Consider the following 144,179-nt stretch of genomic DNA (forward strand, 5'->3'; position numbering starts at 1 on the left):
TGCAATGCGCACGCATTGTCACCCGCGTCGGAACTCATTGCATTCAATGACAAAGCGTACGCACGGCTCGGACATGACACGTGCAAAGCGTACGCATTGTCACCCGCATCGGACCTCATTGCATTCAATGACAAAGCATACGCACGGCTCGGACATGACCCGTGAAATGCGTATGCATTGTCACCCGCGTCGGACCTCATTGCATACAATGACAAAGCGTACGCACGGCTTGGACATGACCCGTGCAATGCGTACGCAGTGTCACCCGCAACAGACCTCATTGCATACAATGACAAAGCGTACGCACGGCTCGGACATGACCTGTGCAATGCGTACGCAGTGTCACCCGCATCGGACCTCATCAGTGTGACTATTATACGGATGCAACACACATATACTGGCCAGGGACACCTGTTCACACCTACCACACTACAGCATTGGCCACACAGTGTCCCATGGCATGTAAGGCTGCATTCCCTGGGTGTTTGGGGGGGCCACATCTGTTTTTTTGGCTGACACTTTGTGCAATCACTCCCAGGCTGTGCACGTGTACATGGGGCAGAATCCGTTGTGTGTTGTGCACATTACCACTGTGATGTGCAATTGGACAGTAATGGGCATGAGTCATGGCCACAGTGTCAAGTTGGATATGTTTAGGACAGGTCACATACACCCTGAGTCCGGGGGGTGATGGCATGTATGTCACAGTGAGACCTGTAGCCACAATACTGATGTGCACCCACAGTCTGTGTGCATGCTGTGTCTCAGATGTGTATGATCAAATGTTCCCAATGAGTGACAGTCTCCACATCCATGTGGTATATGCATCAACCTTGATGGGGTGTGTGTCTAATTGACTACATGTAGGGCCGGCAGGAACAACAGTGGCCACTACCTGTGGGACTTACGCTTGCCTTGTGGTGTGTACGTGCTACGCCATGTCCATTGCTGTGTTGATGTGGCAATACAGGGAGCCTGGGTTTCTGCATGGCAAAGATCTGTGATGCCTGGGAGACATGAGGCCTCAATTGTCACTGTGGTGTGTTTTTGGAACGTTGCAGCAGCACATAGGTTGGGTGACACAGCCAGATGATTGACCATTGCACTACATGTGACTCATGTGGACATGTGGAATTGAGATGTGAGGTGGTGGTCTTGTAGATGACATATGTGTCCATGACCAACAGCACACACCTCAGTACATTGTGTAATGTCATGAACTAGCATGTGATAGTGATCATAGTCATGGCCACATGGGTGGATGAACTGACAATCTTCCTTTGTGCATCTCTGTACTGCAGGGCACCGGCTGTCCATCGTCCATTCCCAGACCTTGCAACCATGCTGGAACGCGACTGCATCAGACGGTACCGCTTCACCAGGCCACTGATTGCGGAGTTGGCGGAGCAGTTGGCACCACATCTGCTACCTGGCCGGACATACCCCACAGCACTGACCCCAGAGGTGAAGGTGATGGCAGCCCTGTACTTCTTTGCAACTGGTACCTTCCAGTACACTGTGGCTACTGTTGGTGGGATGTCGCAAACGATGTTTAGTCGGGTGCTACGCGATGTCTTGGAGGGGATGTTGCAATTCCTAGACCTGTATATCAAGTTCCCGAGCCCAGCTGAACTCCCTGAAATAAAGGATGCCTTTTATACACTGGTGAGGATGCCGAACATCATCGGATCTATTAATGGGACACATGTTGCCCTGATACCACCACAGGCACATGAGCAGGCATACCGGAACAGGAAGCACTACCATTCGATCAATGCTCTGGTGGTCTGTCTTGCTGACATGTCGATCACACATGTGTGTGGTGTGCACGGTTCCCTGGTTCTGTGCACAATGGCTACATTATGAGGAGTAGTCGCATTGTAAAGCTAATGTCACAGATGCCAGCTCAGCATGACTGGCTTGTCGGTGTGTACTGACTGTTTCTCATTGTGTGTGTTTGTCAATGTTGTATTCCGCACTCCAACAAAACTCAGCTACATGTTCATTTTTGTGTGTGTAGGTGACTCCGGATACCCCAACATGCCGTGGTTCCTGACACCCCTCAGGAACCCTGTGACACCAGCCGAGATGCTCCACAATGAGGCACATGGATCGGAGCAGGAGGGTGATTGAGCGGACATTCGGCCTCCTGAAAAAACGCTTTCGCTGCCTGGACAAGACCGGAGGGGCCCTCCCATATGAGACTGCAAAGGTGTGCAAAATAATCCTTGTCTGCTGCATGCTACACAACATGGCGATGCGAAAGGAGGTGCCTCTCATCTAGGATGACGATGACGACGACCAACGTCCGGCACCTGTGGAGGATCCCGGCCTGGGCCAAGATGCCAGTGATGATGAAGATGATGGTGACGTCTGCTCCCAGCTCATCAACAACTTCTTCACCTGAATGTGAGTTTCCAGGGTTGTTATGTGAATGTATGGAGGTAGCCTGGAATGTGTTGTGCAAGCTCTGTTGCTGTCTGAGTGTGTCTGTGTGACACTTGACTGGACGCCTGCTGTGATGTGTCCATTCAGGTGGTGTGTACTCCACAATAGGGTAGTACTGCTAAATAGTGTTTGTGTAGGTGTCTTGCAACATGTTTTGTGCATGTGTATTGCATTTCTCTCCTATTCTTCTGTGCTTTTGACTGTATCTTGTCTGTCCTTCCCAGGCACTTTGCCTCTTGTGTGGTCAACACTGACCCCCAACACCCAGAAGCCAACACCAGTGTGGATGTTGACAATTCCCATCAACTGATGTACCACACATCCCTGGACTTCCATTCTCCAATACATTGGGAGCGTGTGTCCACTGTTACGTAGAATTACCGTGCAACTAGTGTGGAATAAACGTGTTGCTGATGTGTAATGAACCTGTGCTACGCTTTCTTATGTGCGTTGTCTGTCTTCCCACATCTGAGTGACATCTGCTTACCTCACCTGTGGACTTGTTACCACTGACTGGGCTTGGTGTTGTGTCTGTGCATGCCAATGTGTTTCAGGTCAACATCATTGTGTGGGATGAGTAACATCGCCATGGTGAGTATGTTTTGTGTTGCCATAGTGGTGTGTCTCCCTCACATGTGTCACATCCCCATGACTCACCTTACGTTGGTCACATTGTTGCAGTATTTGGCATGCACTATGTTGCGTAGCAGATCGACATCTCCCTGAACATGACAAGTTGGAATCAAAACAGAGGCAAGTATGGTGTACTGGTGAGTTTATTTACAAACATGTGTGAGAGAAGTGCACAGGATGGTGGGGGCTGTACAGTGGTTTGGGAATCCAAAGTTCACATTGGAGTTGGAAGTGCTGCTAGCTGAAATGTCCAGAGTAAAGTCCACAGTCATCTGATACATTGGCCCACCATGAACCCTCCATGTCATGTGGGCGAGTTGTGTGCGATTGGACAAGGTGAACGGGTTGCGCACAGAAGAACATTGTCCAGAACAGGTTTAGAGGCCCTGGGGATGTGCTGGGACATCTGCCTCTCACATGTCCTTCTTCAGACGACCCCTCTTCTTCCGGGGGGGGTGGGATCCTCATGTGCAGGCCTCTGTGGTGCAGGGGACTCTCCACCAGAGTCCTCCTCCCTCTCTGTGGTGCTGGCAGATGGTGTTGCGACAGATGTTGTGGGCACACAGGGGGGTGTGGACAGGTTGGTGTTGATCTGGCGGAGGCATTGTAGTATGTTCCGATGCACTGCAGTTATGACATCCCACTTGGCCTCCAAGCGGGCATGGTGGGCGACCTGCTCATGCTGCTCGTCCTTGAGGATCCCCTCTACCTGGCCAAATCATCCGGTGCTATTCTGGTACACATCTAAGATGCGTGCCAGGTGGGGGTCATCATGCAGTCCAGACCCCTCTGCAAGGCGCGCCCTGTGCCTCCCACCCATCCCAGCCAGCACCCCTCTCCACACGGGCAGGACCAGTGGCGGCACGCACAGGTGACACTGGGACCCCTTGGGTGGTGTTGCTGGTGGTGTTGGCTGTAGCTTTCGGGGGGTTCTGTGTCCCTGTGCTGTGGGTGTTGATTGTCCTTGGTCGTCATCATCAGAAGAGGACAGTGAGGGAGTCAGACCAGAGAGCTCAGTGTCCACCAGAGTCTGGTACTGGGTATCCTCATCATTTGGTGCTGGGTGCCCAGCACCACCTGTGTTTGGAAGAGACACACAATGTGATTTATGTTTCAACATGCATCGTTGGTTCACAAACATGACATTTTCTACTTTTCAAACAGATGCCTGCCTGTACACTGCTTTTTCCCAGCTTGTCACGGACAGAGTTTGATATTGTTGTTGGCCATTTCCCAGCATGGCCTTGTGCTCCCCACAACAGAGCCCAGTGTCAGACATCTTGCCAGTCCCTTCCCACTCCCTGTGAGGCGAGTAAGGTTCAGTTTGATCTTTATGGGCCATGAGGGTGGGTGTAGGTTGTCTGTGACTGCGAGTCTCATCATACTCTTGGCTACACCCCCCTTCCCAGCCTGCCCATACTTCCTCCCTCTTGGCTCTGCTTCCCTTTGAGGGTGTGTGACAGCAATGGCAAGATGGCTGACTGTGAAGTCCTGATGTTTGTTGTTGGCCATTTCCCAGCATGTCCTTGTGCTCCCAACAACAGAGCCAAGTGTCAGACATCTTGTCAGTCCCTTCCCACTTCCTGTGAGGTGAGTATGGTTCAGTATGATCTTTCTGGGCCATGTGGGTGGGTGTAGGTTGTCTGTGACTGCGAGTCCCATCATACTCTTGGCTACTCTCCCCTTCCCAGCATGCCCATACATCCTCCCTCTTGACTCTGCTTCCCTGTGAGGGTGTGTGACAGCAATGGCAAGATGGCTGACTGTGAAGTCCTGATGTTTGTTGTTTGCAATTTACCAGCATGGCCTTGTGCTCCCCACAACAGAGTCCAGTGTCAGACCTTGTCAGTCCCTTACCACTCCCTATGAGGCGAGTATGGTTCAGTTTGATCTTTCTGGGCCATGTGGGTGGGTGTAGGTTGACTGTGACTGCGAGTCCCATCATACTCTTGGCTACACCCCCCTTCCCAGCATCCCCATACTTCCTCCCTCTTGACTCTGCTTCCCTGTGAGGCTAGGTGACAGCAATGGCAAGATGGCTGACTGTGAAGTCCTGATGTTTGTTGTTGGCCATTTCCCAGCATGGCCTTCTGCTCCCCACAACAGAGCCCAGTGTCAGACATCTGGTCAGTCCCTTCCCACTCCCTGTGTGGCGAGTATGGTTCAGTTTGATCTTTCTGGGCCATGTGGGTGGGTGTAGGTTGTCTGTGACTGCGAGTCCCATCATACTCTTTGCTACACCCCCCTTCCCAGCATGCCCATACTTCCTCCCTCTTGACTCTGCTTCCCTGTGAGGGGGTGTGACATCAATGGCAAGATGGCTGACTGTGAAATCCTGGTGTTTGTTTGGCTATAAGTCCCAAGTTAGCCCCTGTGCTTCACATAGCAGCACCCAGTACGGGGTATCTTTTGCTGATATTTCAATGAGGTGTGTGTCAATGCATTGTACCCAGTGAGTTGTGTGGAGTTTGTGTTGGGGGGTGTCTCCCCATGCTGATAAGTATGGTCAGGGCTGTCAGTCCTCCTTCCCATCATGAAAAGTGCTTCCATTGTAGGGCGTGCAAGTTGTCTTTCAGGATGTCAGTCAGTGGTGTCCTGCTTCTGATTTGCACACAAGCCCTAGCAGGGCCTTGTGGTCCCCACAGCAGGACCCAGTGCCAGCCATCTTGTCAATCATTTTCAACTCTCTTTGATGTGGGCATGTTTCTGAGAGGTCTTGATGGGCCAATCAGGAGGGGGAGCATTATCTGTGACTACAGGCCCCATCATGCTTTTGGCTACACTCACTTCACCTGCATCCCCACTATTCCTTCCTGACAGTCAGCTGCACTGTGAGGTGGTGTGTTTGTGGTGTCAAACTGTCTGGCAGGGTGTATTTGGCTTAGTGCCACCGGCTTGCTCTATTTGTTTGTAGGTTGGTGCATGTTATGACACAGTTCCCAGTCACTATGAGATGGCAGGTATTGTGTTTGTGTGACTGGCATACACATCTTGGGCTGATTATCTATTGGTTAGTGTAGCTTTGCTTGCAGTGCATGGTTTCACTGTCCCCTTGCCACACAATCTTGGGTATGTGGTTTGTGTACTCACCAGGCTCTGGGATGTCTGTTAGGTCATGGACGCTCTCTGGTGGAAGGATGTCCCGCACCTTCTCCTCCCAGGTCTGAAGTAGACTGGTTTGGCAGGAGGGCCACCGCCGGTGCACTGACTCAGGGTGTGATCTTTTTCGATGAGTTTCTTGACCCTCCTGCGCACATCATACCACCTGTTCTGGATGTCGTCCTTTGTGCGCTTTGCTGGTGCTTGGGCGTTCACCTTGTCCACAATCCTCACCCATATCTTTGTTTTCTGTGAGATGGGGGTCCTTTGGACCAATGTACCAAACAAATGTGGCTCTTCTCTGATGATCTCGTCTACCAGCACTTCTAACTCACTAACTGTGAACTTTGGATTCTTCTTTGGAGGCATGGTGATGGGTGGTGGTGGTGAGGGATGTGTGTGTGAGGGTGCAAGTGATGGTGGGTTGGTGTTGGTTTTGCTGGGTGTATGTGTGTGTGCTTTTGTATGAGGTGCTGATGGTGTGTGAGTTGTGTGATGGGTGAGTTGTGAGTGTGTCTGTGATTGCTGTGTACTGGTGTTTGCTGCTGGCTGTGTCTCCTGTTTGCAAGGGATGATAGTAGTGATTGTAGTCCTTTATATAGTTGGAGTGGTGGGTGTGTCTTTGTCCCATGTTTTTTTGTTGGTATTTATTGGCTTTGTCATTGCTTGTTTGGTCCTTTTTTTGTCTTTTTTCCTTTGTGTTTTGTTAGGCATGAAGGAGACATTCATGTGACGGAAACGGATGCTGCTGTTGTCTCGTGCGGGCTTCTCCGCCTCGTTCATGCTGCCTGTCTTCTGTGTTTGGTACGCGTTGTTCGCGGCGGTCTCTATTGCTTGTGTGCCGGGTTGTCTGTGTGTGTCGGTCATGCAGCTTGTTCTCCGTGCGAGTCGGTCTGGTTTTGCACGCATTGCATCGTACTGCGCAAATCGTACGTCATTGGTACTAGTCGGTCAGCTTCATTCCGGGTTCGTGTCGGTCGGTGATATTCATGTCGGTTTTCCGTCCGGATCACTATTTTCCCTATGGCTCGGTCGTATGGCTTCTATTCCGTACATGTCGGTTGTAATTCACACGCGTTGCATCGTACTGCACAGGTCGTACGGCGCTGGTCCGTGTCGGTTGGTGTTCGGTCCGAATCCGTGTCGGTCGGTTTGTTTTGTGCCCGGAATCGGTCCCATAATATATAAATGAAAAGGAATCTTATTTACATGATTCACATAACTAATTATCAATGAAACAATTAATAACAATTTATTAATAATAAATTAATTACACTTAATTAACTTCCCACCCTTTACGCCTACAAACCCAACATGCACCTAATATATAACTTAAATATCTTACTTACACAATTAACATAATAAATTATCAATTAAATAATTATTAATAATTGACATTTAGGGGTCGATTCCGATCCTGGATATTTTTTTCCCGTTTGACTCGTATCCGTATTTTTTTACGTACAAATCGTACAAGTCCCGTACAAACGGCGAAGTACGATTTGTACGTGAAAAATACATACGAATCGCCTTGGGAAAAGTCTACGAGACGTCCCCGGACAGTTTTAGATACAAATCGTAAAACTGAAATCCGAGCGCGCAAGTACGATCCGTACCGCGCGTCCGAAAACACAAGCGCATGGAAAAGGCTCCGTATGGAGCGAACTTTGTACGAGCCCTACCCCGAGTACACTTGTGCCCGGGGTATGAGTCGTACGGCCCCCCCAGCCTCCCACCCTTCCTGCATACGTCTGCACCGTACCGCCCACCCCGCCGTATGTATGGACCGTACCCCCCACCCCCGTATGTACGGACCGTAACCCCATCCCCCGTATGTACGGACCGTACCCCCCACCCCCATATGTATGCACTGTACCCTAGGCGTATCCCCCACCCGCGTATGTACGCACAGTACCCCAGGCGTACCCCCACCCGTGTATGTACGCACCGTACCCCAGGCGTACCCCAATCCTCGCATATGTATGGACCGTACATATGCGAGGATTGGGGTACACCTGGGGTACGATGCATACATATGTGGGTGGGGGTACGCATGGGGTATGGTGCGTACATACGCGGGTGGGGGGTACGCCTGGGGTACCGTGCGTACATACGTGGGTGGGGGGTACCCATGGGGTACGGTCCGTACATATGGGGGTGGGGGGTACGGTCTGTACATATGCAATGTTGGGGTACGCACCGTACATGATGACATGTACGATGTGGGTGATGGCGTGTACGTCGCGTAGCGGGTCCCCTTTTCCTTGTGCATCGCGGCGTACTTAGCTTTTCCGGCACTTTTTGGCTCCCGTAAAAATATAGCTGTGCGGAGGGCTGTGGGTACGAATCGGACTTGCTGGTCCGTAAAACGCTGCCTGACTCCGTGCGGACGTCGCGTACGCGCTGTCCAGGATCGGAATTGTACGTATTTTTTAGCCGTACGGTGTTTTTTACGATTCGTACGGAAATGGTATTTCTGTACGAATCGTATTTGCTGGTTTGTACGGTGGAATTCCCGGGTACGAGTCGTACGGAGAAAACGCTCGTACGACCATTTGTACCCGGGTTTTACAGGATCGGAATCGGCACCTTATTATTAATAATTCAAATTAATTATTTCCTTCAAACCTTTTACCCTTACATAAACAACAACCCACACCAAAAATATTTTTAAAAAAGAATTAATTACACAATTGACATAATTAATTATGAAATAAATAATTAATTACAATTGAAAATCAATTATTAATTAATTTTAATTAAATTACTTCCCACCATATACCACTGACAAACCTCACAACCCGCTCCTAAAACTTAATGTAATAAAAAAACTAATTACACAACTAACATAATTAATTATCTATTAAATAATTAATATTCATTAAAAAATGTATTATGAATTAATTTAATTAATTTACTTCCCACCCTATACCCCTAAAAATCCAACAACATTATAGGGTACTAAAAATAACAATAAACCATTAAACTAAAGATGTACAAACTATATTAAAAAACATTAACAATAATTATACAAACAAATTATAGCATATCCAATTAAAATACATATAAATAATTTTAAAACTATTATTAACGACCATATTTTTTGTAAATGATATTAACACCAAAGATATTTTAACATTCATATTACCAACAGCGATTATTTCAACATCAATATTACTTACCTTAAAATTGATATTCTTGTCAACTATATTTTTGCACACAATATTTGGGCATCACGATATTTGAATCTCATTATTTTTGTATCTCAATATTTTCTTTTCAGTATTTTCGATACCAATTCCAAAACCCAGAAGAGAGGAAGATGTTGATTTTGCTGCAGATGAGATGCAATCTCTTTCCAATGTTAACAATTAAGGGCTGATGTTTTCTGATGCCGCTTATCAAGAGGCAGGGTCACTTTTGTGCCCTAAGTAAAGAATCACTTGCACAAAGTTTTTTTGCAACCATGCCTCTGGTTTATGATGAACTAAAATGCGGGAGCTCTGGACTCCTTCTATGAAACCAAAAAGCAACGAATATATAAATTGGTCGGGGCATTTCTTAACGATTTTAAGTTAAACTAAAAAACGAAGATGAAAGCTTGGCCCTCACAATCGAGCTCATTAACAGGAGTTATCAATGCAGACTCTTGGTTCATATTGGAAGCAACAGCGACTTTGCTTATTATGTTTGAGTTTGTGTAAATTGTTGTGTAACCTACGCGAAAAGGCGCATAGGCAATATATGGCTTTGGGTGAGCTCAGGGAAGATCTTTGGGCCTGATAACGATACCGGTCAGACCGCCTGTCTGACCGCCGTGCTCTGATTCCGACCTCTGAAGCCTAGAAAATGCTGTATTGTGATGCAACCGCTGTTACTGCAGAGGTCTCATTGTTGGGGGTGCCCTGCTTCCCAGACATGTGCTGTAAGTGGGCACAACTACACAAGAAGCATGTAGAGTAGTACACACATGCATTACAGATGTACCCCGTTGCTGGATTCTGGCGAAATGTGCAAGTTCCGGTCAATGGGAATACATTCCACAAGAGGGCTTACCTAGATTCCGCCGCCCACAGGACCATCTACTTTGGGGTTCAGTAGTTGAAGGGAAGGGGTTACCTGGAGGAGGGGATCCATGCCAGAGACCGCCGAGGAGAAGGGAAATCGGCTGAGTGTTCACTCCTTTTTCCTTCGTTTCTAATGACACGGGAAGATGGTCGGACCACCATGGCCGGGTTGTCGGAAACCCACATCGTATCTGGATGGCATTTGGATCTCCCTGTACTGCCCTATGGCTGATGGTTCTCTCAGACCACCAACTCAGCGGTCGGAGGAAGCCTGTCAGAATCGGAGGTTTGTCTGCGTAATCCATCTATCAGACCGAACACTTCCAACAAGGCCTTGGGCGGTTCGAGAACATCAGACAGGGCCACAGAATGCAGTCTGACCAGCATCATAATGAGGCCCTTTTTGTGTCAGGGGTCATATATAACACACCTCACACATGGACTGACTACAGAATGGTACAAGCGTAAAGCATGAATGAGAAGTGGTTGCAAAAGAAAGTGTAAATTGTCTGAAAATTGATACTAGAATTGCTACTTCAACAATAGTTTGTGGAACAATGGAAAGAATTTATAGACACTACTACAAATCTTAAACTACATAAAGGCCTTTGGGAAATCAGAAATATATGTAAAACTTTTCAAGGAATATGATTTATGGTGCCCCATTAACCATGCATGATTGTCTATTTGCTGTAATAAAATGATGTTTTACTGAGCTAAGCCTACCTTTCTTGCTAATCATGAGGAGACTTGTGTGGGAACTTCTTTGGGTGTGCCAAGGCAGACAAATGTTATTAGACCCAGATTGTGACAATCCTTGTCACAGTTCCAGAAATTTTTCTTGAGCCCAGAACTGAGTACCAAGAACACCCCTTTAATCCTTGATCCTCAGGGTAGCAATATCAAGCAGATCAACGCTTTCTTTCAGAGCTGGTGTGAGTCAGAGTAAAGTTGTACATAGATGTCAATATGGCATATTTTATTTATCGTTCTCTGTGGTAAGCTAGAGTTTTATATCACTCAGGATTAAGGATAGCACCTAAAATCAGGGTCAGGTCTTAGGAGTAATATAGGGTAGTAAGTTTCCGATAACACATTTTGATGTAATGCATGGGTTTGGATCAATAAACAGGTAACAGTGTATAAGGAGTTGTTTACACACAGAGCAAAGGTAAAGTGGTGTTTGATGCTGTAACCATTTAGTGACTTAAATAAGATGGCCCATAGAAATTAGTTGAAGAAATATTTTGGCATGAACCGAAACTCTGGTTGCTCTTGAAATTTGTTTATCTTCTCACAGAACATAGGTCCAAAAAATGTCGGTTTAAGTGGAGTACAGGTTATCTGGGAGGGCAGCTTTCAGTCCCACCAGCCTGAGAAATGCTGCCAGTAGTTTTGCTTGCACAATGACAGAAAATATCTCAAAGGTTGCTTTCAGGAAACGAAGGGCCTCATTACATGTTTGGTGGTGTTGCTTTGAGCCGCCACGCCAGTGCCCCGCTGTAACACAGCCAAGCATGTAGTCAGACCGCCTGCCAGATTCTGACTGGAATCCAGGTTGGGCTGTCCTGCTTTGGCGGTCCCACGGTGGTGTCTTTCTAAGGCTCATATGTGGAGGGCCACCTTAGTTTCCTCACTGCCACCTTTTTAATAAAAGGCTCACCGTCATGAAAAGGGTCATGTTGAGGAAACTCGTAATATGCTTGGTGGGCCACAGCGGCGCCACCAGCGAATTGCAGCCTCTGATTGCTGCGCCACCGCCGCATGATCACAGATCCAAGGTGGTTGCAGCAGTCCTGCAGTGGTCCCACCACCGCACTCTTAATATGATGCGTGGACCATGACTACTGCGGCCCTATGGACCGCCATAGACGTAATCAGGCCTAAAGTCAGTAAAGAGAAAGTTCTGGTATGGACAATACCAGCTTTCTACCTATTTATGGCAGTGCAAAAGGCATTTATTTGAAACTCTATTCAAGCAAGCTTCCAAACATTGCATCACTATCCAGTCATTCATCCTAAGGCTGCTCTGACAATGTGGTTTGGTGTGGGACTATCTTCTTTTTGCCTTTTACTTATCCTCTGCAGATGTATATTTATTGAGATCATTGTATATACTTATTTGATGAAATCATATTTATTCTTCTTGTTAATAAACATGTTAAAACTGTTTGAGCTATTTGTCTTCTATGATTGTGCCACTTATGCAGACTGTACCACTAATAAATTAAGTGATTCTTTGCGAAAAATGGAAGGTGCACCAGGAAGAAGGAGTTCAAACGTAAATAAGGAAGTTCTTTGGATTACTTTTATTCTTTATGATAAGGCATGCAGTCAGATATCAGCCAACGCATTTTGTTCTTTACAAAATAACTTCTTCAGGGCTGAAATAATTGACACAAGACAGCACAGAAATATACACAAATAAATATGATTAAAAAAACACACTAATACATAAAAAACTACATCACAAATATATATATATATATTTATAAATACGAATAACACAAAACACATAAAAAAGGATAATACATATAGAAAAATATATAAAAGATGTATGTACACCATATATTTAAACAAATACCTGTGACACCACACTATTTAAACCTGATACCTTCCAATCCAAAATATAAACCAAATCCTAATGTAAACCATAGATATAAGTGACCAATATACACCATACCATGACATACATAAAACCTCAAAACTATAAGAATTCGCTGGTACCACAGATAACATATTAGTTACACACTTATATACATAAATATACATTATTTATATTTTATTTAAAAACTTTATATGTAAAAAGAGAAAAAGACAAGTCAAAGAAAGTTAGGGGAAAAATTAACAAAACAAAAACAAAATGGGGGGAGAGAGGAGACAGATAACAAATCATTGTAATGGTACTAGACACATTAAATTCGTTCTTTTTAACTCCAGGTCTTTAGTTAAGCATAGTACAGAATGTGCAATTCTCTTAGAAGAACACAATATCAAAGTTGCATTTATTACGGAAGCCTGGACAGATCAAGCCTCGGGGCTGATCTAGTGAAAGCCACGCCTCCAGGTTTTTCCTGTTACTCATTAGATAGACCCCTGAGGAAAGGGGAGGGGGTTTAGCTGTCATCTATCATAACTCTTTGAATGCAGTTTTCCATCCCGCATCTAATACCTTTTGTGAAGCACTTTTCTTTAATATCAATGCTCAGGGTTTCAGTACCTTTAAGGGGGGCTCCTTTATTGTCCGCCTGGCCCTAGATTGGGGTTTTTGGACTCGATTGGCACCCTGCTTGAAGATGGTATGAGTTTAAACTCTTTCACGGCACTCGGTGACTTCAATTTCTATCTTGAGGATCCTAATGATTCAGACACTATTTGTCTGAATAGTGTAATGGAAACCGGGGAACTTAAGCAGCTCGTGGTGGGTCCCACACATCTTAAAGGACACACATTAGATGGGATATTTTCTAACAATCCTTACATATCTTTCTCCGAGGTATTCCCTTTGGCGTGGTCTGACCACAGTGCCATATTTTTTGAGTTGAGGGAGCCATTAGTTCCAATGCTAAATAGGGCCCAGTTGAAGAGGCTGGAAAAAAGGGCGTGGAAAAACGTAGAGGGTTTACAACTAGGGGAGGCTTTGACGAGTTCCTTACCTCTTCCCACTTCGGAGATTGATAAAGCCACTACGGCTTATACTGACTGGATAGACTTAGCGTGTAAAAAGCTGGCTCCTGTCACTAAATGGACTCCTAAGCGAGCTCATCCTTCGGCTCCGTGGTATTCTGGTGAGCTCAAGCAGCAGAAGCTGGCTTGCAAAAAACTTGAGCGAATCTGGAGAAGCAGTTACAACATCAATGACAAAATGTGCTATAAGCATAGTCTTAAAGTCTATAAAGAGTTGTTGCTGGTCACAAAAAAGAGTTTCTTTTCTAAAAAAATTCTTCATGCCAGATCAAACCTTAAGGAGCTTTTCAAAACGTTGAAAAATTTAACTTCATCTAACGTTATAAAAAGGGACAGAAGTCCAGAGTTGTGTGAAACTCTGGACAACTTTTTTCTTCAAAAGGTTGAAGGTATCTTTTCCACTTTTTCCCTGGAATCGTACAAAGTAGGTTTACTTCCAGGGAATTCTATCCAAAAAGAACCAGATTCCGGATTAGTTTTTAACCAGTTTTTACCTCTTAGGCTGGAAGATACTGTTAAACTCCTTAGCTCTGCTCGATCAGGCTCCCCCAGTGACCCCAGCCCAATTTCGATACCTAAATTGCTTTCGGAAATCATTTGTTCCGTTTTAAGCCCACTGATTAATAACATTTTTTCTACTGGGATCTTTCCGATCGATTGGAAAAAGACATCTATTTTACCTCTTCTAAAAAAAAACACCTTAGACTCGCTTGATCCTGGCAGCTATCAGCCTATTTCTCGGCTTCTGTTGCCCACAAAAATGACTGAGAAAGCCATGAATATTCAACTTAGCTCCTATTGTAATAACAACAATGTTCTTGACAAGACTCAATATGGCTTTAGGGCAAATCACAGTACGGAACTTGCTCTAATTAAATCATGTGAAGAGATAAGGGAGGCTCTGGATTGTGGTGGGAAGGCTGTTCTGATAACATTGGATTTGTCGGCAGCTTTCGACATGGTCCATCATAGGGTGTTGATCGATCGGTTGTCTGGAGTTGGGGTTTGTGGGGTCGCTTGGAAACTCCATCAATCCTTCCTAGCCGATAGAACCCAAACTGTCGACCTGAATAAGCACAAATCAAGGCCATTTAGCCTCCCGTGCGGGGTCCCACAAGGGTCCTCGCTTAGCCCCACCCTTTTTAATATTTATGTGATACCGTTAGCTGCACTGATTAGATATTTTGGTTTTCAGTTAACTTCATATGCTGACGATACACAGATCATTTTATCCATCAAAAACGGTCATGAAAAGGAGGCTGGAGCTCGCTTCTATGATTGTATGCAAGCCATAGCAGGTTGGATGGCGTTAAATTGTTTAAAGCTGAATTCAAGCAAGACTGAGGTGATTGTATTTGGTAACAGCCCTCATATCTGGACCCCAGACTGGTGGCCCTCAGAGTTGGGAAATCAGCCCATTCCAACTCTGAAAGTAAAAAACCTAGGGCTAATTGTGGACAATAGACTGACTTTCAATGATCACATAAGCTCAGTAGTTTCCTCCTGCTTTTTGATTTTGCGAATTTTGAGGAAGATTAAACCCTTTCTTTCTCAAATGGATTTTAGGACAGTAGTCACAGTCCTTGTTATGTCACGCTTAGATTACTGTAATGGCATTTATCTGAATGCCCAAAATCAACATAGGCTTCAGAAAGCTCAGAATACAGCCGTCAGGCTTCTGACAGGCATACCGAAATTTGTTTCGGCAAAAAAAGAGTTAACCCGGCTACACTGTCTCCCGGTGAAGCAAAGGGTTCATTTTAAGGCCTTATGCGTAGCATTTAAGGCTGTTAACGGTATTGTCCCTGACCATATGAGGCAAAAATTAAAATGGTATGCCCCGACCAGGACCTTGCGTCTAAAGGAGCAAAAAATGTTCAGATCTCCATTGTTAGGAAATTCAGCTGGGGAGGCAGGAGCTTTATTACCTGCATGTCCAAATCTTGGAACGAGCTTTCGTTTTTTCTGAGAAATGCCGGAGACCTTCTCTCCTTTAGAAAAGGTCTGAAAACCTCGCTCTTCACTCATTGAATACCTTCTGACTATCGCTTAAACTGAGCTCAGCGCCAGGACACCCTAGGGTAATCGTGCGCTTTTATAAATTTAACTAACATAACATAACAAAGGTGGGAAATCCTCACAAGAAACAAAAGATTTCCAAACTTGTTATAAAGCCATATCAAATTCTAATACTGTATCTAAATTCGAAGAGTATATCTGTATATCTGAAATTAGACCTAGAAAGGAAAGCCCTATGAAATTATCAGACAATTGTAAATCAACAATTCACAGATAAGGAAGAATCAGAGAATTCTCACCAAGATTGGTAACAAGCAGCTATCCTGCCAGATTAAAAACATGGAGGGATATTGGTTGAATCCCTATTGATAACCCCTCCATAAGAGTTCCAAAGCATTGATTGCAGTTATGGCATTCTAAAAAAGTCAAAGCACAAAAATCACCTCATAGTAAACCATATGTTAATGGACAGTAAGGATGTACCAATGCAAACATGCCTAACAGCTCAGCATCAGGCTAGAAACCAAATGTAATCACCTCAGTCCGTTGTATGATAGATAAAATGTCCTGCAGAAAGTCCCATCTGAAGGCCTCACAATCAGAGATCCAGTCGATTAGTTACAGCCCAGACTAACTCTAGATGAAAGTAATATAGATTGTACTAATTCCATAAACTAACGTATCTTGGAGAGAATAGATACAATGTGTATGGCCTGAATCACAAACTAATTTGAGATTCAGAGGACTCATATGTGCCTTTTTAAAAAAAAAAAAGCAAATGCAAAGAGCCAGCGCACATCAAAAGTGCTTCAAATGTCTATTTATGTATGATGCACAAACAACCCTACTTGGCATACCTTTCAAAACTTGGTGCACGATCTTGAGGTATGCGTGCACATAATCAGTAAAAGCGCTGGCATGCGTCCCATATAGTACATGGCATCCCTTTCAAACTTGGTGTATGATCTTGAGGTATGCGTGCACACAATCAGTAAAAGCGCTGGTATGCATCCCATATAATACATGGGGCATGTTCAGTATCGCGCTCAAGAATTTCAGTAAAAGCATTACCATCGTCATGACAAGAAAGTATCTTGCACAAGAATTTCAGGAAAAGCATTACTCTTGTCATGACAAGAAAGGGGGAATAATCATGGCATCCACTCTCCAAGAAAGTCAACACACTACATAGCACTGTCCCGGAGCCGTTCATAGAATCACCCCTCTGTAAGCACAGCTCAGATGTTAGAAAATCGAATACAACAATGGCAGTATTACGAGACTAGCAATTTTTTATTATTAAAACGACTTATCAGCCGAGTCCCGAAGGCACTTAAATTAGAAAAAACAGTTCCGGAGGCTCTTGAGTTAAGCAAGCGAATACCACCGGAAATATACCGGGAGAAGAAATTCTTGTCAGGCGACTTACCAGCCGGGTCCCGAGAACTTCAAAGGCAGGTATGAGACATAAAGAGCAATCAGACGCCATCAGTTATCATAGATTTAAACGCTCGCGATCATCTAGCGTTAGAGCGGAAATGCGTCACGAGTGCAAATGAATACCCGGAGACCATAGGGAAATGGACGCCATATTGGAAAGGCAAAGTTATCCCTACTAAAGCCTAAGTTGCGACATACTATAGGAACTGAAAAGTAAAAGGAATAATTAAAGAAAAAAAGCTGAAACTTACAACAAGAAAAAAAAAAGGAAAAATAAGAAGACATTTAATTAAAACATACCCGGTCCGCATGTCACAAAATGACCTGAAATAAAATTACCCGCCAATCCTCACAAAAAAGACCGCGGATGGGATACTATGAACCATTTTATAAGATTGTTCAACAAACTGGGTCGGGTAGACATTCAGTTCAAGTGTGAAGTACAGGCTGATAGCAGGATCAATGGCCTCCAAGAAGACCGTGGTTGATAAGGTAGTTAGTCAGTGTCATCTTGAAGTGGCAAATCCCTACACGTAATGCCTATGGAAGAAGAGTATACCTCACTTGAAATCAGATGCAACAGTCAATTTGCAATAAATTGCCTCCACGGAAACCATTGATGGTTAGTTGGTAAGGTGGTTAGTGGATGACATCTTAAAGTGGCGAATATATTACATCCGCACAACAAGGAAAGGATGTTACTATTCTTTATCAATCGAAACACAGAATCATAGCCTGGTCTACCCGTTAAACCGATAAATAAATACCAAGAAGATAGAACAAGAAAAATAAAGAAAAATGGAAATAAAGAAAGGGTAGCAGTTTAGTAAATAAACAAAACACTAAGTGCAATGGAGAAGAGAAATTCCCCAGCCAATTAATCCAAGAATAGTAAAATCCACATCAGCAGTTGCATCCTGTAAGGTGACATACATGCATCCCTGCTCATGTTCCATCTATTTAATTGTGGTATACTAAGATTGAATAACTTCATAAGGAATAACTTCATAAGAAATAATGCATCTCCCCGTCCATGTTATGACCAAGTGTGGCTGTCCGCAATTGGCAAATTTACTTGGATTCGGCTTGCCTAAGTTGCAGTTTCCTGTTGCCCCCTCTTTATCTTACTGGGACATGGTCAACGCTGTGAAACCAAAATGTGGCATCACCATTGTGTTCCTTATTATAATGGTCAGTTATTGGATATCTAATGTCCCTGCTTATAAATACTCTCCGATGTTCCTGGATGCGCATTTTCAAACAGCGCGTGCTGCTTCCCACATATATAATTCCGCACTCACATCCCAGGACATACACCACATAAGAGGTGTTGCAATTAATGAACTGCTTAATTGAGTATGTTCTTGCACTATTGTAAGAGAAATTCTTAGTTCTGTTCCTCCCCATGGGGCAGATGTTACAACTCCCACAGGTAAAGAAACCCTTTGGTTTACATGAGAACCAGGTTACGCTTGTTTGTGATGTTGTGACATAGCTTGGACATAGATGTTTCTTCAAAGATGTTCCCCTCCTGTATGTGATAGCAGGCACATCAGTGACACAGTCCCGAAGGCCCGGGATCTCAGTAAGTAAGTGCCAATGTTTAAGAAAGGCCTTAAAGATCTTATCACTATGTGTGGTGTACTCCGTGATATATCTCGCCTTATCCTTGTTCTTCAATGTCCCCCATGAAGTAACTTTGTCCTGAAGTGTGTGTTCCCTATCAGTAGAAAGCATCCTGGTTTCAGCTCTCTCCAAGACCTTATTACTAAATCTCTTACTTGTTTTTCTAACGTTGGATAGAAAAGTCCCTTCTTCACTACAGTTTCTCCTGATGCAAGTGAGCTCACCAAAGGGAATATTATTGATAACAGAACTGGAGTGGGCACTAGAGGCATGCAGTATAGCATTACAAGCCGTCTCCTTTCTGTATAAAGTGCTTTGTATTGTCCCATGATCAACATAGAAATGGATATAAAGAAAATTTATACTGTTATTGTGAAAAGACATTGTTAATTTCACTTTAAAAACATTGTCATTCAAATAAGCAAAGTATTACTGTAGCTGTTCAACAGAACCAGACCAAAGGCATATAATATCATCGATGTACCTCCCCCAGAACACGATGAATTCAGTCCAGGGGGAGGCACATTGGACCCAAGTGTGCTCCTTCTCGTACTACCCCGTAAAGAGGCAGACATACGAAGGAGCAAACCTGGAACCCATCGCAGTCCCCTTGATTTGTTGGAACCAGCGATTATTGTGTAAAAAGAAGTTGTTCATAAGTATGATTTCTACCATCTCAGCAATCATTTCGTTATATTCTATTTTGAACATGCGACAATACAAAGCACTTTATACAGAAAGGAGACGGCTTGTAATGCCATACTGCATGCCTCTAGTGCCCACTCCAGTTCTTTTATTAATAATATTCCCTTTGGTGAGCTCACTCGCATCAGGAGAAACTGTAGTAAAGAAGTCCAGCGTTAGAGAAACAAGAAAGAGATTTCAAAAGAGAGGATACAGTAATAAGGTCTTGGAGAGAGCTGAAACCAGGATACTTTCTACTGATAGGGAACACACACTTCAGGACAAAGTTACTTCACGGGAAAAATTGAAGAACAAGGATAAGGCGAGATTTATCCCGCAGTATACCACACATAGTGATAACATCTTTAAGGCATTTGGTAAACATTGGCACTTACTTACACACATATCGAGATTTCTGATTTCTGAAAAATCTAGACATGTGTCTTGTTCTATGAGTATTAAGTGCAATCATGCACAACAACACTTATAGAACACCCTTTCAACACAAAGTGGTCTAAATGATGAGGTTGTATTTACATGGAGTATAACAAATGCACAGAGTGCCTTTTCCTCTCTTTGTAAATATAAGAGTGTCTTGCACAATAACTATGTTCCAAAAAGTGACATATTTCCGTTTTTAAATTTCCTTGACAAAGGATAAAAGTAAGCACAGAGTTTTGTCTGCAAAGATGTTCAAAGAAGAATGATTGAAATGATTGCGGTCCTTCAATAGCTACAATGGGAAATATTATGAACCCCTCAAATCTCTTTTTTTGCAGGTCACATGATATCTGAGTGTTTTTACAAACGTGTTTCAACTTTGTAGCTTCTTGCAGACCTCCTCATTCTGCATATTGAAACTTAGTTAAACTTACCTTCACAGTAATAGCAATAAAAAATGGTATACATTTTTTTCAGATTTTCATTGCAATCTAAATTCATATAAATTGCTTATTTTAAAATTTGGATCTGTGAAAGAAAAGAAAAAAAAATTATACATTTTTTACAACAAAGCATAATTTCCACAAAGTAATTTGTTTGCCTTTTTTGCTGTTCTCAGAATATATTGAATTTCACTAAAAATTGTGATTTCAGTCGTACTCATCACTTAACATCGGACAAAAAAAAAACAATCAGAGAGATTGTTAAAAAAACAACAACATGCTATTCTCAGCAAAATACCACAAGATACAAATCACAGATATATAAAATGCTTACGGCTAACAAAATTTTATAAGTTTAACTTACAAAAACTGTAAATGTTGCCACTTTAAAATATTCACCGAATCTGAGCATACATTTTTGGAGAAGGCACCACGCCCACAACGTTTTTCTTCAGGGGTGTGGAAATTTTTTTCTTTTCCCGAGGGGCAAACAAAGACCAATGCCACCTTGGTCACGTGCAAGATTTGCAAAAGAGTTCTGTCGCGAGGGGATCCTAACAAGAAATACTCGTACGGCATGGCAAGTATGATGAAACACCTAAGGACCCTTCATCCGAACAATCTTGCACGAGAAGAGTGCAACCGGATGAGAAACACTCCTGCTCCTGCGCCTTTCTGGCATGATTTCTCTATTTTTATGTTGAAAAACAGTATCTGTAAAAAAGAATCACAAATAAATGTATATTAATAACTTTCAAATGTATACTATTACATTACTGTACAAACACATTTTATATAAAAACTGACTAAGAAACTATAGCCCTGAACCACAAGTGTGACGATGGTTAAAACACTACATGCATAGTGCATACTACTTTGAAGCAGTTCATGCCCTAAAGCCTACCTCACTAAAAGACTACATGCTAACTGACTGAATGATTACAGTACTATAAGAAGACAAGGTTGACGAATCCTCGCTAAATTTTCCAAACTTTTGGCCAGCTCCGCTCCGCTCCTACCCTGAAAGTTTCGCGGTGATCCGTCAAGCGGGGGCCGAGAAAAAAGGGGGGTCCCAAAACGTGTTTTCCCCATGCAATTTCCCATAGGATCTGTTGTCGCAGCTACAGCCCGAACCGCTGAACGGAATGACACCAAATTTGGCAAAGAGGTAGTCCTCAGTTCGGACTCGTGCCTTTTGCATATATGGTGTGAATCTGTTCAGTAGTTCCTGAAAAAATTAGGGTAAAAAAGTTAGTGATATCTATGGCCGCGGTGGATCCGCGGACCGTACCCGCACCATGAGCGCACCCTCCTCGAACCGAGCACGCACCCTTCCGATCGTGCGCTGAATGCTAATTGGCTGTCGAGTGTCTCTCTACATTCGAAACCAGGAACTGTTGACGGCCATTTTCTGCCTCGGTAGAAGCGAGGCTGAAGAAGCAAGGGGAATAAGTGTGTAAAACATATAAAGGGGGCAGAGTGGAAATACTCTGACCCTCTAGAGGTGCTTAGGGGGTCCCAGAAGGACCCCCTGGCGCCCCCCCTTTTTTTTTCAAACGGCGAAATGCGCGCACGGTGCGCGCATCCTATCACGTTGGATGCACGGATCCTCTTGCGGTGGGTTTGCGGATCCAAGGGAAAAAAAATGAAATTGTTGGGAGATAAAGATTAAGCTTAAGTGTTTTGTTCTTGAATGGTTCTAAAAAGAGCCGTTGTGTTCCTTGAGAGTGCTTTTCCCACAGAGGTTTGAAAGGTGATCTATAAGCTAAACTGAGAGCATATTTTCTGTAAATTCTCATTATCTTTCTTAGTCATGTGAGAATGAAGTCTGACATTCTCGGTACAATAAGGAAAATTATTTGTATTTCTCCACATTTTTATATCTTCAATGCATGCTGAAATGTTCAGCATACATTGAAGGAGAAAAATGCATTTTCTTATTGTTTTTGTACAGGAAGGTGTGTCTTCCTGTAGAAAAACAAACAGCACATGACACAGATATCCTTGCACTACTGTGCAAGGGTGCCTGTGTCACCACATGGCTGCAGTTTAAGCAGCCGTGCAGACAGAAGCATAGATTTGCAACATATTTATATACATATGTTGCATCCCTGTGCTTCGGAAGTACTGCAGCACACTGCAGCTAAAGAGGTTACTGTGTGATGCTGCAGCACTTCCTTATAGTTCTGCACTTATACATTCACCATACGCTACTAATGCATTCATTCAGTCAATTACGTACTACATATACATTCATGTAAACTTTCACACACTAACAAATACATTTAGCTCTTTTTTTAAACCAGGAAAGTTAGTTCTTACAAGAACTTTTTTTTTCTTCTTTCTTCTTTTATATTTTTTGGGGGGTTTTCTGAACAATTTTGTGATTTTTTTGATTTTTCTGGAAAAACAAAAAACAAAAAAACAAAACAGGAGAAACCAAACAATGAACTTCAGGGAACAATAAAAAATAAAAAATACCTATCAAATATGACTTTCTTGGCGGCGGCAGATCAGATCGATCGACTGTTCGCCATAGCACAAAGTCTTATTGCACTTAGTGCAGAGCACTTCTAAAAATTGAAATTGAGGACGGATGTCCAAGGTTTGGTCTGATGGATGCACTCTTGATGTGCTCGGCTGCGATGAGGTGGATGGCGCAGGAGCAGGAGTGTTTCTCATCCATCGGCACTCTTCTTTTGCAATTGGTTGGATGAAGGGTCCTCATGTGCTTCATCATACTTGCCGTGCCGCAAGAGTATTTCTTGTTAGGATCCCCTCTCGATAGGACTCTTTTCCAAATCTTGCATGTGACCAAGGTGGCATTGGTTTTATTCTGCCCCTTGGGAAAAGTAAAAAATTTTCACACCACTGAAGAGAAACGTTCTTTGCGTGGTAACTCCGGCAAAAATTCATCTTCAGAGGTTTGAGGTGATGCAGGTGATGTCTGCTGCCCTGAAGCCATTTATGGTTGAAAAAAATTAGAGCTAAGTGTAAACTTAGTCTAAAGAATGTTCTTCTCTCCAAAGAAGCTCAAAGAAGAATGATTGAAATGGGTGGGGTCTTTCAGTAGTTAGAACAGGAAGTGTAATGAACCAATCAAATCTCTTTTTTTGCAGGTCACATGGGATCCGCGGACAGTGCGCTTACGCAGCACGCACCCAGCGCGCATCCGCGAAATTGAATTAAAAAGAAATATAGGATTAGATGTCAAAATATATTAGTTTTAAGACTAGTTTAGAGTTTGTCTTCAATTAATATTCACATGCAATACATAAATATGTTTTTTTAAATGTTACATTTTTCGCGGGATCCGCGGACCTACCGCGTCATAGACGCAGATGACGCATCGCGGAAGCGCGTAAACGTCGCGTTACGTGCATCGAATGTGTCGCGTATAGGCTAGGAGTCCCGTACCGGTCGCATTGAAATCGCGCACTAACCACGTACCCGCCACATACCATGCGCGGATGCTATCGCGTAGGGAGCGAGAACGGTGCGCTTAGGGTGCGCGGATCCGAAAACATTGCAAAAAATATATAAAATAAAGTTTTGCACATATAGTTAAAAAAATATTTTGTAAAATATAAAAAAATATGTTTGAAAAACCCATTAAGTTCAAAAATTATTTTTTAATTTTTAAAAGAATTAATTGAAAAAATACATTTATAAATGGTGATAAAAAGTATTTTAACAAAAATGTAATTAATGAAATATAGAAATCCAATCAAAATCATTAAACATGATATCTTCAGAGATAAGCTATAGATAGGAATTAGCATTTAAAAAACCTTTGAAATTCACTGAAAAAAACATAGGTTTCAGGCCTGATATAGCTAGGAATTAGCATTTAAAAAACCTTTGAAATTCACTGAAAAATCCATAGGTTTCATGCACATTATAGTTAGGAATTGGCATTTAAAAAACCTTTGAAATTCACTGGAAAAAAACCAAAGGTTTCAGGGGCGTTATAGTTAGGAATTGACATTTAAAAAAACCTTAGAAATTCACTGAAAAAAATGTAGGTTTCAGGGGCGTTATAGTTAGCTGAACATTTTCCCCGTACAAAACCCTAGAAATTCCCCGTTTGAATTTCATGCTAATCAGTCCAGCTCCGCGTCGCACCAGCAGCGGGACCGCCGACTTCTGCGGCACTGCTTCCTTCGACCGGGTCGGCCGATTAAATTCAGTTCCACAGGTGCCCACAAGCAGGATGCACTCACTGTAAGCATACTCCAGTTAAGGGAAGGCACCCATGCTCCCAGCAGCAGCAGAGCCTGACGCGTTTCAGGATCACTCCCTTTCTGGACTGGACTGATTAGCATGAAATTCGAATGGGGAAGAATTTTCCCTGTGCCACTGTGATGTTTTAATATTAGGTTGAATGGACTGCCTGCAGCCCACTTGGGATTTATTTTACGAACTATCAGCCCCAGAATGCATTTGTGATGTTTAACTCACCTGAGTGTGATTGTGACATGGAAATAAAGGAGGGACATACACTGATAGTCGAGTAGCTGGCAGTCATTAAATTGCAGAAAAGCCTTTGAGAAAGGGAGTGATCCTAAAACGCGTCGGGCTCTGCTGATGCTGGGAGCATGGGTGCCTTCCCTTAACTGGAGTATGCTTACAGTGAGTGCATCCTGCTTGTGGGCACCCGTGGAACTGAATATATATATATATACATATATTTCCTTTTTTTGCAATTTCAAGTTGGTGAAAGGTTTTTATAAGGTATTACTTTCATTATTGTAGTACTCAGGTAGGTATAAATATTGTATAGAATCTCCCTATTTCAGATGTGCAGCTCCTGACTTTTAACAATGCGAGAATGAAACCTCTAAATATCTATAATCAATGTTGGACTCCCTACTTGCTTATGTTGAACTCATGCATTGTTGGTGTTAGATTATCGTGACCACATTCATCACTGTGTGGATGCTTGCTTATCAACATCGTAATTGGTCGCCAGATGTTTATCCTTCCCATTATGCCATTTCAAAAATTCACCAGCCTGGGTTAGGTCACCCTTCTAAATGATCAGTATGTTTCCAATGCATCTCCTATAGAAAATTGCATGCACTAATCAGTTTTGTGTGTCACCTTTCTCAGGCGTCAACATCCATATGCCAGATGACTCTTTTGCTTTCTTACAAATTTGAATTTCTCACTTTTGCAACCCATTAGTTCAGATATTGTTCATACACAATCCTTGAAAACATTAACTATGTATTTCAGTCATACAAAATCCTTCAACATCAGTTTAACTCATATTACAACAATTACCCTTTAACAGTTATCCTTCAATATCCCCTGCACCCCAATACATGGATGGGCTGACAGCCCATCTTCAGGGGGGACCTTCTGTGGACCATTTCTGCTCACACAACTTAATGTATCTTTGAGGTACTCCTATGCAATTCTGTGCTGTCTCTCTAGCACTTTTGCCTGTGTACAAACCACTGGTTTGTGCATGCAAATTTCGATATGAGCAAATGATCTTATGACCACTAGGGCATTTCCTCACATGCACAGAAAGAGGTTAAAAGTGGATTAATCAACGAGTGAGGTTAAGATGGGGAGTGCTGGTAGGGTTTTTTTTAGTACTCAAGTAGTGTCAATATCTCTTCCATTCTTTTATATGGTCATGAAAGGATTGGGCTTGTGATAAATGATAGTCTGTTCTCAGCATGCACTTCTGTAGAACCCAGGATCCTGGCAGAGGAATCTTGGCGCACGGGCTGGTAGTTTCTGTCCCATCCTTACACTAAGGTGACAGACAGTGTTTGTGTATTGCAAGCTCTGTGACTGTTATCGGACAGTTCTTGGCTATTACTTATTCTTCTGTGTGGGAGGAGCACATTTAACTTCCTCACATCCAGAGATTAATTTGAGCCGGTGGTTTCTGGTGCTGGCACCCGCACTTTATTGTCAACGCCGGCTCTTATGACAGCCTGCCACATGGTGGCACTGTTTGTCTTATTTTTCTGAGGAGCACAATGCCTGTTGTTTAATAATTAAATGTACATTAAAATCACTAATACCTGCAACAAAAGCTATAGCTTGGGCGGGATGTATTCTTCATTTAGAAGTATGAATTGTCAAACTTGTATGAGTGTGGTGGCTAGTAGTGATTCCACTGTCATTGGCCGCGCTAGTGGGAAGAATGGCTGGTGCAAGTTGCAGTGGCCTCCTCACAAGTGCCCTGGCACTTCTTTTTTTACAAATTAAGCACTGCCCACATCAGGGCCCATGGCACCCTTGCAACGCCACTGATGGTGTTGCACAGGAGCTGTCTGTAGATCAAAGGTTCTAATCCTTGTGAATGGCTATCTTCCTCCTGAGATGAATAAAATAAGCACCACTGAGGTTAGAAACAGGCAGTAACCCAAGCAGCGAACAAACTAATGTCGAAAAGTATTTCACAATTCAGTCAATCATTCTTTTCGTACAGTACATTCAAGATCCCCTCGTGACGTGTCCAGCATGATGACTAAACAGTAAAAGGTTGTCATGCTGGCCGAATTGTTAGGGTTTAAAGGTCACCTCTTTGCCAGTCTCGAGCTCCGCTGTCACTGCAGATAAAGGAGAGCATCTCCAAGGAAGAATGTGCTCAGAGGGACATTCGTAGTGCGCGCGCTCATTGATTGGCTGCGGTGCGAGTGGAGAGCAGCAGCCTGTGAGAGGAGATAAGAGACTGAGGGCGGCAAAAAAAGTATAACCTCTATGATTTAGAGCACTTGAGATGCAGTTATGAATTTACAGTAGGGATGTCTGTGGGGCTCCACCTGGCGCGGGCGGCCAAGTTCACTTTATTTCAACAAAGAACTTCATATGCAGGGATTGATGTGCTGAAGCGGTGAAGTCACAGGCTGTGGAACACAGCAAATTCAGCTGTAATTCCGGCTTCCTCACTTGACCAATCATGTGTGATTTTGAGCAAATCACTCTATTTCCATACGCCTCTGCTCTCTTGTCTGCAAAGCCGGGTAATGCTTAGAAACTTGAAGCAGTGAATTGGCAGTATTAAACGTGAAAAAGAAGCTAATTAAAATATTTTAAATATTGGTCATATTTTTTTCAGTCTTATATGGTGCGAATCTGGCCCTAGCGCGCTTTACAAGAGGGCTAGTATACATTATATTTTTTTTCCAGGGGTAGATTTTCTGATTCAAAGGATTCTGCGCCAAGGTTGGTATTGGAGCCTGGCTCCCCAGTTCCAAGGTGGTCCCCTCTGTTCTTTAGGCTACACTCCCCCTCCACCCCACCCGCCTTGCCTCCACTATTGCCTTGTAAGTAAAATATAGTTTTACATAAGGTATGTGTATATGTATGTATTTATGCAAAGGTATTTGTATAGTGTGAACCTCGTTAAAAAGCAAAAGCTCCCTGAATGTTCAAGCGTATCCATGAAGTGCCTGTATTAAGGAATAGCACAATTCACAAAAATGCTAATATAATTGACAAATCCCTTCTACAGAGTGACACCTGATTACCCCTACTGCCACCTTTGGCCCTATCTGCTAAAAGACACTTGTCATTTCAAACTTATCTGTTTTTTTTCCCATTGGAGTATAAAACACTACTCTTAGGCAACAGTGCCAAACAAAATCTGCACTTCCCATTGCTTATTCAAGGAAGTGAAGGAGCCGGGTTCAACATTCCAGATGTACACTGGAACCCTTGGCCGATGTCACTTTTTCTCTGCATGAAAGTGTGGAGGGGAGAAAAATCATTAGCCAATCAATCATTAACATTCCGATGAATTATGACTCAGAAGAAACAGAGACTCCCATTCTCATTTAGTTAGTTTATTACAAAGCCAAGAACAATTTGACATACAAGCTCCTCAAGATGAGGGTGTAGAAATACATTGAAACTAATACAAAGCCAAACCGCCGAGTGAAGTTAAGGCGGCACAGCATGCACAGAATAACCAGTTCCAGAATCAGGATTTAGAAAAGGATGGCCCCAACATCAACATTCCCCTTCATTGGAGGTTCGTAGGTAAAGAGTATTAGGCTGACCCTACACTAGCACTAACGTGACATCCCTACTTAGCATTTCCCCAAGGCAAGTTCTGAAAAGGTGTCAGCAAATGAAGACTTCCTAAGAAGTCCATTCACGTTGAATGGGTCGAGTAGCATAAAGCTACAAAGTTCGTTCTAAGATGCTCTCTCTGAAAAGGCAAGACAGAAGTCCCCCGGGAACTGTCCCTACTACAATACATGAACTTGCGGGGCAGCATCCCTAGATACAATGCAACATCACATCATCCAAGCAAGTCACCTCCTTTCAGGTAACTTTCAATGCAGCAATGATGCTCCCAGGCCTTGGGTCAATTACCTTGATTCCCAGGCTTTCTCTGCTGGGAAAAGTGCAGCCATCTCACATTATCAGCATAGCCATTCAATGTATCTTCTCCTCCTAAGCCTAACTTCTAAAACAAAGACATCATTCTAACTAACAAGGATGAATTTCTCCACCTGCAACAGAAACGTGAGAAAGAACAAATTCCGCATGCACATGAAATTCACTACCGAGTCTAATGCGAGAGCTTCCAGGGGAAAAATACAATCCGGGCCTACAGAATTTGGTCAATATAAGAAATGGCACATGATTTTATAAAAGCACACACCAAAAAATGAACATTATTATTGAACACTCCTCAATTCGACACATTACATAAACGCATGAATAGTGAAAACATTCATTTGCTACTTGTACAAATTCTTCAATGTAATTTTTTCGTCTTACCACATATAACTGCAACGTTAATTTCTTCACGTTTACATAAAAATTTACCTAACACTTCACTTTTCACGTTATTACAGTATATGTTCGAATGACCCAATGCTAACACAGTAAAAGATTATATGTGGACGCAAACTATCCATGATTATAATACACGTCTACAATTGAAAGAGCAAAGTAGTGCTCTAACAATCGGAACAAGCACTGGCAAGGCCAATACGTAGGGTTTAAATTGCTTGCTAATATGTGTAGCACATTAGCATGAAAGAGTGAGACAGACGGGAGGGAGTCAGCAGAAAGGGTAGATAGTTCAATGCAATCACTTGAGTGGAAGTGGATGGTAACATCAAGCAGCCAGTGCATTCTGTGAGAGATGACTACTCCTGCCTAGAAATCTGTATTAAGTCCTAGATAATGGCTAAAATAGACTTGCTGAAAAAAGTCAATTTTAAAAGAAAAGGAAACAAAGCACATTGTAAGTATGTTGTTGGCAACAGATTTAACATCTGCACTGTGAAAACCCAGCCCTGAAAATCACTGCAGCTCGACTGTTCCCCATCCCAATAACAATGACCTCAAAAGAGAAACTTGTCCCCAGAATCAGCATGCAAGGCTAAGGAATGGGTATTCTTGTTTTATCATCTATTATACAATTTATATTTGACACTAAAATCGGAAACAAAACATTTTAACTATGAAAATGTATTGTTATTGGAGTTTCTATTGCGTTTGCCATAGCCCTTGTGAGTATAAAATTCTCTTTGGGTGGCCAGATTGCATTATTTGTATAGCGCTTCATACTGGTGGCAAGGTCGTGAGCTGCATTGTACAGCTGTGTGAGTTGTGGGAAAGTCAGAATCAAGTTATCACTGCTTTTCAAATCGCCATATTCTGTGATTTTCTACAGAATAATTAAAGCTAGGACTCTGTTTCTCAATGGAAATGTGCACCCTTAAATCTTCTGATGTGCCTTGATTCTTGGATGAAATCCATCATATAAGGAATTGAGGGCGAGGGGTATTATTTTCAGAATAGCATAGGAAAGCATAATTTTTTTTACACTTTGGAGGATGTGTGTTCCCATCTTTGTATATGCCATGTCAAATGCAGGCAGCATTAAATGAGGTTTAGGGAAGAGTAAAGTGTCACACCTGAACAGGCGGTCCTAGATATTTTTGCAAGTCATTGACATTCTGGTCACAAACCAGACACACTCATAAGGACAAGTGGTCAAGCGAAGGGACAAGTGTACTGAAAGGAAGTGTAAATAATAGAAATTAACAGTTTGAAATCTCTGTACTTTGTCCTAGGAGCAGAACATACGTGTGTAGCCCCATTAATAAAAGCATGCCCACATATTGCTGAGTTTGCACTAAGATCTCGAAAGATCGCTTTTTGGAAGAAGCGCCCTAAACACTTCCTTTCCAAATACTGATTTGATACTTGGCTGGACGCGCAAATTGAGATTCGATTACATGTTATTGAACCGCAATATGGTTTTCACACATGACAAAAAGTCTTTTTGCTATCGCAACCGGCCCAATTCTCTGAATAGGAACTTTTATGAATGCAAAAACGCTTTGTACATCTTGCCGCTAATATCTAAATTCTCAGAAATTCTATTCCTCCTCTTACCACCCTTTAAGGGAACTGTACTGAACATCTGTATTTTTTCACCACTAAACTTTTCACTACCATTCGGTACTGTGCCCTCTCAAACATCTTCCTACCCATGTAATCTTGACTTTTGCATGTTTTTTGCCACATTCCACATCTCAACTCTCTGGGCTATTGCTTTCCATCAATTCCTATGTAGCATCCTGTCTCTGCCCGCATCACAATCTATTTCCAACACAATCAGTCTTCTATCCTCCTGAACACCTTACTTCCTTTCAGTCCGCTCAGTAATCTCTACACAAGCGTCATGCAATGTTAATAAGTTGCCCACTAATTCGGGCAATGTCACCCATCGCAAGTATGGGCAAAGTAGCCTCACTTCTCCTGTCTTTGCAAGGTAAAGGTTAACATCTCCAGTGTGAACTCCCCGCAACATTTTACTGCCCCACCCAAGAAGGGCGGGGTATAAGTTTGCCAGGAATTGGCTGCCCAGTGGTCACAGTCTGCCCCTATTCTTGAGTGGCAGTGGAAAATGATTATGACCACCCATTCCTTCCTCCAGAGCTCCACCCTCAAGGAGCAGGACACCCGGCAGATGGAGAATAGATGTTGAGTGCTTGTTGTCAGTAGTTTCTGGGCAGGTCCAGCCTGCTGTTTATTTGAGCAGGCATTTTGCTGGTAGGCTTGAGCCAACGAAGGCCGGTTTTTGGAGGGCAGATGGCCACTGCTGGTGCCTTAGTCACTTTCTAGAGCTCCCCAACGTAATTACAGCAGGCACAGCCGGAGCTTTAGACAAGAGAGAGGAAAAGCAGAGAGAAATGAGAGCGGAGGAGGAAGAGAGTAAGGCTGGTTTAAACATTTTTTTCACGGGCTTACTGCCAGGGGCGGCTGGTGATATTTGAAAGTGGTGAGGTGTAAAATGATTGGCATACTGCACCGTTGCGAGCGAGCCGGAACCACCATAAAGGGGGTTCGTTGCGATTCTCTTCCAGTGAAAATTTTGAAAAAAGAGAAGAAAAATGGTGCATTTTCAAGCAAATTTGAGAAAGCAGGAAGGTTAATAAAGCAATTGCGAAAGTGCCTCTGTGAACTGTCACTTTTCTCTTTACCTATCTCTCTCCCAGAATTCACCACCTTCACCTGTAAGTGGCTGCGAGCTGCTCTATCGGCGTCACTCTCTTCCAGTGACACTTTCACTTTCCCATCATCTAAGTATCCCTTCCTACCTTATCTCTTTCGCTATCTCAGCATCTCCCCTCCTCTGTCAGTGGCTGGGTGCTGCTGACACTGCCGTCTGGTGACTGTCTCTTGCTGCCCCTTCCATTGTCTCGCAACCCCCATGCTCTCCTCTCCCTATCTTGCTATCTCTTCCTATCTTGTTGCTGTCACATCCATCTTGCTTGCTATCCCTCCCTACATTTCAGTATCCCTTCCTCCCTCGTCTCTTTCTCTGTCTCCGCACCTCCATTCCCCCGTCATAGCAAATGAAAAGTAGTTATGACAGAGCACATCTCACACAAGAATCGGATGAACTATCTCTAGACTCTACTATAGCGCCTAATATGTACCGGTGATTGCAGGTGGTGGGCGCTTAGTGCTGCCACTCTTTTAAGGTCCGGCGTCTGGTACCGGGCGTATTTCTCCTCATCGGCCTTCACCCCCACAGCAAGAGAGAAAAGTCTGTTAACCGGGGAATAGAAAGAGAAGGTAACAGTGACATAAGGGAACGAGGGTGCAGAAAGGAACGTGTGAGAGTAACGGAGCTGACCTGATGCCCATTGCTTATATCATTACAAAATGAAAGCAGAATGGTTTCAAAAGACCACGTTTGTGAATACAAAGCCGCAGTATGCATTTTGTTTTCCAATGCACGCACCCAACAAGCAGGTATTTCAGTACCTCCAGGAATAGTGTGCTTTCCCACCCAGGGAAAACATGGTTGTTCAAAGAGCGAGGAGGCGACAAAAGTAGGGCTTCACTGGCAAACACTGTAATATGGCGCCTATGTGTTTAGGTGTGAATAAATCAATATGGCCACCTTGCTTTAGTTAGTTAGTTATTTTTCTTATTTTGAATGTTTTATTCCTCTCTACCCTGAGGCTGCACTTAGAAATTGAAAAATGTCAGCAAAAGACTACGTTTCCAGCAAGTGTTTTTCTTTTTTGATCCATTTCACAAGGAAGCAAATAAACGAAAGGAGGAAAGAGAAGGTAATACCTGTTTCTTGAAGTCTTGGACCAGTTTTTACTACATAAGAAGGAGCGAGACAGAGAGGGAAGAGGGGGAACAAAAGAGGGGGGGCCAGCTGCCAGCAGCGGGAGAAAGCGGTACAAAAGGGGGTGGTGATGGACGGAGCATCAAAACCAATCAAACACTCACACCCAGTCAACAGATCTGGGTTTGATCCATCACCATTCTTTAGCCCACTCTGCCACCCCAGTTCAGACATGGCCATATGCAAATCAGACTGACCCTGTGCCTCATGGGAACAGTCCAGCCCAAACTGCCAAGCCATGCCTTCCCTGGACCAGAAACACGCTTCCTAGGACCGGTTTCTGGCATTTCAGCCGTCTTCAGCCAGGCTTGCTTGAATCCAGTGGCTAAGTGAGCAAGGGACTCACGTCTGAGCATACCCTGCCAACTTATGGCGAACAAAGCGGTACAAAAGGGGGTGGTGATGGACGGAGCATCAAAACCAATCAAACACTCACACCCAGTCAACAGATCTGGGTTTGATCCATCACCATTCTTTAGCCCACTTTGCCACCCCAGTTCAGACATGGCCATATGCAAATCAGACTGACCCTGTGCCTCATGGGAACAGTCCAGCCCAAACTGCCAAGCCATGCCTTCCCTGGACCAGAAACAAGCTTCCTAGGACCGGTTTCTGGCATTTCAGCCGTCTTCAGCCAGGCTTGCTTGAATCCAGTGGCAAAGTGAGCAAGGGACTCACGTCTGAGCATACCCTGCCAACTTATGGCGAACAAAGCGGTACAAAAGGGCGGGAGAACTGTACACTGCCCTTGTCTTCTTTGGGCAGGAAGGAAAAGACAGAGTTCTTTTCCATCTCTGCCCGTTTCGCCCGTCCCCAAAGGCCGAGCTTTAACCATCGGCCTTGCCCCTTGGCAAATTCCGCCGTGGGGGAGGCATGTTTAAGAAAGTAGGGGAACGGATTCAAGCAGTGACTTACGACAGAGCACATCTTGCGAGGGGGGGGGTCGTGTGGGGGTGGGGGGACGAGGCAGAATAAAATTAAGACAAAAACTTACCTGACCGCCTCTGCTCTGCGTTGGCAATGGCGCCTCTTGAGTTCAACAGCACTGGAGTGGCAACCCCTCAGCCAATCCTGGCGCCGCTGCAGCACCAGGATTGGCTGAGGGCACAGCTTACTCTTCGCCCGTCGCCTGCCCATTAGGAGACCGAGGGGCTCCTAATGGGCACGCGTAAGTCAGTGAAAACACAAGTGCACATGACTGGGCACGGGCGAAAAATTTGCGCACCATCCCCACTCATGCGCACTTGTGCTGCAGTGCTGCCTGTTCCTCCCTGGCCTGACAATGCATGTCAGTCAACATGACACCGGACTGCCCACTGTCCGACGTCATGCTGACTGATATGCATTGTCAGTTCTCTCTCGGCATCTCTGAACTTAAGTAAACTAAGTTTAGAGACGCCGAGGGAGCTGCAGGCATGGGCGGGGGCAACGCCCCAACGCCTCAATGGACGCACCGCGCCTGCTTACTTCCCTTTCTTTTCAATCTCTCCAGTTCCACACTTTGTTGAAGCTGGCGAAGATGTTTAAAAAATGATGTGTAGTTGCTAGACTTTATTTTGCACCCTTGCTCTACACAAGGAGACTCCCTATGCAAGTGTCACACCCTTCCATCTTGTGATTTTACCCAATTAGAACCCACCTCAATAATCCTTTCAACCAAGATTTGAAGCAAAGCCTCCTGTACTTTTACCTCCGTCTTAATTTTGACCCACTGACTTACGTTAAAGTATTTATGACACCACTCATCTTTTCTAGTAATGGTTTGTTTCTTCTGTGCCTCTGCCGTGTTCCCTTTAACTTCCTCACTAAAACACATCACCTTCTCAGATGGCCTAACGTAACATGGCAAAATCTTTAAATTAGGATTTTTATCCATCATCACCTCAAACAGTGACCATCCAGTTATTAGATTATTCATCATGGCAATATGGCTACAACATTTCCAACATTTCATCTAACTACATGAATCCATTTTTAGATCTTGTTAGAGGCAGCACGCATGTACTGTCTCTTCAAGATCTATTGTATGTGAAACATACGCTTCGAGTCTCGGCAAATACGCTCAACATCCTGTGATTCTGGGCAAATCACTTAATCTCCCTGTGCCTAACAAAAATGAATGTGTCCTTGTGTAACGAAACTGGTCCTCATGTAAAGCGCTCTGATACCCGATATCTTCGGGTCTAGTTCGCGCTATATAAAACTAAAAAAAAAAAAAAAATGGCTTAGAGCCCACCCATTACTTACCATTGGTTGGCGTCTTCATCATTTTCACTTTTTTTGTCTTCATTGGACAGCGGCAGTTAAGCTAGTTTCATTTTAGTGGCTGGTCTCATTTCAGAACATCCTGTTTTCCACCCATCCTCCTCCACAAACACACAGAATTTTGGTTTCAACTTTCTTTTGACTCACCACTAACACAGAGACAGTCATCACACCACATGATGCCACTCCACTCTACGACACTCCACTCTACACAACTACCCTCTACTCTACTCTATGTCAAGCCACTCTATGTCAATCTATTCCACTCTAAGCCACTTCCCTCTGTGACACTCTACTCCACTCTAGTCCACTCCACTCTATGCCACTCCACTCTATTGCATTCCAGTCTATGACACTCCAGTCTAGTCTACTCTACGCAACTCCACTCTATGCCACTCCACTCTACGACACTCCATTCCTCTCCATGCCACTCCACTATATGCCACTCTACGCCACTACACTCTACTACACTCTACTACACGACACTCTATACCACTCTATTTCACTCTGCATCACTCCACTCTCTGCTGTTCTCTATGACACTTGATGCCACTCCACTCAACACCACTCCAGTCCACTCTACTCCAGTCTACAACACTCTACTGCAAACAACTCTGCAACACTCTACTCTACTATACTCCACTCTACCACACTTTACCCCACTCTACGCCACTCCACACCACTTCACTTTACACCACTCCAATTTATGCCACTGTGCTCTATGACACTCCACTCCTCTCCACTCCATTCCACTCCACTCCACTCACTCCACTCTATGCTACTAACTTTTAGCCATGCTGTACAGAAGCCACTCTGCTTTGCAACATGGTAAAACACATTGGCAAAGCCCGCATATGCTCCTGCTAGCAATGCGTCTATTATCCGCTGGCAAACTGTTTTGCTCACTGAGCACCCTCTCCTGTTTGACTGCTGCTGTAGCCTGAGGTGATGCCTTCTCCTAGCACTGCTGTGGGACCTTCGGACGCTCTGCCTGTTTCTCTCACATCCCTCGTGCATGTCCTTGTGATCTTTGCATTCATCCCTGGTCTTAGTTCACTTTCTTGCTTGACTGAGTTTGAGCTCTTCCTGACTCAGTCTGCCCTCCAGGAGTGCACCTATAGGATCGAACCCATGTTGGGAGGTCACATCGCAAGGGGCTTCTCCTTCCCATGTACTACACAATGCCATAATCAATAAGTACAGATTCTCTAGATCACATGTCATGACTATGCATCTTGAAAACAAATCAGAAAATGTTGGTAACTCGCATAAAACACTTTTGAATAATGCACTAAGCATAGTACCATCTCTGTTGTAATGAAAAAAGGGTTCATGTTTGATTATTTTAACAATTTGTATAAAGCAACTACAGCTCCCCCAATGCCTTCTAAATGGCTAAAGTGGGACCAGTATAAAAACCTTTGTGAAGAAAGACTCACCTACCAATTTTAAGACCCTACAAGGCCAAAACGAGTTGGTGGAGCGATTGTGCATCAAAAAGAAATCCTTTGAATTTGAGTTCACTGAGTGTTACATAAATTTGCGTTCAAGAATTGTTTGGGCAAGATGACACCAGCACCAGCTGTAGTGCTCGCCAGCTGTAGTGCTCGCCGAGAACCAGGACCGCATTGCTTGCAAATATATATAATATGTGCCAATTGTAGCAGCTTATTTTAGCTCCACTCTTACATGACAAAGAAGAGTAATATTTAAGTGCACTTAGCACCATATATTCTGTGTGCCTTATTCTATTAATGCAGAATGAAGCATTAAACATGGTGCTGGAGTGCACTTACTGGAGGAAATAGTATTTACATAAGTGTGCGCCGAATATCTTCATTATAATGTCACAAATTGTAGCTTTTGTTCACATTTACACTTGTGCATTTTGAGCTATATTGCCATGAATAAAATGTAATATTATGTACTCATGTATTCATATATTAATGTTTGCATTTATTGTGGCAGAGGTGTGGCGCAGCGGCCAGGGAAACTAACTCCGCACCTCAAGGTTCAATCCCCGGAGGCAGATCAGCTCAGCACCATGTGAATTTGGGCTATAGCTTGCTTAATCTTCCCGATGGACACCTTTGGGTAATTGTTTGCGCTTCACAAATGCTGGACATTTACATTGTATAATCTTAGGTGCATATATAATAATGTATTTACCACGTACACTGACTGTTTTATCAGGTGAGGTTAACCAAAGGCCTTAAATATTTGGTCTTCAATGTTTAACGTTCAACGTGAAAGTTTGGTTTGCACTGCAATGTGCTTTCTTGCACAGGTGCAGTCACAGGATCTCATAGTCAGAGAAAGGCATGTTGCGCTTTAGAGATAGCGACGTACGGAACGAGAACTTTTAGCAAGGATACGAGGCGCAATTGAACTCCATTCACATTGCATCAGGAGCAGTGAGACATTCAAGGTCGTCATTATGTCCAAACCATAGGATGGGAAAACTGAGAAAAGTTGTCAATTTCTACTGTGAGAATGTGGAAATCTACTGGATTGGATGACGTGGAATTCTTGAATGTTCTGTTGGTTAAATTTGTGTTCAAACTTTAGTCTTTAGTTAGATACCCTTTGATATTTGAGAGATTTAGCCATCTCTGCTCATATTTCCATTGTGTGGCTTTATGCTATACTTTGCCTCATTTGGAGGACTTCTACTAAAGTCTCCACTATGCTGAAACCTTCTTGCTTTCCCTGATTTACCTAGGTTTCCCTGGCCTTCAAGTTTAACATAGAATTAATTTATGGAACTTCATATTTATTTATGTATAGACGGAATTATCGAAACCTGTACACCAATCATCAAATTCTTTTTCTTATCTTCTGTATTGCCGTAACTGAATTTCTTGTATGTTTTTTGTTACAAAGGCTTAGTTTTGTATCTTTACACTATGTTTTTGAGATTTTGTTACATTATTCTGGCTCTTAATTTGTTATAAATTCCTTTAAATTTGCTTATCAGTTCCAAGTTTTTAATGTGTGGGCCAAAAAGGTTACACTGTAAATTTAAGTGTTGGATTGATGTTAACTCCCCTTTACCTCTCAGGCAATTACCAACACACCATTGCAAGATAAATGGTAAGAAGGGCCCAGGGCTCCGTCACAATGAAACCAGCACTGTCTCTGTCCCACATTGCAGGTTTTCCCTCATTCTGAACTGCGGAACTCGAAATGTTTATTTTTTTTCACTGCAAAAATTCCAGCAGATTTTGCCACGTGAACACAATTGCACATAACATACTTCCTCCCCGACCTGAATACCTAATTTACATCCAAATTGGAAAGAGGCCCCAAAACTTTTGTTAGTAATCTATGCATTCCTTAAAAAAACGATTTTTAGTGTCCTGTGGTTACCCCTATATTGTAACTTAGCCTCCCTCCCACAGGCACCACATGTGCAAAAGATAAACTTCCTTGATATAAAAGGGAAGTGACTCCGCCTGAGTATTGCAGCAGATAAGAAATGCACTTAGTAAACGATTGTTTTTAGGTCGAGCCAAGCTACTCTGCGAAACATGCTATATTGGAGTATGGACGGGAAGCACTGCACACTCTCTGGCCATATTTTCTATTGGGATTTGTCATTGTCCTTCGTAAATGCTGGCTTCTGATTCGTTTATTAGGCTTGATACTTGTTAGTCCCTCCTTAATACCGCTTTGCCTTCTTTCGCACACTCCCATGAGGACTGGCCCTTTTACTTCGTTTGTTACACAGTGAGTGTTTTATAGTCTGTAAGCACTATGGGGCATATCAGCAAGCTGGCGATAAAAAATTATCGGCACTTTAGCGTCGGACGAAAAGCGGCGATAATTTTATCGCTTAATCAGCAAGGTAACGCTAACGCGTGATTCCTTGCTTTAGCTCCCTTTCCCATAACGCCCACCTTTGCATCAAAGTGGGTGTTCTGTCCCAAAATAACTGGAGAAATGTCGCTAACCGACATTTCTCCAATTATCAAGGGAATCGCTAACAGGCATAGCGATAAGAACAGTAGCGCTAACCACAGTTAACGCTACTTTCCTTACGCCTGTTTCACCCTGACTTAGCCATTATATCCAATGTAAGGTGGATATAATGGCTAAGTATGCCCTGCTTTATCAGCAAGCTAACGCCAAAATGTGTGAGATTATCGCTGGATTTCCAGCGATAATCTCACTTTTGGCTGTTAGCGCGAGGAATTTTATCACTTTTAAGATAAGCGTTGCTGATAAAATTCCATGATAGCTGGCGACAATTATCCTAGCGGTAAGTGTATTTAGCGATAATTATCGCCGGCCCTTGCTGATATGCCCCTATTTTCTTTAAGTAGTTTCTCCAACTGCTGGCGCAACATGCTTTCCTGCAACATTTGGCACACCATGTGCGCTTTCACTTTCTAAGCAGCCCGGGACAATGGCAGCTGCTTCTTTGCATAGGTCTCGCATTTACAAGAGTGTGAGCTATTGGCATTGTACTTGACAATGCCCTTTTATTTGTGTGCTAATTATCAAAACATAAATAAAAGGCATTGTCATGTACAATGTCAATAGCTTAAACTCTCGTAAATGCGAGACCTATTGCAGTGTAAATGCTTTTTGCACAAAGCGCTTTATTGCAGAATAATTCCGGCACAGCTCTTCTGGAGTGTGCACGTGGGCCACTGGGGGTCAGTGCTTTCAGCGCCACGGGCCTTGGGGATCCTGGACGGGCAAGGGTTCGCGAAGTGTGGCGAAATCAAACAAGCCAGCAGAGCAGAAGGCCCTGCACAGTATCTGCAGCAAAATGCCACAGCCATTAATTTCACAGAGCGTCGCGCGCCGTGAGGAGACTGCGACTATCTAATCGGGTTAGGATCAACTTGCTTTTTATTTAGTGGCTGCTGTATTTTAAGGAGGTAATTTGTCACCTCCACGCACGTGCCATTTATCACCAAGGGCTGGCGGCTCATCTACGTGACGCTGGTCCGCGCAGCTCATGCGGCCTGCACCTCACCTCGTCCCGGTGTGGAACCGCTTCACAGCCAAGGGCTGTATGCTCGGTGATGCATTGCTCAAAATCCATCAGATTTTTCGTGTGAGGAGTCTCTGTGAGCAGTTCATTTAGTCCTGCTTTGTCTTCCTTGCATTCTGGTTACATGTAGCGTAAATGAAGGACTTCTATCCTTGCCAAAGCACACCTTGGAAGACGAACACAATGGGGCTTATTTACAAGCCCCTTGCGCCGCCGGTGCGTCACTTTTCCCCATTTTAAAAGCGACGCACCAGCGGCACAAGGGGCTTGTAAATAAATGTTTCTAGTCATTAGCTTTCACTTGATGTTTTCTGGAAACTGTTGTCTATTGGGCTGGGACGGGTCGACCTGGAGTCGCCCCCACAGTTCTGCACTGTTACCATGATCCGAAACAAAACAACCTTATCATCTCTGTCCAGCTTTCTAACGTTTGTGAGGAATAGGCTCTCCTTTTACAACAAGCATTTCCCTGTTTATGCCTTCTTCTCTTTCCAAGCCTGAGTTCGGTCCATCTGCTTCAAAGGATTCCAATCTATCGTCAACATTTAATTTAAAGAGCGTTTTCATTAATTAAATTATATAAGTTCTTAAAAATTATTAAATTAAATTAAAAAAACTCAAACATTTCAGTTATTTCTTTGGGCTGTATTTTGGCAGGCCTTTAGGCACTTGGTTCTAATCAGGATAGATCATTCAACTAGGCACATGGCTGCCTCTTGGGGTTGAACGGGGTGGAGCCTCAGGGACCGATTGCTGCTGAGTGGCAAATTGGTCTACAACTTCCACATTTGTAACTTACTACAGAGTGGATGTTGCTCAGAGCTCGAGTTTGCTTTTTGGAACAAGGGTGTTAATAAATGCAGTAAATTGCCACGTGATGGGATGATAATATATTTGAGTTAATCATTACTTCTGGAGAATAGTGTGTCTTCTTTAAAGGAGGCATATATGGGATTGCCAGCATAGGACTTGGGCACCTCCATCCAGACATAAGAAAGGGGGCAAGGAAGGCGATAAGGAGATAATGGCTGGGTTACTCATGGCTAACTTTCACTCCTCCAATTCTTCTTTCCTCTGCCCAGTAAATACCGTATTCCTTTAATTAATTTTACTATGGGTGATGTTTGAGAGTGTAATACAGACATTTTGTAGAGAGATGTGTTTATCTTTTATGCAACACTCATAAAAAATGTTCTTTCAGATCACAAAGGACCTCTGATATGAGAAATGGGAGGGGGGCACAGAGATTATTTGCAGTAATATTAGTTAGCTGCTGCTGTTTTACAATATTGTCACTATCCCTGAATATTAGATGGAAACACATTTAGAATTTGGACGAGCCTACCTGTCCACAGTCAGTGACCTGGCCAAAGATGGCATCAAAGAGAAAACATTGGATTATAATTCAAAACTGTGGGGGCGTGGCTTGGCGCCCGTGGGTGACGGCGGCGCTGATGTGAGGCTCCGGGGCAGTGTTGGGAGACGAGCCGGTTCCCGCTCGCTTTTCCTGAAGATATTTGGCTGCAGATGTGTCGGAAGATGCCCTGACTCTGCGCGTCGTCGATGAAGTGTTTTTTATGGCTCCACACCGCTGCACTGGCTTCCGTAAGTCCTGACTGGAATTTTTCCGGTGCGGCCGCCATCTTGGGCCGCCAAATGACGCGCGCTACGCTGTGGTTTCTCCACTCATTATTCAGCGCTTTGTTGCCTGACGTCCATCAATCATAATGGCTCATGTTTCATTCGTCCTCTCATTTTTTCATTCTCGTGTGAGGCCTTGGCATTATTAAACGCTCATCCTCTCAAAGAAAACACAGTTTATATCCCAGATGAAGTGCCTTTGCTTGTACTTTACTGCTTCTATGCCATTTTTCAAGACATAACCTCGCCTGCATGGATTTCTTTTTGGCTTTCCTTTCATTTAGCGCCTAGGTGGCTCTCTGCTGTTAGCATAACCATTAACTGTGGTTTCTTCAATTTAACTGACTCACTTCATGCTGTGCAATAAGCGGTTGCCGCTTTTCTGCATTATAATATTATTTGAAGGGGCGCTTGATGTCTGTCATCTGAGATGCTGTGAAGTTGGCTACATTCCCTCCATGAAGTAGTCAGATATCAGCGTGCTCCTGTCTCGCCTCATCATATATTGCCCTCATCCTTGCTTCTTGTGGCCTGCACTTTGTCAATATTCCACGGCTCTGCTACCTGAGTAGACTTAAATCATCGCCACGCATGCCTCGCCCTACCAAGCCTCAGATTGTGAAAAATTCCAGAGTTTTTTCTGCTTTCTCACAACTGGAAGATTCTCTTAATTCATCTGGCTCAGAGGCAGCAATGGATCCCCCCAGGAACCCACATGATAATTCTAAATCTAACACGAAAAGACTCAAGTCAAGTTCTCTTTCACCTCCAAAGCATTCCGGGCCAGTTTCCATGGAATTATTGTTAGACGAAATAAGATCCTTACGTCCTTTCATGGAAGAGACCAATACCAAACTCCAGATTCTTACGGATAACTGGTCGCAAATGGAAACGAGGGTAACGTCGATTGAAAAATCTGTTCAGTCATTCCAAGAGACATCCTCTGCAGTCTCCCACCTGAAGTCACAAGTCTCAGATCTTCAACAGCAAGTGGAGCAGTTAGAAAACAGGAATCGACGCAACAACCTTCGTATTTATGGCCTGGCTGAAGGGCTTGAAGGGTATGACCCAATCGCCTTCTTCAAGTCGTTCCTTCCCAAACTCTTACACTTGGCACAAGATAAGACCCTTAACATTCAACGTGCTCATAGGTTGGGCCGACCGCCTTCTTCTACATCCCCCTCTCAGAGACCCAGAGGGGTTATCATCTATTTTCTGGAGTACACTGATCTTCTGCTGGTCCTAACGGCGGCCAAATCTTTTCCGAATTTAACCTGGTCTGGTTCGTCCCTGTTCTTTGCACAGGATTATGCTAAGGCAACTGCTGCTCGACGAAAGGCTTTTCTGAATTTAAGAGCTGATCTGCGGGCGATGGGGGCGCGATACGGCCTCTATCACCCGTGCCTATTCAAGGTCACCCACAATAACAAGACTACAACCTATGAGGACCCAGTGCGCCTACAAAGTTTCATCAATGCGCACCATTCCTCTGCTATGGATGCTTCCAGACCGTCATCCTCTGCTTTCGGATGAATATTGTTTTTTATAATTCTTATATAGCTTTGCATGTTATGCTGTATTTCTTTAGAATTATCTCATTGCTATAGTTCGCCTGTCTTTCTCTGCTCCTTCAGATGGCAACGTTAAGGTTTCTTTTATTGTTTAACATTATGGCTGTTCCTTGTTCTGCGTGTTCAGTCATAGTTCCATCTTGACTTCCTGGCACATTTTAACCCTTTGTTTTCCTTTTTTCGTCTTACAGGAGTTTGTCCCCGTGTTTTGATGATGTCTCCCGACCCCAGCCTCGCTGCTCCTCGATGTGCTGCCTCACCTCTGTGGTTCCTTCCTCCCTCCACCCTTTCTCGTATCTTCCCTTTGTAGGTATGTTTTTCCCCCATCTCCTTATTTACCCTCCTGGCATATCTGTTGATTTTTCTCCTCTCCCTTCCCTTTTATCTTCTCTTATGTCTGTGTTTTTGTCCACATATTTTCACGTTGATTTATTATTATTGATCGACACTCGTTGCTCTTATGAGGATTGCATTCTTCTTTTCTCTTGCTATACTCGCTTTTCAATCTACTTCCCCTTTCTAGTTCCTTACTCCAGTGTCTTTATTTTCCATTTATACTCTTTGCCTTCTGCTACTGCTTTTGCACTTGTCTTTTATAGGAATTGCATCTCTTGTCCTCCTGACTCCATGTTTCTCTCTACCTCCTCCTTACTTCTAGCTTTCTGGGTCACGTACGACGCTGTTGCATTTTTTTTTCCTCCTTTTCTTGGTATGGTTCATACTTATGGTCACTTGTTCGCTTCCCTTCTCTTCACTATGTTTCTACTAACTCTTCTTTTTTTTTTCTCCTTCTGTACTTTCTACTCTTTATGGGCTTATCTATCATTGGATTTGTCCCGTACATTTTTTTATAAATAAGTTGATAACATGTCATTGAATATATTGTCATGGAATGTGAAGGGTATTAACTGTCCGATTAAGCGTCAACGGATTCTGTCACATCTTGCCAAATTGAATGTCGATATTGCATTCCTCCAAGAAACGCATTTAACTGACGCTGAATCTGTTAAGCTTAAGCGTGGTTGGGTGGGTGAATTGTTTTTTTCACAAGGTGATGGCAAACGCAATGGTGTGGCAGTCCTTTGTCGCAAGTCTCTTCCCCTACAGGTTATCACCCATGAGTCGGATACTTCTGGTCGTTGGGTCTATGCTAAGTTGTCACTTAGAGGTGTTCAAGTTTCTCTTCTCAATGTATATGGTCCTACCACAGGCGAACCTTCTTTTTGGGCTGATTTTTCTCCACTTTTAACTAAATTTATGGATCACAATTTTATCCTGGCGGGGGATTGTATTCAACCCCTTGATCCCTTTATCGATAGAGAGTCCAAAGCCCCTTATGTCCCCAACAAGCCCCACAAGCTGTTTAGTCATGCAATTTCACAACATAAACTAGTAGATTCCTGGCGCCTCTCCAATCCAAAGTTGCGGGAGTATACTTTTTATTCTCCCTGTCATCGTTCCCAGTCACGACTTGACTACATCTTTCTCTCCCACAACCTCGCTCAGTCACTCCTACACTCTGAGATAGGCCCGATATTGCTCTCTGGCCATGCCCCCGTCCTTACTAGTGTTGATGTACTCCCTAAAACTGTTGGCCCTAGGAGATGGCGTTTCAATAATTCCCTCCTCACAGATCCCAAATTTACAGCCACCTTCACTTCCTTTTTTGATGAATTTTTCCTCCTCAACGATGATGATACCCTCCCTGACCATACTATCTGGGATGCCTTTAAGGCGGCAGCACGTGACTTTATTATAAGTTATGTCGCGAACAAGCGTAAGAACGCCCGAAGGTTTACCAAAAATCTCCTTTCTGACATTAAAACACTGGAACATGCGTATTTTACTTCACACTCTCCTGATAGCTTGACAGCCCTCATTGCAGCAAAAATGAAGTTTAATGAGAAGTCTACAGAAGATGCCTCCTTGTACCTGCTGAAATCTACTGCTAAATTCTATGGGGGTAGGAACAAGGCTGGAAAGCTCCTAGCTAAATATTTGAAGATTAAACACAATAAGTTAAATATTGAATCTATTTATGACTCTGATGATAATTTAAAGCATACAGATGTTGATATTCTTGCTGAATTTTCACGTTTCTATGAAACCTTGTATACCTCTGAAACCCAATCTACCCCTAGTTCCCTTGACCGTTTCTTTTCCACCATTCATACACCAGCTGACTTTCCTCCAGATCTTTCCTCCTTAGAATCAGAAGTCACACAACAGGACTACTTACTGCATTGCAGCACCTCAAACCCAACAAAGCACCCGGGCCTGACGGCTTTACTGTCGAATTCTACCTTCACTTTTCTAAACTGCTAATCCCACGACTTCACTCTCTATTGCGTACTTTTATTTCTTGTGGTGCCTCCTCAGGAACTTTCTCCGATGCCCATATTTGCCTCATACCTAAACCCGGAAAGGATGCACAATACTGCAAAAATTACAGGCCCATATCTCTAGTCAATATTGATTACAAACTCTTCGCTAAAACATTGGCGATTCGACTGGACCACCTTCTCCCCGACCTACTGGGAGAGGAGCAATCTGGGTTTGTTAAGGGCCGGTATATTACGGACAATACTAGACTCTTATTTAATATCCTATCAAAGTCCTCCCGCTATCAGCACTCACTTGCAGCGATTGCCCTTGACGCCGAAAAGGCTTTTGATCGTGTTGAATGGTGCTATCTCTTCCACACCCTCACTTGGTTTGGTTTCGGTCCTAGATTTATCTCTTTAGTTTCCCTGTTATATTCTCATCCTAAAGCGGCAGTTTTTGCTAATGGTCAAATCTCACCCTATTTTGACCTAGGCAGAGGCGTTCGCCAGGGCTGCCCTTTATCCCCTTTTCTTTTCAACCTTGCTTTGGAGCCCTTCCTTTCCAGGTTGCGTCAAAACCCTGCCATTCATGACTTCCAGATTGCGGATTCACATGTTAAACTCGCTGCATATGCAGATGATATATTACTCTTTCTTTCCAAACTTGCAGAATCCATCCCTGCTTTCATGACTGAAGTAAGAATGTTTTCCTCTATCTCTGGGTATAAACTTAATCATGATAAATGTGAGATCCTTCCCCTAACTAAATTTACTTTCAAGCAAGAATTTATTGAATCTCAGTTTACTTGGAGTCCGTCCCACATTAAATATCTAGGTTTATATATTACTCCCTCAATTTCAGACACTATCTCTATGTGTATGTCCAAATGCTCACAGAAAATTGCAGACCTCACGACAAGATGGCATCCTTTATACCTCTCCTGGTGGGGACGTCTCGACACTATCAAAATGATGATATCCCCTATTATTCTATACACACTCTCCAATATTCCACTCCCCATTCCAGTGAAATTCTTTACCAAGATTAACTCAACGTTATCTTCGTTGTTATGGAATTCCAAAAAACCAAGAATGTCTCGGGCTAGGCTCATACGTCCGGCTTCTGAAGGTGGTGTTAATTTTCCTGACTTCCCTGCATACCAGAAGGCCTTTTTATTGCGTCAAGCTTCCCTTTGGTTACAAGATTCCACCTCCCCTTGCCCCTTGTGGCTTAAGGTTGAGCGTACTTTACTTTCCCCCTTCTCTTTTGCAGAATATCTTGCTTTTTCTCGTAAGCCTTCGTTGACTCCCACTCCTATCCACAAGTATACTCTTAAGCTTTTATTATCAGCTGCTCCCGGCCCCCCTGTGACCGTGGCTGATTTCATCTCTTCCACTATCTGGCATAATAAATATCTCCTAATTGGTAATAAGCCCTTTTACTGGAAATCATGGAGATCCCGTGGTTTGATTTGGATTTCGCAACTCTTTTCTGGTTCCACTTTTGTTCCTTTCTCTGACCTTTGTTCCTCCTTTGGCTTACCCAAATCCTTTCTCTCCAAGTATGTTCTCCTCAAGGCTGCTGTTTTGGAGATTTATTTACCCCTTTCGGCTTCTTCTCCTCCTCCCCCTATTCCTACCACCCCTGCTGTCCGACTTCATTCTCTCCTCTGCACTGCCCCCAAGGCATCTCTTCTTTATAAACACCTTCATACACCCGAGCCACTCAGGCCTAAATCCAAGGTTGAACTTCAATGGGAAGATGACCTTGGAATAGATTGGGCGATTTCCTTATGGGACAAAATTTGGACAAAATTGCGCAAAACTTCCAGAGCGGCTTCGTTGACACAATCCCTATTTTTTATTTATAACAGGCTACTTCACACTCCTTCTACATTACATAAGCGATTTCCTATTACTCCAGACAAGTGTTGGTCATGTGCGGCTTCCAATGCTACCCTACTACACATGCTATTTCTTTGCAAGCATGTACATGACTTTTGGTTACAGGTGTGGGCCCAAATCAATGTTATTTTTCATACCAGCATCCCCTTTTCCCTTGTTCACCTTTTCCTGGGCAGTTTGTCTACTAGCTGGAATAATGTAGATATGTCTGCTCGCATTGTTGATCTGCCATTGGCTGTTGCTTTTCAACAGATTACTGTCAATTGGAAAAATGCATCCAACATTTCTTTTAAAGCGTGGTGGTACAATGTCTGCTATAATCATAGACTTGATAATGCATTTGTCTTCCCTGTTCACTTGGCAGCTAAACGTGCAGACTTATGGCTCCCCATTACGCTATATTTAGATAATTGTGCTGCTCGCTCTTCCCTTCCATTGCCTGCCCAACAAGAAGTTCCCAAGCCCCCATGATACCCTTTTCATGTTTTGCATATTTTACCTTGCTGTTTCATTTTTAGGCTCTTTGTAATTTATTGTTTAATCAGGATTGACACAATTTCTTTATTTCTTTTCAATGCCCATGTTCACTGTTTTTGTATGCAATTTCTCTTATATGTATCATTTGCAATCCCACTTCCCTCCCCCTTCCTACCCCTTTTACCCCTCCCTATCTCCCCAATTGATATCTTGTATTACATTTACCTGTTCATTGTTTAATAAAACTCTTTTGAACTCAAAAAAAATAATTCAAAACTGTGCCGAACAGGCCCCCAAATCCTTAAGATGTACCTGTATCCATCACTCCTGCCTAGATGAGTTATTTGATATTTAGGAAGCTTTGGCAAATACAGAATGGTGGCGAGAAGGAGACCTTTTGAGGGGGAGAGATGGGGACACAGCTGTGGTGTGGAAGAGTGTAGAGGTTGAACAGGGAAAGTGAAATGACAAATCCAGTTGTAAAAACAGTAGAACAGGAAAATGCGTTTACAGGCGGATTGATCAGCACTGCATCCACACTGTATTTCAAGGATGGCTTGCAATGAGGCACACACTGGTGGTGGTGGGGCAGGTGCTAGAAGGCTAAGTGTATCTCCATTGAAATAGGTACAGTTGCTGTAGTCCCACCATACTCCCAGGTAAGGCCTGTGTCTCCTGCTCACCTTTCAGATTGCTGTGCTGGCGTAAATTTAGATAGAATTCAGGCCTGCAAAGGATCAGCACATGCCATAACTGTGCCCTCCAGAAGGATCCCTGTGTGTGCATGTATAGCGAGAGAGAGACCCTGACAACAGGTCTGTAAAGTCCCTCAACTGAACAGCAGTTATGGTGCATTTCATTATTTTTATTTATTGCATTCATGATAGAGCACTTTCACCGAAGAACTTTCTGTAATTACAAACTACAATGCACACAATAGTCTAGGTGAAATTAGAGCAACATGACAAAGGGAAAACTGAAGTGTGGGATGAAAATGGTTATTCAACAGTTAATGGAATAAAGAGAGTGTAGATAATTTAAATATGAATAGGTAATGCGTTCCAGAGAACATGGACCAGGAGGAACAGAAAGGAAGCAGGACTAGGGACAAAGTGCACAAGGAGCATTCAGTAGTCAAGCAATGGTGAGCCCAGGCTGTGTCCTGGAACACTGACATAGAAAAATGCACAAAGATAAGGAGTGGTAAATACATGGGTGCCTTTTGAGAGGATTCAGACAGCAGAATTTTATCAGTGCAAGAAATGTAAATTTAAGTGGAGAAGAAAGGGCAGGGGGAATGTGTGCAATGGGTGGTAGTTTGAAAAGAAGACAAATATCTTAAATTCTACATGGCACATATCCTCCCACCTCAAAAGGTAAGTACTTTCATGAGCCCCTTAGGGTTACTCATACACTCATAAGGGACATATCCTTTCATTGAAAACCTGACAGCTTTAAGCCAATGGCTACCTTGATAACTTGTGAAATATTGATGTTAGTTTATAGTTATAAAGAAATGTAGATTACAGGGAGATAGCTTGGAGATATGTATCGTCAAGGTACCTGCATATAGATGTGGAGCCAAGAATAGCAATTCTGTACTTACCAATATATACTTACAGTCATCATATATATTTGTATAGTTGATATTCTGGCTATGATATTTTGTAGCATATTATTGAAGACTCAATATTCTGGTAACATATTAAACTAATCTATATTTTTAAGTCTAGCCTAGATCCGGCTTTATTGAAAAAAAAATAGCGAATCACTCTTGCAGTATATCTGATGTTCGAACGCTTTGGTGCAGGTACAATGAAAAAAAATGTATAGGACATATGTACTAGTAACTTAATCAGGTACTCAAATAATTTATCAAAAACTTCCAGATGTTGTGATAGAAAAGATTCCTTTACTTAATGTTAATTTTTTGCACACAAGCTATAAACATATCATCACTATGGTTACAACAGTAAAACAAAGATTTGCAGATGTGTTGTCAGTGTTGATCCATAGACAAATCTAGCCAACACGTGTTTCGTCCCTATATAGGGACTTTTTCAAGGCTATGTTTAAGTGAAACTCAGTCAAAGGAATTCATGCAAACAATACACACAAAGATAGAAGCCTACTGAGGTGCCAACCAAGTGTCAAATCAAAAAACTGCTTTTCCAGTTAAATGCGCTACAATAGTTTGTTCCAAAGTAACTTTAGAAACTTTACATGTTGCATAGCCAGTGTTCAAAGCGTATGACGTTTGGTCTCAAAAGTATAAGGCTCCCAAGTGACGTACCTTGCACTGGGAACGAAGTTTTGTCGCATGGCACGCCGGTCTTGACATGATACCGCACAGAGACTTATCAAGGTCATTAATCATCAGAGGACTGCATCCTCTATTAATTATTGCAGCGCAAGGCAAGTTACTTGGCAGCCTTATACCTTAAACGTAATGCGCTTTGGACACAGGACATGAACCATATAAAGTTTCTAAACATACTTTGGAATAAACCGTTGTAGAGCCTTTGTTTTCTAGGGGTTAGTGATGTTTGGCACATGTTACTGGGGGTCTTTACCAATTCCAATAGGTGTCATCTGGGATTCACAAAAAATATGCAAAATATTGTGAAATTCATTTGCTTTTATCTCACATTAAAACTGAAAGGAAGGTGTAAGAAATTGGGTTTTTAGTTGAGGGGGTGAAACCCCACTAAACCTCAGCCACAATCCTTGTCAGTATGAGTTACAGAAAGTCACTGAATTAGCCTGTGCTTAACCCTGTGATGGCTTTGCACAAAGGTAATAAAGCTTAACTTAGAGACAATGTGTAAAGTATTTATGCAGCCCTAAAAAAGTAAAAATGTAAAAACACATCACAGCACATGAAAAATCCCACACTAATTTTGATAACAATAAACAAAGGGAAATGTAATAAGTTATTTGACACTAAAATGACAAAAATCCAATTAATAAAACCAGAGACAGGCAATTTCAAAGATTTCAGGTAAGTGCCTAAAAGCACAAAGCGCCACTTGCGGTTGTGCTAGTCTTGCGAGACCGGGTGAAAGTCACATGTTCAGGCCGACCGATATTGAACGCTGGCCTGGTAGAGGGACCCGGGTAGTCCCGCTGGAAAAGTTACCTTTTGAAGTCCAGCTCAAAGAGTTCAGTTTACGATGGAGGAGGCAGCGAGAAGCATGGAGTAAATCGATGACGGTTGTCGCTGTAACGCATAGAGTAGGGGGGTGTAGCGGGTCATCACAGTAGTGTAAAGATCCTGTTGGGCATTGTGGACAGTTGTTGTTAGAGATTCGCATTGCTAGTCACGGCTGTCCATTGATGCTGCAGTGTAGTTCTCAATTTGAAGTCATCACTGGCGGTCACTGTAGAGTAAGCAGTTGGGTTTACCAGAGTTTCACATTGGTGGTCTGTGTGGGCGGCAAAATCTCGGAGCAAAAAGGGGCCGTTGATGGTTGCAAAAAGCACAAAACTTCAGGATTTCTAATTTTTCAGTCAGAGGAGTGTACTCTGATGCCAGCCAAGGGTCCAAGACCCAGGGAGGCACCTCTTGAGGATCTGGGGCTCAATCTCTCAGAGACCAGCAGGACTCAGGCAGTTTCAGTTGTAGGTCTAGCAGCAGGTCCGGGCAGAAAGTTAGCTGGGCAGATTCATGGAGGTCTCTGGAGCTTGTTTTGTCCCTGTACCTCAGAACAGGTCAGTTAGCTGACCCTTGGAGTCACTTTGGCTTGGTATGAAGAGTGAAGGTCCAGTCTTCCTTCTCAGCGTGCAGGGCAGTCCTCAAGCAGCAGGGCAGAAGAGGGGGTCCTTCTCCTGTAGTATCCACAGGCCCAGGAGTGTACTGAAGTGTGGGACTGATGGTCCCCTTTTTATATCGGGTGCCCACTATGCAGTGGGTTAAGCTTCTGGGGTTTTCTCACTGGTTGAATTACATTAGCAGGCATGTTTTTACAGTGCATGCCTTTATCATGCAACCATTACAAAGAAATGCCTTTATCAAGCATTGCCTCTATAATTTATAGTACGTATATGTATAAGGCAAGTGAAACCCATATATATATGTGTGAGCTGCATAAGCAATACGGGACATAAATATCACTGTAGGAAAAGGAGGGAGAGTCCTGCTATCCGCCAGTGACTTCCATTGCAGCCCAAACAAGCACGGCCGACACACGGAGAACAAGGAAGTATAATGGCATTTACAAAACGTGGCACGGAGTAAGAGGTATGAATCATGAGAACTAAAAACAGAACTCACGCTGGTCCGAACGGAATAAGGTTACATTTATATGACATTGCACCTAATTGGAAACATTCATGAAAACGTTTAAACATTTACTGTCACTTGTAGCGAAGCATTGAAAAACAGCTTAATCAATAAATTAAGCACTACCGACTGACATAGAGTAGCGAAGGACAGACAAACCCAGTCCAGAGAAATGGAGGAATGGCAAGTAAAATGGAAGTTGGCAGCAGAACATACCTTCCAGGATGACACTAACTCTGGAGGATCAGAGAATGCTGACAATGGAAGAAATAGGACAATTACTCAACTTGTGAGGGACCTGAAGCGTGCATGACGCGCAGAAGCCAAACAATGGCGGGAAATGACATCCCTTACTAAATATCCGAATGCAAGAGAATACCAAGGGGTTTTAGGATTATGTTACTGCCAATTTATGAGGACATGGATGAAGAGTTAATCAAGGATTGTTGTGGAAATACAGAGGAATGCTCAGTAAGATTGACAAAAACACTGATTGAGCATGCAAGAAGAAAAATTAAGTTGCAGTCAGAGAAAATTGAGATAATTGATAAAGAGTTGGAGAAACACAAGGAGGATGGCACCCTAAAAGATCAACTTAGTAGGATGGAGCAATCCTTACAGAAGTATGATGAGGAAATTATGGAAAGAAAAGCTGGAAAATTCACGAGAGATAGGCTGGATTACCAGTACGGCCGAGTTTACACATTCACCAATAAATTTGATATCTTGAGAGCAAAAGATAAATCTACAGCAATCATACGATTAGCACAAAGTGAGAGCGAATTGAGCTCAGACTCTGGATCCAGTGTGGATGAAACACCTAGGGAAAAACTGGATTTTCACAAGGAACTGAGATTACTCCGAATGACAACGCAACAAGGAGAAAGGGGCCGTACACAACAAGTACAATCAAAATAGGACGTAGAACAAGAAGGGGAAGAGGTAGAGGCAGAGGAAGGAGCCGGAAATGAATGAAAAAAACTGTGGACATGAACTCAAACCCCCTGGTAATCAATATCTCATCTGTAACATTGAACAACAATCAAATACGCCTGCTCAATCTTGGCTTAACATTCTGCCCAATATCTCGTCCAGATTTTGTAGATACAAGAGTAGAAATTTATAAATACGTAAGGAAATTGAAGTTCCATAAATTCCATCAGATGAGGCAGAAAACAAAAATGCGACGGATAACGGAAACCAGCAGATGCTCTTCGTTTAGAATTGCAGATGTCCCTGATTTATTAAATATTCAAGAGTTGGAACAAAACAATATTACGGAGGACTTACCAGTAGGGGAGCCTAATATGAATCAACCAATTGAGATACTTCAGCATATGGGACTCACGACCAATGAACACGTACGTAGTGGATTGAGACCTGGAAGCAAATTCTGTCCACAACTGCCACCAGGGAATCGCTTGGACCTCTTTCATGAACTTGTAGTCGATGATTTGAATAATATTCAAAAAGATTGGAAAGTTGACCACACCAAGAGCAATTTCTTGCCCAGGGATTGGAAAGATATTAACGAATTAAAAAATAATCCTGCACTCATCATCAAGCCCTCTTAGAAAGGGGGAAACATCGTCCTCATGGATCAAACTACATATGTGAGGGAAGCAAAAAGACAACTGAATAACCCACAGCACTACACCTGCTTAAAAACAAATCCTACAACAACATTGGAAATTGAATACCATCGGAAATTGAATGATTGGTGTGAGAGAGGCCTATTGAACTGGCAGGAATTGAAATATCAATGCACAGAGAACGCAAGAATGGCAGCCTTTTATCTATTGCCTAAGATTCATAAGAGTACAATGAATCCACCTGGCAGGCCAATAGTGAGTTCCATCGGATCCTTACTAGAGAACAGCTCCAGATTTCTTGACTTATGCTTACAGGAATATGTGATCAAGCTCCCCTCTTACATAAAATATAGCATTGACATTTAAAAAAAATTAGACGACATCCCTTGGAAAAAAGAGTACATCATGGTAGCAATGGATGTCGTCTCGCGGTATATTTCAATCAGACATGAAATGGGGATACAGTCCTGCAAGGGCTTTATGAAAGTTCGGCCAGTGGAATGGTTAGAGCACACACAAATGCTAGTAGACATGTTGGAATACTGTCTTACACACAACGTGTTCACATTTGATGGGAAATTTTACATGCAAGAACAAGGAATGGCAATGGCCACCTCCTTCGCCCCCACCTACGCTAATCTCTTCATGGGGTTGTGGGAGAAGGAGGTTGCCTGGGCCACGGAGAACAACATGTTTATGAAACAGGTGGTTATATGGACAAGGTTTATTGATGACCTGTTTATTCTCTGGGAGGACAGTGAGAAGGATCTGGAGCTCTTTATGAAAAAATTGAACATCAACCAGTATAACTTACAATTCACCAATACTTGGAGCAAACAATACTGCACCTTCCTAGACATACATCTGGAGGTCCAAGAAGAAATCTTAAACACTAGGATCCATAGAAAACCCACTGCAACCAATTTCATCTTACATTCCAACAGTGGCCACCCAGGTGCATTGAAATGGAGCATTCCGTACAGCTAAATGCTGAGAGCAAAAAGAATCTGCTCCACTGAAGCTCTATACAATGAAGAGATCAATAGGCTATCTGCAATGTTCAGACAGGGGATATCCAAGAAATGTCCTTGAGGACGCCAAATGTAGATGTTAGGAAAAGTCAAGAAAAGAGTCCCTTTATTCCAAAAAGACCCAGGAAGAGGAATGTAATGGCACAAAAAGAATGTTTCTTGAATATAACTTGGCACAATCAACTGTTGCGTCAGTCCTCAAGAAATATTGGTGCGTGCTGAAACATGATGAACATTTAGAAAAAATCTTTGAAAATGGCCCACAAATCACATCAAAGAAGGTACGTTCCCTAGGGGACATTTTAACTTCTAGACATTTAATTCCCAGAAAGAACCAGCAAGAAACAGGCATATGGTTGTCAAAGAATCAGGAAGGCTTTGTAAAGTGCAGCTCATGCAAGGCCTGTGAGTATGGAGCTAACAGTAAGAACTATCTCACGATGGATGGGCGCACTGTGGCAATAAGAGAAAGAATCACCTGCAACACGGATTTTGTAATTTATGTATTAAAATGTGGCTGCAATAAAATATATGTAGGCAGCACTAAGAACAAACTGAAGTTAAGGATTCTGCAGCATATAAGAGCGATTTGAAACAGGGATAAGACCTACCCAGTAGCTTGCCACTTTGATCAGATGCATAATTGATCCTTGTCCACTTTCTCCTATTGGGGCATTAAGCACATTAAAGCCCATCCGAGAGGTGGAAATCGCTAAAGTGAGTTGCGGAAACTGGAATCCCGATTGATATTGCTGATGGGAACAGAGGTACCTTGGGGTCATAACAAAGACGCAGAACTTTTTGTGCACTTATAATTGATTATGGACAGATGAATTATATCATAATGGAATGATTTAAAACTGTGAAGTTTTAGAGGTGTAGGATCATTTTCTCTATGTGAATAGACGTTGAAAGATTGAGCAGTTTTTAGATGTATCTTATGTTGAGCAATAAGAAATAAGTAAAACACACGCACAAACTTGACACTTATGTTTTAACCAAAGAGAATAGGGGCTATTTTCTATTAATGAGCAGTTATCATAGATAGTTTCCTTTGCAGAAATAATGTCTTCCTTTAAAAGAATTATTGCACTAACACCTTGCACTTTAAAATGACCAAATGAAATGGAACCGTCAAATGTGAAACAAAAATATGCCCCTAGAAAATAGGGATAACACAGAGGGGCCAAAGAATAGTATCTTTGCATTTTTTAGGGATACCAGTCAGTGAGTATCTCAATAGAGCACATGTCACTTTAAATTGCCAAATGACTAGTAATTGGCACGTAGTTGAATAGGAATCCCAGAAGGAGGCAAAGTAGTTGCACATGACACTTTGGGGTCGATTCCGATCCGGGTCGGACAGCTCTCCGAGAGCTATCCGTATCTTACCTTGCGACCGACACGTACCCGTAGCTGGTCCGACCTGCTGATGAAGTACGATGCGCATAACTGCCAAAAACCCGACCGACACATAGGCTGTGATTCAAGCTCCATTCTCCGTCCAAGCCGTAACTCCTAACGCCGAACCGAGTCGCCCAGAAGCAGTATCCATAGCAGTTTCCGCCCTGACAAGTACGATGCGTACTTCCTACGTGCCGGACGGGTCGCCTCATACGGCACGTCACAGCATCCGGAAAAGAAGCATATCAGCTACGATTCACGCCACAACTCAATCCACGGCTACGAGACGGACCAGCTTGCAACGGGTACGAGACGGAGCAACAAGCAGCGTGTACGAGACGAACATATCATGAATCCCATCGAGCAGGTCATACCAGTACTCTACATCTATGACCGGATCAGGAATAGAAGCGGACGGCGCAGACGGTAACTCAGACACCTACCACACAAACAAATGACACGTACCCGCAAAATGGCACACACACACCGGGGATCCATATCCTGGCCACTAACAACAGGCCACCATAGGGGTTGTATGGCCAGCACCCCTGCCACCCACACTCATAGAGCTTATGTTGCACATCACCCCTGCCACCCCCACTCATAGGGCTTATGTTGCCCATCACCCCTGCCACACCCACTCATAGAGGACCTGCTGCCCATCACCCCTGCCACCGCCACCCATAGGGGACCTGCTGCCCATCACCCCTGCCACCCCCACCCATAGGGGACCTGCTGCCCATCACCCCTGCCACCCCCACCCATAGGGCTTATGTTGCCCATCACTACTGCCATCCCCATTCATAGGGGACCTGTTGCCCATCACCCCTGCCACCCCCACTCATAGGGCTTATGTTGGCCATCACCCCTGCCACTCCCACTCATAGGGCTTATGTTGAACATCACCCCTGCCACCCCCACCCATAGGGGACCTGCTTCCCATCATCCCTGCCACCCCCACTCATAGGGGACCTGCTGCCCATCATCCCTGCCATCCCCACTCATAGGGGAGCTGTTGCCCATCACCCCTACCACCCCCATTCATAGGGCTTATGTTGCCCATCACTACTGCCACCCCCACTCATAAGGCTAATGTTGCCCATCACCCCTGCCACCCCCACTCATAGGGCTTATGTTGCACTTCACCCCTGCCACCCCCACCCATAGGGGACCTGCTGCCCATCACCCCTGCCACCCCCACTCATATGGCTTATGTTGCCCATCCCCCCTGCCACCCCCACTCATAGGGCTTATGTTGCACATCACCCCTGCCATCCCCACCCATAGGGGACCTGCTGCCCATCACCCCTGCCACCCCCACTCATAGGGGACCTGCTGCCCATCACCCCTGCCACTCCCACCCATAGGTGACCTGTTGCCCATCACCCCTGCCAACCCCACTCATAGGGCTTATGTTGCACATCACCCCTGACACCCCTACCCATAGGAGACCTGCTGCCCATCACCCCTGCCACCCCCACTCATAGGGGACCTGTGGCCCATCACCCCTGCCACCCCCACCCATAGGGGACCTGTTGCCCATCACCCCTGCTACCCCCACCCATAGAATGGGTGATGCACCACACATTCATCATACTCCAACATTAGGTATGTCAGCAAAATACATCCCCCCTAACATCATGACAACAGTGTGTAGTCTGTGACAAATGCCCATAACAGTGATTATGACTTCGAACATACAATGTAACTACCAGCACATGTGTGACCAAAAAATGAGTGTGGCCTACACAAGGCAAGCATCACTATAGCACTGTGTCAATGTAAAAATATCACCCCCTCACTGTGTAGAACAAAAGTTAAGTGTGGGGTTCCAAACTGCAGCAAATGTCGAGCATTGTGGTGATGGGGTCTAAACCCCCCCTCATCACAGTGATCAAAAGGTAAATGTCATCATGGTCAAAGCTGCAAATGCCAAACAGCATGTATGATTCCCGGTCCCAACACATTAAACGATTTTGGGGCAAACTAGTGGTTGTGTCCCATACCCACAGTGATGTGGTAAGGCTAACAATACTGTGAAAACATAACATACTCTCGGCCATGTGCAGACAAGCACTACACATGGGGTGTGACAATGCATACAGTGTACAATAGCACACAAGCAGAAGTGACCATCACAAAGCATACACACATCTAGAAAATAGACACACTAATCAAAACAACCTGTGTAGACTATAGGTGTCATCTCACAAACTCCCATTCCATGCCAGCAATGGCACCTAACAACCAGGATGAATGTGCACAATGATGTGATATGACTCACAGGGACAGCAGGGAAAATCACAGAAACAGCATCCAGACAATGGCCCACACCAGCAATACCAATGCACTGATGCAGATGCACAAACACAAACAGGCAATCTCACACTGCACATCTGACACAACATGTGTGTGTGTGACTCAGTATCCCCAGGCAACTACACAGCACATGAGGGGGGCTGAACCACAGTGACACAGATGTGGACACAGTGTCATACAAAAGTAACCCATCATTGGGACCCCCTTAGTGGGCAATCAGGCATTGCGAGATGAGAGGGAGCACAAAAGACACATGTGACACAAGCTGAAATGAACACAAACTAACACAGCAAGAGACTGACACACAACAGCACTACCCCCAGGGACCAGACATTGGGGTGACACAATCATGCATGACACATTCCACTGTGATGACAAAGGTAGATGTCAGACATGTGTCCTGTGCCACAAAGGTACATCACATCTACACAAACACAAATCACTCAGCATGGCCCGTCATCCATGGACAAACGGGAGCTAGGGACCCATCCATGCAAACATTTACATCAGTCCACCCTCAACACCACACACCCTGAACTGCAACAATGTGCATCTGTGAAGCCCACATGGACTGGTGACATTGCACATGCACACATGACAAACACAGGAATGTTGGGAGGAACTATGGTGCACAGACTCATCACACAAGGACAGTTTACAACCCTGGTGAATGACAGACATACTGCACAGTATGCGGTACCTGACCATGATGTCAAAGCTCATGTAACCTTTCAGAATACCTGCCACAGTCCCAGGACAATGCAGAAGCCAAGGAGAACCACAAGGCACACATGCTGACACCTGCAAACATTGCAGCCCTGAACCCGCCAAGTGGGAGCAGTCACACATACATACACATGTCTCAATAACTGAAAGGTATCACCTAGGGACAACTACATGATATTGCAAACTAACAAGTGCCTTGGGGACCCCTGAATGTGTCCCATCTGCGTCTGACAACATACATCACCACAACTCAGAACTGAAAAATCCCAATGATAAAACACCAGTGTGTCATGCACTCACACATCTGGTAGCCCATGGCAAAGTTGTGGGATGAACACAGTACCACTCAGCAAGCATAAACAACAGGAACATATCAAGGGAACACTGACTGTGTATGAAAAGGGATGTGGACACACACACACATGCTCACACAACACACACCATGGGCCCATGCTATGTTACGGAACAACACACTTACTTGAGGGGAGCCAACTCCTGTGGAAGCCCAGCTGTGCCAAACATAGTCACTGCAAGTCTCACTCATGTCAGCAGAACACTTGGTCAGTCTGCCATCAGTTACCACACAATGAAGGCTCTGGTCGCAACAGCCTGGGCACGGGAGTCTCTCCTAAGTCATCTGCACATACTCAACACATATGTACAGCAAGTTGCACAGAGGACCCAGTTGCTCCTATACCAATGATGCCCACACCTGTAGGTCCAGTGGTGATGCGCCCAACGTCAGGGAAATAGACAAATTGGACTATGGGTAGCACATCATATGTGCATAGGTGCAAGCCACAGGTGTGACCATGCACATAAAATGTTCACAGAGATTTCCACAAATTGTTGATCATGACCCACCCAGTTAGCTGTAAAGGATGACATGGATACCGACCAGAATAGGATACATATCTCAAGGACCACATGGAGTACCTCACATCAACACCTCAGTATTCAACATTTTAAATACAGCATTAGAACTGCAAGGTCATGGTAAACATCATCAACATAATGTACAACTAAATCAAGTTCACAAGGATAAAGAGAAAAGCTTTATTCAGCATATGAAATTTTAAATGTCAGTTCGAACAAAAGGCCAATGGCCAGTCCATTATCAAATGACAAGGAGTGAACTTGAGTGACAACTGTCACACGTTGCTTGCCTGCACTGGTAAGGACATCGGAGGGGCATACATGGGGGCAGGCCAGGCACCGCAGGGACAGGATCAGGGCATAGCAGAAGGAGGCAGTGAAGGGGTTGTGGATGCAGGAGAGTCACTTGCAACTGCAGTGGAGCTGACTGAAGTGGTCAGTGCAGTCACAACTGTGGGGTACAAGTCAGATGGGGTGGGTGCCGGCACAACTGCAGTGGGCAGGTCAGATGGAGTGGATTGGGTCACCACTGCAGTGCCCAAGTCAGACGGGGTGGTCGTGGACTCCACTGCAGTGCCCAAATCCATGTGAGCGGAATGGGGTGCAGGTGAGGTCGGCAGGACAGAGGGGGTGGACACAGTCCCCACCTCAGTGGCACTAACCGTCTGACCGGGGGTGGAGGAGCAAGTGGTAGGGGGAAGGATCTCAGCATTTTGGGGATGGTGTATCTGTGGGTGGGGGAACCCTGGGCAGGGTGTGGCAGGGGAACCTCTGGAGTGGTGGCCTGAGGGATGGAGGACGGAGACTTCACCATGGAACTGCGTGACGGCGGTGGGGTCTTGCTCTTCCGGCTCCGGGGGGACTTGCGAGTGGGGGCCTCAGTCTGACTGTGCCTGGGGGAGGGTGTCCGGGTGTGAGGGGCACTCCCCTCTGTGTGTGGGGACTTCCTCTTCCCCTTGTAATCTGGATCCGCTGAGTTGGTGGCGAAGAGACCAAGGTCACAGAGGAAGAGTTTCTGTGGAGATGGGGTTGCAGGTGAGGCAAGGGAAGGGGGCTGGGAGGGAGTGGTTTTGGAGGACTGCGGAGTGGTTGTGGATGACTGTGTGTGTGTCTGCAAACCATCCCCTGTGAGTGTGGCATCAGTCCCCTGCGCTTGCTTGTGTGCACGTCTAGATCTTGGTTTGGGTGTTATTGTGTTTGTGTGCTGCCCGTGTCTGTGGCTTTGTGAGAATGTGCAGGTGTGTGTGTGCTTGGGACAGGTAGGCTGCTAGGAATCATGGGTGGTGCAGGGGTAGGAGGGGTGTGGGACTGTTGGAGGAGGGACACTGCTGCCGTCAGGGAGGAGGCCACGCACTGATTGGTCCTCTGTAGGGCAGACATGCCTGATGAAATGCCCTCCATGAACGACACCAGTTGCGTCAACAGCCTGGTGTGTGCATGGAGGACACTCAGCATCGATGTCTGCCCTACATGGATCTGTCTAAGTAAGTCCACAGACTCCTCACTCAGGGTAGTAGGAGACACAGGTGCAGGGGGTGCGGTGCCTGGCACAATGGGGACATGCTCCTGAACACAGGAGCCTCCACGTGACCTCTGGGATGGGAGCTGATGGGAGGGTGGGTCTCACTAGCTGGGGTTTGGCGGCTGCTGACATCCGCCTCCACCAGGGAGTCCTCCTCAGAGCTGCTGTGGATGGGGTGGTTGGTGCTGAGGACTCCTCGGTGTGACTCCACTCGCCCTCCGTGCCACTGGGTCCCCCCGACTTCTCTCCTTCGGTCCCTGTCAGGCTCTGTGGCTCCTCCTGGTCCTTGGAGCTGTCCCCTCCTGTGGCCGTGGATGTATCTGGATAGGAATAGGAAGAAAGAGAACAACATCAGTCACCTGCACTGACTGCACACACCACAGTGAGTACATCACATCACAGGTCAAGCCCTGGCATCATCAGCTGAACACTGTTCAAAGTGCCAACACTGTTTAGAATAAGCCAATTGTCATTCTCAACATCAACCATGGCACACATATCCCGCCTTGACTTGCACCCATATGTCTGTTGCATGTTGGATGCTAATACCCCAATGTGCTAACATGCACCACCCACACATTAGTTGGAAATGCAAGTGAACATGTAGGAGTATGTCACTATACACACAGCACATCTCTTGCCACTGACTCAGTACAGGTGTCCGGATGAAGGGATGGGCAGAGACTACTTTCACATGCTTGTGATGCATGCCAGCAACACACACTATGACGTTCTTATGTCCTGATAGTCAATGCCACAATGGGGTGCATGGTGCACACATGAACACAATGCAGGCTCACTCAAAGCAAGTTAAATGCCATGGCACTGGCATGCCTGGAAAGTCAGTCAACACAGTCTCCTGTCGCAGGGCATCCAGACAACAACAGTATGCACTGTGTCACAATCATAGCTCAGGGGTAATGCTAACTCTGCAGATGACAAGTGCACTTACCCATCCCCGGCAAACAACATATCCAGGACCCAGAAGACCCCACATCATGCAAATCAGACATATGAGTCTCTGCAAACACAACTCCCTGTACATTAGCACATCACAGTCTGCCGTGCATGTAACCCAGCTGCCTGAAGTACACAGTTGCATGCACCATTGTGCGCTGTCAGATGATCACACACCTATATGTCACACAGGTCTTGTCTCTCACAGTCACATCTCAGATGTCCTGCTGACCCTCACAATCATGGACACCCCAGTTGTACGTAACAGGAATCCACACCATAATGACACAGAGGCAGACACCTGAAGGCACATGTCACGAAGCACAACCTGTAAGTTGATACACAGGAGTGGGATTACAGAGTGTTTCTAAATGCCCTTGAGGAGGCAAGACTGCCTGGTCTACGTGAAACAGTGTTTGGCCCTGGACAGTAGTCATGTGGCTAAGCAAGTATGAGGTACTTTATATACATACTCCTGAGGCCCACAAATTGAAGTCCCCTGCTGCATGGGTTTGTTTGTAATACCCCAGCCACATGTGGCGAGTCAGACCACCAATTGGAACACATATCAAGGGCACACACAGATCATATGTCAGATCCCAGGCATTGGGTAAACAATTGACCCACCCATGAAACACACTACAGAGTCACGGGAACAGATGCTGTCCAGAAGCTGAAGCATAGCTGACTGCAGGGACACAGTGCCCTAGTGACACAAGCAACAGACTGTAGGGGCCACACCTGTGGAACAGATGAGGAGGGTGCATCACACAATTGAGGGACCTGAGTATTGGACTACAAGACCTACGTAATGTGGAAGTGTGACCAGGCCAAAAGACTGCAATTAGCATGTCAGACATAGTACACAGATTAGGCATGGACGTACCCCCTCCTTGCTGCTGTCTGGCCTTCAGCTGCCTATCCAGGTCCAGGAAGACCACTGCCAGGATCCGGAGCATGTGGGGGGTCAGGGTCTGGTGTCCGCCCCTCCTGCGAGGAGGTGACAGCTTCAGCTGGACTCTTGCGATCCTCCGGGTCCATCCCCGAAGGTCCTGCCACCTCTTCTGGCAGTTGCGGATCTGGCGCTTGTAGACCCTCACCGAATGAACTGCCCGGGCGATGGTCAGCCATATCTCCTGCTTCTGGTGGGCATCAACCTGTGAGGATGACAAAGTTAAAAGTACATTAACACACATGCCCCATATTTGTGCTGCACACATTTGGATATACATGTCATCATCACAAAGGAACATGAGTTGCCCAGGTAGTGCAACCATGGAAAAGGACAAATAACCTGCATGTCTGACATGTTAACAATGCCTGGGAAGTTTAAGCTTGCACAAATGCACTTTATCAGCAGAACACCTGTTCATTACATGTACCGACACACTTTGAGGGATGAAAGTACTCAGTGAGAATGCTTGCCACTGGTGTACACACTGCTAGTACTGCTAGTCAGACAACATGCATAATTAGGAAGGCAGTGGACTGCACACTCACATGCTCCCCTGGTTTCCCATACAGCTTGCTGTACTGTAGAAGGAGCCCATCCAGCAGGGCCTGGTTCTCCTCCTCAGTGAAGGCTGGGGCCCTCCAGAGTATGTGCCATAGCAGGAGCCAGAGGATGCAGAGACAGCAGCAGTGGTAGCAGGGATGTGGTCCAGTAGCATGTAGTGCAGGCAAGGGAGCTCCCTGGGGGCCATCCAGCCTTATATCTGTGCTGCAGAGGCAGACTCTGTGCCATGTGTCCCCAGTGATAGGTTCAACACGGTTGCATTCTATGAATCTGACCAATCCATGGAAATGTACGACTCGTACACGTCTTCCGCATCGTTCAAATCTTCACCTTCATAAAACCCTAGGAATTGCAACATTGTTGTAGGCATCCAACTGAATTTCCAGCGCACAACTCGTACAAGTTTTGAATCCGAATCCGAATCCGTCTCCATGACAGTCCAGAGCCAATGGGTGCGCCCGGCTCGGTCGACTGACTGTACAACGCGTATTTTGAAAATACACATGCACCTGTCTCCATACGATTCAATGGCCAAGGCATATGCCTGTCTCAGACCATGCCTGCCCGACATGCATGCATGATAGTCACCCGCGTCGGACCTCATTGCAGTCAAAAACAAAGCGTACGCCCGGCTCGGTCATGAACTGTGCAATGCGTACGCATTGTCATCCGCGTCACACCTCATTGCAGTCAATGGCAAAGCGTACGCCCGGCTCATTCATGAACCGTGCAATGCGTACGCATTGTCACCCGCGTCGGACCTCATTGCAGTCAATGGCAAAGCGTGCGCCCGGCTCGGTCATGAACCGTGCAATGCATACGCATTGTCACCCGCATCGGACCTCATTGCAGTCAATGGCAAAGCGTACACCCGGCTCTGTCATGAACCGTGCAATGCATACGCATTGTCACCTGCGTCGGACCTCATTGGTGTGACTATTTGACAGATTCAACACACAATTACTTGCCAGGGACACATGTGCACACCTACCACACTACAGCATTGGCCACACAGTGTCCCTTGGCATGTAAGGCTGCATTCCCTGGGGGGGGGGTTGCAACATTTGGTTTGTTGTGTGTCACTTTTGTTCAGCCACTCCCAGGCTGTGCACGTGTTCATGGGGGCAGAATCCTTTGTGTGTTTTGCACATTACCACTGTGATGTGCACATGTACAGTAATGGGCATGAGTCACGGACACAGTTGCAGGTTGGATATGTTTCGGACATGTCACATACACCCTGAGTCCTGGGGGTGATGGCATGTACGTCACAGTGAGACCCTTAGCTACAATTCAGATGTGCACCCACAGTCTGTGTGCATGTTGTGTCTCAGATGTGGATGATCAAATGTGCCCAATGGGAGACAGTCTCCACATCCATGTGCTATATGCATCAACCTTGATGGTGTGTGTGTGTGTCTAAGAGACATACATGTAGGGCCTGCAGGGACAACAGTGGCCACTACCTGTGGGACTCACGCTTGTCTTGTGGTGTGTACATGATACGTTATGTCCATGCCAGTGTCGATGTGGCAATAGAGGGACCCTGGGCATCTGCATGGCAAAGATCTGTGATGCCTGGGAGACATCAGGCCTCTCTTGTCACTGTGGTGTGTGTTTGTAACTTCACAGCAGTACATAGGTCGAGTGACACAGCCCAATGATTGGCATTGCACTACATGGGACTTATGTGGACATGTGGAATTGAGATGTGAGGTGATGGTCATGTAGGTGACATATGTGTCCATGCCCAACAGCACACACCTCAGTACATTGTGTAATGTCATGATGTATCATGTGATATTCAGCCTGGTCATGGCCACATGGGTGGATGAACCGACAATCTTCATTTGTTCCTGTCTGTTCTGCAGGGCACCAGCTGTCCATCGACCGTTCCCAGACCTTGAAACCATGCAGGAACGCGACTGCATCCGACGGTTCCGCTTCACCAGGACACTGATTGAGGAGTTGGTGGAGCAGTTGGCACCACATCTGCTACCTGGCCGGACAAACCCTACAGCACTGACTCCAGAGGTGAAGGTGATGGCAGCCCTGCACTTCTTTGCTACTGGTACCTTCCAGTACACTGTGGCTACAGCAGGTGGGATGTCGCAAACTATGTTTAGTCGTGTGCTACGCGATGTCTTGGAGGGGATGTTGCATTTCCTTTACCTGTACATCAAGTTCCCTAGCCCAGATGAACTCCCTGAAATAAAGGATGCCTTTTATAACCTGGGGAGGATGCCGAACGTCATCGGATCTATTGATGGGACACATGTGGCCCTGATACCACCACAGGCACATGAGCAGGCATACCGGAACAGGAAACATTTCCACTCGATCAATGCTCTGGTGGTATGTCTTGCAGACATGTGTATCACACATGTGTGTGCACGGTTCCCTGGTTCTGCGCACAATGCCTACATAATGAGGAGTAGTCGCATTGCAACACTGATGTCACAGATGCCAGATCAGCGTGCCTGGCTTGTCGGTGTGTACTTACTGTTTATCATTATGTGTGTTTGGCAATGTTGTATTCCGCACTCCTACAAAACTCAGCTACTTGTTCATTTTTTTGTGTGTAGGTGACTCCGGATACCCAAGCATGCCGTGGTTGCTGACACCCCTCAGGAACCCTGTGACACCAGCCGAGATGCGCTACAATGAGGCACATGGTCGGAGCAGGAGGGTGATTGAGCAGACATTCGGCCTCCTGAACAGCCGCTTTCGCTGCCTGGACAAGACCGGAGGGGACCTCCCATATGAGCCTGCAAAGATGTGCAAAAGAATCCTTGTATGCTGCATGCTACACAACATAGCAGTGCGGAAGAAGGTGCCTCTCATCCAGGATGACGATGACCAACCTCTGCCACCTGTGGAGGATCCCGGCCTGGGCCTCGATGCCAGTGATGATGATGATGAGGGTGACGTTCGCTCACAGCTCATCAACAACTTCTTCACCTGAATGTGAGTTTCCACGGTTGTTATGTCAATGTATGAAGTTAGCCAGGAATGTGTTGTGTCTGCTCTGTTGCTGTCTGAGGGTGTCTGTTTGCCACTTGACTGGATGCGTGCAGTGATGTGTCCATTCAGGTGGTGTGTACTCCACAATAGGGTAGTACTGCTAACTTGTTTCTGTGTAGGTTTCTTGTGACATGTTTTGTGCCTGTGTATTGCATTTCTCTCCTGTTCTGCTGTGCTTTTGACTGTGTCTTGTGTCTGTCCTTCACAGGGTAATTTGCCTGTTGTTTGGTCAGCACTGACCCCCACAGAATCCGACACCAGTGTGGGAGTAGCCAATTGACATCAAGTGATGTGCCACACACTCCTGGACTACAATTTTCCGACACTCTGTGACCGTGTGTCCACCGTAACGTACAATTGCATTGCAACTATTGTGGAATAAACATGGTGCTGATGTGTAATGAACCTGGGCTATGCTTTGTTAGGTGCGTTTTCTGTCTTTCCACATCTGAGTGACATTTGCTTACCTCACCTGTGGACTTGTTACGAATGACTGTGGATAGGTGTTGTGTTTGTGCATACCTATGTGTTTCAGGTCAACATCATTATGTGGGATGGGTAACATGGCCATGGTGAGTATGTATTGTATTGCCATAGTGGTGTTTTTCCCTCACATGTGTCACAGCACCATGACTCACCTAACGTTGGTCACATTGTTGCAGTATTTGGCATGCACTGTGTTGTGTAGCAGATCGACATCTCCCTGACACATGAAAATTTGGAATCACAACAGAGGCAAGTATGGTGTACTGGTGAGTTTATTTTCAAACATGTGGGGAAAGTGCACAGGATGGTGGGTGCTGTACATTGGGTTTGGAATCCAAAGTTCACATTTGAGTTGGAAGTGCTGGTAGATGAAATGTCCAGAGTAAAGTCCACAGTCATCAGCTACATTGGACCAACATGAACCCTCCATGTCATGTGGGCGAGATGTGTGCGATTGAACAAGGTGAACGGGTTGCGCACAAAGAACATTGTCCAGAACAGGTTTAGAACAGGTTTAGAGGCCCTGAGGGATGTGCTGGGACATCTGCCTCTCACATGTCCTTCTTCAGATGACCCCTCTTCTTCTTGGGGGGGTCCTCAGGTGCAGGCCTCTGCGGTACAGGGGACTCTCCGCCAGAGTCCTCCTCCCTCTCTGTGGCGCTGGCAGATGGTGTTGCAACAGATGTTGTGGCCACACAGGGAGGTGTGGACAGGTTTGTGTTGATCTGGCGGAGGCATTGGAGCATGTCCCGATGCACCGCAGTAAGGGCATCCCACTTTGCCTCCATGCGGGCATGGTGGGCAGCCTGCTCCTGTTGTATGTCCTTGAGGATCCCCACTACCTGGCCAAATCCTCTGGTGCTATTCTGATACGCATCTATGATGCGTGCCAGATGGGGGTCAACATGCAGTCCAGACCCTTCTGCAAGGCGCGCCCTCTGCCTCCCACCCCTCTCAGCATCCCTATCTACACAGGCAGGACCAGCGGCAGGCCGCACAGGTGATGCTGGGACCCCTTGGGTGGTGTTGCTGGTGGTGTTTGCTGTAGCTTCCGGGGGGTCTGTGTCCCTGTGCTGTGGGTGTTCAGTGGCCTTGGTCTGTCCGTGTTGGTGGGGGTGCCCTGTCGGTTTCCAGATGCAGGAGACGTGGGTACAGGGGGTACAGATGTTGGTGCTGCTGGTGCAGCATGATGACTCACACCAGACGGGCCAGGTTGGTTGTCGTCATCTGAAGAGGACAGAGACAGAGAGCATGCGCTGGTCTGGCGAGACTTATTGAGAGGGCTCCAAAAAGTGCTACCAGGCCAGCCTAGAGCTACGGTGCCTGTGCGCAGGTGCGCGCGCGGCGCTTTACCGCGATTACTTTCACTTTCGCGGCCACACGGCCGCTTTGCATAGCCAATAGGTCTCGCTTTTGGGACCTTATTAGTATTTAGTTATGCAACTGTTGCATGGCTAAACACTTATAAGGCGAGACCTATTGGCTATGCCAATGCTTGTTCTGGCTTGTCATGGACAGAGTTTGATATTGTTGTTGCACATTGCCCAGCCATGAAGAAACATTTCAATGTGCATGTTGAAGTGTGTGCATGGCCAGCTCATGGATAGATTTGTCTGTACATGACCATTGCTACTCAAGGGCCATGACGTTGCTGACACAGGTGTGTCATCCCTGTACACTTGTGAGCTTTAACAAGGACATACGTGCTATTCCACTGGGGATATGTTGTACTATTGGGTCATGTGTGGTAGCAGAGTTTGCTAGTCTTTGTGTGCAACATTGGTGTATTGGTACAACCTGGTCTCTTTGGAGGAAGTGTTCTCTTCCAGTGTTCCTAATTCCCATCTCATTTCATACTAGTGAAGATGTAACCATCGTTAATGATTCTGGTGCTGAGTTTTGTACGTGCATATGTGATTTGACTTGTCAATGTTCCACATGGTGACATGGATTGGGCAAGGTAGCACTCTGGCTTGTCAATGTTCATGACAGTGAGGGCCATTCGTGTGTGTTTTGCAGTTTGGCTGCTGTGAGTAGCATGTCTCCTGCAATGCTGTCCATGTTTGACCTTGTGTCTACAGTGTCTATGTCAGTGAGTGGTGTGTTGTGTGAAGGATGCCTATGTTTCAGAACGATGTAGGGGTGGAATGCAGCTCACAACAGCACCGAGTGTGAATGTGACCATGCTATGGTGTCGGCTATATTGGTGTGTCCATTCCATTCACTGTCAGATGTCCCCTGTCAATGATGTATATGTGAATTCCTGTGTGTTTTGTACAATGTACCATATAGATGGCTCTCCACATTTGTCATCTGCAAGACACACCTCCCCTGCCCGACCAGGGGGCACCCCTGGACACTGCATCCCCAGACAATGATTTTGAACATATGGTTGCAATGGCTGTGTGTGCGACCGGGTTTTGTTTGGTCAGTGCATATGTGTGATTGTCAGCCACATCATTTCTCAGGCCCAGTGTCAGACATCTTGTCAGTCCATTCCCACTCCCTGTGAGGCGAGCATGGTTCAGTGTGAGCTTGCTGGGCCATGTGGGTGGGTGTGGATTGTCTGTGACTGCAACTCCCATCATGCTGTTGGCTACACCCCCCTTCCCAGCATGCCCATTCTTTCTCCCTCTTGACTCTGCTTCCCTGTGAGGGGGTGTGACAGCAATGTCAAGATGGCTGACTGTGCAGTCCTGGTGTTTGTTGTTGCCCAGTTCCCAGCAGGGCCTTGTGCTCCCCACAACAGAGCCCAGTGTCAGACATCTTGTCAGTCCCTTCCCACTCCCTGTGAGGCGTGCATGGTCAGTGTGGGCTTGCTGGGCCATGTGGGTGGGTGTGGATTGTCTGTGACTGCATCTCCCATCATGCTGTTGACTACACCCCCCTTCCCAGCATGCGCATACTTCCTCCCTCTTGACTCTGCTTCCCTGTGAGGGGGTGTGACAGCAAGGGCAAGATGGCTGACTGTGAAATCCTGGTGTTTGTTTGGCTACAAGTCCAAAGAGAGCCCTTGTGCTTCACACAGCAGCACCCAGGACGGGGTATCTTTAGCAGATATTTCACTGAGGTGTGGGTCAATGCATTCTACCCGGTGAGTTGTGTGGAGTTTGTGTTGAGGGGGGTGGGTGGGGTGTCTCCACATGCTGGTAAGTATGGTCAGAGCTGTCAGTCCTCCTTCCCACCCGGCCAGACATCCCACCATGAAACGTGCTTCCATTTGAGGGCATGCAAGTTGTCTTTCAGGATGTCAGTCAGTGGTGTCCTGCTTCTGATTTGCACACAACCCCTACCAGGGCCTTGTGCTCCCCACAGCAGGACCCAGTGTCAGCCATCTTGTCAGCAATTTTCCACTCCCTGTGATGTGGGCATGGTTCAGTGAGGTCTTGATGGGCCAATCAGGAGGGGGAGCATTATCTGTGACTACAAACCCCATAATGCTTTTGGATACACTCACTTCACCTGCATACCCACTATTCCTTCCTGTCAGTCAGCTGCATGTGAGGTAGTGTGTTTGTGGTGGCAAACTGTCTGGCAGTGTTTATTTTGCTTCGTGCCATTGCCTTGCTCTATTTGTTTGTCGGTTGGTCCATGTCATGACTAGGCCTGGGCGGTAAATTCCGTTCCGCTTGCGGAATTTGCGGAATTTGGGTAATTTCGCGTTCCGCGGAGAACGCGAAATCGCCCAAAAATCTGCTTTCCACGACTTCGCGAAATTTTTTGCTTGTTCGCGTTCTCAATATGCGTGTTCGCGAGATATTTCACCCCGAGCACGCAAACAGCGATCGCGAACAGGAAAAAAGTATCGCGAACAAGCAATTCCGCGTGTTCGCGGAATTTCTGCGTGTTCGCGGAGATTTTTTACTGTTTCGCGGAGATTTGCGTAACACGATTACGCAAATTCCGCCCACCCCTAGTCATGACACAGTTCCAAGTCACTATGAGATGGCAGGTATTGTGTTTGTCTGACTGGCATACACATCTTTGGATGATTATTGGTTACTGTGGCTTTGCTTGCGGTGCATGGTTTCACTGTCCCCTTGCCACACAATATTGGGTATATTGTTTGTGTACTCACCAGGCTCTGGTATGTCTGTTAGACCATGGACGCTCTCTGGTGGTAGGATGTCCCGCACCTTCTCCTCCCAAGTCCTGAAGTAGACTGGTTTGGCAGGAGAGCCACCGCAGGTGCACTGACTCAGGGTGTGATCTTTTTCGATGAGTTTCTTGACCCTCCTGCGCACGTCATACCACCTGTTCTGGATATCGTCCTTTGTGAGACTTGCTGGTGCTTGTGCCTTCACCTTGTCCACAATCCTCGCCCACATCTTTGTTTTCTGTGACATGGGGGTCCTTTGGACCAATGTACCAAACAAATGTGGCTCTACTCTGATGATCTCGTCGACCAGCACTTCTAACTCACTATCTGTGAACTTTGGATTCTTCTTGGGGGGCATGGTGATGGGTGGTGGTGTGAGTGATGTGTGTGTGAGGGTGCAAGTGAGGGTGGGTTAGTGTTGGTCTAGCTAGCTGTATGTGTGAGTGCTTTTGGTGAGGTGCTGATGATGTGTGAGTTGTGTGATGGGTGAGTTGTGAGTGAGTCTGTGGCTGCTGTGTGTTGGTGTTTGCTGCTGGCTGTGTCTCCTATTTGCAAGGGATCATGGTAGTGATTGATGTCCTATATATAGGTCTAGCTGTGGATGTGTCTTTGTCCCAGGTTTTTCTTTGTGATATTTATTGGCTGAGTCATTGCTTGTTTGGTCCTTTTTTTGTCTTTTTTCCTTTGGGTTTTCTAGGCAAGAAGGAGATGTTCTTCTGACCGAGACGGACGTTGATGTTGGCTCGTGCGGGCTTCTCCGCCTCGTTCACGCTGACTATCTTCTGTGTTTCATATGCGTCGGTCGCGGAGATCTCTATTACTTGTGGGCCAGGTTTTCTGTGCTTGTCGGTCGTGCGGCTTAGTCTCCATGCGAGTCGGTCTGGGTTTACTCGCATTGCATCTTACTGTGCGGGTCAGACATCGCGGGTACCTGTCGGTCGGGTTCATTCCGGGCTCGTGTCGGTCTGTGAAACTTGAGTCGGTTTTCCAGCCAGATCGCTATTTTCTCTACGGCTCGGTCGTACAGCTTGTATTCCGTACGTGTCAGTTGTAATTCACACGTGTTGTATCATACTGCACGGGTCATACGGCACTAATCCGTGTTGGACGGTCACCGGTCCGGGTCCGTGTCGGTCGGTACGATTTGTGGCCGGAATCGGAATCGGCCCCTTTATTGAGAACCCAGGATATTAGGGAAGACTCTTGTGAAACACAGGGCATCTCAAAACATTTTAATATTTTTATCTTCTGGGCTTTTATGTAGTCTACTGATGAATTTACCTGTGATGATTAGAGATTTACAAATTCACACTCAGATTGACTTAGGTTCCAGATCAAGTAATGGCACTAGATTATATTTTAATTGATGTGAAGTGCAGTAAGGAGGAATACTATTCAAATTATGCAATAATTGATTTGTTATAATTTTATTTATTAATTCTTAGCCCGAGTATGGGGATAAAATATAGTGCAAATACACGCGTGTTGGTGGAAGAAAATATAAAACACATCACTTAAAGGGAAATCATAATGGAATGAAATTTTAAAAAAGGAGAAAAGTAGAAAGGATAAAAAAAGAAGAAAAAAACATACTGCATTACTTAAGAACTTGACAATACGAATGTGATTAGTTTTTCCCTTTACAATGTGATGAAGCGAATTACTAATGGCGGGGATGGTTTACCAAAGAAAAATTAAGGAAGGCATCGCTCTAGTTGCAATTAGGGGTTATGGACATGAAAGAAGGACATGTAATAACATTCTATTTGGAATAACGTTGGCGTCGATTGATGAATCTTCGCGAAATTTTCCAAACTTTTGGCCAGCTCCGGTCCGTTCCTATCCGGAAAATTTCACGGTGATTCGTCAAGCGGGGGCCGAGAAAAAAGGGCGGTCCTAAAACGAGTTTTCCCCATGCATTTTCCCATAGGACCTGTTGACGCAGCTACAACCCGAAGTGCTGAACGGAATTACACCAAATTTGGCAAAGAGGTAGTCCTCAGTTCAGACTTGTGCCTTTTGCTTAAATTGTGTAAATCCGTTCAGTAGTTCCTGAGAAAATCAAAAGTAAAATCACATATATATCTGGGCGGAGCCTAACCACACATCTCATCGTGAGATCTGATTGGCTGTCAGCACTTCATCCAAGAAGTATTGGCAGCCATCTTGGGACCAATATACATGATAGCACCTCATTAAAAAGCATTGCAGTTAATAGAAGGTTTTAAGACTTTAGTTACATTATAAATCATTTGTTGATGGTACCATACTCAGGAATGGTTGTGTGTTCTAAGGTGATTTTACCATGTGAAAAAGCCTTCTGCTGTGATATCATGAATCATGTTTGAGAGAAAACTATTTTCTCATACTTTTCCCACAGAGGTTTGGAAGGTGATCTATAAGCTAAACTGAGAACATATTTTCTGTAAATTCACATTATCTTTCTCAGTCATGTGAGAATGAAGTGTGACATTCTCAGTAAAACATGTACATTCAACAAGGGCAGAGACTTGTCAGTTGATTCCTTTGTGTTCTACTGCAGCTTCCCAGACAGTGTTGCCAGATTTTTAGACCCGTCCCAAGTCCAAAGCCGCTCAAATATAAGCCCAAAATATGCCCAATCAGACAAGTTTCAGCCCAAAAACCAGCCCAAATTAGCAAGTCTCCAATTATGAACAAATTGTCATCAGAAATTTTTTTAACGACAAATATACATTCTATTCAATATACAGATGGTGGACGGGTGTTAACTGGGCACCTGCCTTAATGCTATTAATTTTTAAGACCAGTTCTCACTGTGACTTCTTAGAGCCCCTGCAGCTCCACTCTGCCTATTGCTTAAAGATTCAGTCCCCCCCCCGAAATCAGCTCCAGTTCGAGCGGCAAACAGTGTGCGTCAGTGCGCACCTTGGCATCAGCAACGTGGTGAAGCACGGAGTGTCAGATCCATGCCAGGACAGTGGTAAACAGACGCACGCGGTGCTGCCAGCAGGTGCGTGCGAGGTTGGGTGGCCCCTGCACGACCGATTTCGAAGCTGGGCTGGCCTACGAACAACCGATGTGGTCAGTTTTGGTTTGGGTGTTACCTACGTCAACTTCCTGGCATCTATCAATATTCATCACTTCCTACAAATAGGGTGACCAACAGGCATGGGTGAAAATTCAGGACGGTGAGTGTAAAAATTCAGGACAAAAGGGTCAAAATTCAGGACAAAAATTCAGGACGGGAGGTCAAAATTCAGGACAAAACTTCGGGTCAAAAGGTACGTTTTACAGACACATCAAAGGAGGTCGCGTAATAGTGTATAAGTAATTCCATCTATATCCAAACATATTCATCCATTTGAAAACGTACGTATCTTCCCATCCATCATTTCACTCATCCATCCCTCCATCCACACTTTCACTCATCCATTCATCCACCCTTTCACCCTATCCATCCATACACTCATCCATCCACTCTTCCACCCAACCATCTACTCATCCATCCAGCCATTTATCCACTCACCCATCCAGCCATCCTTTCACTTAATCATCCATCCACCCAGTTACTCATCCTACCACCCAGTTCCCTTTTCAGTCATCCATTCATCCTCCCTTTCTCTCTTCATTGACGCTTTCACTTAGCCATCCTTCCTTTCTTCGATCCACCCATACTTCAACTCATCCACTCATGAATCCATCCATTGACCCTATCACTCATCCATCCATTCACTCATCCATCCACCCATTCACTCACCGATCAGCCACCTTTTCACTCATCCATCCATCCTTTCGCTCATTATCCATCTATTCACCCTTTCATTCATCCATTCACCCTTTCACTAATCCAGCCAGCCATCCACCCATCCCTTCACTTACTCACTCGCCCACCTTTTCCTCTTAATTATGAGCTGAGCCTTTGTCTGCAGAGTTACAGACAGAAGAGGCCCATCAAGAATTTCGGCCTTGCTATCTTCCTAAAGCAAGGGGTGGGGTGGGGGAGGGTTCACTAGGCAATCTGAAAAAGTGGAAGTCATGAGTCATGCATGATGCACAGTGCCAGGCCATGAGGTGATTGTGACATGGTGTTTCCAGGGCTTTAAGTGGGATGAAAAAACTGGGGGTCTGATGTAATTAACGGTGTTGCTTAAAACAACTAAGCTAAAAATCTGTGCTTAGCATTGTGTGTCGCCGGACTGGTATTTTGCCTCTTCTGTCATTGCATCCAGATATATATCACAACAAGTAAAGTTACACCTACAACAAGCCAGAACCATTTGCTTTGTTAATGGTTGTTAGTTGCTTAAAATAAAAATTCAGCAACCATGGCTTCCTTGAATATAATATTGAAACTGCACTTTTCTAAAATTGATGAGACTGAAAGAACTCTAGCCCCTTCTTTTCAACTTTTTTCACCGGCTTCTTTGAATTAACTGGATTCTGTACCCAGTCTCTCTCTCGGCTGCCCCACAGCCTGTCTTTCCCTCCAGCGGGCAGGAGCCGCCGTCTGCTCCTTCAGCTGACGGGCAATCACGGCCTCCGACAGTGTCGCTGGGGTTTACACATTGCCCCGGAGAGGTCCAAATTACGGACGGTGGTTGGTCACCCTACCTACAAATGCACGCGCCCTTAATTCCCTGCCCCAATCTCCACTCTGTCTATTGCTTAAAGACTCAGCCCCCCCTCGAAAAAATGTCTTACACCCCCCCACCACCGTAATTTGGCTCTAGTTGCGCCTCTGACTCACTCACCTGAGGTCCGGCCGGCGTCGAAGTCTGGACTTAGCAACTGCGGGTGCCGTCGGGAGGCCTGCTGCTGTGCTGCGTTCATGCGTCCTGTCCAGCCGTCCACCGTTGAGCCAAGCGCCGCCGCCGCGCCGAAACTCAAAAGTAAGATCCCGTCACCGTGATGGAAACTCGAAAGTAAGATCCCGTGATGTCACTCAGTCCCAGCATTATAGAGAACCGCATGGGCTGGCCAAAAAATTATACCCAGGGCCATCATTGGTATCATTTTCGCGCGCTACTGGATTGATGGCCCTGGGGGACCCCCACATTGGCCCGCAGTGCCCGCACACACACAAGTTAACAACAAAGCTAGGTGACCCCTCTGGGTGGCGCGTGCGGCGGGACAGCACGCATGTGCAAAATAAGAGTGAGTGCACTGTGCACTACGTAGAGTAACAAGTTAGCGTTCTAGACTGCACAACATCATGTACACCTACGCCGTCATGATGATGCATGCCTCCTCGCGGTCGGCGCCCGCCCAGGCCAGTGAAATTGCGCACACCCTTTCAATTCTAGCCCAAAAAGTAGCCGCCCACCAGGCATGGGTTTTTCCCGCACAACTGGGAAAAAAGTCGCCCAATTGTGCGGGAAATAGCCCAATCTGGCAACATTGTTCCCAGAGTGTTCTAAAGAACAACTAGAGCGCTAACAGTCCTACTTATGACAAAAGTATGGCACACCTGAAGCCATCTTGGTTGGAAAAAAGTTGTAACTCTTAAAACATTTAATTTAAAAAGGAACAAAATGAGGGGGTTAATTTTGCCATAGAAAGTATGATTAGTGCTGCAGAAAGAAAAATTAGGGCACATTTTGAGTGACTTCTCAAATCCTCTTCTATTTCATTAAAAAATTCTGGCATGCAGACTGAAACATGCACTTTGAATACCAGCAGCAGACTTCCCTGGTGAGCAGTAGCTTTACAACAGTGATCTAATAAGCAACTAGAGTGCTAACATTCTGAATTTATGGCAAATGTGTGACACATCTGAATGCCTTCTTGATGGAACCAAAATATAAAACTGAAAGTATTCCCACTGAGGAGACTGCAGTAAATGAGGAAATTAGGAAACTTCATAACAAATAAATCTCCCAAGATGGCAACCAGAGACAAAAGAGCCCAAATGTAGCCCAAATATCACCCAGATGTTGCCCAAGTATAGCCCAATGACAGAATGTCCCAGAGTGTTCTTAAGAACAACTAGAGCGCTTACTGTCTTACTTATGACAAAAGTATGGCACACCTGAAGCCATCTTGATTGGAATAAACTGGTAACACTTAAAACATTTAATTTAAAAAGAAACACAATGAGGGGGTTCATTTTGCCATAGAAATTATGATTAGTGCTGAAGAAAGAAAAATTAGGGCACATTTTGAGTGACTTCTCAAATCCTCTTCTATTTCACTAAAACATTCTGATATGCAGACTGAAACATGCACTTTTAATACCAGCAGCAGACTTCTGTGGTGAGCAGTAGCTTTACTACAGTGATCTAATGAGCAACTAGAGTGCTAACATTCAGAATTTATGGCAAATGTGTGACATATCTGAATACCATCTTGATGGAATCAAAGTAAAAAACTGAAAGCATTTCCTACTGAGGAGACTGCAGTAAATGAGGAAATTAGGAAACTTCATAACAAATAAATCTCCCAAGATGGCCACCAGAGACAAAAGAGCTCAAATGCAGCACAAATATCACCCAGATGTAGCCCACATGTATCCCAATGACAGAAGTGTGCAAAATACTTATTTTATGTGTATTTGCAGTTTTATATAGTGCAGACTTGTCAGGTATTGGAGTGCTTTACATGAGCATTGGTTACATCACACAAGATCAAATTCATTTTGTTTGTAGACATGGGGAGATATAGGGGCATATTTAGAAGCAGGTGATAAAAAATAATCGCCGCTTTTGCGGCCGTTTTCGGCCGAAATGCGGCGATAATTTTATCGCCTAATTAGCAAGGCCATGCTAACACGTGAAACCTTGCTTTAGCGTGGGGATTCTTTACGCCCAGCATTGCATCTCTAATGAGATGCAAAGTGGGCGTTCCTGACCTAACATGACAGGAGAAATGTTGCTAAGCGACATTTCTCCTATGATCAAGCCCCACGCTATGAAGCATAGCGTCAGGAAAAGTAGCAATAACCCCTGTTATCGCTACTTTCCTTACGCCTGCTTCAGGACTGTCTTAGCCATGATATCCTATGGAGGGTGGATATCATAGTTAAGTTTGTGAGTCCCTATCATCAAACTAACACCACATTGCCTGAGATTATTGCTGGGTTTCCAGCGATAATCTCACGTTAGGCAGTTAGCGTGAGGATTTTTATCGCTGAGGAGATAAGCGTTGCTAATAGCACGCTATCTCAGCGATAAAAATCAACGTTACCCGGCGATAATTATCCTCACGCTAAGAGCACTGAGCGATAATTATCGCCGGGTGTTGCTGATATGCCCCTAAGTGATTTGACCAGAATCACAGAATGTTGAGCTGAAGCAGAAACTCCAACCTGGTTCCCCAGTTGCAAAGTCTGCAGCTCTGGAAGTAACACCACATCCTCTCCCCTAGGTGCAACATTTAATCAAGTGGTCAACTGGATAAAAAACATCAAGATTACAAATAATTTAAAAGTTCTTTGTCGCTATTTGAAAACTCAGAAAATATGTCCTCATTTTAGTTTTTTAGAGCACTAACCATAATTTTGATGCAAATAAGACCCTCTCATATATGTAATTCCTAAAGGAAATACTCTAGGTATTACAGTTTTGATCACATCAAGATGATGTCAGGCGTTCCACACTTTTGTAATAAATATAGAATGTTAGCAATCTAGTTGTTCATTGGGATACTTTTGAGAGGCAGAGGCCAGGGGCACGGACTCTGAAAATTGAATGCAGGTAGGAGAGTGCAGAGGCAACACTTTGACCACACCGGGCAGGCAGGAAGGGCAGTGGCAGCACAACAGACTATAGAGGGCAGTGGAAAGGGGGGCAGGGGCAACAAACCAACAATACAGGACTGGCAAGAGAGGCTGTGACAATATAATAGACCATTGTGGGCAGAAGGAAGAGGCAGTGGTAGTACAACCATACATGCCAACAGACCTGTTTCAGCCAGGAAACGTCAAATGTTTTTAAGCTCAAATGGGCTTTATTTGATCTGTCTCCTGTCTACAATCTCCTCTTTTTCAATGTAACTCATAGGGGAAAATCAATACCCCAGTTTTTTTTCAAAATCTCCCTCTTACCAAGTTCAAAATGTTCGCAAGTATGGTACATTGGATCATGGTAGGCAGGAGGAATTGGGGTAGGGACATGGACTTGGATAACAGAGGACAGGAGGAACATGGAGAGGTACACCAAACTGACCCTACATGGCAGGCATCAGGGTTTGCAGCAGCACAATACACCACACAGCGCATGCGGGACGGGATGCAGCACAACAATCCATAGAAAGCAATAGGGAGGGGACAGGACCATGCACATGGACAACAGAAAACAGAGGGGAAAGAGGCAATGGTAGCTAGCTGACCATAATGGACAGACAGGCGAGAAAGCTGCAGCATACCAGACCATAAAGGGCAGGAGGGACGGATCAGGGGCATTACAATGGAACAGACAAGCCAGGAGGGAGGGAATAGGGGTCTGCACATGGAAACAGAGGGCTGGGGGAAAGGGGGCAGGGCAGGAGCAGCAAGATGACCATGGAGGTCAGGCAGGATGGGCACTAGAAACAAGACACACCATGGAGAGCAACAATGAGACTATGATGGCATACAAACAGACAATGGAGGGAAGGTGGGAGGGGGTCAGGGGCAGCTAGCTGACCACACAGGGAAGGTGGGAGGGGCCATGGCAGCACAGAAGACGATGCATGGCAAGCGGGAAGGTTAGTGGCAGCACAATGGCTATGATGGGCAAGAAGGAGGGTGCAGGGTCATGCACAAAGGACCATGGAGGATAGAAGGGAGGGTCAGGACCTGGGCACAGGCAAGAGAGTTCAGGGGAAGGGGCCTCACAACAGACCGCACGGTGCAGGCAGGAGGAGCAGTTGTAGCACAACAGACCAGGGAGGGCAGAAGGGTGTGGCAGTAAAATGGACCATGGAGGACAGGAGGAAGGGGATAGGGGCATGGCATGTGGACAGGCAGGGTGGAGGAGGTGGCAGGGACAGGTTACAGTCATCTGACAATGCTAGGCAGGTGCGAGGGGAGTGGCAGCTCAACAGAACACTCAGAGTGGATAGGAGTGGCAGGTCCATGGAACATGGTGGGCAAAAGGATGGAGCAGGGGCATGCACAAAGACATCGGAGGGCAGGGGGAAGGAGAATAGGGGCAGCAAGCTAAGCACAGAGGCTAAGCAGGAGGTCAATGATGGGTCATAGAATTGGGCAATGGAGGGCAGGAGGAGTGGATTGGTACATCATGATAAATGGAGGGTAGTGGCAGCACATCAGACCATGCATGGCAGGAGGGAGGAGGCTAGTCCATGGATTCAGACAACAGAGGATAGGGAGGAGGTGGATGGGGCAGCAAGCTAACTGTTCAGAGAAGGTGGGTGTTAGGAACTTTATTGTTTATAAAATGTGTGTCTGTGTGAACTACTTAAAATATGAACAAGCACACAGCATAATCTCACTTTTAATCAGGAAGAAGAGGACGTTTATGACTGTGACTCCGGGCTCACTTTGCAGAAACACCGCCTGACCCTCCACCCCCCATCGCAAAATGTAATGCCCGTGAAAAGGGTAGGTGGATGCAGTGTTATATAGAACATAGTCCTGAGAGCACGATTGAAAATGAAAACTAGATATAGTATATGGTATAAACTATGCACCAAAAAGTGTTATATAAGATGAACCGGGGCGTGAAATATAATATGCAATACATTGTGACTCTAAAGTGAGGTTCGGCTCCTTTCCAGAGAGTAAAATAAAAAGTATTACACATCCGGCGGTGGATGTGTGTTTTATTAACCGTGAGGGGGGTTTCTTGCATAGTTTGATCGAATTTTTGTCGAATCCCCTTTGAATGGCTTGGCGTGCGTGTATATTAAATGTGCCCATCAATAGCTACCCATGTTTGTATAAATAAACGACAAGGGTGTCTACTTGGAGAGTACCCACCGCTGGGGGCGCCGGGATTAGGCACGGTAGGGCGTTAGACACGTCAGAGCTTCACTAGCAGTGTAAATACATTCCATGTGGATTCATTCTATGCATAGTCGCCTTTGAATGAATATCACGCAAATCGTCATGGTGATAGGTACATACGGTTTGTCCAGCATGTCCTAGGTGTGTCTATAAATATATATATTTTTTAAATAATAAAAAACAAAGCCCATAATTGGCCTGAGGAGGGGGGCAACGCAGCCCCCTCCTAAAGAATTTTTTTTAAAAAGCCCATGACCCGGGGGTTGGGGTCCCCGGGGCCGATTAAGGCCTTGGCAGGGCCAAATTTATTTTTTTCAACAAAAAAACATTAGGATGCAGTGCAGGCCCTGGGGGATGGGGTCCCCAGGGCCAGTAAATTAGAAAAAGAAGGGGGCCACCATCGCGCTGGAGGCCACGCCCCCTCCTTGCACCACTCTGCAAACGCGCCCCCTGGCCAGTTGTAAGTTGGGGAATTAATTCCTCTTCAATACTGAGGGTCCCTGAGGGCCAAGTAGCCCAACAGGTATCTCCAGTATGCGCCAGGGAGCTGCGTTGCAGACAGGTGTTCTGAGGCCACGCCCCTTTTTACACCTCTATGCCACGCAGCTCTGTGGCGCTTACTGGAGGTACCTAGTGGGCTAGTTTGACCCTAGGGACCCTTAGGATTCAAGGGGACTTAATCTCTCAACTTAGAACGGCCACAGGGTGCGTTTACACAGTGGTGAAGGGAGGGGACGGGGCCTGAGGTGACGTGTACAAACACGCCCTGTGGCGCGTTTTAAGTTGGGGAAATAATTCCCTTTCAATCCTGAGGGACCCTGGGGGCCAACTAGCCCACCAGGTGCTTCCAGAAAGCGCCACTGCTCTGCGTTGCAGAGAGGTGGTCTAGGCCGTGCCGCTTTTTACATCTCTCTGCAACGCAGCTCTGTGGCACTTACTGGAGGTACCTAGTGGTCCAGTTGGACCCTAGGGACCCTCAGGATTCAAGGGGACTTAATCCCCCAACCTAAAACGGCCACAGGGCGTGTTTACACAGTGGGGAAGTGAGGGGACGGGGCCTGAGGTGACGTGTGCAAACACACCCTGTGGCGCGTTATAAGAGGTAGTTTTAATCCCCTGCCCTATTATAGACTAGGGGCTTACAGAGGAGGTCATGCTGATCACAGGGGGACCCCAACGCATAGTGTTCCCTAGTGTATGTAGGTGGTTTCACTGTATTCTGAGTGTCTTTTAACATAGCACTGGCTCTAGGACTGGTTAGTCAGACTCAGTTACCACCAGTATCTGTCTGAAAAAGTTGAGGGTACAGGATGATTTTGCAGCAAGGCTTCTTTCTGCTCTTCTGTTTGTTCTTTCTGAGATGTCATCAGTAATGTCATGAGTGATGTCACTGACCATGTCATGAGTGATGTAATATGTGACGTCATCAGCAGTGCATTGCGGGCATGCGAGTTATAGTTAGCTGAACTAACTATAACGGGGGAATTTCAATGGTTTTGTACGAGTGAAAAGTCCAGCTAACTATAACGCATCTGAAACCTATGGTTTTTTCAGTGAATTTCTAAGGCTTTTTAAATGTTACTTCCTAAATATAACGTGCCTGAAACCTATAGTTTTTTCAGTGAATATATATATATATATACATTTTTTTATTTAAGCAATGTGGGTTAATGCCAGGTGCGCTCAAAGCGGGTGCTCGCGAAGGGCTTCACCCTGAAGCCCAGGCCAATTTACAATTTAGAAGATACGCTGCACTCAGTGATTCCGGTAATCCAGTTTTAATTCAAACCAGCGTTTCTCCACCAACGCTTTTCAACCTCATAGGGTCTTTTCCATGGTGACTTGGTCTCCTTTTATTTTTTATTTATACTCTCTCCATCCTCTGCCCATTATGATGCATGATGGGAGTTGTAGTTTTTAACAAAACATCACGTTATCTTATTCAAAGCATGGCATTGTCACTAGCATTTTTATACAAAACAAACGTAGCTTTTTCTCTACAAAGGAGTTTTTGTGCATAAAGATGAATTAATTTATGTCATTATCACTCAGTAGTTTATTAATTAGTTAGGTAATTAATGATGGGGGCCCTTATGCCACAAACTCACAGTTTTTCAAATTTCATGTTAAGAAATGGGTGTATTTAGTAATACATCCTGGGTGCAGTACCCTCAAAAGCGTATGCAGAAAATAAACATTAATTGTACTCTGCAACTTATCCTTTTTCTGTCTGGTACATTATACGCTTCAAGTAGCTCCACCTTATTTTGGTTTAGTATCAATGGCTCTTACTACACGTTAGAAGAGTTTCTCAAATAACTTGCCAATCTCATTTTAAACGCGGTAGTGTAGGTCAGTCCCCCAATAGTTTATTTATAAATGCACAAAAAGTTCCTCATCCATATCGGGGCATGTCGGTACTTTTGTTTTAAGTCTAATAATGTATTGTGATTCCATCTGTCTTCTTTTTTTTCGTTCTGTCACCCCCACGTTCATCAGGTGGGATATCGTCTAGGCCAAAGTAACTCATTGATCTCCAATCCGCATTTTTGCATTGGTTCAAGTGTCTCGCTGTCACATAGTAGTATCTTTGTTCTTGATGGCACGTATGTGCTCTAATATCCACTTTTTCAGCATGCATGTCGTGCTTCCGATGTATTTCAATCCACAATGGCATTGAATCACATATACCACATACGTCGTCTTGCATGTAATATTGTGTTTAATCGATATTGTCTTTCCATCTCTGTCACTGACTTGTTTTTTGTTTTCCCCAATTTTACAGACTTTGCAGCCATTGCATTTCGTGAACCCTTTTCTAGCATTCATTAGCCTGTTTTTGGTCGTAGTTGTTGTGGTTGTTTGTAAATTACTTCGAACTAGCTTATCTTTTAATAATTGGGTTTTCTTATGTCACTAACGGAAGAGCATCCAACATATCGCCTATATCTGGATCCTTGTTGATCAAGTGCCAGTGTTTCTGTACTGCATTTATAATATTTTTACTCTCTTTACTGTACGTCAAAATTAACCTTGTGGCTTCTGGAGTTTCCTTCTCTCATTCATCGATTTTCTTCTCTGGTATTAATGTTTCAGCACGAGTTTTTGTTCTACTTTTTCCAAACAGGTGGTAAGTTCCTTTTGTTTATATCCTCTCTTTTTCATCCTAGATATTGTTTAATTGAACTGATGTTCTGCATCTTCATCCTTGGAGTAGTTCAGACGCATTCTTATTAGTTCCCCATAGGGGATGCTTTTTAACAAGAAATTCGGGTGAAAGCTTGCTCCATGAAGTACGCTGTTTGTTGCCGTACTTTTTCTAAACAGCTTAGATTGAATTGTTCCTGCTTCTACATAAATGTGTGTATCCAGAAAGGCTATGTTAGATTGACTGATAGCACATGTAAAAGACAGTCCAATATTATTCTGATTAAGTTTGTCGAAGAATTCCATGAAGTCTTTTGTACTCCTGTCCCATATTATAAAAAGGTCATCGATATATCTGACCCATAATATGATTTTGTCAAGTTTCTTTTTATTTTCTGGGCCTCATGCCACTTCCTTCTCCCACCATCCCATTGTGATATTGGTGTAGTTTGGAGAAAATGAATTGCCCATGGCAGTCCCACATTTTTGGTGAAATAGATCATGATTGAATATAAAGACGTTGTTTGTCAGGCACTTCTCGATCATTTTCAAAAGCATTTTCGAGTGTTCCAGTTCACTTATGCTAATTTGTTTCAGAAAATAGTTGCAGGCCTGCAATCCTATTATGTGTTCGATTGACATGTAGAGGGAGACGACATCAATGGTTGCCATCTTATAGTTCTCGTTCCAATCCATTTCTGATAGAATACATAGGAAATCTCCAATATCTTTGATATAGGAGCTTCAGCCCTGTGCGATAGGTGCTAAATTTGAATCCACAAATGTTGACATGTTCGCATAGATTGATTCACATGATGAAACAATTGGTTTCCTTGGAGGGTTGAACAGAGTTTTGTGCATTTTTGGCAGGAAGTATAGTGTCAGCATCACAGGTTGATCCTTTAATAGGAATAGGTGATCTTCCTTATTTACTAGTTTCAAATGATCCCACTCGCTCAGCCGATTCTCTAGTTCTGTTATCATTTGATTGATGGGATTAGATGGTAGTTTGATGTATTTTCTTTGGTCATTTAGTTGGCTATAACCTTCCTGCATATAGTCACTTCTGTTTTGAAGGACTATATTGCCTCCCTTGTCTGCGGGCTTTATTATTATTTGGTCATTCTTCATTGGTCCCTTCAGAGTCATTCGCTCACCACAAGTTAGATTCTCATTCCTTGGTTGTCTAGTTTTAGTTATGTTTTCCAATTCTGTCATTATTGCATGAGAGAACATGTCAATCTTGTTGCCTGGAGAGAGATTAGGACAGTATTTAGATTTTCTCGTGAACTTGCTGAATCTATGTTGATCGGTTTCTATTGGAAGCTCTTGTAATATTTCCCTTTCGGTCATATCATCTTCATTGAGATTGTACATCAGATCAAACATATTTTTAAGATCAGGTATTTGTTCGAGTGTTAGTTCAGTGCTTTTCTGTTGTTTGTCTATTGTCATCGGTTGTATTCCAAGTTGTTTACTCACATTACCTTTAGCCAATTTTAGTTTTCTTATGTACTTATATAGATCTATTTTTGTATCCGTGTAGTTGAAATGGTATACTGGAAAAAATTAGTTAGGTAATTAATGATGGGGAAATTATGCCACCAATTTGCAGTTTTTCAAATTTCATGTTAAGAAATGGCTATATTTAGGGGTGAGCTGTCAAAATATCAAATTTGTAATATCGAGCTACAATTATATATCGAGTTTACAATATCGTAGGGACAGAATATCGATGTCAAGAATATTGTTGACCAGAATATCGACCCTAAGGTAAGTAATATCATTTGTTTAAATATCGCAGTTAGTAATATCGAAGTAAGTCATATCGTAAGCAAAAATGTTGTTGTTAATAATATCGATATTTATATTAGTGTTATGTGTTTTAGTATGTACTTTATATGTATGTTTAACATTTTTTATAATGTATTTTAATTATTTCTAAATATATGTATTAAATGTTTAGAAATTAGTAATTTTTTTTAATTACATTTTGCGTTTTAGTATCAGAGCGGGTTGTGGGTTTATAGGGGAATAGGGTGGGAAGTAATTTAATAATTATACATGAATAAATATTTTTTCATTTATTGTTGTTGATAAATAATTTATTGTTAATTGCTAATTAATAGGAAGGTAAATTGTATTCATTGAATAATTTATCATTATATTAATTATAACTAATTTATTATTTTATTTATTGTTATTGTTATTGTTAATTAATGTATTGCTAATTAACTAATAATTGGTACTTAATTTTTATTAATTGATTAATTGATAATTAAATGAATTATGTTAATTTGTATGTGTAGCGGGTTGTGGGTTTATAGGGGAATACGGTGGGAAGTAATTTACTAATTCTAAATTAATACATATTTTGTAATTTATTGTTATTGATAAATAATTTATTGTTAATTGATTAATAATTGGTAGTTAATTTTTATTAATAGAATAATTTATAATTATAATAATTATAATGAATTCATTAATATGTTTTATTTGTTTTAATTGTTAATTAATTTATTATTAATTGGTAATACATTTTTATTAATAAATTAAATTAAATTAATTGTGCTCTTTTTTATGTGTAGTGGGTTGTGTGTTTATGGGGGAATAGGGTGGGAAGTAATTTAATTTTATTTAAGTAATTATTAATTTAATTTTATTGGTATTTCTTATTAATTTCTTAGTTAAATCTTTTTAATATGGTATTTATTTTACAAAAAGTATTTAATTAACCCCTTCAGCGCGGCGGGAATTCCCCCGCGGTGCTGAAGGGTTCGAGCGCGGGCGGGGCCATGACGGAACGGTTCCGTCATGAGCACAGCGCAACCGATGCTCATGACGGAACCGTTCCGTCATGGGCATGGAAGGGGTTAATAAGGGAATAGTAATTTTAAACCCTACGCTATCCAACACTTTCCCTACTGTTGCACTCACTGGAGTGGGAATAGTAATTTTTATCCATTTGCTATCCAACACTTTCCCTACTGTTGCACTCTCTGGAGTGGGAATAGTAATTTAAACCCCTATGCTATCCAACACTTTCCCTACTGTTGAACGCACTGGGGTGGGAATAGTAATTTTAACCCCTACGCTATCCAAAACTTTTCCCACTGTTGCACTCCCTGGAGCGGGAATAATCATTTGATTACCCACCCGCTATCCAACACTTTCCCTACTGTTGCACTCACAGGAGTGGTAATAGTAATTTTTACCCCTCAGCTATCCAACACTTTTCCTACTGTTGCACTTTCCGGGAGTGGGAGTAGTAATTTTAACCCCTACACTATCCAACACTTTCCCTACAAAACTTCGGCTCACACCGGCTGTCCGACGCGTGCATCGTACTGGCTCAGTCGTAAATCGCATCCATTGCACAGTGCGGTTTACTTACAGACGAGATGTACGGAGCGGTTCGGACCCGGAAACGACTCGGTCGATGAATTTCACGTTGCTCACATCATACTTGCTCGCTCGTACAGCTGTACGAGTCAGGCGGAAAACACGCGTACGGCTCATACCTTTTCCAGCCGGATCGCGTTCGGTGCCCTTCAGAGAGAGAGCGGAATCGGCCCCTTAAAAGAGTAAAAAAATGTTTTTGTTTAATTTGTTATATATTTATTTATTTTTATTTATATTAGTGTGTAATGTGTATATATGTATTTATAATATATATGATATTTGAAAAAAAGTTATTAAAATAATTATTATAAATTATTATTATGTAAGTATACATATTATATTTTATATGTATATGTTTAATTTATTTTTACATTATGGTGCCGATTCCGATCCGGGAAAATAAATTTGCGTACGACTCGTATCCGTATATTTTCACGTACGAATCGTACAAGTACCGTACAAACAGCGATGTACGATTCGTACGTGAAAAATACATACGAATTGCGTCGGGAAAAGGGTACGAGAGGGACCCGGGAATTTTTACGTCCGAATAGCTTCGGGAAAAGTGTACGATAGGGAGCCGGACTTTTTTACGTGCAAATCGTAAAACAGAAGTCCGTGCGCGCAAGTACGATCCGTACCGCCCGTCCTAATACACAACCGCATGTAAAAGGCCCCGTACAGAGCGAACGCAGTAGCCCACATGTACACGGGTAAACTTGTGGCCGGATACGAGTCGTACAGCCCCCCCGTATGTCAGCACCGTACCCCCCGTCGGCACTGTACCCCATCCCCGTACCTGTACGCACCGTACCCCAGGCCCGTAGTGCCTGTACGTGCCACACCCCATGCCCGTACCCCATCCCCGTACCTGTACGCACCGCACCCCATGTCTGTACCCCAGCCCCGTACCTGTACGCACCGTACCCCAGGCCCATAGTGCCTGTATGCGCCGCACCCCATACCTGTACCCCATCCCCGTACCTGTACGCACCGTACCCCAGGCCCGTAGTGCCTGTATGCGCCGCACCCCATGCCCGTACCCCATCCCCGTACCTGTACGCACCAAACCCCAGGCCCGTAGTGCCTGTATGCACCGCACCCCATGCCCGTACCCCATCCCCGTACCTGTACGCACCGTACCCCTGGCCCGTAGTGCCTGTACGCGCCGCACCCCAGGCCCGTACCCCATCCCCGTACCTGTACGCACCACACCCCATGGCCGTACCCCAGCCCCGTACCTGTACGCACCGTACCCCAGGCCCGTACCCCAGCCCCGTACTTGTATGCACCGCACCCCAGGTCCGTACCCCATCCCCACACCTGTACGCGCCGCACCACAACACCGTACCCCAGCACCCTCACCCAGCATCGCGTATGTACGGACCTCACCTGCGCGAAAAAGACTCGTACAGAACCAGGACACTGTAAAACAACACAAGGAGGGTCAATTCGACTCGCACAACACCACAAAACACATCTACATGACAAAATACATCTCAATGACTGACCTGGCACATCCAAACAGAGGCCCAAAATAACAACCAACTCTTATAACACACCCATCAAAAATTCAAACCCAGCCACACCCACAAATGGACCAATAAAAAGGGCCCACACACCCAACCCATGAGCCTTTGCAACAGACCCACTGCTGCCAGACCCCACAGACAAACAACTGCATCTTACTTACACCTTAACTACACCTGAACTTACACACCTTCACACAACCTCCTTCACAAAGGTTTAGGTTTAGGTTACTTATAAAGCGCTAACAATCATCCCGGGGGATATCACGGCGCTGCGATTGCTACAGTAAGGATGCAGTGGGAAAACTAGGTGTCTTTAGTCAAAGTCAGGAAAAAGGAAAGTTTTTAGTTGTTTCCTGAACGCCAGGTGATCCTCTGTAAGTCGAAGGGCCATGGGAAGTTCATTCCACTTCTTTGCGGCAACGTAGGAAAAGGCTCGTTCACCCATTCTGGCTTTCTTTACCCGGGGTATGCTGGCCAGCGCCGCGATTTGTGAGCGGAGGTGTCTAGTGGGAATGTAGAACCGAATCCTGTTTCTAAGGGTAAGAGGGCCTGTCTCATGAAGTGCTCTATGAGTAATGCACAGCATTTTAAAAGTTGCTCTCTGCTTCATCGGAAGCCAGTGCAGATCTCGCAGACAGTTTGTTGCCGAGTCAAATTTCCTTTTCATACAGATAGCCTTGGCTGCTGCGTTCTGAAGTGTTTGTAGCTTGGTGAAAAGATACTCCGCCATGCCAACAAACAGAGAGTTTCCATAATCCAGCCTGCTCATCAAGAGAGACTGAATTAGGATCCTTCTGCATTCTAATGGAATCCAAGGAAAAACTCTTTTGAGCATCTTCAGAATCGCAAAGCCTTTGCCGCATATAGCGGCTACATGAGCTTTCATGGAAAGGGATGTGTCGATCATTATCCCCAGGTTCCTTGCTGTTAATGTAGGGTTGGGGGGGATGCCCAATGCTTCAGGCCACCAGGTGTCGTTCCACATTTGTGTGTGGCCTCCAAACAGCAATATCTCTGATTTGTCTGCATTCAGCTTGAGATAGTGTTTATGCATCCAATCAGCCAAATCAGAGAGGCAACTCCTAAGTCTGTCCTTGGAATTGGTCTTCTCATCCAGGACTACCGTAAGTTGGGTGTCATCTGCATAGGAGCAAGTTTCCACCCCCCATTTTCTGCCGATTCCGGCCAGGGAAGACACAAAAACGTTAAACAGAGTAGGGCTTAGCGAAGCCCCCTGTGGGACCCCATATTTGATGGTCCGGGGGGAGGATGAGAACTTGCCCAAATGCACCGATTGGGATCTTTCCAATAGGAAGGACCGCAGCCATCCCAATGCTCTGTCCCTAATGCCTCTGGTGGCTAGTGTCTCCAGGAGCAATTTGTGTGGGACAGTATCGAATGCCGCCGAGAGGTCCAACAGGATTAGGGCAACTGTTTTCCCCTGGTCCACCAGCATTCTGATGTTATCAAGCACGGCCAGGAGAGTTGTTTCCGTACTGTTGTTGGCCCTAAAACCTGTTTGCGTGCTGTCTAGTAAATTATTAGTCTCGAGAAAACTGACCAATTTTCTATTGACCAGTTTCTCCAAGACTTTCGACAGGTAGGGAAGCTGGGAGATAGGTCTATAATTGGCCGGATTGTTAATATCTAGGCCTGCTTTTTTTAAAAGGGGGGTGACTATGGCATTCTTCCAACTGCGTGGGAATTCTGCTACTTCTAACGAGTGATTCAAAACTTGAGTTACTGCAGGGCAAATGAAGGGAATAATTTGTCGGAAAATATGGTGGGGGCACGGGTCCAAGGGAGAGCCAGATGTAATTTCTATCATTGTTTTGCCCACTTCCTCTTCAGAGAATGGCCCAAAGCTAGTGCAAAGGACTTGGGGAGAGGGGGGCTCATGATCTATGAGGGGTCCTGCTTCCGAATTAGGAAAGGAAGAATAAATCTTGTCTATCTTTTCACAGAAGAAGCTGCTCATTTTATCGCAACTAATTTGTGATGGAATCAAATCAGATGATAGACTAGACGGGCTACATAGCTCCTTAACTATTTTGAAGAGCTCTTTGGAGGAGTCTTTATTCTCTAGAATCCTCTGGGAGAAGTAGTCCTTTTTTGCCTTCCTGATGGCTAAGGTATAGTGCGACAGTGCTATTTTATACATTGACCTATTCTCTTGAGATTAGCCTCCATTTATGCTCAAGCTTGGTGCATTTCCTTTTAAGTATCTTTAATTCCTGGCCGTACCATTTTTCTGACTTAGTACGGCTGGGTTTGGGATTCCGACGCTGTCGAGAGCAATGCTCAAGAGCCATTGCGATGTGGTCCTGCAGTCTATCCGTTGCTTCGTCGACACTTGTTTCCCCTATGGTGTGATGTACAAAGTTTTCCATAAAGGTTTCGGCCTTGAAGTTAGCATAACTTCTTTTATGAGTTGCTATTTGATAAGAGGGCTTAGTGTTTTTGACTGCTAGTTTTATTTCGAATTCGACCAAAGAATGATCTGTCCAAAGCACTGGTTTTATCCCTAAGATGGAAATAGGGTAATATTGGAAAAAATCAGGTCGAGAATATGACCGGCCTGATGAGTTGGTTGGTCAATTCTCTGCGATAACTGCAGTATCTCCATGTTTTCCATTAGTTGTTTAGTAAGAGGGTTATTGCTATCATCGTAGTGGATATTAAAATCCCCTACGAGTAGTATGTTTTTATTCTGGAGACAGATTGGCATAACCTGAGCCAGGAGATGAGTATTAAATTCAGAGGTACAGCCCGGGGGATTATAAATAACAGCTCCTCCGAGTAGGATAGTGGTGTTGGAGGATAGGGAAAATGCCAAAACCTCGTGGGTACTAGCCTGAGTGATTGCTTCTTGTTTGCAAGAAAAAGTGTCTTTAAACAGCACTGCAACCCCTCCTCCCTTCTTTTTCTTCCTATTCAGGTTAAGAATTTTATAATTCTCTGGAAGGGCCAAGGCAATATCCGGAGTGTTATGGTTATCTAGCCAGGTCTCCGTGATGAAGGCTAGGTCTGGTTGGTCATTTTCCAAAATGTCCCATACTTCCGTTGCATGTTTGGGGAGGGACCTAACGTTGAGATAAATGCATTTTAACGTTATTTCTGCGGCGCCGGGATTAACGGGGCCATGCCCGGGGTTGCTCAACCATTGACAGTTCCCACAGCTGACTGGACCCGTGTAGCATGAGGGTTCCAGTTCAGCACATAATGCTTGAGTGTGAGAATTCGCAATATTCAAGTTTCTTAGCTCATTCCCTGAATAGGAGATATGGCATTTGCTCAAGGGAAAAGGGACAGGGATTGTGACCCCGGGTCCCGGCCTGTCGCGGACGGGCGCAGACGGGCTTGCCTTAGGCGCGCCCGCTGCGCCCGTCCGCTGCGCTTCCGGTGTGGTGGCTCCATTTTGTAATGACGAGGGGCGGGAGGGTGGGAGGGGCTCAACACTCGCCTGCTCGCCCTGCTCCAGCCCTCACCCAAGATGGCGTCGGTCCCGGCAGCACTTACTCGGCTGCGACGGGGCTGATCCGAGTCACATCAATCGGTGAGTACAATATTAGGTAGGCACTCCAATTTTACCCTTAAAATTGTTTAAAACGGCGACCTCTATATCGTTCAATTATTTGCGCCGGCAGCAGATCAGCAGCAAATATGATACAATGCAATGAATACTTAAAACAGATGTTTAAGAAAGCGCTAGCAAAGCGTGCAAATGATTAAAAATAAAGAGTCCCGGCTTTCCGCCTCAGGACACTAACCCACGCTCAATGCCCAGTAGCAATCACTGAAGGGAAGCTTACGGGTCTTTTTGTAATGACGAGGGGCGGGAGGGTGGGAGGGGCTCAACACTCGCCTGCTCGCCCTGCTCCAGCCCTCACCCAAGATGGCGTCGGTCCCGGCAGCACTTACTCGGCTGCGACGGGGCTGATCCGAGTCACATCAATCGGTGAGTACAATATTAGGTAGGCACTCCAATTTTACCCTTAAAATTGTTTAAAACGGCGACCTCTATATCGTTCAATTATTTGCGCCGGCAGCAGATCAGCAGCAAATATGATACAATGCAATGAATACTTAAAACAGATGTTTAAGAAAGCGCTAGCAAAGCGTGCAAATGATTAAAAATAAAGAGTCCCGGCTTTCCGCCTCAGGACACTAACCCACGCTCAATGCCCAGTAGCAATCACTGAAGGGAAGCTTACGGGTCTTTTTGTAATGACGAGGGGCGGGAGGGTGGGAGGGGCTCAACACTCGCCTGCTCGCCCTGCTCCAGCCCTCACCCAAGATGGCGTCGGTCCCGGCAGCACTTACTCGGCTGCGACGGGGCTGATCCGAGTCACATCAATCGGTGAGTACACTATTAGGTAGGCACTCCAATTTTACCCTTAAAATTGTTTAAAACGGCGACCTCTATATCGTTCAATTATTTGCGCCGGCAGCAGATCAGCAGCAAATATGATACAATGCAATGAATACTTAAAACAGATGTTTAAGAAAGCGCTAGCAAAGCGTGCAAATGATTAAAAATAAAGAGTCCCGGCTTTCCGCCTCAGGACACTAACCCACGCTCAATGCCCAGTAGCAATCACTGAAGGGAAGCTTACGGGTCTTTTTGTAATGACGAGGGGCGGGAGGGTGGGAGGGGCTCAACACTCGCCTGCTCGCCCTGCTCCAGCCCTCACCCAAGATGGCGTCGGTCCCGGCAGCACTTACTCGGCTGCGACGGGGCTGATCCGAGTCACATCAATCGGTGAGTACAATATTAGGTAGGCACTCCAATTTTACCCTTAAAATTGTTTAAAACGGCGACCTCTATATCGTTCAATTATTTGCGCCGGCAGCAGATCAGCAGCAAATATGATACAATGCAATGAATACTTAAAACAGATGTTTAAGAAAGCGCTAGCAAAGCGTGCAAATGATTAAAAATAAAGAGTCCCGGCTTTCCGCCTCAGGACACTAACCCACGCTCAATGCCCAGTAGCAATCACTGAAGGGAAGCTTACGGGTCTTTTTGTAATGACGAGGGGCGGGAGGGTGGGAGGGGCTCAACACTCGCCTGCTCGCCCTGCTCCAGCCCTCACCCAAGATGGCGTCGGTCCCGGCAGCACTTACTCGGCTGCGACGGGGCTGATCCGAGTCACATCAATCGGTGAGTACAATATTAGGTAGGCACTCCAATTTTACCCTTAAAATTGTTTAAAACGGCGACCTCTATATCGTTCAATTATTTGCGCCGGCAGCAGATCAGCAGCAAATATGATACAATGCAATGAATACTTAAAACAGATGTTTAAGAAAGCGCTAGCAAAGCGTGCAAATGATTAAAAATAAAGAGTCCCGGCTTTCCGCCTCAGGACACTAACCCACGCTCAATGCCCAGTAGCAATCCTCTTCACACCCCCTCTTCACATTCACACACACACCGTCACATTCACACCCACACACCCACAACCATCCACACCCACACCCCACACCATGCCCACAGACAAGAATCCAAAGTTCACAAGGGCGGAGCTGGACCTCCTTGTCAACGAAGTCATCAGAGTCAAGCCACAGCTGTTTGGAACATTGGTCAGACAGACCAGCATAGCCCAAAAAACTAGCCTGTGGCAGAGGATCGTCGATAAGGTGAATGCTGTTGCGCCCATTCGAAGGACCAGGCATGAATGCCAAGCCAGGTGGTACGATCTGCACAGGGCAGTCAAGAGGAAAATGAACGAGGAATACACCCAGAGTAACATCACTGGAGGTGGGCTGCCCTGCAGACCCGTACATTACCATCCCTGGGAGGAGAAGGAGTACACGGAGTCGAAGGAGTCGCAGAGCCTGGTGAGTACAAAAACAACTCACGTAACATGGGGGGAATGGCATCCACACCACAAACACACCAAATGCATGCAACTTCCCCAAGCCCACACCGCACACAACCACACTCAAAAAACACGCTCATGCCACTAACGTCTCCATGCCCCATTCACAAATAAAGGCAATGCCATGTCCCAGGACACACCAACCACAAACCCAAGACTGGATGTCCGGGATGCTGGGAGGGTGGGGCTCACACAACACATTGTGCAACTCAGAAGCAGACACCAATGCCCTCAGCCCATATGGCCTAGGTACATACCCATGCACCATGCCCAATGCACAGGGACTGGCAAAGTACTGAGAAGGCAGCTGACACTTGGCCCTGCTGTATACAGCACAAGGCCCTCCTGTGACCACTGTACACTCAAACACCAACTCAACAAGCTCAGATATCTAGCACAGGAACTCACACTCACTGACATGGCAGCATGCACCATGAGGGGACAGACACATCACCTGGGAGACCCAATGACAAATCACACTACACCCAACAGCAGGCCCGGTCACACCCCCCCCCCCCCTTACACAAGCACACACCCCCGGGGCAGGCAACGGATTCACCCACACTCACAATGTGACACAACAAGACCAATCTATAGCCAAATAAGCATCCTAGGCAAAGTTCTACTGGTCAAACACTCAGGAGAACATATCAATCTGTCCCCCACAACATCCCCATCCCCAAGTGGACATTGAGAGGAATGCTAGGCACAACCAACTAACTGGAGGAACTGTGACAACTTGAATATGTATGAAACATGGACGTGGCATGAAACAGCATTAACATTGTCTCTCTCACACACAGGGCAACGTCATGGACCTCCCCCCAACAATGGGGGGTGAGGAAAATAAAAATCTATGAGGCCTATGTGTCCCCATGTGCCCCCCCGAACGCTTATGTGCACATACATGTAACCTATGTATTTCCCCTCCATGGCCTTTCTATCATGATGCTTATGCTATAACGTGGCCTGCCATCATCCAGTCTCCCATGAGAGAAACGACAAATCTGTATTGAGGCCTACACGTTTTTCATCATGTTTTCCTGCATTTTCATGAAGCCCATGTTTATGGCTCAGCCAGAGCCAAAAAGAGGTTTCATGCCTCAGAACGCTCTGAAAGCTACAGCTACGTATCCTTGGCCTTGCACACTTGGGCCTCAGCCAAAGGGGCCCCAACCGAGGTGTCGAGACAGTATTGAGCACGGTTATCTGCTTACTCTTACTGAAACCACATTCTTGCCTGGTGAAGGAGGAATGAACGCGACCCATCTGCAAGGAGGGAGCCCAGCCCTACTGTCTCTCTTTGTGAGATTGCAAAGCTCACGTCAGTAAAAAGCCCATAGCCCCCATGTAAGGCTTCTGCAGTAAATGAAGTAAATGAAGAAATAGATGCCACATCGGCTCTTGGTGATGAGCAACCTATGTCACAAATCAGTCCCTGCTCCAGACATCGGATATCAGATAATACAAGATGTGCTGGTCGTCTTGACACTGAAGGCCTCACTCACTGAAGGCCTCACTTCCAGACTTGTCCGGTTGCATAGCAACCCTCCCCACGTCAGTTACACGTCATGCTCGAGTTGAGCACAAGTAAGGCAAAGTTCCAGTACAATTCCAGCAGATCACGCAACCCCCTCCAGGTATCCACCCACACATGACAAATTACCCATTATCATCAAGTGGACGCCCACATGGACGCCCACCTTCACGCCTACTTACACGCCCACATGCTCTTATCTCATTCTCTCTTGCTCTTTTGCTTACGTACAATTGAGAAATGTATATATACTGTACTCTGTGAATAATGTTTTGAGAATATTGAGAATACTTTTGAGTCCCTTTCCAGATCCTTTTTTGGTGATGGTAATATTCTCCCTTTGACTCGAGTTATTGGAATAAAGCCCTTTTAGAACCTGATACCACAGACTCAGCCTCTTGCTTTATGCATGATCCTATTGATATTCTGAAATACATAGAGCGTAATATTTTATTTACCACATAATGGCGCCCGAACAGGGACATCTCTTTCCCCACACGCCGGAGATGAAGGTCCAGTTTTGCCCCCTTCCATAGCCGTGACGGACTTCAAGCGCGCACGTCGCGGGTCTTCCCGCCAACTCCCTCAGGCCAACGAAGGGGACAGACTGCGACCAGGCATCCATACGAGGCGGTGAGGAACGCAGATTGTCCTACCCAGAGCCCACCTGCGAGAGAGCTGTGTCCGAGGTATGCAGAGGCCCACCAGATTCCGAAGTTCCGAAGTATCCAAGTCACGAGTCGAGTCCAGTCCAGTCCAGTTTGGTCTAGTCCAGTTCAGTTCCGAGGCCTTCCGTTCCGTGCTACCCGGTGAGTACCGTTGCTGGGGAGGCAGTTAGACGTGAACATTAGGTTGTGCCAGTCAAGACGGGTTTGGGTACACAAATCCGGTCTGCACTGTTTCAGCAGTGTATCTGTACTGTTTAGCAGTATATCTAGTATGTCTTGCATATAATTCAGTATTCTCTAGTGTTAGTATTATGTCAGTAACTAGTTTCCTATTAGTTATCATCGTTCGTTAAATGTTAAATGTTAAATGTTTTAATATGTTTTAAAAATTGTGGTATGAATGAGTGTTCATTATTGTGTTTATTGTAATTTATTGTGTTCAAAATCAAGTAGCAAAGTTTAAAGATGCCGTTCTTTTCAAAATTAAGACAGATCAAAACTAGAAAAGGGGTACTCGAGGAAGCTGTTCCCATTCCACCTAGGGACACTCCAGGGTAGTTTATGTATCATAAGCATGGCCTAGATGCCGTATTATTTCTTGACTTATGGGTGGACTACACCAAGGATTTACCAGAAAGTCAGAGGTGGCCCGCAGCTGGGACCTGGGATGCAGATTGCATCATGAGAGTAGAAGAAGAGTTATGGAAAAAGACAGCCAGACAGTCACAGAAAAATGCCATTGAATTATGGCGTAAAGAATTGCATAGACGCACAGAGAAAGCGCTCAGAAAAGAAGAGAAAAGTAGGGAGGATTCAGACAAAGTCCGAGAAAACGTATTAGCTGAGGAAGGTATCCGAGTAAAAGCAGAACAAGTAGACAGACAACGAAACACTCTTATGAAAGAGAAAATGTAGACCAGCTCGGAAGGATGCCATTGAGTTTTGGCGCAAGGAGTCACATAGGAGGACAGAGTAAGTGTTTCACGAAGCAGAGAGAAGTAGACTGGAGTCTGGAAAAGCTAAGGAAAAGATGTTACAGGAGGAAGTGGAGCAGGTAAAATGAGCGCAGGCTGACAGAGAAAGAAATACTGACGTTGCTGGTATTTATCCCGTCCTTTCAGAGGACCTAGCAAGAGTGGCCCCAGTAGAAGGTCCAGTTAGAGTGCCACCGCAAGTACCACGATACATATAATAATGACATAGTAGCCCAAAGGTTCTTGAACCTCCCACCAAACGAACAGCGCATAGCCGGTGTTTACATGGTCCAACATTTGACTACGTTGTCAATAGGAAATTGAGAGGGGTGTAGCTAGAGAAGGAGCAACACCTGTGATTTGATGACACCCCTAATGTACAAAGTGTTAATGAAAAATAATTAGTGAAAAGTTTAGCTTGAGAAAAATTGTGGGTATTTCGAATTTGCAAAATTGTTCCAGAATCCAGGTTTGTGTTCTTGGTGGTCCAGTGAGCCAATGTGCTGGGTCAAGACGGTAAGATTATGACCCCCTGAGAGCAAATTGTATATAAAAATAATTTTTCAATTGGGCGAATTATTGCAGTTTTTATGGAATTGAGTAGTCTTTTTGTCTTTGACAGCTTCAGAGTGAGGAGAAGGTGGGGGCTGTGTAGAGCAGTATGTGATACAGAAATCGGAGACAGATTCTGACCTTGTAGCCAGTGTAGGTGGGGGCCGGTGAGAGGAGCAGAACAGAGGCACTGCTTAGAAAGCTTCTCTGACATCGCATCTGTGTAATGCCTGCAGCCGGAACAACAAAAAAGTTGGCTGGCAGCCCAGGCTCAGGCCGCGCTGAGGGGCTATTTTTAGCTTCTCTGATAAGACAGGGCAGCTGAGAAATGTAAGTCGAGAAAGATTCCCTTGGTCTATTCTGTGCTAAACCAGTGCCCCGGGGAAATGTCTATGGAGAAGATTTGTTTTATTTTTTAGCAAATGTTATATTGCTTCTGGCCAGAAAGTAAAATGTTGCTCTTGCTTGGAATTTTAAGGGCTATGTGCCCATATAAAAACGATTTTCAAATTCAGACATTTTTGAATTGTGGCCACAAGCTGCCACCAGTTGCATTGGATAAATGATCCAGTGGTTAAAAGTCTGTGGGGAGAGATGAGAGGTGCGTCTTCGTCTGGGACATTAGGGTACATTGTGTTGACGAAGATGCATAGCTCATTTTTATGAAAAAAAAAAAAAACAGGTTCGTGTGTTCTTCGTTTTTGATTATTCTTGCTGATTCTGTGTGTCAGACTTGACACGGTGATTTCAGATGGGGGTGTATAGGGCAGGTAAATAAGTTATTGATTATAAGCCTGACAAATTAAGCAGGCCAGAGTGTTCGCCTCTGAGCTGTAGGTACTATAATTGCGCATCGCTGCTCATTTATATATGTTAGTGTAATTGTCTATGCTTTCTGTGCTTGGTATACTGATGGCTTGGCATATGTATTTTATATATGTTTTGTTTTTGTGTTGTATTGACCAGTATGTTTGGCATTAATACAAGTTCTCCTGGGCGTTACGGAGATGGACGTGACGACGTAAATCTTTGCGCAGCGCTTGGCTGGAACTTGTTCACAATTACTAAATTTCACAGACATGATATTACCTTTATCATGCTGTCAAAATAGCGGACAACACGTTATCAGTGTATGTCTAATTGGTATTGGTGATGAATAAAAGAAGAAAATAGTTATGCAAGACTTAAATATGTATCACATGACTGCCTTTCTCTTATAGACAGGCAGCCTCGGTCATATGTTTCCAGATTGGACATTGAGGAACCATTATGATCTGTGCACTCGCATCTTACCTCTTGAAAGGCCTGTTTTAAATAAGGACTGCCACCCCAGAGTGACAAATGAGGCTCGGTATTTAGGGTAATGAGAAAATATCTGACAGGATTTCCTTTTTAAAGTTTGCTTTAGTAAGCTCATTCTTGTAAGTGGTGGCCCCAAAAGTTGACTTGTTTTTAAATTAGGCTGTTTATTGTATAGGTGGAAATTATTGCAGAATTACTGATTTCTTTAGCAGATGAATTATTAATTATCAACATTAACAACTGTTCTTAAACTTGATTTTCCGAATATTTAGGTAATTTAGCATTCCTATTAGGCTGTGTATCTCCTATAATTTTGCTTACGCCCAGTAGCTACACACAGGGATTAATAGTGTTGACAAGACACAGGGTTTGATAGTGTTTGACAGCAGTGAAATCTGTTTCAGATTTCCTCCTGTCAAAAAGGGGGGGAAGGAGGAGAATATTGGCTTTCTGCTGGCCCCTGAGGATGTTCGCTTCCCGCTAGCCCCTTAAGAAATTAAGCCCCTTAGAAATTAGCCCCCTTAGAAATTAAGCCGAGGAAATAGGTATGGTGTTTTCCCCTTTTTCTCATGTTTTATTGTGATCTTTCAGGGGTATTAGTCCAAGCCCCTAATACAGCTTCTACTAAAGTCCTCCCTTGGACACAAGAACACACTGTGGCATTTGAAGAATTAAAGAGAGCTTTATGTCAAGCACCAGTTTTAGCAAACCCTGATTACAACAAATCGTTTATGCTTTTTGTGACAGAGCGGGATGGAACAGCACTATCTGTCCTAACACAAGATCATGCAGGAAAACACGAGCCCTGTGCTTATTTTTCTAGTACATTAGACCCAGTAGCACAGGCTTTGCCTGCGTGCCTAAAATCAGTTGCAGCAACGGCCTTAGCCATAAGACAAAGTGACTTGATAGTGCTGGGCCACCCTCTGACAGTACAAGTACCACGCGCAGTAGAGGTTCTCTTGAACCGGACACAAACACAACACCTGACTGTAGCTAGACTGACAGGCTATGAGCCAACGTTATTTCAACCACACATAGAGATCAGACGATGCAACATACTGAATCCTGCTACCCTTTTGCCCTCCAGTACAGAAAGCGTTTCACCACACGACTGTGTTGAAGTAATACATACCGTGACTAAACCAAGACAAGACTTGACAGACGTTGCACTCCCAGACCCCGACCTAACACTATAAGTTGACGGCTCATGCATGAGGACAGGGGCGGGAGAATTAGTGGCAGCATATGCAGTGACTACTGATACTGTAATAATAGAGACTAAAAGAATAGACATATTGTCAGCACAAGCAGCAGAGCTCATCGCCCTGACACAAGCGTGCATAAGAGCTAAGCACCTGAGAGTAAACATTTACACCGATTCTGTGGCGAGAAAGAGGTTTCTTGACCTCTCATGGGGCCAAGATACAGCATGGCCCCCTTATTCAAGCCCTACTGGAAGCAATACATTTACCAACAGCCATAGCTATCCTAAAATGTAAAGCACATACTAGAGCCACAGATACCATTTCCCAAGGCAATGATCTGGCAGACCGAACAGCTAAACAGACAGCTCAGACCCCACTAGACATGACAAAATCACAGATACTATCACTGTCCAAAGCCATGACAGTTAGGGATCCTTCCAAGGATCTACAAGACATACAGACACATGCTACTATGGACGAATTAAAGAAATGGTCGGAACAAGGAGGGGTACTGACTGATCAGGGTTGGATGAATAAGGGCAAATCCACATGGTTTCTTCCTGATTCGATGGTACAAGTGATTATAAATACCGCACATAGTCCTGCACACTTAGGAGAGAAAGCAATGATAGATAGCTTACAGAATATATGGTTCAACAAGCACCTGCGTGCAGCAGCGAAACAAAAGGTCAGAACATGTATGATCTGTTGCCAATTCAATCCAGGTAAAGGCATTCCGATGGAACAAGGTGGATTCCATCCACCTGACCACCCTTTTGAAGTGCTCCAAATGGATTATATCCAAATAAACAGATGTAGAGGTTACAAATATGTCCTGGTACTAATGAAGCAGGTGTCCCTTCTGTTAGGGTATACCTGGAAATTCCATTGTGTGCGACATCCTGAAGCAGCAGGCCTTGTAGAAAGACATAATCGGACATTAAAAATTTGCGCAGACAAAGGTGTAGATTGGATGGTAGCCCTGCCGGTTGCCCTCTTTTACATGCGAATGGTAGCTCATTCTAGAACAGGCTTATCTCCCTATGAAGTGGTCTTTGGTAGACCACCAAATATGTGGGGCACTCCAATGCCTAAAAGATTACTGATGCTGACAGATTACCTGGCTTCCTTGATGTCTGCACTACTCTCTTGTTGTTCGCAGGTTGCTGCCGCCTTCCCTGACAACACCCAGGTCAAAGAATACTCCATCGCTCCTGGATGGAAGGCGCCAAAGTCAGTGCTCTGGACCACGGGGACGGCCGTTAAAGTCAAAGGGCGGAAAGGATGGTTGCACCTTCACCACTCTTTTACAAAGGAAAGACTTTGAACACCATTTTCTAGAGGAGACTCCCCAGCAGTTTCCACAAAGCTAAACTTAGATCTAAAAAGTCAGAACCCGTTTGATCAATTAAGTCCACTAGGTGGTGAAGCGGTTGAACATGTATTCTGGCTTGCATAAGATCTTGGACAATAACATTGATAAAAAGAGCAAGATGTGCATCACGATAATATGTATCAGCTTAATACTACATGCTATTTTTCCTCCTATTGCCTCACTCTTATACTCCTCCACTAATGATACCATAAAGCACACATTTAGTGATCTGCCATCCTATGAGCTATCATATCGACTTGCCTTACGCAACAATACCTTTATTCAGATACTGCACCATTCACATCAGACTGCTGGGTCTGTGGCCGATTTCCCCCGTATCAGAAGGTAAAGGGAGTGTTGCCTCTTTTTCCTTTTCCGTTCTCCCATAATGGTTCTTGCGGAGCATGGTTTGCCTTAATGACATCCATCAACGGTGATGCCAAAGAATACAAAGCAATAACAAGGCTCCACAAGATTGCCCAAAACATAAATCAAGACCCAGGCACGTGGACATGGTCCGGTTGGCTCTGGGGATTAATATCGGCTTGGGGATGGAAAGTGTTGACCGTCTGTGGGTTGATACTATTAATGATATTCAGTTGTTGCCTATGTCTGCAGTGTGGCCCGGCCATTTGTGGCCTGTGTGCTACTGCATGTGTTCCACATCCCTATTTACAAAGCATTGAAAATGGAAAAATAATGCTGCAAGAACAGATCGACTGTCTCATGAAAATAGACGTTATATAGGGGGTTCACTAAGGTACAAGGAGGGAATGAGGAAAATAAAAATCTATGAGGCCTATGTGTCCCCATGTGCCCCCCCGAACGCTTATGTGCACATACATGTAACCTATGTATTTCCCCTCCATGGCCTTTCTATCATGATGCTTATGCTATAACGTGGCCTGCCATCATCCAGTCTCCCATGAGAGAAACGACAAATCTGTATTGAGGCCTACACGTTTTTCATCATGTTTTCCTGCATTTTCATGAAGCCCATGTTTATGGCTCAGCCAGAGCCAAAAAGAGGTTTCATGCCTCAGAACGCTCTGAAAGCTACAGCTACGTATCCTTGGCCTTGCACACTTGGGCCTCAGCCAAAGGGGCCCCGACCGAGGTGTCGAGACAGTATTGAGCACGGTTATCTGCTTACTCTTACTGAAACCACATTCTTGCCTGGTGAAGGAGGAATGAACGCGACCCATCTGCAAGGAGGGAGCCCAGCCCTACTGTCTCTCTTTGTGAGATTGCAAAGCTCACGTCAGTAAAAAGCCCATAGCCCCCATGTAAGGCTTCTGCAGTAAATGAAGTAAATGAAGAAATAGATGCCACATCGGCTCTTGGTGATGAGCAACCTATGTCACAAATCAGTCCCTGCTCCAGACATCGGATATCAGATAATACAAGATGTGCTGGTCGTCTTGACACTGAAGGCCTCACTCACTGAAGGCCTCACTTCCAGACTTGTCCGGTTGCATAGCAACCCTCCCCACGTCAGTTACACGTCATGCTCGAGTTGAGCACAAGTAAGGCAAAGTTCCAGTACAATTCCAGCAGATCACACAACCCCCTCCAGGTATCCACCCACACATGACAAATTACCCATTATCATCAAGTGGACGCCCACATGGACGCCCATCTTCACGCCTACTTACACGCCCACATGCTCTTATCTCATTCTCTCTTGCTCTTTTGCTTACGTACAATTGAGAAATGTATATATACTGTACTCTGTGAATAATGTTTTGAGAATATTGAGAATACTTTTGAGTCCCTTTCCAGATCCTTTTTTGGTGATGGTAATATTCTCCCTTTGACTCGAGTTATTGGAATAAAGCCCTTTTAGAACCTGATACCACAGACTCAGCCTCTTGCTTTATGCATGATCCTATTGATATTCTGAAATACATAGAGCGTAATATTTTATTTACCACAGGGGGAACAAACACAGTCCCAGGCTCAGCGTGAAGATGATCCCACCGGCAGCGACGACTCTCACCACTCCGTGGATGACCCCGACCAACCTGGCCCCTCTGGTGCTCAAGCCCCTGCAGCACCTGCGTCAGATACATCTGTGCCAACCCCCACCCCCATTCCTGCCACATCCCAGGAGACACACAGGAGCCCTGCTTGCACTGAACAACACAGCCAGTCTGACCAGGAGGGACAAGGTTCTCCGGGCACCCAGGAAGAGGCAGACAACCCTGCAAATGCCATCCCTCAGGGGTCCCGTAGACCCGATGTGCCCACAACGGCAGGCCAGGCTCGTGTGGGCAGGGGTGGTGGGAGTGGAGGCAGGCGGAGGCGCGAACCTTGACCAGCCAGCTGAGGGAACCGGTATGGCACACATACGCCACATCCTGGACACATACCGGCGTGATACCAGGGGCATCAGCCAGGTAGTGGACACCCTCACAGACGGAGATGAGCCGTTCACTCCGTCGGATCGCCGACAACATGGGCAACCCTCCCTGTGCCACCAGGCGAAGACCACCACCAGCCACAGGGAGGGAGGAGGAGGACGAATCGTCCGACGGAGCATCACAGACATCGTCAAGGCCTGCATCTGAGGATCCCCCCAGGAAGGTGGGTCGTCCACGGAAAAGACCGTGAGAGTCAGCGGACCATCCACATCTCCCAGGTCACCTGGCCTGGCACCTGGCCCTCTGGCGCAACAGCAGCACCTCATCCAATGACATTCTCTGCCACATGGACTTGCTGGTCACAGTCTGACCAATGATGACCAACACTGTGCTCTGGACTCTGATGACTTCCAAAGCAAAGGATACTATCTCCCCCTGTGAACTTTGGATTCTATGCAGCCGGTAGAGCACCTTAGTTAATCTACCAAAACACGTACCCCACCGTAAATAAACACTTTTTCATTAGATGTTGCTGTCATTTTGCATTAGTCCACAACATATGTGTGTGTAAATGTCAAACTATGCCGGAGTGTTGAACTAACTCCACCCATCCATACCCTGGGATCTGAGTCTGGTACAGGACACACATGGGTCACAATGTATCATTCAATGCAGACATGGAGCACAATACTCACCTGTGATGGCCTCAAGCTGCTGAGGTTGGGCTTGCAATACTGTGCGGACATACCTATTTGTAAGAGTATCATTAAGGCGTAGAGGTCATGCTTCATTCGGAGGTTCCCGGGGAGTGAGTCCCAGGCATGTGTTCCCAGGTGGGAGAACCATGTCCTGCATGCTGGAGTACAGTGGATGTGAAGAATGTTGTCCAGGTCAAGATTGGATGCACGGAGATGGCACTACGTGGTCTCGGATGACAGTGGTACAAGGTTGGTTTTGGGTAGGGGTTGTGGCCTGCCTCCTGAGTGTGGGTTGGGAGTCTGAAGGTCATCCTGCAGCACACAGTGATCCATTGCAGCTATCTCTGCTGGACGGTGATGTGGCTGGGGCGCGGAATGTTGAAGCTGAGGTGTGCAGATGCACCCTGGATGTGGACAAGTTTCCCGGGAGTTTGGATGTGGCTGCTCTGTAGAGGGCAGGGCAGTATTTGACACAGATGTTGTCGTGGACCTGGGGGATGGTCTGTCTGTCCTTGGAGTGGATCTATCTGGGGATCATGTGCATAATGCAGAGGGGGTTGCAGTCTGAGGCACAGATGCTGGTGATTACCATGCCAAATGTGAGCAAGCAATCCATGATGCACACCATCTTGTGTGCGTGGACACTGGGTGCTTGTGCAGGGCTCTTGCGGGTGGCACACAAGCAGTTGACCCAGCTGTAAGGGGACAATCCTAAGATGTCTACCTCAGTCCTGTCCAAGTCCAGCCTCAGGTGGCTGATGTTCAGCCATTCATCAATGGATCTCATGCAATCTTGAATATTGGAAATGGCAATGTCTGCGACCTTGGTGAGGAGCACCTGGGTGTCAATGGCATACGAGCTGATGATGAGGTGCTGTGCGCATGTGATGGTGGAGAGGGGGGTCCTGGACACATTGTAGATTGACACGCTGAGAGATGATACCTGTGCCATGTGCCTGATGACGACACCATACTACATGCAGAAGCCTTGAGTCCCACTCCCATGGCCTTGCTGGGGTACAGAGCCGGTGGGGAGTAGGAGGGACATGACCTGGTTGGTGTGACAGGGCCTGGAAGGCGTAGCAGCGCTGTGTAGGCAGTCGGAGTTGCACACTCATCATGCAAAGGTGTTGTGTGTGTGCTTAGTGTATGCCTGAGAGCAGGCGGGATATGTGTGGATGGACATTGCTTGGAGGGTGGCTGCAACATCAGACTGTAGTGTGATGTGGGTCATGCAAGGACATGAGGGTCGTGCAATGAGCATGTTGCATGTGCAGACGGTCCAGCCTTTGGCACCGCGTGGCCGCAACTGTGGCACAGACAAGCTGATGACAACCAAATGAATGGGTTGAGGGAGGAAGGGAGGAGCATCTTTGATGTGTGTGTGTTGCCAAATCAGGAAACTTCGTGTGCCCTTGCTGCAGTGGCTGCAACAGCAGGCGGCATGTCCTGGGAACTATGCCACAAGTTCCACACAAAGACTAGGATGTCAGAAAGGACTACTGCAACAGGTGTATGTAAAGGAAGGAGTGACCGGTTTTCAATGGCACACCCAGAGACAAAGGATGCACAATCACCAAAGATGACTGACACCGGATCATGAAACTGAAGGCCGAGCTGCGCACAGGAAACACACCCTCAGAAGGTGTTTACGGCCCATTGTGGGGACCAACATGCCAAAACACATACACAGCCATGGACTTCATGCACAATAAAGAATCAAATACATGAAGAACAGCATGCAGGTTGCTAATCTACACATAGACTCATGTGCACAATCTTTGACAACCATGCCAGAGATGCTGCATGCACAGTGGCAAGAGACCTGCATTGACAGAGATGAGGCACCTTGGAGGGTGAGGAACACACCTTTATTACTCAGGCTCACACCTATGGAAATGCATCAATATGAACAGACTTACAGGTCTTTTGGATGAACATGTGGGACCTACACTGGACACCCCCTTCGCACCACAGATGCTGTAAATCCATTGGACTGGCACACAAGTGAAGGGGGTGAGCCAAACATCCCCTGCTGCACACGGAGAGGCTGCAATTACCCATTGAGCCTCTGATGGGGATGTCCCACACTATGTCCACCCGTAGCCTCCCGTATGTTTCAGAGGGAAGTTTTACACACATTGATGCCTTCATCACAATCCACAATCCCATAACAGATGACTGTCACGAAGTGTGACTATCAATTCATGTGAGTCATGCTACATGTCATGTGCCCCATGGTGAGTCGACATGTATGCATTGTAACAAAACCTGCCCAGGAGCAGTTCCCACACATTCCAAACAACTACCACACCCAAAATGCCTTGCTGCAATCCTTACCCAAAGGAGACATCTCACCATGTCCGTGCATGTAACGCTGATTCAGCACACGTTGCAATACTCATGAGGAATAGCAGGAGCACAACGATGCCACGAGCAGACAGCATGCACAACTACCTGGGGATGACAGACACACAAGAAGTCAGGTAAAAGATAGTCATCCGCATGCATGGTCATGTACTCTACATGACTAAGGTTGACACCATGCTAGTTGACAATTGAGTGTGTCAGCTAAAATGTGTGGAATGACATCATCACTCGAGTGACACATCAGAACACACCTCAAACTCACTAAGCATACAGTCAGCTGGACACACACATTGCAACACATGCCACACAAGGCTCCAAGCGTGCACACTCAGACCCAGGGACTCACCATTATCAGAAGAAGTTGCGTATGAGCTGACTCCGGATGTCCTCCTCCTCCTCCTCCTCACTTGCCTCGTGACCAAGGCCGTCATCCTCCACGGGTGGATGTTCCTGCTCATCGGGATCCAGGATGAGTGGCACAGCTTTCTCCACTGCCATGTTGTGCAGCATGCAGCACACGAGGAAGATTTTGCAGACCTTCACCGGTGCATATGGGAGGGACCTGCCTGTCTTGTGGAGGCAACGGAATCGGCTCTTCAGGAGGCCAAACGTCCTCTCAATCACTTGCCTGGTCTGCCCATGGGCGTTGTTGTAACGGTGATCTGCAGCTGTTCTGGGGTTGCGGAGAGGCGTCATCAGCCATGGCATGTTGGGATAGCCAGAGTCCCCTACATGGAAACAACATGCAAAGAAGTGGGACAGGACAAACAGAATATACCCACCAACAAGACATGCTCGTTTGTTGTGCAGCCGCGTCATCATTTCTGGCACCCTGCTACGCCTCATGATGTAGGCATTGTGTGCTGACCCTGGAAAACGTGCACAGACATGGGAAATCAGCATGTTAGGTAGACACACCACAAGGGCATTAATGAAGTGATAATGTTTTCGGTTTCGATAGGCTACCTCCTGTGCCTGTGGTGGTACCAAAGCCACATGTGTCCCATCAATAGACCCAATTACATGGGGCATCCCTCCCAGGGCATAGAACTCACCCTTGACACCTGTCAACTGCTCACAAGTTGGAAAATGGATGAATTCATCCAGGTGAACCAACATGGCTTCTAAAACATCATGCAGGACACGGCTGAACATGGTCTGGGACATGCCACCAACATCAGCTATGGTGAATTGGAACGTACCGGTGGCAAAAAAATGTAGGACTGCCATCAACTTCATCTTGGGAGTCAGCGCAGTAGGATACCTGTGTAGTGGTTGGAGGTGTGGTTCCAGCTTTGCGGTCAAGTTCTCAATCAACTGTTGCGAGAAGCGGTAGCGTCGTATGCAGTCACGTTCCCTCAGGGCACCCAAGTCTGGCATTGGTCGGGGGAGAGGCGGTGCCCTGCAGAAATTTGGAAGAGATAACGAAGAGTGAGTACATTACTACACCAATGTCAATGAACTGAGCACATGTTCAACAGCTAATACACATATTCTACATACAGAGACTGGTCTGTGCAATACATCCTGGACACGTATGCCAGCCAGGTGATACTCATACCAAGAGCCAGCTACAAACGTGGATTGTCAAGGTCTACATGACATGCCATGAAACTAGCTGTGGGCCAGTGTGAGTGAACAGCCAGACACATTACAGGAGTGACATACATCCACATATGTGCATTTGAAGGATGTTATCTCATACAGACAGCTGGCAGCAAGCTAGACACACAGGTCACATGTCATTGAAAAAGGACAGACCACACACCTTGCCATGAAGGGGTACATGTCAAAACTGAACACACAGACATTGAGACTATGCAGATATGTCCTCAGCTCGCAAGTCCCTGTTCGATGCATACAGACACACGTTACGTGTGATTCCACATGTGGCCTGGTGTGCGTAATAGTGTGCCATGGCCATCTACACACAGACACATGTTGGATGCAGCTACAGCAGATGCAGTTGACGGAACACCAACAGCAAGCTCATGGGAACACATGACACACACATGACATAGTCACATTGTGGCACGCTGGTAGTTAGATGTCAGGTGTCATCATCCGTGTACCTGGCATCAGGGGACAGTTGCGGGTGTTGGTGACTGTGCCATGCCAGTGATGCAGTGCTTGACAAGTTTGTACTACATGCACATATGTAAAAGGTGTGAATTGGAAGTGTGCCACATAGTGCCCCATCACACATGACATGTGTACACAGGTCATCACACAACTATTGGGTTAAAACATGAGGAGACATGTGCCACATCACTGCCTGAAACACCTAGGCCCTACACATGAAGGACTGCACTGACAATGACTTGATGTCCAGCCTTGTGCGAGTGTGACACCTCCATTCCTTTCCTGGGTGCCTCCTATCACCAGTGTAAGCTGTGAAACGCACCGTACACACGCTCTGAGGGCGTGTGTATGGTCGTATCACTATATTGGGGTTGGGTAGGAGTACGCGTGTGTGTACGGACCTTACACACGTACGTGTACACACTGGTCCTATCCCTATGGTAGTGTTGCCGTAGGCGTACGCCATAGTGATGCGGCCCGTACACGTGTGTGTAGGGGTCCTATCCCTATGGTAGTGTTGCCATAGGCGTACGCCATTAGTATACGGCCCGTACACGCGTGTGTATGGGCCGTATCACTCGTTGTGATACGGCCTGTACACACGCGTGTACAGGCCGTATCCCTATGGCGTACGCCTACAGCAACACTACCATAGGGATACGACCCCTACATATGTGTGTACGGGCCGTATCAATCAAGTAGTGGTGCCCTAGGGGTACGTGTGAAACGCACCGTACCGGTGTGGGTATTTGCCTGCACAACCTTTCATCGACACCACTGCTGCTGTTTGGCTTACTCTGGCACCATGTCAAGGACTGTGGAGAGGGCCCAGCCTCTCACCCAGGAGGAGAATGAGGCGTTGCTGGACGTCATCCTCCCACAGTTCCCCAGCCTGTATGGTAGACCAGGGGAGCAGGTGAGTGCTGACTCCGCTACCTTTGACTGTGCCCCTTCTTTTTGTGACTGGCACTTCTGGCATTGTGTCCAGGTGTGACAGACATGCAATGTTGTTTAGAGTGGGTCCCGGGGGGGTGGGAATGGCTTAGGTCTGTCATGCAGAGCATGATGTGGTTCACGTGTGCACTCCTCACTTGCATTGTGCTTACTGTGACATTCACTTCATGGTGCATGGCACATTCAGCATGGCTAATCCTCTTGACCATTCTTGTTCTATAGTCCTGAGGTGATTCAGTGTTCCCCCCGGTGTGACAGGCGACTGTACCCACAGATGTGTGTGATTTTAGTGGAGCTGTGGTGAGAGTGTCCAAATGATGTGTACGCCCCCTGGACATTGATGTGTGTGAATGTTCCTTGTCATGTGGGTGAGTGTCTATGTGGAGTGTTGCACCACAGCTGCATGGAGGAGGCAACTGCTCAACCCATCTGATGTAAGAAGTAAGCCGTGCTGTGTGTCTGACTTGCTGGGCTAGCCCCACGCCTGTGACACCCCCAGGAAAGTGGCACATGTGCAGGGTGATGTTTGTATCCGCTGTTGCCACTGGCAGGTGAATTATCTGTGCCTGTGTGTGTCTGTGTACTCTGCTGAGGTTGGGTCAGTGGCCTGGGGCATGTGACTGCTTGGAGGTGCTGTCCATCAGCCTTGTGTTGCTTGTGATGTACAGTGTGTGCCATGATCAGGGAGTGTGTTGCACCCCTCATGCCACCTGTGTACTTTCAATGCCATGTAGTTCATTGGGGCTTACACAGAGGCGAAATTCCCTATGACAAAGGTGCTATTAGTTTGCAGCATGCTATGCCCTGTTCAACAAATCAAAGATGTTCTAATGTGTGTCTCTGTGACATGGAGCAGGTGTAGTGATCTATTCTCACTTTGTCATCCTCACAGGTAACCGCCTACAAGAAGGGGAAGATATGGAAGCGGGCCGTCAGGGCCGTGATCTCCGTGGAGGGTCGCAGTCGGCGCCTGGCCCAGGTGAGGGAACGCTGGCAGGACATCCGGTGCTGGACCAGGAGGATCGCCCGGGTCTTGCTGGGGGACTCACCAGCACGCAAATACGGCGGGCGCCGGCGCCTGACCCACCAAATGAAGCGTGTCCTGGCGGTGGTCTTCCCTGACATGGATAGGCGTTTACAGGAGAAGCAGTAGCAACAAGGGGGTAGGTACATGTGTGTCTGTTGTGTGTCACAAGCTTTTGGAAGTGCTCAGTCGCATGGATACACTGCCAGGGTTTTTATGTGCAGTGCATATCCTGTTCCCCCTAGTCAACCGCTGCTGTTCTTCCTCCCGTCCCCTCCTTGACATGTGTTCCCTGGTCTGTGTGTAATCACTATTGCACATGGTCATCTAGGCTGCAAGGTCATCACGGTGCACAATGCTTTCTGCATCATGTGTGGGGGTGGTCTGTGACATGTGTTGGTACCTTGCCTGTGCCCTGTCCTGTCCACTCATTTGGGGGTCCATAATTGTTGGCACTGTCCTGAGGCTCCACATAGGAGTGTGAGGTTTAAAATACACACCCTTGCAGCATGCATGACCAATGTAGTGGCCTCAGACATGATGTGCATGAGTGGGAGATATGCATAGGGCCGAGACGTTTGCTCCTGTTACAGTCAGATCATTCCAGGACCATGGAGCAGTGTGCCCACTACTGTCCCCTGAGACACCTTACCCTAGGAATCATGTGTGGCCAGTCTCTGTGTGTTCAGCATAGTTTGGCCTCTGTGGCATTGTTCCCTGCCCTAATTGGTATTCACATAAAGTGTGCTACATGTGTCCACTATACAGGGTGACCCCATAAGGCTTGTGCATACTCACACTGGGCAGTGCCTGTGTGTCTATGTACAACTATCAGTTGATGGTTGTTTGTCACAGATATATGTGTGGTCAGCCTCACGAGGTGATGTTGAGTACATTTAGGAGTTCTTGATTCCCCTTTTAGTAAACACAGATTGAGAGGTGTAACTATTTGCTCTGTCTCAATCACATTGTCTCATGTATGGGGGGGTTTGTGCAGGAAAGGCATACATGTCAAAACCTTATGTCTCCTTGCCAGGTCTGACCTGTGTGTGCTAATTGTCTGGACAGACACTCAACGTGCAGTGACCCAGCCATGTTGTGCAGGGTGTCATGTTTGTGCTTTGCAGCATGTGTCAAAAGTTAAAATACATGTTTCCTGCTCATCCATTATGGGCACCGGTGTGTGCTCCCGATGCTATGTAGTTTGGTCAGTGTGTGCTGACATCTGTGTGGACATTTTTCGTTCCTATCAGGGTGTCTCCTCAGTGCAGGTGCTCCTTATTCCAACACTATTTCAGGGTCATTAGCTGTGTCTGGACATGTGTACCAATTCACATGACAGGTAGTGTGTCAGATGTGTTGCCAACTGTGTCATCATGGTACGGATGGTCAAGTGACAGGTGGCATGTTTTAAGTTGTTATTCAAGAAGTCTTGTACCTTGGCACTCACTACACTTGTCAACATGTCCCAATCGTTTCTATGCTTCACTTTGATTATTGTGAAGGGCAATAATGTGCCTGCATGACAGATGTCTCCCAAGGAAGTGCACAAGAAACCACCTTTACACTTTGGGGGAACACGCTGGCACATTTCAAACAAAGGCACAGTTCTGTCCAAAATTTGTTTTGGAATTATACATATCCATGTTCCCACAGTGTGTTTGCATTTGGGTTAGTCCTTGGTTGTTGCTTATGCCAACTTACCGGTGTCAAGTCATCCGGACCACCATGGTGCCATGTATATGTACTTCCTGATACCACATTTCTTCTTAACAATGGCTTCTTGGCATTAGGCTGGCAGCTCATACAATGACTGTGTAAATGTAGTTTTGTGTGCACCTCCTTGTGTGACTTCTGATATTCATGCACATGTGTGTTCTGTTCCACAAGTGGAACATTCACACATTCCAAACTTGTCAATTGTGTAAAGTTTTGTGATTCCCAATGGATCAGAAAGTATTTATTTGGTTTTTCAAAAGTACTCACAGGTCTATGAGTGTGGGGACACCTTCAGTATTGGTGTCTGTTATTTGGCATTGGGTGCACCAATACTGTTTCGTTCACAGTGACCAAGAGGTGGCATGCCTTCATAGTCTGGCTGTGCTCCACTGTTCACAGACACTAGCTTCTCTGTATAATTGGATATACAGTTATTTGCTGTTGTGTCCTGATTTTCATTATTTAAGGTGGCATGGTGGGTGAACCAACTGGGGAGTGCAGGGCTTACATATGTGCGGAGTCATCTAGATGTTACTCATGATGCATTTCATGATATGCACTGTGACCTATTATGTTTGGACTCATGTGTCAGATGTACACAGGTGACTGGTTATTTCCTGTCTCTTCACCTTGCCCACAGCATCATCGGGGGACACCGAGGGAGACACCTGCACGGACGTGGAGGAGGTATCCAGCACCAGTGCCACCACTCCTAGCGAGTCTGCAGCATCAAGTGGCACGGAGGGCGAGGGGAGTGCGGCGGAGGACCTGGTTAGTACCAACACAGAGTACGACGCTGACGAGTCCGAGGCTGAACTCCCTGAGGGGGCGGAGGCTGCTCCAACAGCTGGCAGCAGCATTACAACTGTCACCGCCCCCTCCATTCCCATCACCGCCCTCCCAGTTGCTCCGGTCCCTTCTGTCCGTGTAGGGCAACAACGTGTCTCCTTCGTGCCAGGCACCGCACCCCCTGCCGCTGTCTCCCCTGCTGCCCTCACTGCCGAGTCTGTGGACATTCAGCGGCAGTTGCAGGTTGGGCAGACATCGATCCTGACTGTCCTCCATGGCCACACCACATGCTGACACAGATGGTGTCGTACATGGAGGGCATGTCATCAGCGATGTCTGACCAACGGATGTTGCTGAGGTCCATGGACTCGTCACTGAAGGCAGCAGTGGGTCTCCTGCAGCACTTGGTCCCCCCACCTACCCCTGCACCATCCACACTTCCCACTCCCATGCCTGTCCCAAACACACACACACATTCCCAGGCAGGCACCACACCAGACACAGCCAGCACACCAACAGGGAAGGGTAAGCGCACACCTCCAGTCACGCACACTCAGGGGGAAGAAGGCACACCCACTGGGTCTAGGGCACACAGGCAGACACGCAGTCACAGTCGGAGTCCGCATGCCTCACTCCCCAGTCCCTCCAATGTCACTCCCCTCGGCTCCCCTGCCCCACAGTCTGCGAAGGAGACATACTTGGCTGTGCTGGGCCTCAGCCCCACTGGTTCACCATCGTACAAACGGGCAAGGCACTCCACGGGTAGGGGAGTTGAGTCCCCCCCCCTGTCCACCACCTCCCCCAGTAGCGCTGCAACCCATCCCTCCGACCCCCCCCCTCCTTGGGGCCTGTGGTTCATTTGGGTGCAGGGGAGACGCTTCAAGAGCTTGCGGACGTGTGCAGCGCCATACTAACCTCCACCTTTGCCGCTGCCCCACCCCCTGTGGTGGAGTCGTCCGTCCCTGCACCCACAACACCTACCCGTCCCCCTCCTGTCTCTGAGGTTTCGAATGTGCAGGCAAGCTAGGGGAGATGCGTGGACATGTGTCCCCCCCCCAGGACATCGCATCTGGACTGGCCTATGGCCTTTGTAAATAGTGTCCTTTTAATACATTTTATTTTAATGCTGAATAAAGCTTTTTGATTTCCCTTTGAACACGGTTGCTTTTCAGGTATTGATGTTGGTGCTGATGCTCCATGAGTTGGGGTGGTGATCATGTGTTAGGTGTCTGGGAAATGTTGTAGTATGGTGCTCATGTGGGGGACCCTGGTATCTGCGTGCCATCACAAGGTCTCTGCAAAGATTCTTTGCTCGTGTATGCTCTTTGTGTTTGGAGACATTGTCCCAAGGAGTGTTCCTTCCTCTGTGGCACCTGACATCTTCCTTGCAGGGAGTTGCACAATTGTTGTGCTGACCTGTGTCTACATTTCCTTGTTGGCTGACGGATCCCTTCAACTATGCCCATGCCTGCTCAGCAATGTCTCCGGCTGCATCGTCTGTGCCATCCTTGGTAGTCACTGTACTTGTGTATAGAGTATGTTGCCATGCCTCCATGTGGAAATTGTCCCTTTTCCGCACTATGCATGTTTGTACTCCCAGCCTAGCACACAATTGGTATTTGTTCTGCAGGGTATTTGGTCACCTGACTGACAATTGTGGTCATTGTATTTGTGGGAAGTCCACCCTATTCCTTCCATGGGAGACAACAACTTGGTGGCTGTGCCAGCACCTGTACATTCCTATCAGTCCTGGAATGTGCGTGACAGAGTGTATTCCCTTTGGCTCTCTTAGTTTAGTAGGCTTTCACATAACTATACAGTCTTGTGACATGATCTCAGTGTGTGTATTGTGCTGTATCCGCCAGGGGTGGGGGGTGGGTATGCATGTGTCATTTGTCCTCACACCCACATGTGGTGTGTCATGCAGTGGGGGAAAATCATCCATCCTCATGGGAGTGGGACACTGCTGTCAGTGATGTGTTGATATGGCACTCTCAACATTTTCGCACATTGGGGATGCGTTCATGTACCCATGGAGTTGTGGTCATCTGAGGATGATGCACCCACCAATCATATGTCAGAAGAATGCTGGGAATCCTCTGCACCCACCCCCATGTCTCTGTCCACTGCTGGTATTCCTCTGCACCCACCCCTCACATGTCTCTGTCCACTACTGGTATTCCTCTGCACCCACCCCCATGTCTCTGTCCACTGCTGGGAGTCCTGGGCACCCCCCCATGTCTCTGTCCACTGCTGGGAGTCCTCTAGACCCACGCCCATGTCTCTGTCCACGGCTGGGAGTGATAGGCACCCACTCCCATGTCTCTGTCCACTGCTGGGAGTCCTCTGCACCCACCCCCATGTCTCTGTCCACTGCTGGGAGTGATAGGCACCCACCCCTCACATGTCTCTGTCCACTGCTGGGAGTCCTGGGCACCCACCCCCATGTCTCTGTCCACTGCTGGGAGTCCCCTGCACCTACCCCTCACATGTCTCAGTCCACTGCTGGTATTCCTCTGCTCCCACCCCTCACATGTGTCTGTCCAGTGCTGGGAGTCCTCTGCACCCACCCCCATGTCTCTGTCCACTGCTGGGAGTCCTGGGCACCCCCCCCAATGTCTCTGTCCACTGCTGGGAGTCCTCTGCACCCACCCCCATGTCTCTGTCCACTGCTGGGAGTGATAGGCACCCACCCCCATGTCTCTGTCCACTGCTGGGAGTCCTCTGCACCCACCCCCATGTCTCTGTCCACTGCTGGGAGTGATAGGCACCCACCCCTCACATGTCTCTGTCCACAGCTCGGAGTCCTGGGCACCCACCACAATGTCTCTGTCCACTGCTGGGAGTCCTCTGCACCTACCCCTCATATGTCTCTGTCCACTGCTGGTATTCTTCTGCACCCACCCCTCACATGTCTCTGTCCACTGCTGGGAGTCCTCTGCACCCACCCCCATGTCTCTGTCCACTGCTGGGAGTCCTCTGCAGACACCCACCCCCTTGGTGCAGTACACTGCTGTCCTGTGCATACACACACACCAATATACTGCTTATATGCTGCAACAGGCCCTAAGCCAACATTCGTGGCGTGTGTACGCCTTGTATCCATTCTGTACTGGTGCTGTAGGGGTACGGGTGGGACGGTCCGTACCCCTCCATCACCACTACAATGGTGGTACGGGCCGTACCCACGCTCTGGGGTGTGTGTACGGTCCGTACCACGCGTACCCCTACATCCCCACTCCAATGGGGGTACGGGCCGTACCCACGCTCTGAGGGCGTGGGTACGGCGCGTACCCCTACATCGCCACTACAATGGTGGTACAGACCGTACACACGCCCCCAGAGCGTGGGTACGGCTCGTACCACCATTGTAGTGGTGATGTAGGGGTACGTGCCGTACCCACACCCCCAGAGTGTGGGTACGGCCCGTACCACCATTGTAGTGGTGATGTAGGGGTACACGCCGTACCCACGCCCCCAGAGTGTGGGTACGGCCCGTACCACCATTGTAGTGGTGATGGAGGGGTATGCGCCGTACCCACACCCCCAGTGCGTGGGTACGGCCCGTACCACCATTGTAGTGGTGATGAAGGGGTACGCGCCATACCCACGCCCTCAGAGCGTGGGTACGGTCCGTACCACCATTGTCGTGGTGACGGGTACGCGTCCACGTCCACTTCTGTTGCACGTACCCCTACGTCACCACTTCAATGGTGGTACGGGCTGTACCCACGCTCTGAGGGTGTGGGTACGGCTCGTACCCCTTCATCACCACTCCAATGGTGGTATGGGCCGTACCCACATTCTGGGGGCGTGGGTACGGCGCGTACCCCTACATCACCACTACAATGGTGGTACGGACTGTACCCACGCTGTGGGGGTGTGGGTACGGTCCGTACCACCATTGTCGTGGTGACGGGTACGCGTCCACGTCCACTTCCGTTGTGACGGTACGTAGGGATTGGTGGACACGCCCCCCGAAGTGACCAGACCCTGGAGGTCATGTATGTACAGGACATATTTACATTTTTACTTGGGTGGGGGTTATGTTTGCTGCCCCTGGCCCCCCCTTTGCCCCTGGGTGTTGTTCTGACCTTCTGTGGCGTCGGCGTGGGTATCTGTGCTAGGAGGGCCGGGATGACACGTAGGATGGGGTCCATGACTGTCCGTCGTGTACCGGTGCCCCTTGTTCGCGTCGTCCTCAATGTCCCGCCAGTTTTTGGCTGCCGTAAAAAATGCTCCGTGCGGAGTGACGTAGGCACAAATCGTACTTGCTGGTCTGCAAAACGCTGCCTGACTCCGTCCGGACGTCACGTACGCGATGTCCCGGATCGGAATTGTGGGTATTTTTTCGCCGCACGTAGTTTTTTACGATTCGTACGGAAATGGTATTTCTGTACGAATCGTACTTGCTGCTTTGTAAGGAGGATTTCCCGGTTACGAGTCGTATGGAGAATATGCTCCGTACGACCATTCGTACCCGGGTTTTACAGAATCGGAATCGGCACCTATATATATATTATTTATATTTTTTAAAAATGTTTAACTTTTTTTAACAATGCTTATTTTAAATATATGTATTACTTACTGTATTTTACATTATTTTTAAAACTTAAATAACAAACGATATTTTTAACAACGATATTTTTTACATCGAAAATATTTTTGTACTTACCATAATGTAGATAGGATGTCGATATTCTGGATCTTGATATTTTGCCTCTGATATTTTTGACGTCGATATTCTTGTAGTCGATATTCTGTCAGTGATTCATGTTTAGTAATACACCCTCAGTGCAGTACCCTCAAAAGCCTATGCACAAAAAAAACATTAATTATATTCTGCAACTTATCCTTTTTATGTCTGGTACATTATACGTTTCAAGTAGCTCAACTTTATTTTGGTTTAGTACCAATGGCTCTGACTACCCATTAGAAGAGTTATTCAAATAACTTGCCAATCTCATTTTAAACATGGTAGTGTAGGTCAGTCCCCCAATAGTTTATTTATAAATGCACAAAAAGTTCCTCATCTATATTGAGGCCTGTCAGTACTTTTGTTTTAAGTCTAATAATGTATTGTGATTCCATCTGTCTTAGTTTTTTCGTTCTGTCACCCCCCTCACGTTCATCAGGTGTGATTACCCCTAGGCCAAAGTAACTCAAAATTAACTTTGGTGCTTCTTGATTTTCCTTCTCTCGTTCATCGATTTTCTTCGATGGTATTAATGTTTCAGCAGAAGTTTTTGTTCTTACTTTTTCCAAACAGGTGGTGAGTTCCTTTTGTTTATATCCTCTCTTTTCCAAATCCCTACTCCATTTTTTATTATAAAAATAAATATATTATTTTTTGTGGTAGAACCCCCAGCCCCCTCCTTTTTTAGTAACCTTACCACCCTATTACCTTACCCATCCTTAAGCCCTAAAACACCCTCACTACTAAATTCCCTTGCACACCCCATAACCCTAAAAACACGTTTACCACCCAATTCCCTCTCCCACCCCTAAACCCTAAAAACACCCTTGCCACCCTTTTTCCTTACCCATCCCTAAACCCTAAAATCACCCATACCACACTACATCCCGACCATGCCCTAAACGCTAAAAACATCCTTTCCCTAATCTTATATACACACACAAACACACACACTTACCTTATATGTACATACCATTTTGTTGTACAGGCATGCATAGTAAAGGTAAATGCATGATAAAAACATGCGTGGTAAAGTCAATGTGTGTTAAAGATATTGCTTGGTAATGGATGTGTGGTAAAGACATAGCGTTGTAAAGCCTGCATGGTAAAGACTGTTTCCCTTATCCACTACAGAGATGTCTGGAATTTCCTACCTCCCTGCTCTGGTCGCAGTCTGTCTGTGGGCACGATAGGATAGTGTCAAGATCTTTGGATATTTGTATGTGAGCTTGGCCAGTGCCTTGCAAGTGCAAGTGTGGTAGGTGACATCTCCACCCCCATTCTGCCAGAGATGACCAATCCTGCAAACATTACTAACCAAAGGTATCCCAACCCGTTAAGGCTCAAAACTAGACTCACGTGCTGTCACCCTCTCAGGCAAGGGAAAGGAAGCAAAATGGTAGAACTGTACTATCCTTTTATATTCATCGTACTGCTAAACATTTATATCTGCTACTGTCTAATGGTTGTTGCAGCTCATATATTCTACACGAGAATAACAACTGTTCAATAAATCCTTAGTGAAACGCCCAGACTGTTTATACCTGTGTTTCTCTGAGACAAACTAAGGGGCCTATAAAGTCCGCCCGCTACCCTAGCGGTGGTGGGACCGGCCGCAAGTGGTGCAGCGGTCCCGCATCGGCAGTTAGGATGCCACTGCCACCGTGGCGGTGGCATCCTCTATTCCCAGCATTGTGGTGGGCGGTGCTCACAGCACCACCCGCCACAATGCAGTGGCTGCACAGTGTGCATTTGTATGCACAACGTATCAGGCAGCGCACGATGCCTGTCAAGACCTCCATGCAAATGCAGAGGGGTACCATAGGTACCCCCCATGTGCCCCCCCACCCCAACATCCAGGGGGCCCCAACTCAGGAATCCACATGCCTTTCCGTTGCAGCAATGCTGCTTCGCAAAGGCTGCTTCCCGCTGGCATCCTAATATGGCTGGCGGTGTCTAGCAGACACCGCCACCATGTGCAACCCTTTTCCGCCCGGGCGACAGAATGCAGAACAATGTCATACCTTCACCCCAGTACAGAGATCTGTGCCTAAATCCATAGTTTTTTGCTCAACATGCCATTCCAGTTTGGACCCAGCCATATGCAAATCAGTCCTGACGATGTGCCCAATGGGAAAAGTTCAGCCCAAACTGCTTGGACAGGTCCTCCCTGGACTGGAAACAACCATCCTAGGAGCGGTTTTGGGCTTTCAGCCCTCATCAGCCAGGATAACTTGACTCCAGTGGCATGGAGAGCACAGGACCCACGTCTGGGCATACCCGTCCCACTCGGGGTGACAAATACAAACCACTAGATTCAAGCTAGCCTGGGTGATGCCCCGAACCTGGTCCTAGGATGCTTGTTTCCGGTCCAGGGAGGACCTGGCTTGGCAGTTCGGGCTGGGCTGTTCCCATGAGGCACAGGGTCAAGACTGATTTGCATATGGCCAGGTATAAACTGGGGTGGCATGGTGAGCAAAATAATGATGGATTTAACCCAGATCTCTTAACTGGGGGTGAATTTTCTGATTTGTTCTGCATTCCGTTCATCAATTGTGTGTCTTTTGCTTTCTCGCCCTAAGTGCGCCAGGTATGCCCAGACGTGGGTCCTGGGCTCACTGTGCCACTGGAATCAAGCTATCCTGGCTGAAGAGGGGTGAAACCCAGAAACCGGTCCTAGGATGCTTGTTTCCGGTCCAGGGAGGACCTGGCTTGGCAGTTCGGGCTGGACTGTTCCCATGAGGCACAGGGTCAAGACTGATTTGCATATGGCCAGGTCTAAACTGGGGTGGCATGGTGAGCAAAAGAATGATGGATTTAACCCAGATCTCTTGACTGGGGGTGAATGTTCTGAATTGTTCTGCATTCCGTCCATCAATTGTGTGTCTTTTGCTTTCTCGCCCTAAGTGCGCCAGGTATGCCCAGACGTGGGTCCTGGGCTCACTGTGCCACTGGAATCAAGCTATCCTGGCTGAAGAGGGGTGAAACCCCAAAACCGGTCCTAGGATGCTTGTTTCCGGTCCAGGGAGGACCTGGCTTGGCAGTTCGGGCTGGACTGTTCCCATGAGGCACAGGGTTAAGACTGATTTGCATATGACCAGGTCTAAACTGGGGTGGCATGGTGAGCAAAAGAATGATGGATTTAACCCAGATCTCTTGACTGGGGGTGAATGTTCTGATTTGTTCTGCATTCCGTCTATCAATTGTGTGTCTATTGTTCCCATTGGGCACAGGGTCAAGACTGATTTGCATATGGCTGGGTCCAAAGTGGAATGGCATGATGAGCACAAAAACGATGGTTTTAGGCCCAGATCTCTGTACTGGGGTGAATGTATGACATTGTTCTGCATTCTGTCCATCAATTGTTCTTTTTGCATTTATCAATATACCTCAGCTACCTGCCGATTGTGCCTGCGAACTGGTTGCTAGACCAAATATGTTCATCCTCCAGATGGCTCATGTACAAACATGCAATACTAGGGAAAATGTACTTCCCATGTAGGGGTGGGCGGAATTTGTGAAATTCACTTTCGCAAAGTATCGCGAAAATGTTAAAAATCTCTGCAAACACGCGGAAATATCGCGAAGACGCAGAAGTTTTTTTCCCGCCCGTTCGCGGTATTTTCTGCGTGATCGCGGCTCACCAACTTACCCATGCGGTTGCTCACGGGTGCGAGATCTCAGTCATCTCATACTCTCGCAGTGCATGATCGCGAGAAGAAAGACGTGATCGCGCGACGAATGACGTGATCGCGTGACAAATGACGTTAATGCGGGCGCGAACTGTCGCGAGACAGCGCAAATGGCTACCAACAATCCTACATCTCGTGGAGAACACGACCGGATCGGGAAAACTTGTCGGCGAACGCGGGGATTCAGGTAAGGCGATCGCGCGCACGCGAGAATGTATTTTTTTACAGCGCGAGCAATAAAAAAATTCCGGTAAGATGCGGATTGCGGAAAATTTGACATTTTCGCGCTCTCCGCGGAACGCGAAAATGTCAAATTATCACAATTTCCGCGAGTGGAACGGAATTTTAGCCCAGGCCTAGTCCCATGTACCTGTAGATATAGTTGGTCCTCAAATCTAAAATAATTATCCGTTAGGGCAATACGCATCAGTTCCATGATCAACTCGATCGGGGCCTCCAAGGGACACTCTTGTGTGCGGAGTATATTTTTAATCACCCTTAGATTTTTTTCTTGCGGTATGATTGTATACAAGGCTTCCAAATCCAGGCATATTATTGTCTCATTGAGGGGGTCATAGTCAAGCTTAGCTAGAATATTCAGCAGATGTTTAGTGTCCCTTACATATGACCTGATCTTTGTAACAAGAGGACGTAGGAACCAATCGGCGTATTTCAAAAGAGGTTCCAAGACAGACCCAATCCCCGAAACAATTGGCCTGCCTGGAGGAGGAGTTTTTCCTTTGTGCATTTTGGGGATAGTGTAGAACAGTGGCATTTTTGGTTCTTCAGTGTTGAGGCCTTAACTGGTTGGGATACATTTGGTTAGTAATAGTTGACTTGGGAGGATATATCCACGTCCTTAAATACCTCTCTTACCCTCCTGCCTTGGTAGGGGGCTCTCTACATTAGCCTATAGTGTAGTGCCATCCTTCAAACATCCAGACCCTCTATTGTAAGGCTGTCTGGGAGAAATACACAAAGACCAACTGCCAATTACACCTAGTCATGTGAATCGGGAACAGGCTGCAGGCACCAAATGGTAAGGAAAAGAAAATGCCAACTTTATAAACGTTTATATACGGTAAAGTGCCAGCTAGGGAATTATTTAGACCTAAAAATAATCACTGGCAATTTTGTTTATTGCTTATTGTATTGTACTGTACAATTTTGGTTCATTTGAATGAAAACAATATACTTAACTTGTTCGTATTTCCTTGTGTACGCCTGTTTCTCTCTGTTTTTCTCTTATGTTATGATTTTATTTGATTAATAATACATGTCTGTCTTTGGATTAATTCCTTTTGCCAATTAGTAAATTTAGGTCAAATTAGTTTCATAAGTGATCCCCTTTTAGCACTTTACCATTAATATTATAGATACTCTGGCTTCAGAGGGGTTATTGGGTTGCCCATCCTTTTTATGTTAACTTTCTAAAACTGGCATTTTCAGAACTGCTCCTTAAAATACAACGTTATCATTAAAGAAGGTTTTAAATCACAATTACTGAGACATCAAACATGACTTTTCTACTTGCTCCCAATCAAACGTTATCACCTATTAAATGTAATAAGGCACCACAATGTTAGTCTGTGAGAGATGTAGGCCTCACAGTAATGAAAAACTAATGTTGGAGTTTTTTACTATCAGACAATATAAAACTTAAAAGCACATGTCTAATTTTTTCAATAAAATGCACCGTGTCCGGGCAGCATTTTGGAGTCTACCATAGGAGTAACTTATATGTATTAAAAGTGAAGTTTAAGGCCTGGCAAAAGGTTTAGTTTGCCAGGTCAAAGTGGAAGTTTAAAAACTGCACACACTGGCTCCAATGGCATGACTGAAACATGTTTAAAAAGGCTACTTAAGTCGGTGGCACAATAAATTCTATAGGCCCACTAGTAGCATTTGATTTACAGACCCTGGGTACATGAGGTACCTCTAAACTAGGGACTTACAAGTACATTGAATGAGCCATTTGGGTGTAATCCAGTTTTGCCATGTTTAAAGGAGAGAGCACAAGCACATTAGCACTGGTTAGCAGTGGTATAGTGCATAGTTTTAAAAGCCAACAACAACGGGTTCAGAAAACAGGAGGGGTGAAGGCGGATGGTTTTGGTGTGAGCATGCAGAGAGGGCCAGGTCCAACAGAAGGTGATACCTAGCATTCATAAATCTCGTGAGAAGGTGGCAGGAGACTGGTTTCAGGACACAATATCTTCTCTTAGTCATTTTGTGCTCTAAGCAGTCTATCATCTGCACAATGTATGTAAAATGTTGCCCCTGCCAAATCTTGCAACATTTTGCCAAGCCAGCATAGTATAAAATGTGTAAATTTCACAAGTGTAAAAAACTTGTGCAGGTTTAATAACAGTGCACTCACCTCTTAGGTTCCATGCAGTGTACTCCGTTGTACACGTCTTGCTTATTATTGTGGGTGTTGTGAGCTCTTGCATACCCAATTATATGGGATATCTGAGCTATGTTGGATGGTTTAATGGCTAGTGTTGAATGTTTTTGTATCACAGTAGAATTATTTTACCTATGGAACTTTATAGGTTTGTGGCATACCACATCAACTAAAGACCAAGAATCACTAGTTACTGCTTTTGTGCTGATGCAGTGCGATTACAAGTTTACCACAAATTCAAGGTTTCCTTTATGCCTGTCTTTCAAGATCTATCCTATTAATGTAAATCAGCACATGTTTTCATGTTGAGTGTTACCCAAGCAATGCTGCATTTCTGTTCATGATAACGCTGATCGGTAGGACTGGCTGTCAAATTCAATTTGTGAGTCAGTTGAAGCTTTCACATTGGCAAGCCAGTGAACTCAGTTAATGTGAACACTCGTTAGTACATTCTTAGATTGCCTGTTTTCTGACTTATTACAGAGTATTGGCAGAGATGTGTGCAAGAAAAAGTGAGTTTAACGAATTGTACATGGAATGATGTTTAAATAAAATAATTTCAGTGACATACACGTTCTTAGAATTAAATACATTTTGCCTGGCTGCACCAATTCTTGTAATGCGAAAATGAAGGACCCCCTGAAATTTCTAGACCTTCCTAGGACAGGGAAACAATTCTTAATGGAATACCATTCCTAGGCAACTTGGGACCACTTGAAAATCAAGTCTTATACATGGGGAAATAGTATCTACATAGGCTCAGTGTACTACAAAGATAAGTTAAAAATATTTATTTTTATTCATATAGAATTTTCTTTTTTTTTTTACATAAACAGCCATGGTAGAACGTGAATAACATAACATACAATGCAACAATATATACACATTTGACAAATTACTGTAATAATCAATTTAGACAGAACCATAAAACAAATAACCCCAAAATTATAAAAGACACAATAAATTTTCTAGTGGTGTAAACCAGGTGTGGCTAAGAATTGTAGATGTATAGTTTTTCTCGATTCTTGTAGAACGCAGTAAATTCAATATCTCTCGATCCAGGCACATAAATCCAGTGTCTGAAGTGGACGGGATCTATTGGGAAAAATGTTCTCCATCTTTTCATATTTCATATATTACAAAAACAGTCCCCCTAATTTGTGTTAAAAAGATAACCTTTCTTGAATGGTTAATGTTGACCTTGAGGTACCCCTGGTTTCAGGGGAAGAGAGGGTAACCCTGTACAATCTGATCATTGGCATACCTAACAGCTGCTTGGGAGCCAATAATGATGGAGTCATTTGAGTCTTCATGGTGACAAAGATTTATTCTTTCAGAGAAGTACTGTTAAGAGCGCTATCAGTTGAATTCTGCACAGCAGCCTTCTAAAGGGAACATTAAAAAAGAGGTCTGCCTTAGGTACAGTCTGTGTATTACTAAAATATATATTTTGAAAGCACTTGATTTAGACTAATGGTAAACTTGTTTGCACATTTTGCAACAGTCTATTTTCAACTGTGTGTAATTCATGTTTTTTTTTTAAATAATGTGCATATTCCTAGTTTTTTCAGTGGGAGGCTGGGACCTTGCAGAACAATAAAAGCTGCAGCGGCTCCTCCGCTATGGCAGAGGAGCGTCCCCCCAAAAACGTCAGGAAAGGAAAAATAAAACAACACTCTTTTTATTTTTCCTTTCCTGCTGAGTCTTGGAGGCGGGGCCTGGTAGTGACAGGCATTGAAGGGAGTGGTAGTGCATTCCCATCACTGCGCATGATGGTTTGACCAGCCGTCTGAGGCTGGCCAAACCATCATGGGCAGTGAAAGCTCTCTCCAACCCAGCAATGCAGCTGGGTTGGACAGGGCAGACACAGACTCACAGTCTGTCCTGGAGCGCAATTTGAGGGAGCTCAGGCCAATCCTGAAGCAGCTCTTATGTGCGACAGCAGCTTCAGGATTGGTCGCAGGGCATTCTGGGAGCCTGTGCATTCCTGAAGAGGTAAAGAGGAGCCTGCAATGTGGCAGGATGAAGGTAAGTTTTTAAAAAAATGTATCCCCTCCGCGACACCCAATACCCCCCGCCCGCCAGACCCCCGCTTCTCCAGCATACCGGACGCTCCTGCATAAAATAACTTTTCCCCACTGTGTCAACCAGGATTTAGTTCTGCAACTATCTGATACACACATAAGCATCTGCAGTAATCACATGAACCAACTGAGCCTTCATAAGGTAGAAGAGCGCATTTCAAATGGATTATTTTATCTTGCATTTATTTTTCATTTAATGTGTATGTGTATTTTGTATGCATTTACCTGAAGATGAAAGTCCAACAAAATAGTTGCATAATATTTTTCCTTTGTGGCCATATCATTGGCTCCGCCCCCACACTCGATGACCCTGCTCGCACTGCACTTAGGATCACTGTCCCCATACGTTTTGTAATGCACTTCATTCGCTGCATACACCCCATTCTGTGTGACCTGTTCAGGTTGTCAATGGCCTTCTGTGTTCTTTACAACGAATTTCAAGGTCAACAATAGGGCCAAAGCCTTTGTGCTGGTTTCAGATAATTTTGAGGGCTTCTAGAAGTTACACGCGCAGGCCTGGGGCCTCTTCACGCGCACTATGGAGTCACACGTAGGACATATTTTCCGGAGACGAAGAATCCGGCAGGTGCCTGAAATGCCACGCCAGACGTCATCTCCTCAAATCCGGCGCCTTGAATTATTCAACAGGTTCCAGTTCACATTATTCGCTCTATTTCTGGAATCATTGTCGGCCGCGAGGTAACGATGCCGCAGCACCTGCCGAAGTGTCAAACCGTCAGTGGAAGCGCACGTCACGTAGGCCTCGTCTTTATCAAATCTTCTCCACGAATTATCACTTAAACTAATTAATCCGCAAACGAGGCACAGTTCACACGGTGCACTATTGTTACATTTTGGGTGAACTGAAAACAAAGATTTAATAAAATTAGAATTAAACAAGTGCAATAAAATAAAAAATATGAAACAATTGCGTATGAAAACCACGTTTTTGAAAGAGGGGGTTGAGCAAAATTCAATTTTGTAGGGGAAATGTTTGCATTGTGCTTCTCCCGCCAAATGTACACTGTGGGGAGGGATGAACAAAAGAGAAAATACAGACTAGCTCTTCAATTATTTTTTTTAATCTTAAAACAAAGACGAAATCTAAACATTGTAAATTACACTGTAATGTTAACATTCACAACGGCATTAGTCACATTAAATATTTAGCACCAAAAGTAAAAAGAAAAGAAAAACCATATCGGCCTTTTGACATACCAACTTGCCCTCCTGAAATCTGAGCTTTTAGAGATGAAAGGAGGAACTCTTATATTATCCACTTATTTCCAAGTTTACTCAATGTTATACTTCATGTAGCGAGAAATTGATTCAGTTTTTTTATTAATTTGGTTGCTGGTATACTCATGCCCTAGGCCTTTTAGATCTTCTCGTGTTTATGCATTTCATATCCCTGTCATGTAATAAATTTGCTCTGTGTCATGAGAAGCTGTGTTTGTTATCTGAAGAATGCAGTTGGGAGTATGAGCAGGTATTCAGGCGCTAATTAATAAGCCCCTTGCGCCGCCAGTGCATCCCTTTTTGTGACGGTCCGGTGGCGTAGGAGCCTGGTCCAGATTTACCAGGCAGCACTAAGCCATTTTTTGGGCTTAATGCTGCCTTGTAAATTGTTCCCTTTAACGCAGTTTTCTGCAGTAAAGGGGCGTGCAATGAGTGTTGCTGGGGGCGTTCCAGCAACATCCATGGCTTTTTGACACTGCCCCAGATTTCTGAGAAATCGTAACTCAGAAAGCACACACAGAAAGAGGAAAAAGACTTGTGTGATTGTTATTGTGCTGGAAGGTTTCCCTACCTGCACAAGATGAACATCCCCGCATTGCAGGCACACTTGCACCGTGGTGCAAAGGTGCCTGCGTTGGCACACGGCAGCCCATTGTGTGCCAGCACAGGGGAAAAGGATGGGAGAGATATGGCGCATTCCTGCCCTTTTCTTTTGCCGCCGGGCAGTGTAGCAGGAAGTCCTGATGCGCTGCCTCCGGCTAAAACTCATAAATGAGGCCCGCAATTTTGGGAAATTAATTTTGTATATTACATTCTTCTATGTGACAGCTGAAACCTTCAACTTAGACCCTGTGTTAGCTAGAGTAGAGTCTTACAGGGACTTCTGACAAATATCCTCATGAGTCACAAATCCCGTTCCTTTGCTTTTCAGGTGCTCAAACCTCCATTAAAACACAATTTAGACAATGTAGAGTAGGTTTGGGTGAAATTTAAATGACACCAGTGTAATTCACATAATTTTGGGAATTTTGAGTTATGTTTGTTATGTGACATTTCCGAAATTACACCATTATGCCAAGCTGCATAAATACACTGCTGTTACGGGTAAAATATATTGTGGGAGTGCAGGAAAAAGGTATACAACCAGAACGCAAGCGGCTGTTGCTTGAGGCAATTGTGTTTTTCACACTATTCTTTTAGTGCAAAATGCATCATCGTGGCATTTTGGCCAGAACTATAGCACCAAATGATGGATTTGCCCCCCGCATAAATCTGGGAATTTCATATAATTTCTCCAAAATTTCATCTAATTATACGAAAATAAATGGCATTAATTTCCCACACCTTTAAACTTGACCCGATTTAAGGTGAAAGGTCCAGTACCAGTTTTGGTGACACTTAATGCACAACAGGAGAGCCATGACCTCAAAAAAGAGCAATGAATGCTATTTACTCATCCCACTTAGGAGTCAGCCGAGTCACTCAAGAGCATGCATGCGCATATCTTCCTTAGCGCATTCTGACACCATTGCACTTCAAGATTTAACACAGATCGCACAGTTGAAGTAATCCACTGAAACAGAGAGATGAGGTCTGAGCAGACAGACACTTAGGGGCCTATTAGGATAGTGGGCGGACTTTCGTCCGCCCGCCACCCTAGTGGTACTGGGACCGGCCGCCAGTGGTGCGGCGGTCCCTCACCGGCAATTAGGATGCCACGGTGGCGGTGGCATCCCTCATCCACAACATTGAGCAGCACCGCCCGCCACAATGCTGTGGATGCACCTTGTGCATTTGCATGAACAATGTGGCAGGCACCGCGCAGTACCTGCCACGTTGTGCCTGCAAATGCAGGGGGGTACATGTGCACCCCCCAACACCCTGGGGGCCCACGGGCCCCCCAACTGAGAAGACCACATGCCTTTCCGTTGCGGCAACGCTGCCATGGAAAGGCTGCTTCCCGCTGCCATTGTAATAAGGATGGCGGTGTCTAGCAGACACCGCCACCATATGCAACCCTTTTCTGCCCGGTCGGCTCGTCGACCGGGCGGAAAAGCGTCAGACGGTCTTCCCGTCCGCCGCGGTACCCCCGCCATGCGGGCGGTAGCGATCCGCCCGACATACTACTAGACCCCTATGTTGTGCAAAGAATTGGGGCCAGATGTACGACATTTTTTTGCGGTCGCAAACGGGAAATTAGCCCGTTTACGACCGCAAAATAGGTCTGGCCAATGTACAAACTCTAATTTACGACTCGCAAAATAGGGTTTGCAACTCGCTATTAGGAAGGGGTGTGCCATTTATTTATTTTATTTATTTAAGCAATTTATTGAGCGCACAAATACCCTGAGGTGTCTCGGCGCTTTGAGGACTGCTGCTAATGCAGAAAAGAGAGGAGGGAATCATTTACTGAAATAGCCATGTTTTTATATTTTTTCGGAAAGATAATAAGGTGGGGGAGTTTTTGATGTGTATCGGGAGAGTGTTCCAGAGTTTAGTTGTAGCTACAATAAATCTTCTGTCACCCCAAGTGACTTTCTTAGTTCTAGGAACTATTAGCAGCTGATCTGAGCCGGATCGTAAGGCCCTATTTGGTCTGTAGAAGCAAAGGTTCTTTTTAAAGAATGCTGGGCCTGAGTTGTGAATTGCTTTGTAGGTTATACACAATGCCTTAAATTTTGTTCTGCTTTTAATGGGTAGCCAATGTAATTGTCGAATGACTCCCGAGATGGATTTGAATTTGGGTGTGCCTGAAAGAAATCTAGCTGCGGCATTTTGTACCATCTGTAGTTTGTGTGAGACTTTTTCTTGTGCATTGATGAGTAGGCCATTACAATAATCTATTTTTGTCATAACAAGGCTGCTGATGAGGGTTTTTCCTGAATTAGACAGAAGGTAGGGTAGAAGTTTCTTTATCATTCTAATCGTGTAGAATGAGGATGAGGTAACAGAGTTGACATGCGGAATGAATGATAACTTATCGTCAAAGACGATTCCGAGGTTTCTGACCTTAGTGACGGGGACCGGGGGGGGGGGGGCCCAGTTCCTCTGGCCACCAGGAAGTGGACCAACTTGGTGTTAGGTTACCAAAAATCATTACTTCCGTTTTCTCGGAACTCAATTTCAAACAATTGTTTGTCATCCAGGTACTGATGGTAGACATTCCCTTCTTAAAATTGTTGGCGACCGAATTGCCATACTTATGTATTTCTAGCACAATCTGGGTGTCATCGGCATAAGATGTGAGCCGCATATCGTGAGTCTTGATGATATTGGCGAGGTCTGTAACATATAGATTAAATAACGTTGGGCTTAGTGAGGATTCCTGAGGGACACCACACGGTTGGGAAAAAGGAGGGGAGAGAAAGCTGCCCAGTTTTACCTGTTGGGAACGGTTGGCCAGAAAGGATGTTAGTAGGGCCTTGGCTTTGTCTTTGATCCCTATTGCTGAGAGACGATCGATTAAGATGGAATGGTCGACCGTATCAAATGCTGCTGAAAGATCCAGCAGCACCAAGACTGCGGTTCCTCCCTTATCCATGATAGTTTGTATTTCGTCAGCTGTTTTAATAAGAGCTGCCTCTGTCCCGTGCCCCTTTCGGAAACCAAATTGGGTGTCGTCTAAGAAGTTGTTGTTTTCTATGTAGTCAGCCAGCTGAGTATTCATCACCTTTTCTATGATTTTTGCGGGGAGAGGAAGACCTGCTATGGGTCTGTAGTTGTTACAGTCAGTGGGATTGAGATTGTGTTTTTTTAGTAGAGGTTTGATCACTGTCTCTTTCCAGATGGAAGGGTAAATTCCTGTTGAGAACATCGAGTTACAGATGTTAGTGATTTCGGGACCTATGATTTCTGGTAAAAGTTTTATTATGTTAGGTGGGCAGGGGTCGTTAGGGGATCCGGATTTGGTGGTGGAGATAAGATCAATTATGTGTTCTGTTGTGATCTTTGTAAATTCTGGGAAGGAGGGGGAGGGATCTTGGGTATTAATTTGTGATGTTGCACAATTGCTAGACGAGGAGTCTGTGTTGGAGGTGGTGGGTTGTGCAGAGAAGTTAGAGTAAATGTGCATAACTTTATTTTGAAAGAAACTGGCAAGATCATCACAGAGGGTTTGTGTAGGTGTTATCGCTGGTGTAGTGTCAGGTCCTGAGAGTTTGGTGACGACTCTGTATAGTTGTTTTATAGAGTCCTGAGAGGATTCAATTTGGTTTGTGTAAAATTTGCTTTTTTCATTTATTAAGAGGTTTTTATATTTGGAAAGTGCTTCCTTATACTGTATTTTCAGTGTATTGTCGTAGTTTCGTTGACAATGACGTTCTAAGTTTCTGCATTTCTGCCTTTCCAGTCTTAATTCCTCTGAAAACCAGGGAGCAGATGGTGTCATTCTATTTTTAGAGGTATTTTTTATTGGCACTAGGGTATCAAATGCTGAGTGGAGCCATTGTGTGTAGTGCATGGCTGCTAGTTCGGGATTGTCAGGGAGGTTTTGATGAGTAGATTTCAGATGTAATTTTATGTCTTCGGGGGAAATGCTATTCCAAGCTTTGAATTGGGAGGGTGCAGGGGAGTTGACCTGGTTGTGTATATTATGTTCAGTGTTGATGTTTAAAAGGACTGCGGCGTGGTCTGTCCATGTTAAGGGGAGAATATCTCCTAGTGAAATGTGTTTATTGTTGGTAAATAAACCGTCTAGAGTATGGCCAGCTCGATGAGTGGATTTGTTAACCAGTCGGGAGAGACCTATGGACTCGAAATCAGAGAGTAAAACTGATGTGTTTTCTTCGTTATTGGCTTCGAGATGAAAATTGAAATCTCCCAAGATAGTAAAGTGCCATGGGCGTTCTTTCCTAATTGCGAGTCCCTATGGTATGTACTATTGTTTGGCGACCGCAATTGCGGTCTCAAAACACTTGCAGTTTACACTCGCAAATGGGAAGGGGCTCCCAGGGGACCCCTTCTCCTTTGTGACTGCCAGTAAAAATATTTTTTAAGAGCAGGCAGTGGTCCCACGGACCACTATCCACTCTTAAAAAATTCAACAGAAACGTTTCATTTTTCTTTTTTTAAATGCATCCCATTTTCCTTTAAGGAAAACGGACTGCATTCTAAAAAACTGCTTTATTTATAAAGCAGTCACAGACATGGTGGTCTGCTGACCCCAGCAGGCCACCATCCCTGGGAGTGCCAGCCATTCCTAATGGGGTCGCAAATAGCACTTGCCTCATGAATATTAATGATGCAGGCAATTTGAGATCCCATTAGGAATCACAAACAATGTCTGAGGCATTGTTGTACATTCCTATTTGCGAGTCGCAAATTGTGAGTTGCAAAACAACGCAAGTTGCGACTCGGAAATTGTTAGGGTCGTATATCTGGCCCAAACTACTTTGCACAACTAAATGTCTGTCTGGATTTAAATGAAATTCCTACATGTCAGAAATTTGTTAAGTTGTAAAGCTAAGACCCTAGACATCTTTCAAACTTAGGGTATTCCCTGCACATACATTTCATTGAGAAAAAACATAATAGAAAAAGGAACATATATTTTCCTAAGACTGCAAGGTGGTATGTTGGGACCCGTAGAGCTCCGAGAAGAAAGCGTCCCAACATCTGGTCCCCGCTCTTTCCATGATCTCCTGCGTCTGCACCAGAGAACACGTGCCCTGATGATCAAACGCACCGACGTGGAAAGGTCCCATGCGTCAAAGAGGCGCGCGCAAGGAAATGCAGGGCACAAAGGCTGCGCACCTGTGTCTTCCTCCTGCGGCTAATTGTGCATGGCACTTCAATCACATTAACACGCATTAGCCTGCACCGCCTCCCATGATCAGGGAATCCTTCGCTTCATCATTCAAAGGCCTCTGGAGGGGAAAGGAAATGAGTGAGAGAAATTGATCCGACCCAGCTTCATTACATGGCCCTTTTGTTATCAAAGGCTTCAGAGAGGAGGCTCTTTAGCTGTTTAAATGCCTCTCGTGTTGTATTATGCACAGAGCAAGGGGATGAAGGCTAGCCAGACTGACCATTCCAGCAATCATATGGCGTGAAGGAATCGGTTCAGAGGCATATGAGACGAGGGTGCTTGAGACATACCCTGACACGTTGTGTGATAGATTTTGGTCTGCGAATCCCTAAAAAAACGAGTCATTCATTTACTAATGATTTATATACCTATTTGACTTATTATACTTGGCTTTGTATAGTTGTTAAATTTCACCTGGGTGACTTCAAGGCGCTAGGAGCTTAACAAAAACATGGACTGAACTAAAACAATTAGGAGATTAAAATCCCACAAAATGTAGGGGAAGCCCATAATAGGGTATTCCTTAATAACTTGTGAAATAGAAAGAGAAAGAGAGCCCACAGGACGTTGGGGAGATCTTGCTACAGCCCCAACTGACCACACCTGACCTCAGATTTATAGTAAAGCCTGGCCCTATAGTTCTATCTTGGTTTTCCCAAAGAAATATTAGTCAAGGTTTCTCAGTCTGTGCCAGGTTCTGCTACTCCACAGCACTGATGCACCTGCAGATCACCCTGTTTACGGCTGAAAGAAGTGGTGCAGACCGACCATAAAATACCCCGCTTATTAAGGAATAACTTTGGATCCTTTGCCAATGAAAATAGGCGGCTGTGTCAGCCTCTTTAACGCCTGCACTCCAGGAGGTCCGTCTGTGTAAAGATTGTAGACACAACACGGACTTGAGGCTATAGTATACAGCCCTCTGGAACACAGGCAGCCCTCTGGGACACTAGAATCAATGGGAAATCAGGTAACCAATCAGCTTCCACAACATGGGAATCTATTCCACATCTCACAGCAAAAAAGCAAGCAAATATCCAGGTGCCCTTTAGCAGAAAAAAACAATAGCTGTATCATACAGTACTCTGTGCATGCAAAGGGTACATTGCAGGGGAGGCCACTACTTAACAGCAGTGACAGGGTGGGAGGGGACGGAAGGTTGGAAGTTAAATGAAAGAAAAAAGAAATAGCACTTACCTGCAGGCCGGCTGGCTGCCACTTCTCGGTCCTCTTTCACTCCAGGAGCAGGAAGGAAGCAGGAAGCCCCCAGCCTCCCAGTCTCTCCCAGCCAATCACAATACTTCCTTACTGCAGCACTGTGATTGATTTGATTGCTGTAGTTCAGTGCTCAGTTCTGGGCATGTACTCCATCCAGGCTGTAATACAGCCTGGGTGGAGAACATACAAAGTGCGCATGACAGTCCCCTGGAGCAACCCTCTTTCTCCGTTTTGAAACATAATCTCTACAGTGATCTGTTACAATAACTGTGAGATTAAACAGTCACTGTTAAAGCTATTTATGGTGCTTGTGTGTCTTTTTGAGGAAATACTTAATTGAACTGAGAAACTACTGGGGTACACTTATGATGTGACTTGAGTTGTATGTGTACCATGTTCATAGATTTTGACTTAATGAACATCTCCCTAAGGAAATTAGTCTAGGACCATTGTTTTCTATACCGACCACTCTTCTGGTGGCATGTAGCCCGTCCCGCCCCTAATCAGGTGAGACACAGATGGAAAAATAAAATGATAATAACTTTAGTTATAATTATTTTATTTGTCCTTTTGTCAATTACTCATGGAGCAGTGAGTCGACGCTTCTCTGCCTCTACGAAGGAGCCACTCCTGGTACATTGGAAGTGGCCAATGAATTTGCATGTTTGCATAGCAGAAAGGGAATAGCATGGTGCTAGAACAAAAATGGTGTTTCCAAAATATCTTTACAAATGTATTGCTCCATTGCAGTTAATAATAGAAAATCTACAGCCAAAGGAAGAATAATAGTTAAACAATACTTAGGCTAAGCCACATTAATTATGTCAGATCATGTTTTTATCAAAATTCTGACATGAACCATCTAGATGATATCCATTTGTTATTTCCTACACCAGAGATCCTTACCTACCTACCCCAATGTCAATTTTGTCACCAACATCTCTAGTGAGAACAAGGCGTCTCACAGCAACGGAGTGGAGAGGTCCTTCCTGCATGACAGTGTGCACATGGAGTGACACCAGGTAACTGCTTTGTACGAAAGGACCTTGAAACAGATGCTGTCTCCTATAAGTGCAATATCTTCAATTCATATTGGAGCAACAAAAAGACTGGTGATAAATGCTGCTAAGGCAAGCAGAAACAGACCAGGCAGCATTTGCAAAACACAAGATGAAAGGATAAAAAAAATACGACACAAGCAAGTACTAAGAGTACTCAGAGCAAGGGAGCATGACTTCTAGGGTTGAACTTAGATCTAGAACAAAGAGTGAAGGTTTAAGCTGGCCTAAGTGTGGCCACAGTCTGGATACTCATGATGGTACCAAATCTGTGAACTCGAAAACAGAGGGGTGCAGAAGACACAGTGTGGAATTATGCCCTGTGAACAGGATGTTTTAGTGACAATATCTCTGTGGTGCGTGCGAAAACTGTGCAGATTGTCAGGGTAATGACTGTCTGTGTCTGTAGGGTCTCATTTCTGGAATGGACAAACAGTCTGGACTCTGTAGTCCCTATATCAGTGTGGTAACAGGCTCACAGGTTAGCCCATGCGTAAGGGCCGGACTGGGAATTGAAACCGGCCCTGGCAAACTGCTCGGCCGGCCCTCCCTGTTGGGAGGGGGGTGGTGCAGCTGAGCTGTTTGTGAGGGCCGGTTTTGGCCGACTTTGTTTCAGGGGGGCGATATTGTCGACCCCCGGTAACAAAAATAGCCCCCATGGGCCCAAAACCGGCCCCCACTCTGGCGGCCCACCGGGGAAACGCCCGGTGCCTGCAACGGCCAGTCCAGCCCTGCCATGCGTACACATAGAACACCACATGATGCACTGCTCAGATGGTGGTTGAGAAAGATGATATTGATTTATAAAATATTTTTGGCTTATTTATGAACATTTTTATAATAAAACAAAAAACACTGTGCTTTGCAGAACTGTATTTTTCTTTGCTTGACTAAACTAGGCCTAACCTGCATCTTAAGTCCTAACGCAGCTATGGTGTGTTTTTATTTCTCCTCACATCACACTTAATGAAATGTGCACTATTGAATATTCTGTATTAACATGCTGTTTTCAAAAATTGTGGAAGAGGCAATTTGTAACATTCAAGGCTCTCCCTGCCTGGACCACTGTAGGCCTATTCATTGTATGACTGTCATTGTTTTGAGTATAACTAGATTTGCACTAACACATTTGATGACGATAGGTCAAAAGGGGTTGTATTAAGATTCATGTAGGGGATGGTGTTAGGAGGGTGTTAGATGATGCTGGACGATGCTGCATTACATTTTGTATTCTGAGTTGTCAATCTGTGAAATGACTCAATCAGCTTATGCTGACAAAGTGATTTCCACTGAGCATTTTGTTATATAAGGGCTCCTTTTTGAAGGTGAGCTAGAGTCTGCTTTTCCCCAACTTAGAGAATGTAGTCTTGTCGGTCTGAATCTTGCTTAGAACTTAGACTAATGTTTCTCCGAGACTTGACTTCATGCCAGACCCCTTGCTTCATCTGAATGAGCCTCATGCCAATTCCCATATTGATTTACCATTGCAATTGGACTGACAATTATTTTTGCCTTCTGTACTGCTCTTGAACAACTATTTAGTAAACCTTCATGGTTTCTAACTTAACTGCCTTTGTTCCTTTTTCGAGTCTTAGGACTTATTTAATACTACCTATTTTCCTGATGATTTTGATTCCGTTAGGGGCACATTACCTCTTCTTTACTTAAGGGTAACACTGCCCCCAATCCTGCGAAGACAGTTTATCTATTATTCTATCATGATTACCAAATACAATATCAACAGTTTTGGGAGAGAATGCGGGCAAGGCTAATAACAGATCACAGGATAGATTAGTTAAAATTTGCAAATACATTTTCCTCTAACCTAGATTTATGTCTATACTCTTGAACAAATTAGATTATTTGTAGTGTTACGGTGTTCCTGAGCTGCAACTGAGCAGCGGAAAGTGAGTATCAAGCATGCAAATGCATTGCGATGGACTGCAGCTAGTTCTAGTTTATTAAGGTACTTGTTGTTGAATGCATGCAGATTTGTATGGTGTCTTGAATTATAGTGTGTGCAAAATATTTGGATACCTGAATTGCGGTTTATTAGAAAACATAGGGCTTGTGATTTTGATGACTTTGCCATATTTCTGAAGCTAAATCGATGATGTATATTTTGTGTGTTGTCGTTAATTGTACTGAAGTTTCAGTGTCTAGATGAGTCGAAGAATATTGAATTATTGTGAATCTTGTTGAATTCTTATTCCATTGGTTGGTAAATGGATTTGTCTTGTTGAACATGCATGCAACGGTGAATTGTGTATTGTAAGGTGTCACATACTCACCAAGATAGTCACTTGTCTGAACTACTAAATCCTAATTAAATGTTTAGTTGAGTGTGTTGTAACCTAGGTTGGTGTTTTTTATTTCCTTCGTGCACAGGAGCAAATGCACTGATCAGATGGGAGTCGCTGCTGGCTGTAAACTTGCCTTTGACTGATTGTCAGTCCCGTAAGGTATCGTTCTCTTCTTCACTGAAATTACTTTACCTTTCTTTATTTGATATGTATTTATGTTAAGTAGACAAGAATTTGTTTTGTTGTGTAATTTGCCTGTGGTCCTGCAGTGTCTTCAGAAATTCATCATGGAGTGCCTTGTGAGGGGTCAGACCACTACTTAATCAGCCTCCTAGTCCCCCTAGCTAGTCGCCATACACGTTCACCGCCCAATTGGAAAATGGTGAGAAGCTGGAACAAAATTGAGGGAAAGAGCTTAGGGGACACGCTAAGGGAAAACACACCAAGCAGTGTGGGAACTGATGATCTTGAAGAGTGGAGTGAATCCATCACCAGATAACTAGTAACAGCCATTAACAAGCTGGCGCCAGCTAGGAAATTGAGAGTGGATAAGAAGGGGAAGGGTGCCCCTTGGTTTACGGAAGAGCTTAGGGGACTGAAATGAGCCAAATGTCACCATGAAAGAAAGTGGCGCTAAGCCTATGAACCGCAGGCACTCACAGAGTACAGGGCCAACTGTCCATCTATAAAAGTGCCGTTCTTAGTAGGAAGGCCAAATTTTATGACCACAGGATTTTGAAGGCACCCAATAAGCAAAAAGAAGAATTTAAAATCCTGAAGGAGCTGAGTCAAAAGCAGACGCTTGAAGCGCCATCCAGCCGGGAACAATGCAATACGTTCCTGTCCTCCTTTTTAGAGAAAGTACATGCCATCCTGGCAGACATAAACAACTCCCCCTTTAACCAACATATCATGGAGAGGGTTGAGCCACACAAAGATAGGATAGAGTGGATCACCTCCTTCCACAAACTCTACCAGGAGACCCTGTGTCGCATTGCAACCAGTATAAAATCAGGTTCACCTGCAGATCTATGTCCACCAATGGTTTTTAAATTAGTACTCCCAGTGATTGAGGGAGACATTCTATCCATGATGAATCTCTCGCTGGAAACAGGGAAGGTCCCCAGGAAATTTAAGGAAGCAAGAGTAATCCCCCTTCTCAAAAAGAAAGGAGCAGACACCACCAACATGAAAAACTACAGACCCATATCCCAACTTCCTTTTCTGGCCAAAATCATGGAACAAAACGTTCTGCGAACTATATCAGTGTTCATGGAAGAACATTAACTACTACTACAGGCAGGCAGGCTTTAGGGCCCACCACAGTACCGAGCTGGTGATGCTGTTAGTATTGGATGAAATTAGGATCACAGCTGACAGCAAAAAGCTGTGCGCGCTAGTCCTCCTTGACCTGTCGGCAGTCTTCGACATGGTCAACCACCGCCAACTCCTAGAAAGAATCCAGGACTTCAGCATTGGGGAGACAATTCTCCGTTGCATTAGCTCCTTCCTGACAGATTGCACCCTAAAAATACAGATGGACGATTGTGTGTCCGATAGGGGGTCCATAACCTGTGGAATCCCGCAAGGGTCTGCTTTGTCCCCACTTCTTTTCAACATATACCTCAGACCACTAGTGAGGGATCTGGCCCAGATGGACTGCCAGGTATTTAACTATGCGGACGACACTCAAATTATCCTACAAATAGACAACACCCCACAAGCCCACACACAGGTGAAAGATATACTGAGATTTGTAGTAAACTGGATGACGGCCAATTCTCTCAAGATCAACCCCGATAAAATGGAGGTATGGGCTATCACTACGGACTGTAACCGATGGACCACCCAGTATTGGCCACATGAACTGGGAGACACCCCATCTCCAGCTCCTGTGGTAAAAAGCCTGGGCATTAAAATAGATGCCAAACTCTCATTGGCCAGCCAAGTATCGACCGTGATTGAGACCTGTGTCGGTCTGCATAGACAGCTGAGGAAATTATCCCCCATTCTCTCTTTCTCGACCATGCAGATGGTGGTGGCCACCTTGACCCTCTCACGACTTGATTACGGGAACTCACTTTACATTGGGATGCCAGACTAGTTGCTTGGCAAACTCCATGTGGTGATGAATAATGTGGCAAGGCTGATCTTTAAGCTTCCCAGACGCACCCGGGCCTCACCCCTACTGCAACAACTGCACTGGCTTCCCATTAAACAGAGGGCTAGATTCAAAGGCCTCTGCCTCACCCACAAGGCCCTGTATGGTCAGGCACCCAAATACTTCAAAGAACGCATGGTGAAATACGTCTCAGGCCGCACCCTAAGGTCTGCCACGAAGTGCCTACTAAAATGTCCACGGTTTAATTACACCACTAAAGGTGGGCGAGCCTTCTCGGTCCTCATCCGGCAACTCTGGAATAGGCTGCCAGGACATCTCCACTCCGAAAGAGCCCTTCTCCAATTCATGAAGAAACTGAAGACGTTACTCTTCACAGAAGCCTGGGCATAGCATCCACCACTTAGAGACTACACTCACTTCTGGGACTATAGCTAATTTTCTCATAGCGCTTACAGACCTGCCGTTATTAAGCACTTTATAAATCACTGTTGTTTGAGTAGTGATCTGTGATTTATGATGACATTGTATATTGTATAGTATTTTCATACTGTGATTGGTGGATGGTGAATTACCATCACATGATTTTTTGTTGAATCAGATTGAGGGAAAATGGGTACAGCGTCGAAGAGTCTAATCTTTCTGTTATGCAAGGAAAAAAATTCCTCCAGAAAATGCTCCTACATATTAAATAATGAAAAATTCGGGCTTTCATGCATGTATGTGTTTAAAAGAATAAAATACCATCACATCCGTTAAGAGCATGCAATTTCCTTTACAGGGTACTTTCAATGTAAGAAACCTTGCTTATTTGATGCGTATGATGTGTGAGAGAAAACTGCAACCTATATCTGTGCAGTTTAAAACATTGAATGAATGAAATTGTGTTGAGAAGTAACAAAATAAAATGAAAAGCCAAGTTAAAAGTGCTGTGAGCTGTAGGCTACAAACAAAATCAGGTGCTCAGAGAACAGTGTGGAGAGAGGATATGATGTTGTCTGTGGGTTTTTTCCCTGTAATTGTCAACGAGTCACATAAAAAGAAAATTGATGATGAAATTGTGAAAGAGAAGAAAGATGTAAAGAACAATTCAAATGAGGAGGATAACATTTTAAATAATTTATTATACACAAGACCTCCTCGAATGTTTTTCAAACACCAACACCAATTCAACCGAGTAAGAGTTTGCATACGTAGGCAGTGCCTAATCTGCTACTGAAATTGAAACAGGTCTTATTATATTTATTACTGCTCATGCTAGTTCATCCAGTGATCCAGCAGCTGTAACTGCTCCTACTCTTAGTACAGTTAACACTGGGACTGAAGTACAACTAAGTGAACCCGACTGGAGAGAGATAAATGATCTCCAATTAAAGACTGAATTTGCAGAAATTTACAGGGTATAAATGACACAGAAAAATTGATTACATATGACATAGATAAATTGAGATTTTAGAGAAAGGTGGGTGTCTGATTGATGCATAGTCCTGGTTTAAGGAATTGGCATACCAGTATGACATTAATTTATATAATAGTAAAGAATTTCTCCAAAACTATAGAATGGAAGCTTTGGGCTTGGCAACTATACATGCGCATATTAGAGGATAAATAAACAGTTTTTTTAAAAAAAAGCTATAGAGAGAAATGGTGTAAGAAAGGGGGGGCAAGGCATAGAAGGAAGAAACTGAAGCAGAAAAAGAACTGAAAATGGGTAAGAGCGAGACTGAAATTGAATTTGTTATGTCTGGATTTCCACAAAAAGTGCATGAAGGTGATTATGTGCATGTGCCTTG

The sequence above is a fragment of the Triturus cristatus genome, chromosome 1_2, assembly GCF_964204655.1.
Source record: "Triturus cristatus chromosome 1_2, aTriCri1.1, whole genome shotgun sequence".
Taxonomy (NCBI): Eukaryota; Metazoa; Chordata; class Amphibia; order Caudata; family Salamandridae; genus Triturus; species Triturus cristatus.